This window comes from Ictidomys tridecemlineatus, unplaced genomic scaffold, assembly GCF_052094955.1.
Source record: "Ictidomys tridecemlineatus isolate mIctTri1 unplaced genomic scaffold, mIctTri1.hap1 Scaffold_82, whole genome shotgun sequence".
In the NCBI taxonomy this organism is placed as follows: domain Eukaryota; kingdom Metazoa; phylum Chordata; class Mammalia; order Rodentia; family Sciuridae; genus Ictidomys; species Ictidomys tridecemlineatus.
The window spans coordinates 33,680-159,855 of NW_027526077.1; the positions used below are offsets into that span (position 1 = coordinate 33,680).

General features: G+C 41.1%; 1 long non-coding RNA gene, 1 other non-coding gene and 1 pseudogene across 3 annotated transcripts; 2 read left to right on the top strand and 1 right to left on the bottom strand.

Annotated features, from left to right (window-relative positions):
* The first annotated feature begins 6,199 nt into the window (after positions 1–6,199).
* On the top strand, positions 6,200–34,344 carry LOC144374682 (uncharacterized). 2 transcript variants are annotated; one of them, XR_013434021.1, is made up of 5 exons: positions 6,200–6,317; positions 10,240–10,328; positions 27,626–27,655; positions 27,764–27,964; positions 33,870–34,344. It is a non-coding gene; the product is annotated as an uncharacterized LOC144374682 (long non-coding RNA). The 2 variants fall into 2 exon arrangements; XR_013434022.1 differs by lacking the exon at positions 27,626–27,655.
* A 22,555-nt stretch (positions 34,345–56,899) lies between these two features.
* Positions 56,900–110,182, top strand: LOC144374691 (secernin-1-like; annotated as a pseudogene).
* On the bottom strand, positions 86,119–86,222 carry LOC144374695 (small nucleolar RNA U13). Its single transcript, XR_013434028.1, has one exon. It is a non-coding gene; the product is annotated as a small nucleolar RNA U13 (small nucleolar RNA).
* Positions 110,183–126,176: the final 15,994 nt, after the last annotated feature.

The window sequence follows — 126,176 nt, forward strand, 5'->3', positions numbered from 1 at the left end:
GGGCAGGGGTGGGCCTAGCCAGGTCAGTGTCTGTCAGAATGGGGTAGATGCTGATCCTCCCAAGAACTCTTAAAATGGCTGTTTTCAAATTTCCTTCAACTAGTTAATTTGTAATTTCCCTGAGGATCTCAGTAGATACTCTGTGTATAATTAGAATCTGTTTTTATCAGTTAAAAAAGAAAAAAAAGAAAAAGGCACTCCCCTATGTCTCAGTCCACTGCACTGCAGGCTTTCATTCATTTAAATTGAAAACTGGTACATTGCCATCCTCTGGATACAGAGATGGCAGATGTTAAAGGAACCTTCATCCAAAAGTCAATTATGCTCTTCCTCTTCCAAAACAGTTCAGTTCTGGAGCCATGAAGTGAGGTGGGATAAGAGGGGTGCAGTGTGGGCAGCTGAGGTTTCCCAGTGGAAGGTCAAGCTGAGCAGCATTGTCAACACAGCAATCAGAGCCCCAAAAAAGAGGAGTGGTGCATCCCCACCAGGAGGAGTGGCGGGCAGCAGGATGAGGGGTGAGTGCCTGTAAGGGGTTGATCAAGGAAGAAATAGAGGAGGATAGGCAGGTTTCTCACTATAGAAGTGAAAGGGAAGAAGCCAGAATGAGGCTAGTACCTTTCCTTCTGTCCCTGTAGTCATGGGACAGAAGGAAAGGTACTAGTGTGAACTCATAGTATCTTATTTCCACAGGCAGCATGGAAATGAATATGGTTGTGGGCATGTATGTATGCATACATATGAAGATGCATGCATGTGTCTTTTAATTCTGTTCCCTGGGAGGGCCTGGATGCAGTGACACCCCAGTAGCAATAAGCAGATCTTGGTTTCTGAGTTTCAGTGTCAAGAAACCACCCTTCTTGCAGAAATGACTGGTTCTTAGGCTGGGGCAGGGAGAGCACAAAATGAGCCTGGAACTTTTGATTGTATCAGAAAGCAAGGAAGGACTCTAGTGATAGGGACATGTCTAAAGTGTAAAAGGGTTTCTCCTGGCCCACTTGGAGACCACCAGAGCCAAAAGAAATGACAGCAGAGTACAAAATATTTCATGAAATAAGACATCATGAGTCCATTGGAATATGAATAATTAATTAATTAAAAGTTTGAAATATATAATGTGAAAGCACCCTCCCCTCAATGCTTGTTAATTACAAAGGGGAAAAGATTAATTTTTGTGGTGGGATGCCCGGCAATTGCCACCTTGATCAGTGGGCATAGTGAGAGCACACCACCTGGTGGGCTGCCATGAGGTTTCAGCAGCACTTGTGATGTCTGCCCAGCCTGACTCCTGTCACCAGGAAACGTCACACTCAAATTCAGAGACATCTTGCTGAATAACTGGCATATTGTTATGTGTCAAAATCATGGACTCAAGAGACACTGAAGGAACTGTTCAGATGAAGGAGATTGAAGAGAAATGACAGGTAAATGCAACATGTGATTCTGAACTGGATCCTTTGAACAAAAGGAGATTATAGAGTTGGTCAAAAATGAACTGGGATATAAGGAAAAGATGGAAGTCATGTATTGATATGCCTTTTCTGATTTTGATGGCTATACTCTGGTTATATCAAAGAATACATTCAATAGTCAAAGGTTATTCAGTGGTACATGCCTATAATCCCAGTGACTCAGGAGGCTAAGTCAGGAGGATCTCAAGTTCAAGACCAGCCTAGACTACTTAAGACTCTGTCTCAAAATTTAAAAAAGAAAGAAAAAGAAGAAATGGGGACCATGCTTGTATAATTTTATCAAAATGGATTCTACTGTTATGTATAACTAAAAAGAACCAATAAAACTTTTAAATAAAAAGAGAAGGGGGGGAAAGGAATGGTAATACAGTGGTAATACACCCATGGGTTCAGTTCCCAGTACTGGGGGAAAAATAGCCAAAAATAAAGAAGCATCAGTTTGGCAACCTACTCCCTGATGGTTCAGAAAAAAAGGGTTCTTTGTACTATACCTCCTTGCTGCATATAGTTGTTTCATAGTGAAAATTTAAAAAACCACAAAATACCATTTCATACATTAGAATGAATGAATTTAAAATGATATATGAAGTGGAGGGCATGGAGCAACTGGAACTCTCATATGTGGCTAATGCAAATATGAAGTTATTCTGTCTGAAGAGCCATATAATTATCCAAAGTTAAATGCCATCCTGTGACCCAGAAGCTCGACCTAGATTCTCTATGCCTAGAAGATCCTTTCTCCCCTATCCCTGGCAAAGTCTTACCCTTTTCAAGATCTTAACTAAGTGACACTTACCCTGTGAAGCTTCCAATAATTTCTGTGCTCTAAAATAGTAGTAGTAAGAGTTTATAAAGCCTTTATATTTTACATGGCACCTTTGGAATCTGTGTTAGTCTTTGTATCCACTCTGAGTGGCCAATGTGAAAGTGGAAAAAGCAGATCTCTCACCATCAGGAGGTGAGAGTGAGAAAGCCTCAGTGAGCCACCTCACCAAGAGGGAAGGAGGCTGAGAGTTCAAGAGGCGCCCTAGGAACGCGCCTGCTGCGGACCAGGCTCCACGCTAGGCCCCTTCTCATTTCATCTTCGCCACATCCCTTTGAGGAGGGTGGCATTTTCTCAGTTTTACAGATGAAGAAAACTCAGAGCAAGAGGATTGAAGCAAGGTCATGCAGCAGATAAATGACAGGCTAGGACCAAGCCCTCTGTTGTCTCCTTGCCCTCTTCTAAATCTGTCATTCTCTGCCGATGGCTTAAGGATCCAGCCTCCAGATGTGGGGGTCTGTGGAACTGCTGGAGGAACCTGATGACCAAGGCAGTCTGCAAGGGCAGCAGGTCATCTGCTGAGCACCGGGGGCCAAGGAAAAGGCTGCCCACACCTCTCCCCTGCCAGTCTGTCAAGGCTCCTCCTGACCTTCCACTGGTGTGCCAGCCGAGGGATCTGCTGCGAGTGCGCCAGCGCTGGAAGACCCTGCTGAGTCACTTGTGCAGATCACTCAGTGCACCCGCTTCTCAGCTCTGAGTCATGAATGGATTTCATCACTTCTTTTCCTCTGATGGCCTGCACCTTGCCAGTGGCCATGTGTGCTGGACGCGTATTACTTCAGAAGAAATTTTCTTTATCAAACCGCTACCATTTCTCCTTCCACAGTAATAGCAGCAGGTGCAACCACAGAACAGTAGCAGTAATAGCTAGTACTGTGGCTGTTGGCTGTGCTAAGGAAGCATTTGCAAATAAACAAGGAATTCGACAGGAAAGATACCCTCACAGCCCCATTTTATAGATGGGAAAACAGGCTAGGAACTGTTAGGCCATTTGTCATTTAGTAACTGTAAAAAAAACCTGAAAATTCTGGTTGATACATGTCTTATTTTAAGCTAGTTTCAAAATTGGCTAATGTGTCAGGTTACTAAATTATCTTTAGCAATATCTGAGGTAAATTGTTAAGTAGCAGATGTTAAATTTTATAATTATATTTATATACAAAATCAAATGTGGAACGTTTATTCTTAAATAGATTCGTCCTTGGAGCTGTTTGTGTGATCTCTTTGCGTACTGCATCTTTTAGGTCTGTCCCTGCTGCCCTTGTCAGGAACTCCCTCTTTGCTGCCAGTGGTGCTGCGTCGCAGGCGTGTGCCACAGCTGGCTTGTCGGGTCTCACGTGGGCAACTTCAGGTTGCTTCCATTTCTTGACTAAGGCTGTTGTGAGCATGCATTTGCAGACCTTCATGTGGATACCTCTTTTCGTTTCTTTGGGATGAATACCTAAGTGTGGGTTGCTCTGCCATGTGGAGATGTTTCTTAAACTTAGTAAGAAATTGCCATAAGTTTTTCAAAATAGTAACACTGTTTTACATACCTTCTAGCATTATGTGCTTACATACATTTCAGGTCCCCACTACGATCAGGGGCTGATTGTTTCCTAAGCTGTCCCAGTGAATGCTTGGGGGTTTCTCATTGTCCCACCTTTTCGTGTGTTATCGACCATTTGTATATTTTTTCCTGAAGCATCTATTTAAGTATCTTACCCACTCGCCTCCCCTTTTTTTCTTTTTCTTCTTCTTGGTTCTTTTGTTTTGTTTTGTTTTGGTTTTGTAGTTGTGGGAATTGAACCCACGTGTGCTATACCACTGAACCACATCCCCGGTCTTGTTTGTTTTTAAACTTTGAGTATCTCACTAAGTTGCTGGGGCTGGCCTCAAACTTGCAACCCCCCTGCCTCAGCTTCCTGAGTCACTGGGATTAACAGACGTGCCCTATGTCTAGCAATATGTTACCCATTTCTTGTTGAATTATCTGTCCTTTTGCTGAGTTCTTTATCTGTTGTATATACAATTCCTTGGTCAGATACGTGCTACAAATAATTTTTCCTGTTCTGTGGTTTGTCTATTTTCCTAATAATATCTTGGATGAATAGAAACATGATTTTGAGAAAGCCAGATTTTTGAAATTTTTGCTTTCTCTGCCCAAAGGTCACTAAAATATTCTTTTATGCTTTCTTCTAGAGTCTTTTTGACTTGATGGTTTGTTTAGGTCTACTGTGTGTGTCAGATTAATTTTTTGATGGAGTGAAATGGGGTTGGAGTTTATTTATTCTTTATAAATATATACTCATTCCATCAATGTTTGTTAAACAGACGTTCTTTTCCTCGTTGAATTGACATAGTGTGGACTCCAGAGCTAGGTCCCTAAGGTCCTGTCCCAAACCAGCCGTGTGTTTTATGACCCTTATGAGTGTCCAAATTTCCTCAGGCCTCGGTTTCCTTCTTTATAAAAAGGTCATTACTACTAGTGCCTTCTTTTGATAGTTTTGGATTTGAATAGATTTATCCATGTAAGTGCTTATTAGAAAAATGGCCAGTATATAATAAGCCCCCAGTAAACATTAGCTGGCATTAATAAGTCACCCTCACATGTTTCCATTGTTCCCTTACTTACAGCCTGCCTGGCAACATGGACTTTATCACAGACCCTCCTAGCACTATGCCTGGGATTTTCACAGTGTCATATAAAGCTGTTACAAGGCCTGTTGTTTCATAACGGGGCCTGTTGTTTGATATGGCTGTGTCATTGTAGTAAAGCATAAGAAGTAAAATCAAGAATCAATAAATGGGATGGATTCTAAAAAGCTTCTTCTCAGCAAAGGAAGCAGAGTTTTTCTCTCTCATTAGCCATTTACTGGTATTTGTAAAGCATCCATTTATTCAACATGTACTTACTGAACACTATCAGTTTTCCATTACTGTGACAAAATACTTAAGATAACCAACTTAAAAGAAGAAAATGTCTATTGGTCACTTAGCCCTCTTGCATTGGGCCTGGGGTGGCAAAGGCAGTCTGTTCACTTCATGGCAGCCTGGAAGTGAAGACAAACAGAAAGGGGCCAAGGTCCCAATATCCCCTTCAAGTGCATATCAGTGACCTGAGTACTTCCCACTAGGACTCACCTTTAAAGGTGCTTATGGGCTGGGGACTAGGCCTTCGGCACATAGGCCTTTGGGAAACCCTTATCTAGACCATCAGCAAGCACTGAATGCCAGGATCCAGGGCTAAGCAGCAAACGTGACTCATGAAGGCAAAGAGCTGCTCTCACAGACAACAGATAAAAGACAAGGCATGACAGACTCATCACTGCTGCGGAGGAAGCAAGCAGGTGCAGAGGAGTGGCAGGGTCCTTGGGTAGCAGGGAGAGCCTCTCTGAATAGGTGTAGCTATGCCCCCTGGGTGGAAAAGGAGACCCCTTGTGGGAAGAAGTTCAGGAAGGAAGTGCAGAGATGGTTCCACCTCGAAGGTATTAAAGACTTGTGCTTTTATAGTTAAACTAAGTTCTACTTATATGTGGGTATATAATATGGGTCAAAATTATGTTTCTACTGTATATATATGTACACACACACACATATTCGGCAAGACTTTTGAATTAGTGTAAAACTAGTGGATTAGTGAACATCTGGCTTTGGGTTTGTTGAAGGTAGGGCCTTCACTGCCCATTCACTAAGTATGGTGTCCATCGGGGGCATTTCAGACTTCAGCCTCCTACTGATGCTGTTCCCATGCTGTGGCTGGGGACACGGAGGGTGCACAGCCCCTGCCTGAGGCAACAATGCCTATGCCTCTTTACAGGTGCCCTGTGGAGGTGTGTCCAGATAGCCATTGGTCCATGAGGCAGTGACTCTCTTCTGTTGTCAAAAAGAGTAGCATAGGTTTTACAGCAAACAATTGTTTATTTTTAGATCTAAGCTGGAACCTGAGCAAAGTACAAAGACAAGAGAATCCACATCCTCTGAGAAAGTTTCACAGAATCCTTCAAAAGACTCTGAAGAAACACTTGCCACTGAAGAGCATCCAGGTATGAGTTAAAGTTCAAGCCTTGCCCTGCATTCCTTCCTCATGGCACTAGGCAGAGTGCAGAGGACAGAAGCGGCAGCCCAGCCCCTGTCAGCTGCGTGTGTGGTTGCTGGAGCCAAGGCCGGCGGGAGGTGGCCGTGGTTTTGTCTGTCCACAGTTGGCTGAAAAGAGCCATCCAGTCACCTGGGAGCTGGGGTCCAGATGAAAGGGCCTGCTTGAGCTGTACACTGCCCGGGGATTGGGCTCTGCTGAAGGGCCGAGGGAGGCAGTGCTACCCTCCAGGAAAAACCCTGTGCTCTCAGCACCGTCCTGCCAGTCCTGCCAGGGTGAGCGTGTAATCTCAGTGGCTTTTGTAGCTAGTCAAGCCAGCAGGACAAGGTGCAAGAGTGAGTTTATGTGCTGCCTGTCGCTGTGGATACTAGGTACCCCATAACTTTTTAGACTTTATATCCTGTTGTCATGGACATCTTCATTCTGTGTGTACCCAATGCAGAGGACACCTGTTAGTGCACGTAGCACAGAGATATCCACACTACGTGTCTCGCAGGCAGGGGTGCTGGGGCCAGGAGAATCTGGGCACCTTTGCTTCCTCTGTTGTGGTCTGTCGTGGGGTGTGGGGCTCAGGCCCGCGTGCTCACAGGCATGGTTGTCACCCTCACAGAAGCCCCCTGCAGGTACATTCCACGAGCCTTCCTTACTTTGGAGAGGAATCAGTTGCCTCTGCAGGGTAGGAAATAAGTGGTTAGAGTGAAAAAATGCTGCATTTCATGGTTAAAGTCCATGTAGGCACGAGGCCATCTCCTGTCTAACCCAGCTCTCTTGGCCTTTAGGAGAGCACTGTCTGGCATGTTGGAGACAGAGGGCATATGAAGAGTGCCCCTTTGAAGGTGTCTGGAGCCCAGCTCCAGCACTGACAGCACTCAGATATCAGTTCACCCATTTTTAAAATGGGGATGATAGTACCCACCTTTCAGGGATGTGGGGAGATTAGTGGTAGTCACTGGGGCTAAAATCTTTCATGCTTCAAAGGACCTCATCAAAAAAGTGAAGACAACGCGCAGAATGGGAAGAAGTGTTTGCAAATTATATATCTGATAAGGTGCTTGTATCTAGAATATAGAAAGAACTCTTTACAACTCAGTACTACAAAAACAAACTAGTTAAAAATCAGCAAAAGATCTTAAGTTTCTTAAAAGAAATTTCAAATGGCCAGTAAGCACATGAAGAGGTGCTCCGCATCCTTAGTAATCAGGGAAATGCAAATGACAGTCCCAGTAAAGAACCAGCTCACACCTGCTAGGACTATGGGAGAGTGCAAGAGCAGGTAGCATCAGATGTCCCCAAGGGTGCAGAGAAGCAGTGCTGGGCAGAAGACTGTTTTTTGTGGCAAAATTAGGCTTTGAGTTGAAGCACGGTAAGAAGCCACTGGTGGGTTTGAAGCTAGAGCATGATGTGGTCTGGGTTAGTTCCTAAAATCCCTGATACTGCTGTGAGGGGTTAGCACAGAGGCAAACAGATGGGCCAGGAATCTTGCAACAGCCCAGGCACAAGGTAGTGTGGGCCTTTGGGGAGGCCATGGTAAAGGGGTGAGAGAAGCACTTGCTGCATTTCGGAGCCTGAGCTTATCTGGTAAGTGGAACATGAGATGTGAAGGATAAGAACAACCGGGGGTGAACAGCCTGCAGGCTTGGGGTTGGAGCAATAGGTAGATGGTGGACGGGGAATGGTGGCCTTGCTGCCTGAGGTGAGCACAGCTAGAGGTGGGGTTTGGCACTAAAGCTCAGGAGAGTGGGAAGGAATCAATACAGTGGCCTGCACTCCTTCTAAGATGCCCTTTGGATGTACACAGTATGTGTTGGAGTGAGCAGGGAGAGCTTAGAGCTGGGGTGGGGGAGGGGGGTTCCTGAGAAATAGGCAGTTTGCAGCCATTGGCCTGGATGCATCCGAGAGAAAGAATGGATGAGGAGAACCCAAAAGTAACGGGAGTTAACTGTGGGCTGGGCTAAAGCACAGAAGGCCTTGAACACTAGACCAAGCATCTGAACTCGACACCACTTTGGGTGCGGCATGCAGTGAGCTACAGGGTTCAGGACAAGGCTTCAGATGGCCATGGAATCAAAAGTGCTATAAAGACCTAGACTGCTTGGTTCAGACATGAACAAGGTTTATTTTTTTTGTTTTAAAAAATTGAAATGGGCACCGTAATGAAAACAGACAGGAGACAGCAAGCTCTTAGGGGTGGAGTAGGATGGATGGAAAGTGCAACTCCCCTGCCCAAAGGATGTCATCCCAATGAAATGGTAGCTTGGTTTGTAAGGATGCGTTCAGCCAGGCCTTATAAATATATTTTTCCTGTGATGACAGTTGTGGTGAAAACAGTTTTCCTGCACTGTTGTGGTGGAAGTGGAGGATTTTTGTGAAGATTTCTTTCCAGTGACAACCACATCTTTCATGCCTGGTCTGCTGTCTCCAGCCTGCTGCTGTCATGAGTCCTTTTCATGTCAGAAGACCCTGGATTTGTGCTCATCTCTTAGGACTGAGATCAACTACAGGAAATTTACTGAGGTTGAGGAAGAAAGGGAAAAGAAATGGTATTGTCTTTTGAATTGATGGCAAGCTCAGAGGTACTGCTGAGATTCACACAGGCACATTTGGAGGCAGAGACCTTTTTACAGTCCTCCTGGAGGAGTAGCCCCTGCCCTTTCACTGCTGTCCTCAAGCCCTGGGTACAACCCATGCAGATCTCTCCAGCATTGTGCTGAAAGCAGGCCTTTCTAGGAGCCTGCCTTCTCAATAAACTTCATCAAGGAGCCGTCACTTGACCAACCATGATCAAAAAGTTCTCTAGATTAAACTCTGTACACCCTCCTGTTCAGCAGTTCTGTGGCCAGGCACCCGTCTTGCAGAAACACTCCACAGGGGCATACAGTATTAGACTAGTGAACACTGACCTAACTGAAGGTTTACCAGTGGAGTTACAGTGACCTAAACTGTATCTGGTCAGACACCTATGCCTACAGCTACTCAGGAGGTTGAGGTAGGAGGATCTCAAGTAGGAGGCCAGCCTGGGAAATTTAGTGAGACCCTATCTCAAAATAAAAAGGGATAGGGGTGTAGCTGAGTGGTAGATCATTTGCCTAGCATGTGAAATGCTCTGGATTCCATCTCCAGTACTGCAAAAACAAACAACAACCAAAACAAAACCAAAGAAAACCTTGTATCCTTACAATGGAATATTAAGCAGCAGTTTAAAGAATGAAGTCAAGCTATTTGAACTGATGCAAAATGATCTCCAAGGTAGATTGATAAATCTGAAAAGCAAGTTTGAGGACAGTATGATATCATTGATATCTGTGAAGAATGAGCCACTGCACTCACAAGACTGTATTATTTCTGGGTGTGGGAGATATACAAGGAATTGCATATCTATATGTGAATATGCTTAAATAAAGTCAAGGAGGCTACATCAAAGCAGTGACTCTCAAGAAAAGGAATGAGATTGGGGAACAGAATTTCATATATATTTTTTATTTTCCCAGTGAAAGCATTCATATGTTGAATAACCTTTTAAAAGTGGAGGGAGGATGTTAGCATGAGAGTGTGTTGTAAAATGAAATGTACTAAAAAAAACTGGTTCTGAAGAATGTCCATTTAGTCTGTAGCCACTGTTGAATTCAGTGCAATATTGCAACTGTCCCTATCTTCCCCACCCTCACACATACACATGCACACATCCACACAATTTAAGGCCTAAATATTGCTGCATATTGACCAATGGATAAATAGAGACAGAGCTGCAAAATAACATTCAGTCTCTTGTTTGTAACACATCTGTATCCTCAGTGACACTATGCTAACATGACTATTTGGCCTTCTATTTTCTTTTTCTTTGTGGTTGTTATTTTGTTTTGTTTTTTTAACAGAAAAGATTTTGACCAAAGCACAGCCTGAATTAGGAACCTGGAGAGATGGCAAAGGTGAAGATGAATTATCCCCAGAAGAAATACAAATGGTAATGCCATTCTCTGCCTCATTATTTATTTTTAATGAGTTATCCTAAGACCATTTCATTGAGTAGTAGCCATCTTAAATGCCCTTCCCTGATATTTGTACCAAAGTTTTAAAAATATAAATATATATTTTATGCATTCCCACTTGATTTCCTAATTCCTGATATGCTTTACATGTGTTTTAAATTTGCAATAGCATAATTGAAAAAGAAATTGCCTTGGGATAACTTTACTAATAATAGATGTTATTTCACCAGCATTAAAATCATCTTTAGATTAAATGGGTCTTTTGTAATTGCCACAATGGTACTTTGTAATTGTTGGAGTGACTGATGCTATGGTAATGAGGGGAAAGCTAAGTAGCACCTCATTGCTGAGATCACCTCCGTGTGGTTACCATTCCCTGTGGCTGGCTGCTCTCCTTTGTCATCTCTGGGTGGGTTTAGAAGAACACTAAGAGGTTGGGCCAGTGCTCTGCAGCTCATCCTCAGCACTGTCTGCCTGTGGCTCCTCCCCCTGTGCTACCAGCTGCTTCCTGGAGTTGCCCTGATGTCATAGTGTCCTTGTCCAGCTTGGAGAACACAGTTCCCACACAGCATGCTCCAGTAGCAGGGTCTGCCAGTCAGAGCCCCTTCATGATTTCTGAGCTTTCTAGTGTTTATTTTCCTCTTAGTGCTCTTGATAGTGGCATGAAGAGGTGGTGGGGTGTCACCTTCTCCTCCTGCTTTTGGCAAAAATTCGGAAGGGTCTTCCCAAAGTGCCCTAACAAATAGGGAGTGAGTCTAGATTTCTAGTCTCTGTGCAGAGGAGCAGTGCAGCCAAAGCCTGTCCAGAGAGGACAGCCTGGCCTCCACCCAGCCTGGACCCCCACAGGTTGCTTCACCTGAAGGCCCTTTTCTCTCACTCCTGTCATGTCTGAGGTCTCCGAGGTTATCTCTTCAGAGAGCCTCCCTGACCAGCCTCCCTGGCCTGGCTCCCAGCCCCACCCCAGTGCTCTACTTTATTTCTCTTCCTCTCCACATGCAGGTGCCACGCAGGCAGCATCTTGGGAATCATTTGTTGGCAGATAAGTGACTCTATTGAGCACAGTGTAAAAGCCATGGTCTGTTCTAACAGGTAAAACAGGATCCTCAGTAGTAACTACTGGCATGCTGTCTTCTCATGTAAAGTGATTATTCATATCTGTGAATGCCCATCTGCCAGGCCTTTCACACATTGTCTCGTTCAGTCTTCACTATGATCAATGAAGTAGGAATGGCCACTATAATACAGATAAAGAAAAGGAGGCACGAGAGCTCCTGACCCCTGCCCAGGGTCACGGGCCAGCAGAGCACCAGAGCCAAGCTCTGGGCCGTAAGTTTCACCTCCAAACCCGGCACATTCTGTACTGTGTCCCTGGTGGGTTCTGTGGCCTAGGTGCGTGGGGCCGCACATGGCTAGCACAGCAGAGTGCCGTGGGTGGCTTCCAGAGGAATCCATACAGCCCCTGGAGCCCCCAACATGCTGAGACCCAGGGGATGGCCAGTCTGTGTCTGCCTCTTGAACACTTGAACCTCAGTTGTTTGGAGCACCTTTCATACAGGTGTGGAATGACACACTCTTATCCACCTCACCTTGGAAGAATGAAACTGATCCCAGTGATCGTTAACGGTGACCTTCCCAGGGCTTGCCTGAGCTACTTTCTTTGCAGTTATAAGCAGGCTGTTTTTGACCTGTACAGACAGAAATAATTGTGAGCTAAGAAAGTAGCCCAGACGCCTTGAGGCCATGAGACTCCCATCTTCCTCTCCAGCAACACTCCAGGTCCAGAGTCTACCCTCTGACTTTCTTTACATGCCTAACTCACTGCATCCAGTAGGACACATGCCTTGGGAGCCTTGTGGCATGCAAGGTGTAGAGGTGGCTAGAGACTACTGCAGTGAGGACTCACTGAGGCAGCACATGCATCCAGGCTGGCATGGGGGCTCCAGGGAGCAGCACTGAAGGGAGAGAATGGAGACAGGTACCTTAGTGATTGTGGGGCACGAGAGAGAAAAGAGGAGCCTGAGCTTTCTCACATAGACAATCAGGAGAAAGGGGACACAGACAGTGGGCCGACAGGAAGATGTTCCCTTCTTATAGATAAACGATGGCAAAGTTTCTTAAAATCTCGTAGTTTTTCATCAATTTACATAAAATGATTTAATTAGTGGAAAGGATGAGATGTGTTCCTCCAGACATCATGCTCTTACCACACCCCTTTCCTGGAGACAAAGGTGTGCAGCCCTGGCTCTTCATTAAGAAAGAACACATTGTTCGGGTGGCTGTAAATTCTGGGCTGGACTGTCTTTGCATACACCGCTGTTTTTTGTGAAGGAAAGAGCCAGGTACACATAGTTGTCTGTGAGAGGACTTTGCATTGGCCCCGTAGGCAGCAGTGAGCAACATGGGTGGGAAAGCCCCCGGGGGTGTGCTGCGTCTAGCAGTGTGGAAGGATACAAGGAAGGCTGGCAGCGAGGCCATCTGCCCTCACCTGATGCCACAGTCCCACAGAGACAAAAGAACATGGGCTCTGATGACAGGGTCTGTTAGGAATCCCCCCCTGTCACTTGCAATCTTGTAATATGGGGAAGAAAATCAGCCTTCAGCCCAATCAGAGTGGATACCCCATAGCATCGTGGCAAGTGCAGGGTGCAGTGGCACCTGGAGGAGCCTGTGGCAGGAGCGGGCACTGAGTCTCGGCTCAGCACACACCCACCTCACATCAGATACACGTGGGAAGGCAGAGGCATGTTACTCAGGCTCCGCGTGTGCCACACACCCAGGGCAGCACGGCCCTTCCTCCCTTGTGACTGGGAGTTCCTCCTTCCACTCCTTCCTGTCCTGAGTCATCAACTAAACACATGGCCTGGGACCCTTCCCACTAGCTCTGAGTATTTCAGTGTGGTGGCATCAGTGACTAAAGCCACTGGGACTTGGTAATGTTTTTGTCACTATGAGTGGTTAGGCAGTGCTCCTGAGATAGGCTAAGGTCTAGGTAATGTCTGTCTCATTGGGACTCATAGCGAAGTACCATTTTTTACAGTGTGACTAACTCAAATCCTATCAAAAAACTTAACTCTGAAAATGAAGAGAAAGCCATACCCTACTGTTGGTTTCTAAATTGGAAAGCGGTGCAGCAAACTGGTCATAATTCATAGTCACTCTTTCAGAGTTTTTCCTCAGGGTAAAAGAATGAATTAAACCCAATACTATATTAAAATAATTCATTATTTCACTCAGAGGAGCAATGGTTACATGTTGCAGAATGGTTTGTATGATTTGCATTGTGCATTTTCATTTCTGCCTCTTGATACAGGTATACAAGAGCTTGTTAGTTAGCAGGTATTCTGTGGTCAGGCTGAGTGGAACCAAATTGTTTTCTAATGTTATATCAAGAAGTCCTCCTCTTGTCATTTAACTCATGCAAAACCACCTACATTTATTTATATATTTCTTGGGAATGTTTAAGACAAGTGACCTCTGTCTCTTGGATCTACATGAGAAGTGTCCCTAGTGAGTGTTGCCTGTGTTGTCCCATGAAATCCCAGGCAGCCAGCTGGCAGGGCTTGCCATGCATGGCCAGGCTCTGTTCATGCATCAGGGACATAGGAGTTGTACAGCTCACAGACCCCAGGCCAGCTCTAGGCTCAGAGGGGCACCAAGTGAGCATTAAGGAGAGGGTTGCAGAGTGGGACATGTTGAAGGGCTTGTCATAGAGAAACATCCTGGCTGTGAGCCTCTGAGCTGAGGGGCCAGACAGCCATCTAGGAGGCCCAGCATCCTCACTTGGCTATTCTTGCTCTTTTCCATGCAGATTCTTCTCAAGCCTCATTTTATACCCAAAGCCTTTGAAGAAGAGATTTATATTTTTAAAACTATAGTGACAAGGATTAGATTAGAAAAGGATTTCTATAATGATATATCCACAGTGTGGAGCTGGGGATTTGAAGCCAGATTAGAACCCCTTCAGCAGAGCCCTGCTGAGAGGGCTGCCCGACCCTGAGCGAAACGCAGTGGCTGTCACAGTGCCAGGTGCTGCTGTGTGCACATGGTCCAGGTGAATTTATGTAGCCACATGAGAGAGAGGGTATTGCTAGCCCTGTCTTACAGAGAGCCTAGGCCATCTGCGCAAGGTCGCCTAGCTCCCTAGACCCTGAAGCAGAATGCTGCCTCACTACTTAGAAGGCAGAGGTGGGAAGGGGGTCTGGCTGGAGGAAAGCACGTTTGACTAGGAGACCTGACAGTCTGGAGCAGGCAGACCCTGGCAGGAGCCAGAACAGCAGCTGCCACTGTCTCCTGTTGGAGGGCCTTACTTGTCCCCACAACCCATTTAGGACTCTCGTGCTTCTTTTATTTACTTTCATACTGAAGTAAGTATTCCTGAGACTGTAGCCAAATTTGTCTTCTGGGGCATATACACAGCCTGCCCGTGGTGCTGACTGGGCCTTTCATTCAGCACTGCACTGGCGAAGTCCCCACTTGTGTCGAGAGAGGACGTGGCCACATGCTCGAAGAGGGACAGTAGAAGAGGGTGTATGTGTGCGTGTTTCCCAGTGCCTGAGTGAAAGGGCCATAGCAGCCTCTAGAACTTGACCAGACAGGTGGAGGGGCTTTGAAGTATCTAGCCCCTCACCGTGCACGTCTAGAATCTGCCTCCCGTGGTCATGCTTCCTGAGAGCTTACGGTGTGCCGTGCACTGTGGTAAACTACTCACTTTGGTTTAACTTGGGTTAAATTGATAATCATAACTTGAACTGTTATGGAGGCAGTATTATTGAGAAGGAAGAAGCCAAACAACAAAGTAGGATACCCAGAGACTTGCAGTTTATGAAGAAGAAAAAATCAAGTTTAACTCAGAGATTTAAAAGTCCAAGACAACAGCTGTGGTGGTACACCCCTGTAATCCCAGCGACTCAGAAGGCCGATGCAGAAGTATTACAAATTTGTGGACAGCCTGAGCAACTTAGCCAGATGCTGTCTCAAAATAAAAATAAATAAAAAGGGCTAGGGATGTAGCTCAGGGGAAAAGCCCTCTAAGTTCTAGCTTCTATACCTAAACAAACAAACAAATAAATAAATGTATGATAAACATTCTGGGCAACACAGCCCTATTGACAAAAGAAGAGTTGGGAGGTAATATTTTGGTTTGGATTCACATTGGATAACATTTTGGCCAAGACAGGATAATTCGTTTTTTGAAGTTAGAGGCTTAGGTTACTATGGTAGTGGGTTTAGATCCACAGGGACAATTGGGTTGTCTTTTGTTAACTCACCAGTGTTCCTGCCTATCACCTCATTCTGTCATGTTTCATAGGAAAGAAAGCTGGAATCCAATTTTTCAGATTTTTTCCTTGGGTGATTTCAGGATATATTGTTCTAACAGGAGGCCCTTTCATGGAGTTCAGAAGGCTCAGTACTTACTTCTCCCTGGGGCAGCTACAGTCTTGAGTTCTCTCTGCTGTCTTCCCTGCTGGGCGCTCTAATTTTTACTCTGACTATCTTCTAGACTAACATTTTCTTCCAGCAGTCCTATAGGCATCTACTCTTATAATTTCTTGTACTGAATCCCATTCTACAAAAAATTCCTAACTGGCAATGTTCTTGAATCCTGAGACTAAAGCATCTTCCATGTGAACATGATATGAATAATGACTGAGAAAGAGATACTGTGTGTGTGTGTGTGTATGTGTGTGTGTGTGTGTGTGTGTGTGTGTGTGTGTGTGTGTGTGTTGGAGAGTAAATCAAACCAGTAAAAGACGTAGAAAAGAAATGACCAGAAACTTAAGGGGAAAAAAGGAGCAGATCCTGTAAAGCAAGGCAAATGAGTCAAACTGTGAGGCCAGAGATAATTTTTTTCAAGTAAAGGGACAAAATAGAGAAAAGGAGAATGTACATTGAATGAAAGGTATAATATTTATCATGGTGAATGACAACTTACAGGGGTTCAGTAGTAGTGTAATGATATTCCTACACATTTAACTCCAGATGCAACTACAATGATGTTACCAGAACAGTGGCCTAACATCCCAGTGGTGGGCTGGTTAGATGATCCACATTCCTGGAATTTGGTTATGACAAAGAACCAGAGTTGTCAAAATCCCTGAGTTTATAGAGGGAACCCCCAAAACTTTCTCTGACATATAAAGCAAGTTTTTATGTGGTCTTGAGAAAAGGCATTTGACAAATTTACTAGTGGCATACCAGGCTTTTAGCAGGAGACAATATCTTGAATAACTGTGCAAGGCAACATCACCCACTTATAGGTGATTAAATTTATGTTAATCTGCATAATTCTGTAAGATCTCTTTTTTTTTTTAAAGAGGGAGAGAGATATAATTTTTTAGTATTTATTTTTTAGTTTTTGGCAGACACAACATCTTTGTATGTGGCGATGAGGATTGAACCCAGGCTGCACACATGCCAGGCAAGTGCACTACCACTTGAGCCACATCCCCACCCCAAGATCTATCTTTTGTGGCATAGTTACATAGTTAAATGGAGAGATGACATATTTCTAATTTTTCAAATTTGATCTCTGAAATATTATTTTGATTTTGTAATTATTAAATGGAGGGGCTAATATAGAAACTTTCACTTGGAAGTTCATACCTAACTGCCCTTACTCCATAGATCCAAGAGCTAAAGTGAGTTTGCTTCCCATTGTTGAATGTAGTGTTTGCATCCACAGACCTCTTAGCTAATCATAGGTGTGTTTACAAACCCCCTCAGTCTACTGCAAGAGTGACTCTTACTCCTTCTGCCTTATAACATAGAGCTATTACTTTCTCAGGACCACACACCCACTCTCAGGACCATACTGACACCATCCTGCCATGGGAACTATGGGAAGTTGTGTTAAGCTCCAAATTAGTCTAATCATCTGTGAAGAATCTATTTGCCATATTCTATACACAGCTACAAGAGATAATGACTTTCACTGGAATTCAAAGAATAAGACTTAAATGTCCTTATTGTGGTAGTGTGTTGGGGATATTCTTGAGGCTATCTGTCCTACCTTTAATTGAGGATCTCTTGTCGGTGAAGTGACTCAATTCTTGGAACTGAGTAAGTTGTGATTCTCTACTGTATTGATAAGTTAAGACTGCTCACAAAAAAAAGTTTCTTGCTTTTTTAAAAAATATGATAGTCCAAATATGTAGGAATATCATAATTAATTAACTGCTAGTAGTTATATCTGTGGGTAGAGCTATTTTGGTTAGTGCTATAGTCATGCTGCCTATTCTGATAATCACCTATAGGTGTCCCTGAAAATTGGGAAATCACTGAGCCCATTTTGAAGGAATGATCTCTAAGTATCATTACTGCCCTGAAATATATTAAGCTTTTCGAAGATGTTGGCTCTTTCCTTTCAAGTAAATTTCTCAATGTACTGCTGAAAAGAGTGTTCTCTGGGCATATCCAAGGGTGGGTAAGTGGGTAACTACAATAAGAAATATATATTAGTCTTGGACCCTAGTTTCTGAGACAGAGCTCCTAATACCCTCATAGATAGAGTCACTAGAAGAATCTTTTGTTCTAATAGTTGGTCTTGGCCCTTGTTCCTGGCACATAACTCCTCAAATCCTTGGCATCACCGAAGTGTTTTCTTTTTGTATGCTATTGAGATGACTAAGAGCCAAAGGCTCCTGGATAGCTATATGGGAGGCTAGTTGTCAGGGGAGGTAACCAGGTGATCAGAATTGGCAGTTTCTCTCTTACCTCTCTGTATCCTCCAGGGGAGGGCACAAGGCTGAAGGCTGAGTTCATCAACATCACTTGATGACTTAATCAATTATTTCACATAAGGAAGCCTCCATAGAAATGCCCAACTATTGAGTTGGGGGAGCCTCTGGATTGCTGAATATTCAAGGTGCCTTGAGGGTGTGCACTGAGAGAAGGCATGGGAGCTCTGCTCTTCTCCCATATCTTGCCCTTTGAGTCTTCCATCCAGCTGAACATCTATGTTATTTGTGAGACCCTTTATAATAAACAATTAAACAGAAGAAAAGTGTTTACCTGAGTTCTATAAGCCATAGGAGGGCATTGTGGGTAACCCTGACTTATAAGCATGTGTCACATCCTGGCCTGGTGACTGGCATCTGAAGTAGGGTGGTTTGTGGGACCAAGGCCCTCACTTGTAAGACTAATGCTAACTTCAACCACATTGAGGTAAATGGTACCCTGACAGTGCACACTGAGAATTGTTTGGTTTCTCAAATTTGCTGAAGTTTGAAAAACTGTGAGGATAGAAAGCCCCCAAATTTAGTGCCCAGAGATAAGGTCTTCTACAGGGAGTGAGAATTTAATTTTTAAGTGTATATTTTTTCTTCAGTCTACATGATAAACTCACTCCAGATTTCTATTTCCCCAAGTCTTTAAATCCCTTTATCTATAATATACCAAAGATGTTCTGAAATTCAACTTCATTCAATTTGTATACATACGTGCATAGAACAAATAATAAGACATACATGAAAATTATAACATAGAAATTTCAGGACAAAGTGTGCAAAAGGGAGAATGGGGAACTGGGATCAGAAAAGCTTTGGTTATAATTATGATTCTAACCAATTTCTGAAAATAATAGACATATCTGAAACAAAGGCAGTAACTTTGTTGGATCTTGATGGTGTGAACACAAATGTTTGTTTATTCTTTGACTTTTCTGTGTTTTCGAAATATTTCATATTAAAATATTTTACCATCTTAAACAATCAATGAATCTAACAGTTATAACTAAATATGCTCATAATACAGATCATATTACAAAATTTGCTGAAATTTGAAAAAGTCATTTTAAAAATAAATACCCTTGCAAAGATTGTTTTTTTAAAAAAAGGTGATTTGCCACTGAGTATAGCTCAGTGATACAGCATTTGAGTAAAATGATGAGACCCTGAGTTTGATTTCCACCAAAACAAACACACACACATACACACACACACACACACACACACACACACACACACACACACAGAAACACAAATTTCTAGGAAGACAAAAACAAAGGGAAATGAAAACAAATAAATAAATTTGTTTCTCAATTAATTATTTATGAATAGATCCTAATTATGTGGGTTTTTTTGATGACTAGTTAGGCCAGCCTGATAATTTTAATCAGCTCTTTCTGGAAACCTGCAGATTCCTGAGCTTCCTTCTTCCTAATGTATACTAAAAGTAGGGAGGGGAAGAAGCACAAGAATGGAAAAATTATAGTCTACCATTAAAGTTATCTCAATAATTAACACTGAGCACATATGTTTTGTTTAACACTTTTCACTTGCAAAGGGTTTCTCAAAGCGTGAGTTCTATGTCAGAAAGTCACCTCTACCTTGATCATCTTACAATGGCAGCTGTGATTAGTATTGTCCTTTTCAGTGGTTGCAATAGAGTGAAATGAGAGGAGCTACTGAAGTGAAAAATGCTACCTATCCTGATTCGGGTTCATATATTTTATGGGATTTTTTGTATCTTTAATTCAGAAAGAGTTTAAACCAAGAATCATCAAAGAGGAGAAAGGCCCAGCTCTTAATAATCACTTATATTATTAATAATAATAGAATAATAACTGATCAGGCAAATCAGCTAGATGGAGATACCTAGGTAGTAGAGTGAGGTTTGGACTCAGATGCGCTGAGTTCATACAGTATGACAGTAATTTGAAAAGGGGACATTTAGGAATGCCTGAGTAAATACATTCTCTCCACAAACTGAACCACTGGGCTCCACCCACTTTCCCCTACCAAGTTCCCTAAGGGAAGGAATGGACCAAGACAACCTGGGTGATGGTCCTAAAGCTTTGGAAGTTCAAAGGACTTTAACGAGGCCTGTTTTTATTTAACCCTCTCATTCACATGCAATGTAGAACTTCATCATTAGGTGCAGACGCCAAGGCCTAACAGGCTGGATACAGTTCCAAGGTCTCACAGGCAGGTGATAGAGCCTGGCCTCCAGTACCTCTCTTTGACACTTCATAGATTCTTCATTCTTTTTCTCTACATGTTCTCTTGATCTTAACCTTATAATTCCAGGGAGCAAGGGAGAAAATCTAAGGTAATCCCCTCTTGTAATTTTTTTTATCAATTTCATAATTCATTAGAAATGACCTCTAGTAATGGTTGTTTCATTACCATAAAACTAATGAAGTTTGTCTGCTTTGACTAAAGTAGCTGATTGTGGAAGATGTTAACCACACATGTATCCATACCAAAAGCTCTCATTTTGTATAGAAAAAGGTCAGATCAATACCAGTCTCTCTTAATATATAGCCAGATTTTTTTTCTTTTAGGAGTAAAGCACTAAGTAGAGTGGGGAAGGCTTTTTTATACAAAGTTATATGACATTTTCTGCTTTTGATATACTGATAAATTCATCATCTACTGCTTCCTAACATATCACCCCCAAAACTTAAAAGCATCAAACAACACACATTATCTCAAACTTTCTGACAGCCATTTGACTAGAAGTCTCTGACTCGGGATTGTAAGGAAGGTGTAGGGAACATGTGGAATGGGGCTGTGGTCATTGAGAGTCTAACAGATCCACTTCGGGGTTAGTTCACTCACATGGTGAGAAAGTTGATCTTGGCTGTTAGCACCCTCAACTCTTCTCTACACAGAACATTTATCTATAGAGCACCTTGCTCCCCTCAGAGCAAATGATACTGGAGAGCAAGGCAGAGCAAGGAAGAGCTTCTGAGATGGAAGCTGCAGTCTTTTTATAATGGAATCTAGAGTAATGTGTCATTCTACTGCCATATCCAGTGAATTATAAGTGAGTCATTAAATGTAACCCACATACAATGGAAGGGAAATTGGGTTGCATTTCTTGGATCAAGGAATATCCAAGAATTTGTGGACATGGCTTTACAACCTTGCTTTGACCAAATGCTCAACTTTTGTAAGAGAAAGCACATAAAGTGAATTTATTTCTTTTCAGAGGGTTCACATGCTGGTAAAACTGATAAAAACAGATAAAAGCTCTCTTGCTATTTCATTGATAGTTCCTTCTATTTTCTTTGCAGCCACCCCCTCCTCTGCAGGCCTTGGAAGGCTGGACTTTCCCAGCTGCTCAGCCTCAACTTTATGGACACTTTTACCTTACAACTTCATCCCAAACTGTGCTTTATATACCAGTCTCTACTCCATCACTCTCATATTTCTAACTTCATCCCTGATCTCTCCTTTCAATTTCCATTTTATATATCCAGCTGCTCCTTGACATCTCCACACAGATGGCATCAATTTAAAATGTACCATGGCTAACAGAGAACTCTCGGTTCCTTCCACTTCTTTCCTGGCCTTATCATTTTTAGTAAATCTACCCCCATGTTTAAACTCTTCTTATTACATATCTAATCCCTGAGCAAGTCTTGTCATCACTTCTTTATAAATATTTTGCCCGAATCTACCAAACTCTCTCCACCTCCATTGCCACCACTCTGGCCCAACCTAACTTTCTTTCTCACCTGGACTACTGTAATAGCCTAAAGAGAGCCTTTTTCCTGATTCTCTCCTTCCACTTCTCCCTTCCTCCCTCCTTTTCTTCTTTTTTCCTCCCTTTCTTTCTTCCTTTTTTCTTCCTAGTTCCTGTAACTATTTTTCATTACAGCAGTGGTGGTATTGTGAAAATGTTGTCAGTTCATTTTACTCTGCCATTTAAAATTCCATGTGGCTTTTTATTTCACTTAGAACAATAAATCTCAACACTTTGGGCAGATTTACAATCTTTTATCTGTCCCTTGTCTCTGCGAACTTTCCACCCACATTAATCTTCATCATTAGTATACACCGTGTGTGTGTGTGTGTGTGTGTGTAGGTGGGTGTTTGCATGTATACGTGTGTTATGTGCATGCTGTGTGTATTACTGTATTAGTGTGTGTGTCTGAGAATGTGTCTGTGTGAATTGCGTGTGTGTGTGTGTGTGTTTGTGCACAATGGTGTGTATCTGGTATGCTCTTGTCTACACAAGCCATTCTGATTGATAGGTAGTTTAGATAGAATAGAATAGAGAGCACCCTGGAGAATACTCAAGAGACCACAGACATCCTCTCTCTCAATATTTATATTTCTCTGGAGATTCATTAAGTTTAAGTGGTCTCTTGTCAATTGCATCTTACTCTAAACTTGGGTTGTTTAATTATATTTCTGCCTGTTTAGGGTCCATGTAAATAAGTAAATAGCAAATATCACAGAAAACTGGATCTTGCTATCATTCACTTAGCACAGTGCCAGAAATGTACAATGAACTCACAAAGAAAATGAATGAATACACCTATTTCACAGCTTGCATTTCATTATGACCTTTTGGTGTACTGTTTTAACCATAGTCGAAGTACCATGCAATTGTCATTCCTTAAAAAAGGATCTCTTTGCTTTTAGAAAATCTCTTGGAATTTGTGTAATTTTAAGCTGCAGGCATTATGCTGTCCCTTAGGGAAAGCTGCACCTCACTGTTAAATATACAGGGTACACTGAGCATTGCATCGTGTGAGGAAGTTTTGCCTCCTTTTTCTTGGAGTGTCCAAGTTCTTCATGTGGTAGGTATAATGATTAGTATGAACCGGAGGATATGGGTTTGTATACATCTGGGATCTTTATAAATTACAAAGCCAAAGACATCAGCTTAGTCCTTTGGAGAAAAAGGAAAATAGATTAGAAGCTCAAACATATAGTTTGAAAACAAGAATTTAAAATTCTTGGTATCCCCTTTAAGGTCATGATCAAAAAAGAAGATAGCTTTTTGACAACCGCCCCATCAGACACAGTTATGTTTAGGTCTAAAACAAATTTACCTAAGAAACGAATTGTATTTTAAGAAAAAATCTGTTTCTTTTTCTTCTTTTTTTTTCAGTTGTAGTTGGATGCAATAACTTTATTTTACTTACTTATTTATATGTGATGCTGAGGATCGAACCCAGCAACCTGCACATGCTAGGCAAGTGCTCTGCCACAGAACCACAACCCCAGTCCCTCTGTTGCTTTTCTTAAAGTATCCTAAAGAAGCATAGGTTTTTAATAAATTTGTAAGTGAATAAACAATGAGTTTTTCTTACCCATGTGAGTGCCACAAATCACCAACTAATAGCTTACCTTTTTCTTCCTTGTGCTAGTGTGAGTTCAGTTATTCTACAGTATTTAAGTTTAGAAACAGATAATGCTCTATGGAAATGCCAAGAATGCTACTTCTGATGATTTCCTTTAGGAAGATTTATTTAAAAGCCTATATATTTCTACATTATACATTTCTGCAATCAACAAAAAGAAAAAAAAACAACTTGAAGTTCTAGTGATCACTGGGAAAGAAAATTTTTTGTTCAGGATTTCTTTCAAACTTTGTTTCAACAGGGGTTAAGATAGATAGAACTTCACATTCTGCCTATCTTCAAACCTGTGTGTGGTGTGTGTATATGAGCACATCCATGTGGACACTCTTTTCTCAAAATTTCTCTCATAAGTTTGATTTGAGAGGGTTTAGTCAGATCTGGCATCACCATGACAAAAATGCCTCATAAAAACAATGTAGAGGAGGATATGTTTATTTGGGGCTCATATTTTCAGAAGTTCAGTCCATGGTCAGCCAGTTCCATAGCTCTGAGCCCAAGATGAGGCAGGACATTATGGCAGAAGGCTGTGGCAGAGGACAACAGCTCAGGACATAGCAATGAAGAAACAGAGTGCTTTGCTTGCCAGGGACAAAGTGTAAACTGCCAAGTCACAGCCCTGAGACCTGTCTTCTCTAGTCACACCCTACCTACCTACCAGTTAATCCATATCAGTGGATTAATGCCCTCATCAGGTCACAACTCTCATCATCTAAACATTTCACCTCTGAACATCCTTGAGTCGTCTCCCACATGAGATTTTGGGGGACAACACATAACCACACCATAACAGAGATACAATAAAGATAATTAATTGCAAAACATCTACATAAATTTTATGACAATTTATGATTGCAAACACAAATAGAATAGAAGAAATTACCCAAGAATTTGTGTTTTTATTGTATTGCTTTACCTGTAAATGCACTGGGTGTTTAAGTTAGCTTGTTTGGTTTTCTCTTATATTAAGAAAAAGCATTTGTTAGGGCTGAGATTTTAGGATACATTTTGGGCATTGAATATATTTTCCTCTTATTTATGAGAAGACACGGAGAAATGTGACAAATTGAACACAAATGCTAGTGATTCTAAAGCTCATTTTAGTTTAAATTTTTACTACAGTCAGGAAAAATTATAAAAATATTTTATTAGAATTAGGAATACTCCACAGAAACTGAAGATATCCTCACTTTTAAAATTGTGGTCTTATTCTTACTCTTCTAATTTAGTTCATTATTATCATTTTAGCATTGAGGATACATTTAAATTGAAATACTTATAATTTGTGGATGTATATGATAGGGAGAATGTCCTGAATTAATTTTGGTTAACCCTTCAAAACTCACAAGTTTATATCTAATAGAAAATAATTGCATTAAAATATAATTATATTCTCATAGTCTTTACCAATAAAGTGAATTCTAGGTAAACTAGTTAAAAAAACTTACACGATGTTGAATTCTTCTGGTCTTCCAAACTTCATGTCTCCCAAATGATATCTGGTTCTCAGTTCTTCCAGTCACTCATGGCTTTCTCACTCTCATTAGTTAGCTCTTGCGCATTTGGATAAATAAGCACATTTCATTTTAGATAGTGGAACAGTCTGTTATATAAAAACATGCCCCTTATTCATAGTGTGGTGCGATTTTTAAATTAATTTACAAGCTATGTAGTCCTAGCTTGGGAGAGAATAAAAACACCCAGAAAAAGAGTTTTTAATCCTCCCATAAGGCAATTTGGAGAAGTTGTATTATTTTATAATAATTCTTAAAAATTAGAACTTATCATATAAAATTAAATAAAATATAAAACTTTTGTAATTTATTATCAGGATTTGACAATAATGAGCTGTATGTAATACATTTGTGTTTTACAGTTTAATTTTTCATGTAAAAGAAGTTTTGTATATAAAATTAATTCAGTGAATAACACATTTAGTATTCAAGTCGTAGAAAGGGGAAGACTGAAGTGGAAGGTAAAGAGATATTATTAATAGAGCAGAGTTATTTTGGAGCATAAAACAAGCAAATGAAACCCAAAGAAGAAGTTTTATGGAAAGTAGTTATATCCCAAGTACTATTTTAAAAGATACATTAAATTTTCTACAGTTCCATATAAAGCAAATGTTGGTATTTACACCTTTATTGAAGCTTTTTATTTTGGGGAGTACAAATAAAAACTATGACAGACAGAAAAAAAATTGGAATTCTTTATGAGGATGAAAAAATCCAGGAATCTTTGTAAGTGTACCATATTAATTTGAAATACTGAATTGTGAAGTTATTTTTCCAATTTGAATCTCTCTGCACCTTATTTTGCACGTGGTATTAAATGCCAATAGACATTTTACTGTCACTTTCTGAAATGTTTGTCTGCAAAAATTTAGACAGATACAAAAGATAATGAAGGGTAAGAATTATGATTACTGACATTAATTCCAAAGCATTTCTGTTCCATTATCATTAGCCTCTAGGAGTTGAACTGTGAGTCAATTAGATATACAAGCTTAAACTATAGCCCTGACCTTCAACTTTGAAAGGTTTTGCAGGCTTTGTTTAGATAGGGGAGTGAGACAGGGTGGATACTCTAACACACAATTCTGTCTGTTGCTGTAAAAAAGAAACAAACTAAATGTGTATGCTGTACCAAGATAGAGGTGTTGGAAAAATCTTTGTCAATTAGACCAGCAATATATTTCATAGTTGTTTTCCATTTTATTTTAACTTACCAATAGTTAACCATGAAATTATTAGCACATTTTTCAAGTTAAGAAAGAAATTATGGACCAAATGGGAAGACAAACTGATTGTCTTTTGTAATGACTTTGCAACCACTAGATTATAACTATAACCAGCCTCCCTCTGGGTCTCCCAACATTTCCTTTAATTTCTGTTCTAGTCTCCAAGAAGCAATAACATCAACATTTTTATACAATAGAATTCTATCACCTAAATACAGGATTTCATTTAAAATGTTTTATTATCTAAATTAGGAAAATCCAGAGTCATTATTTTTCAGTGTTAAAGTTTTCTCAAAAGTAAATGTGGAATACAATTACCTAATGGAATGGTACATGTAAAGTGATTATTACAGTGTCTGGCATATATTTAAGACCCAATGAAGTTAGCAGGAATTATTATTGTTTTTATCTTTTCATGGTTATTTTAATCATCATTATTTTGTGCTCACTGTGAATGTATTGAAGAAACTGCATACTGAAAAGGATGCATTAGGATTTTAATTCTATGGTTTGCACATTGATTTCTTATCAGGTTAACTGAGGATGACACTATTATAAATTTAGATTCAGTCCTATGTAAAATTGTGATGTACATAATATTTTTACTTTTAAAAGGTTATTTTAAAAAAATTCTTAATACCTTTTTGATTGTAGATGGACACAATATCTTTATTTTTCTATATTTATTCTTATGTGGTGCTAAGGATCAAATGCAGGACCTCACGAATATGAGGCAAGCACTCTACCACTGAGCTACAACCCCATCCCTGTTTATATCTTCTTATATAAAGTCTATAACGTCTTCTGTCTCTCCAAGCAGGTATCTCTGATTGGGAAATTAAACAGGTTCATTTACTCAATTCATGGTCCATTCAACATCAATTCTTTGTATTTCTTTTTATCATTTCTTAGCCCTAGTTTCTTATTCTGCTGTGTTAGGGTCCTGTTCTCTGTTGTACAGGGAGTCTCAGAGATATCTGAGCAATCTAATAGTGAATGATTATTAAAAATTGATAATAGGTTAATCTACCTTTTGGTGTTGCCACTCACAGTTCTAAGAAGGCAATTAAAAAGATTTAAGCCATATTTTAAAATGTTTAACTGTCAATTAGAATCTCCTCCTTTGTATCCCTTGTCAAGAGGTTTATCATTGTCATTCAGGGTTGCTCCAAATCTCTCTCTAGATCTTTAGCACATTCATTCAATATCCTCCTTCAACCATTCCCATGTTTTGGAATTGACATAAACCCCTAAAGCCTACTTTGTGGTGAGTGCTCCTGATAAGAAAGAAACTTACCTTTCTTCTCAGATGTACTACTTTGTTGACTCATTCTTTCAGATATTTCAATAGAGCTTGTGATGTTAGGATTCACAGATGCATTGTTACTCCTGCAAAACTATTTTAACAGCTTTCTTCACTTTCTCTCACATTGCAGTAGGAATGGTGGAGTTCATACTTGGTAAAGGTTAGTTTTTGTTTTCATTTATTAAAAACATGTTCAACTCTTACATGTAAAGCTTTGCCTCTCTTATCTTTTTTTGTTTTGTTTTTCCTTTCTTATTTTTCCTCCAAGATTTATGTGGTGGCTCCTCACCCCCATAATAATAGAACTATTGCCACCAGAAAGAGGATTTGAATAGCATGATGGAAAAAGTTGAGAAAACACTTTGAAGAACACTGTCCTCCTATAACATCTGTTGAAGAGATGTCTTCAGGAGACTGAGGCAGAAGACTGCCTGTCACTATGGCTGAAAGAACACTGCCTTGTAAAAATGTGAGTAGCAGGATGAAGCAGAGAGGACTTTGAGCTATTTTTCTATGTAATCCCTTGAGGAGTTTTGGTCTGGTTTCTTTTTTCTTTTTTTGGTGCCAGGAATTAAACTCAGGGGCACTCGACCACTGAGGCACATCCCCAGCTATATTTTGTATTTTATTTAGAGACAAGGTTTCACTGAGTTGCTTAGCACCTCGCTCTTGCTGATGCTGGCTTTGAACTCTCAATCCATCTGCCTTGGCCTCCTGAGCCTCTGGGATTACAGACTTGTGCCACAGTGCCTGACCTGGTCTGGTTTCTTAATCTCTGTTTCTCTAGCATCGGTACAACATCTAGCTCTTCCCAAGTATTCAATGAATGGAGTTTCATGTAGAATACACAGTGGGTACCTAATGGACTTCCACAGAGAAACCATAGTTAAAAATGGTGAGGAACAAGAGGCGCCTGCCAAAGAAATAATTAGTGTTCAGTAGAAAAGAGGGTAAAGGCCACATGACAAACCAACCATTAGCAGCCATGGATCCCACAGTATTTCAAACAGAAAACCTTTGACAACAAAATAAGTTTTATAATTGTCTTAGGCTAACTTGTTCAAAAATTAACTCTTTGGAGAAACTTTTACTGTCTCAAACACAATTAGATGAGGTAAAGTCAGTTTAAACCCTCATTTTAAAAATAACTGGTGTGCCTACACAATTATGTTGAAAATTCTGATGATATTTACACAGTGCAATAAACAATGTTGTACTTGTGTGTTAATAAAACAAATACCCTAATAACATCCTATTCAAGAGAACATGCTTTATTTTTTTTTAAGAAGATTCTGCGGATCATCTATCTGACATCAAGAACCCTTTATATTCTTTTGAGAAATGTTACTGGCATTGATTAATATCACTCCTGGAGGCTATTTCCAAGCCAATGTTGTAACTAAATTGAAGGAGCAGGCAGGTGTGTTGGACCTTTTTAATGCAGGATTGACACCTCAATAAATCAAAGGCCGTAAAGGAAAATAATTAACAAGAAAATACAGAAACTATTTACTCAAAAAATCATACACAGCACTAGCTAAATCAGTTCCTATTAAATGATTTACTTTGTCTTTTTCCTCCTTTTACTAATAAACACTTAACATTTTCTTGCTCTTTTTCTCCTCAGGATATTAAAAAGAAACCATCAGTATGTGCATATTATTAAAATGAATGTAAGCCTATGAATATATATTATTCATACATATACATAAGCTTATATTCATTTTTTAGAATATATATATATATATATATATATATATATATATATTCACATTAAATATTCACACATATAGCTAGACAAATCTCTGTTTTCGTATATAGGAAAAAAAAATCCTTTGAAAACTTAATGGAATTCTGATCAAAACTACTATCTCATAGCTTATATTTTTTTTCTTTACTTATTTTCTTTCATTATTTTTTGGTAGCAGGAATTGAACCTAGGGGTGCTTAACTACTGAGCAGTCCCAGGCCCTTTTTATTTTTCATTTTGAGACAGGGTCTTGCTAAGTTGCTTAGGGCCTCGATAAATTACCTGAGGCTGGCCTTGAACTTGAGATCCCCATGCCTCAGCAACTGGGATAACAGGCATGTGCCACCATGCCCATCTCAGAGTTTGTTTTTCCCAATCCAAGTGGTAGTAATGAAGAAGTTTATAAGATTCAGGAACTGGCCTTACTTAAATGACCCTAATTTTTCTGTTAAAATTTCTTCCTAAATCCCCACTGTTGATGTAAGGCTGCTGTGTCCACCAGTTCAGACTAAATTTAAGTGTTGAGTTCTAGTCCATACATGTCACAGGCTTCCCCCAGGTATGAGTGCAGTGCGTGTTATATTTTGTAAAGAAATGTTGTCTAAGGAAAAAGGGCAACTGTCAACCACATTGTCCTGTTCAAGCATGCACATGTTTTATTTAAGTATGCTCCAAAGGTCTATTTTTTCCAGCACAATGCAGGTATTATGCTATTCTTTGAAATAAGATATATGAACTTCAAACAAAATCGTCAAAACAATGACCTTATTTATTCCATATGGTACACAGAAATAATTACATTTCACTTACAATACAGATGCACTTAACACAGCCATCGATAGTCACTCACCACCAACACAGTATATTTTTTAAATCACCTAAAACATCAAAAAGTTTTTTTCTTTTCCAAACATATAAATAAATTAATATTTTGGTTAAGTGATAAATGAAAAGAGGAGGAAGAATTGTCAACTAAAATAACCTAACTTCATTTTCCTTGATATAACACCAAGAACTTGAAAATAGAACTTCTTGTTGAGAATCAAAAGACATTAAGTATTCCTGATTGTAATTCCTTAGTCTAGTTTTAAAAAAATGTTCTCAATAAATGCCATCAAAGAAGTTTCACTATATATTTTCTCTAGAAGCATGAAGTGACAAGAAGCAGGTGTTAATATAATTGTTAATATTCACACTGCTGGAAGATTCGTAGCTTTTTAAAAGACATACTAGGAATAAAGCCAATTCTTCCCAAGAGACAGTAGTTTATCTTACTTTCACTCAGCAAATGTTTATTAAAAGCTACTATGTGCACAGCATGGTTCTAGAAGCTATTCTAGAAATGGGAAGCAAGAATTTCTGACTTTACCCCAAAAATGATTGGATTAATTAATTTTTATAAGTTATGATAAGCATTTGAAGATCTCTATAATAGAGGGATAATTATTAACTCTTTCCATGTATAGAAACTAAGCTTTATTCCTTACAGTGGTGGCTCAGAATGAACAAAACTTTATTTGACATAAAACTTTTTTACACTGTCTCGTGCATTCATGTCTACTGATTTATTTTAAGGATGTAAAGGTACAAAGACTTTTCACTTAAATGTACACAGAAATCAATCTTGCATCATCAGGCTCCTGTCCTCCCAATTTCGTGGAGAACGCTGCACCTGGCCAAACACAGGACCTTTCTGAGATAAATTGGTGCCCCCTACATGAATGGCATTGGCCGAATGTTTTCATCAAATACTGTGACATGAAGCACTCCCATTTATCTCTGCATTCCAATTCACATTATATATTCTCAACATGTATTCAAGATCTAAAGCAAAATAAATAATACATCAAATAAGATTCTGAGATCGTCGATCCTGTGATATTAGTCCCAGTCGTCTCTTCAGGAAACACATCCTAATATATCTAGTATCTGGGCTTTTCCATAAACAGCAAAGACATTAGTGACAATTCATAGAAGTCAACTCCTTCTCTCTAGCTTTTGACAAGGGGATTGATGACAATCTAATTAGGAGATAATTTATTGGGGAATACAAAAGTAGGAAAGTCACTTGAACTACACTAAACACTGATGATAAACACTGTTTATCTGATTATAATGAACCCAATACAAAGGTACCCTAGAAATACAGAATGCACTGGGTCACAGCAATACAGTGGACCAAAGAATACTACTGAAAAACATGGATGGCACAGTAGTTTGGGATTAAAAATTTACCTAAACCTTGCAACACCATAACTTTTTCTATGGATATGGCTCTTACTGTACCTATAATCTGGAAAGTACAACCACCAAAAAATCCAGATTCCTGATACAACATGTGTGCAGTGAATTATTGCAGTTGTAACAGTCACTAGGTGCAAGGTTAAACAATAATACTGAACTATCTCAACACTTCAGATTTACTAGTGAGCATCCCCATGAGAAATGCTGCAGTTCTAAAAGGAGTTTATTTGCACAGCCCACCATGGACAATCAGCTTGTTGTAAGTGTACAGAAATTCCCCTTTCTACAATTATGGTTTATCATGCCTATTCTGAAGACAACATAAGAAAACCGAGATCACTGCTCCAAAGAATCCTAGCATGCATTATGATGGTTTCCTTCAGTCAATACAAATGTGTTGTATGAGTCTTTTTCCCATATGTAATAATCTTCGTCATAGCCAATGTTCATGGTTTTAACAGGAAAAATTTTTATCAAAACTTTTTTCATATTTTTTTTGTTTTTCATTCAACTGGAAAATTTTTATTCAAAGATTTATTTTATTTGTTTTGTGCTCATTCACAAAGTCAAAGGGCCACAGAATATTCCTCTGTATAACAGGTCAAACTCTGTCTAGAAATGTCATTGGTGGTTTTATTCACATCCTCGAGTTTAGAAGATTTATTTTTGTTTCACTATCAGCCTTCTTGTTTTGCTGTCTTAGTCTGCAAAATATTTTTTTTTCTTTCATCTACTTTGAGATTCTTTCCACAGCCAGGGCTCAAATTCTCTTAAACCTAATCCAATTGTCTTACAATGCAGACACCCTGACAATATTTCCTCCTGAGTACTCAGGAGATTCTGGCCTGTCATCATCTTCTGGTGTGGTTACTAGAGATGTTGGGATGCTTATTATTGCTGTAGTCACATAAGGTTGTTCACAGTTTAGTTTAACACACTCTTCCATTTTGGCATTTAAGTTGGATTGGCTGATGAGAAAAAAAATAGATTTAAGAAAAGAAGATATTTATTTAATTTTTCTCATAAAGCTGAAAAATGTACATTTTAATGCATGTAAGTAAAATTTTAAATATTCAGGAAAATTATCACATAAAAATGAAACATTAAAACTTAATATGAAATATCAAAACTTAATGTATAGTATCTTGAACATTAACAAGTTCATTAACGTTAAAGACAATTCTTAAAGCCAGCTCAACTGTTTCTCAAACAAACTGCATTATAAATGTAAGAAAGAAAAAGGACCAGGTAAGATCTGGACAACCTGAACTGAGCAAAGTAAAATAACTTTAAGATAGAAACTCAGAGTTTGATATTTCATGTGATTTCTCAATTCCTTTGTCCACAAACTCCTTTCATCATTATGTCTTTTCGAAGTACATAATGCAAATAAACCCTCAATTTAGTGATGATCATATCTTAAGAAGCCAAAAAAGTTAGCTGTTCCCATTTAGTAATTGAAGGTTTTCTCAAAATATATTTTTAACCAGTATGTTATACTCTTTGGGAGAAGGAGGAGAAGGATCAAGAAGAGTATAAACAGGAATTGAAACTATTTTCATGGAAAATGACTAAAATGTTTATGTCATAATATTTTCTTCTTAAAACTGTCACCATTTTCTACTTTGTTTTATGATAGATGTAAAATATCTTAAAGATAAAAATTCTTCATTGTCCTAAATTTTAAAATTGTGGTCCAATTTTTATAAATCAACGTAGTCTGAATTCAAAATCTCATCTTGGTTTTCAACATAGCTTCTTAAATGCCAACAAAGAAGCAAGACTGAACTTATAGAGGGTCACTCTAATAATATATGCTCTTCAAATAAAAGAATGAAGTAAAAAAACATTTTGGCAGAAGTTGATCTTTTTAATGTATAATTTAAATATATTACTTTTTATTAGACATTTATGGTTAAAAAAAGTAAATAATGAAAAGTAAAGGGAAAATGTCAGTGTAAAAGTTTCACATAAATTTTCCATAAATTAACTGGTAAACAATTTTAGAATTTAACTTATCTTTTTGATATCAGATTGATTTTTGTATTTTATGTGGCCAAAAAACATATTTTGGATCAAAAGTATAGGTTAAGAAAAGATTTGTGTAGGCATAGTTTTAATTTTCACTGTTCCATTGAATATGTTAGTATATTTTAGGTACTATTGAATAACTTTCAATCATATCGATGTCGGTTTCACTTGTCTTTTTTAGTAGTTTTGACTGTCATTTCAGGCTCTTTGAGTTGACATATGGGGCTCCTGGGTATAGAGGTCCTTGCTCAAACAAAAAATTGTAGAGTTGAAGCAATAAAAACATTGTTAGTCATCTTTTCTTCTTCCTGTTGTTAATACTAACATAATTACTATTTTTGACCCCAAGGGATATGCCAGTGGACTCCTTCTACCTGCTGCACAGTTTTGTTCCTTTCTCAGCCCTAGGAGCTAGGACTTCCCTGCTCATAGGTGGCAATGTGACAGCAGGGACAGAGCCTGTGAACCAGTAGATTCATCCAGGTACCTGTTAGATAGAGGAGTTCTGTCCACACACCGGATTGGAATCATGCTGAGTTCCTGCAGGCTGCCTCCATGACTCCCAGATACGTCGGCATTTCGGATGCAGAAAGTTTTTTGTGTCAATGTGAACAGCAAGTGCTGGTGACTCCTTGTTGTGAAGAGAGAGATGGGCTGTGACTTGAAGGACAGTTAATGGTGGCAACTTCCATGCAGCTTTCTTCAAAGACTTGTTTATCCACGAATTCATGATACTATTTCAGAGTTGAAAGAAAATGTGAAGAAAGCAGAGAAGCACATTTGAAATTAAAATAAACAAAATGTATAGCTTTCTTTTACTAACACCATTTTCCAACAGATTAGAATATTAGAACCACTTTTCTTTGATACTTGTGTGGAAATAAAATCTCTCTAGTTAGACTGAGGGATTGACATGTGCCAGTGGATCCAGTGTTCATTGACAAATTAACTTTATCTTAGAATATAATTTATGAATTTAAGCATAAAATCAGGAAGTCAGAAGTTAGAAGGGAAAAACCCTTGAAATGAATATAGATAATATCTACAGGAAATTTAAAAATTTACATTGACTTTTTTTTTAAACAAATTGAAATCATGAAAAGAGGTTATTTTATAGAACACCATGAGTAATACTGTTAAATAATAGCAAATATCTTCACATGGGAATGAAAAAAATTTAATCTGAAAATAAGATATTGAAGACACTTCCAATTTCTTTAGATGCTTCCCTAAAATTTCTGGTATATAAGAAAATATAACGTATTAGCTAAGAAAATAAAATGTTTATCTGTAAAATGGGTCACTGTGCTTGACTCAGAATGAATGAGCACTGAACTTTCATGGCCTCTTTGTGATATATCACAGGGAGAACTCATGACCTCAGTCTGTGTTCAGGGTGTGTTTGTGTGTGTGTACACATGCGTGTGCATAGTGCTGGGGATTGAACCTTGGTAGAGAACACTGCTCTACCACTCAGCTACATTCCAGCCTTCTTATTTTTTATTTTGAGACAGAGTCTTGCTAAATTGCCCATGCTGGCCTCCAACTTGCGATCCTCCTGTGTCAGCCTTGGGATAAGCTGAGATTGCAGGCTTCCACCACACTGCCCCAGCTGTTCTCCACCCACTACCTTCTAGCCCATAGGCAATCAGTAATGGGCATCATTTCACACACCCTATTTTATAGGTGCACAGGGTCAATTTTACTTTTAAAATATTTAGTAAAGAATTGACTCCTAAAATGCTTATGCAAGAATTTTACCTCAGAAATAGAAGGGAAATATTTTGGTCTGAATTGCTAGAGAATAACTTCAATTACTGTTTTTCCTTTGTGTGCACAGAAATGGCCTTCTAATGGAATACTTTGCACATATTGAATTTCACTTAACCATCTCTCATCCTAAAATATTAGTAAAACAATTGAAGCAATTCACTGGATAATAGGAAATAGATTGTTTTAGTTACTCATTTGTCATCTCTTTGCTGAGAAAAGCATTTGAAACACATGAAATTTAACATTCTACTGTTTAGAGTCCAGAGAATAATTTGATTAGATAAGGCAAAATTTCATGTTAAATATTACATTTTAGAGGAAAAAAAGTGCACAAAAGATTCATAATCTGATTTCTTCTTTTACAATGCACATTTCACACACATAAAGCAAGTTATCCTGAATGAGATTTTAATTTATCTCCTAGCAATTAGAATTGAAGGAGTCATTCTGTTATTGGTTACCCTATATTTTTATAGGTGGTGTGGAAAGTAATTTTTGATTTAAAAAATAGTTTTCATTGGTAAAGTAATTGAAAAAAGAAAACAAGACAAAGGTAAATGCATTCTACCATTATCATTTAAGTTCATCTAATATCATATAAGCTCCAAAGTATCATTATTTAAAACTGAATACAAAGTAAGCACTAAGAATGTACTAATAGATTATAGACTTGTCCATATCTTCGTTTAAAAATTCAAATATAATTATGTATTATCCTGTTAAAACACTTAACTGATTTCCATCTATCAGGACACAAAAACTAAAATTGCTCACTTGACTCCAAAGACTGACATTATCCAGCCACTGTCTCTGCTTCCTCTTGGGCCATGCTACACTTGCTCCTTTGAGTCACCCTCAAATTCTTTTGACTTCTCTTAGGCCAAGTTCCTCTTTCTTCATTTCCTTGGTTTCTTTGACTACCAGCCTTTCTTCTTTTTTTCCTTCCTTCCTTCCTTCCTTCCTTCCTTCCTTCCTTCCTTCCTTCCTTCCTTCCTTCCTTCCCTTTCTTCCTTTTGCAACTACTATATATATATATATATATATATATATATATATATATATATACACTCCTATATAATATCAACTGTTTGTCTCCTAAGCACATTTCTCCTATTCATCCCAATTTCTCAGAAATTCAGTTTTGCCTAATCCTTTCTCAGTCAGTTGCAAGGAATGATACGTGTAATGCATAAAATCCAAATGAACCATATAAAGCAAATCACTGGTTCTGTGGCCAAGACACGATTGGGGAATGTTGAGATGTTAGTCAGGTTTTCCCCAAAGCTGGGTTCTTCACGACATATGTGAGAGTAAAAGGAGGATACAGTGTACAATTTTTTTTAAATTAATTTGACATGAAACAGACTCCCATGCTGACAAAGCATTCAGAAATGAGTATGCAAGGTAAAACAATGGCTTTTAGCAAGGAGATGATTCTTAGTTATGATAAATAATATTATTTAAATTTATAATGTATTTTCTGGAACAGAGGCTGAGCACCAATCAGAAAAAGATCCCTAACAAAATACCTTTGAGTTAGCAATTCGCTTAAATGAAGAGCCAACTTCTAAATAAGATGTGCTGCAGATTGAGGGAGGTTCCTGGACCATCTTGTCATCAAATCACAAACTAGTCTCAATACTTTTGAAAAATTAAGGTATCCCAGGCCGCTTAAGGGAGAAAAACAGAAAATCTTTTTCCTTGGTAATCTCAGCCAATTACTTATTCCTCAGATATCAGCCTACCATACTTCCCGTACCATGTGTTCTGGAATTTTAATGTTTGGTTGTTTCTTTCATTTATGGTTTAGTAAAAAGCTTCATGTGGATTTAACACATTAAGCTTTCTCAGCTTTTAAAAATTTAAAGAGTTTATCGGAATCTTTTCATTTGCTAAGGAAAGTAACAGCCCTAAAAATGAGATAAAATTTTAGTACCAAACAATAATAAAAAAGTGAGAGTGGATGGAAGTCAGTGGAAGGCAGTAGATATTTCCTGCCTGGTGATTCCTGGGATGGCAGTGCTGGGCAGAAACAGTCAGGGAATTGGGTCAGCTGAAGAAATGACAGGATGGTAAGAGGACTCTGGGTAGGTAAAGGTAAGAACTGAAAGAAGATGTAGAAGGGCATCAGAAGCAAAATAATGCTTCCTATTTATTTACTTTTTGTGCCAAGTATTGAACCCAGGACCTCTCACAGATACCAGTGCTATTTTGTGCCACACATTTACTGCACTATTTATGGTGGAGAAGAGGGACATGATAATAGATTATACATACTATTGTGGGAGAAAAAAAAAGGAGGAATCAAGGTTGCCTACAATACCCAGAAGAATTTTTATGGAATCAGTGATATGTAACCTAAGTGTTGTACCCTGAATAGGAGTTTGCTAGGTGGCAACATTAGGTAGTGTGTACAGGAGTGAAGAGCTAACAGCAGAGGTGATTAAACAAGGCTAAACCTAGAGTAGGTAGGGAGACGTGTGTAATCCAAAATTCCTATGTGAGTGTATAGCAAGTGATCATTAAAATATAGACAAATTTAAAAAAAAACTAAATTATCCACAGAAACTTGGGTAGGAATTGAATAATTTTGTTTCTAGTAGTGGATAATCTAAACGAGATCATTCTCAGGCTCCAGCAAGTATTTATTTCTTGTCTATGCATTATTCTAGAATTATGTTTAAAAAATCTTCTGATTTGGACCTTGCTGAGTATACTTGGTAATGGTTCTTAGAGTGTGATAGCAGTATCAGTATCACCGAGAACTTGTTGGAAATGCAAATTTTTAGGCTGCAACTCAAAACTACAGAATCAGAAGCTTTGGGAAAAGGGTTCAATTTGTGTTTTAACAACAGGATCCAATTTGTGTTTTAACAACAGGATCCAATTTGTGTTTTAACATGCTCTCCAGATGATTCCAATTATGAGAAGTACCATAGCAGGATGTGATAAATGACAGAGTATCAGTAACATCTATCTGTATGAATCTAAAAAATCTTCTCCATGTGAGAATAAGATATTCATATATATTGCACAGTAGCTAATTGATTATAAATTTCTCACTGTATTTTGAGTTCCTTACAGGGAAATCCCTTAGTTAACAAAGAATTCACAGTATGAACAATGTAGACTTTTCTGGTCTTGGACTTTAATCAACAAATATGTGCTTGTGTGCAAGTTAGCTGTGAAATGGAAATAATAATATCACCCTCTTTCTAAGTTGATTGTGAATATTATAAAGCACCTGGGACATACTAGACATTCTAAAAAGAGTTTGTTGTTGTTACTAGTATTTGTAAATTACTGTTATAATCACCATTGTTTCTATGACTTGATGAACAAAGGTTACCTGGTGAATCTGAAAATTATGTATGACCTCATTCATATTTCAAAGCAAGGTGTACCACTTGCTTTAAAATATCAACCCTACCATCTGTTGGAAGGTATTCAATAAACAACTATTGAGAGTATTTACATGTAGCTGAGTGCAATGGCACACACTTGTAATCCCCACTGCTCAGAAGGCTGAGGCAAAAGGATCCTAAGTTCAAGACCAGCCTCAAAAAGTTAGTGAGACTGTCTCAAAAAAAAAAGGGCAGGATGGAATAGATGGTAGGGATGTAGTTCAGTGTTAGTTTGCCTCTGGGGTTCAATCCCCAGTATGTTAAGTAGATAAATAAGTAAATTATGTTTACATATACAGAAACATTACATGAGAGCCTCCAAAATTTGTGTAATTTTTATGTTTTTATGTATCAGTTAAAATAAATTTAATGAAAATAAAACAGAATAAAATCATGGTAACCAGATTGTAGTTGGAGAGACCTTGCTTTGTAGGATGCACACATCAGCTCATCATAATACTTGGCCCCACACAGTTCAACAACTAGTAGCAGAATATTAATAATCAGACAGGTGAAAAGGATCATGAGAGAAGTGTAAAGTAAGCGTCAGTGTGAGGGGGTTGCTGGGGAAGAAGATCACAACCAAGTATGATTATAACTATTAATGTCATCAAATATCATTAACAATAATGAACATTTATTTGCTAATTCTAATAAATATACTTGTTCCACAGCTAGTCATTTAACATGCCTGATCATCTCCACAATGACCAGGGTGGTAGTTACCATTACCATTATCCTTATTTAACATATGAGTAACTTTGAAAAGAAAAATCTAAATACTAGGGTCCAGCTCAGAGTTTAAATGTCTATTTTCTCTGTTGTTACAACTTTTCTCAAATTCCCTTGCCTAAGTGTATCATTTTCATTATTACATATATTTATCTTTCCTATTCAGGATGCAGTGTTTCTGCCAAACTTGTTTGCAGTGTTTTAAATCTTCAAGACTACTTTATACTGATTTGATTCTCCTACAGAATTGATTGGAGGCAGTAAATAAATTTTTCAATGATATACAAAAATTAACAATTCCCCAAAGGAGAATTTTTAAAGTTTTATTTAGTCATAAAGGGCACATAGTGGTTTGTTTTAGCTATAAATGTCTAAATGTAAAGCAAAAGGATTAAAGTCTATGCATGTGTATGTATTTATGTGAGTGTATGAACCTGTTGTGTGTGTATATGTGTGTGAATGTATGTGTAAATGTGTGAGGAAAATTGTTATTTTAAAGCGTGAGAGAATATGGTAATGACATTAGCTCAAAGGTATCATGATTCTGCTACAGTTCCTAAATACACTGGTTATTTCGGGTATGTTTTATGTATTTTTATTTGCTTATTTACTTACCAAGAGAAATTATGTGAACTTTTACTTAATACTTTTACATGATAAATTAATTTAATTACATAATAATTCTACAGTAAATAATCCTGGGGTAAAAAGGCAGGTAAAAACCTGGCTTATCTATTTTGAAGAAGTATCAGGCTCCCTGTCTTAAAAAGACTTCTATGAAAGTAAATATATTAGTTTTCATGCATCTCTGAACTTTGAAGTAGATATCTTAATAGTTAAATCATACTCATAGAGAAGTTTAACATATGTTTAGCTCTTTTTAAACGAATTCAGGCACATCAGTTATTGTTTAAAATTCAATATAACTTGGTTATAATAATTTGCCTAAGTAGAGTGAGTTTATTTTGGAGTAAGTGTTGTTTTGGTTTTTTTTCCTTGCCTTTGTGCACATCTTATACAATAAATTGTAAGACTTTCCATCATAACTTGGTCAGGTCTGAATAAATTAATGAAAAAAAAAGAGCCATTGAGAACCAAGGCCATTTTCATTCTTTTTTATAAAGAAGGCATACTTTCATTTTTTTTCTTTTCTTTATTCTTTGGTATAGTTGAATGCCATTTTTCACAGAAGTATCAAGGGTAGCTGGATTCTTTCAGAGGATGAATAAAAGAGGAAGGAACCCCATTCATAGTACTCCTAGACTCTCTGTATTCATCAATCAATGGCAATTGTAAATAGAGACACTGAAATTTGTTTCTTTAATCTAATATTTTCTTCTTGCACTTGCAATGTTTTCTATTTTCTTCTTTTTAATGCAATCTCAGAATGTGTTTCTATTACCAATTGTCTGAAGTTTAAAATTATTTGAGCTTGGAAACAGCAAAATTTACTATTCAATAATATTCTATTTAAAAACTTCTGTTTAAAATGAGATTTTAAAGTTGAAAAAGTACTCTAATAAAAAGCTCATTTCACTGTCAATATTGTTTAATTTTGCAAACGTTTATCACAGACTTCAAAATGTGTTAACCCAAATTTGGGTGTCCCTGGGCTAAATAGTATAGGCAGGTGCATCATCTCCAGAGTGCTCTGAAAAACATGACCATCCCACCCCATAGCCTTTCATTTGTGCTTCTAGTAATTAAAAACCACTGCTAAACAGAAGATAGGGTATGAGTGATAGAACATCTTCTGAGTACATAAAAAATAACTTTTCTGTTTGTCTGAGTGTGAGTTTGCTCAGGACCTGCACTCTTTTGCATGTTAGGACCTTTACATGCCTGGTGTCATCCAATATTTTTGGATCAAGACATTATAACTTACTGTATCAATTCCTCCTCTTCTTATGGTAGAGAAAATTAGCCTAATTCTGAAAATCACAAGCTTTTCTAAATTCATGAACAATACATTAATAAAAAAATTGCTTAGATTTCTGAAGAAATTTATACTATTTTTTTTAATAGGAAATTTCAAGAGAAAGATGCTTGGTAGGAAGGCTTTGCTCTTCTATGTTAAAAGCACAAATGGTTTTATCATGTTTCATTTTCTTGGATATAGTTTTGTTCTTTCACTTCCTCAAACTATATTAACTGAAATCTTACTGGGGGTTGGTAACCTGACCAGTGAAAGATAAACGTGGTCCCTACCCTCACTGTTTGGACTCCAAATTATATTCTGTGACTGGATATAAAGGATTATAAATGAAAATGACTGAGTCTGTCCATCCTTCTTTCTTTTAATTTGCAGTTAGAATTCTGTCCAGTTTTTATGAGAGAATGAATGCCAGCATTTAAATGAAAAACTCTTAAAGTTTTAAACATTCCTGGAGAACATTTACTTTTTTATAATTTCTGTACTTATAAAATTACTCAAGAATGTCACCATTTGAGGGAACAAAATAAATTATGCTATTGGAAGAAAAAAATATTATTACAGACATTAAAGGGTAGTCATAATTGCCTGAATATGAACTTTGTGACTAAAGCAACCACTTTAGGATCTTATCTCCAAAACAAATCCTTTTCAGTGTTTTGTCCCCCAACAAATACAAATGTTGCTTTTGTATTTGTTTTACACCTTTATAATTAGATGTTCAGTTTACAAAAAATAACAAAGAATAGTCATGACAATAAGAAAAGTAAAATGAAGACTTCCTGACTGCTGAGCTAATGCTCTTTAAGGAACCATATCATGTGACTATATTATGATTGTTTGGCTACTGTTGCCATTGTGACAAATTCTATTTTATGCCTGTAAATTCTATTTCCTAAATTTGCATGCACAAAGCACCATTTATTACACCAATGATATGTTTCCTGGTACTCTTAATCTAGGTTGAATAGTTAGTTGCTTTATTTCAAATCTTCACATAATATATATGAAGTTACAATCTTCAAAAACATATATATTCTAAAGCTTATTAAAGATTTTTTTGCCTCAAAAAACATCCATATATCTTTAGTCAACAGACCAGGAATTGCTAAAGTTAAAAGTTTAATTATGTTTTTAATTTCTAACACATTGACTATTTAATTCTTCATTCAATCAACATTTAAGGAAAGCATCTACATGAGATATAGATTCATGAAAAGTTCCAAACATTCCCTGGAAGAGCAATTAAATAAATAATGACTTATAACTTCTGGAATTCCTCTGACAAGTCTTCCTAAAATCTCTAATGTTGAGTTCATAGAATATCAAAAAGAAATACTCTGTTTATGTGCTCTTTTAACTAATGTGTCTATCCCAAATACAGTACAATGTTGCCAAATACAAATTTAGGTGCATTAAATTAAACTATTGGAGAGTTGTGTTTGTTCAGTGTAAATCAAATCACTAATGTGGCAAACAGAGTAAAAATGCACTAGGTAAAAAACAATGAATGCTTGCATTTTCTCTCAAATAATTTTATGTCTTTTCCTGGTGAAACAATACAAGTCTTAAAAAGTAAACTCAATGTAAATTAGATTAATTCTTGAAAAAGTTTAATAAACAAGACATTAACAATGAGGTAGAATAGCTACACTTCATTTCATAGACTCAATGAGAAACTAACCTTTTTGAAGAGATATTAATTCAAGAAGAAAATTAGATTAATGGTCTTTGGAATGGAGAAGTTCAAATGTGTCTCCATCATCTGCAGGCATTTTTTTTTTTTTTTGTGAACAGACTTTACTATATATCATTTGAACAAAAAACATTTTATATATAGTTGTGGAATTATGTGTTGTAAGAAAACCACTTGATATATTTGATTCACATTCTGATTCTAGTTTCAAGTTTAAAAAGTGGATAAATTGGCTTAAAGCATCTCAATTACAAAAATCTGGAATATTTATTCATTATAATTTTACTGTAAGGCATCATGCTCTCTGATACAAAGTTTGACTTAGAAAAATTTCTGACATCATCTAGAAGAGTGCACCTTCATTTTCCTGCTTTGTGTATAACATGCTCCTGGGTCATAGTCTAAGAAACTCTGGAATATAGGTCATCTATGTGGAACACTCAAAATTTGATGCATCTTGCCTTCTGAATATGACCTTTTGTGTTATCGGTGAAGCTAGCATACAATTATTGTGATCACTTGATAATGTGATCACTTGGTTGGTTTAATCTGTTTTTTAAATGAGTGTGATCTCTGTGATCAGTTGTATTGTAAATGTAGCTGTCGTGCTTAGATTTTGGGAAATAAAGCAAATAAGATGAAACCAAGAACAGCAAGGGTGATGAAAATGATAAGGCATAGAAACCTGAAGGATGCACTGTGTGAGCCATCTTGATCAAGCAAGATATATTTGAACCTAACATACATATATAGGCTCATAAGCATACAGTGCACATTCATCTTAAGGCAAGTTTCACAAAATGTTTACCTTTAGTTATCCCACTAAATGCAAAACATAGATTCTATTCTTCTATTCTATTATTCCACTCCACTACACTCTACTCCACTCCGTTTAGTTTGTTCATATTAGTTAAAAATATAATGGGGCTGGGTGCCGTGGCACAGACCTATAATCCCAGCAGCTCCAGAGGCTGAGACAGGAGAATCTTGAGTTCAAACACAGCCTCAGAAACAGTGAAGTGCTAAGCAACTCAGTGAGACCCTGTCTCTATATAAAATACAAAAATGGGCTGAGGAAGTGGCTCAGTGGTCCAGTGCCCTTGAATTCAATCCTTGGCAAGTCGTCCCTTCCCAAATAAAATCAGTCCCTATGAAATAAGTAGACTTCATTTTACTAATGGATCATGATATGTAAGTGGGGGGAAAATGTGACTAGTGTCAGTGAGTGACTCTTGATATTGAGCACACAGGTAGTTTTTCTTCTAATGAATTTTTTTTTCTAATTTGTTATATATGATGGCAGAATGCAATTCATTTCATATTACACATATAGAGCACAATTTTTCAAGTCTCTGATTGTACACAAAGTTTTTTCATGCCATTCGTGTCTTCACAAATAAACTCAGGGTAATGATGTCTCACTCATTCCACAGTCTTTCCTACCCCCATAGGTTCTCCTGTTCCCTCCTTCCCCTTTGCCCTATTTAAATTTCCTCCATTCCTCCCATGCTCCCCACCCATCACCATTATGAGTCAGTATCCTATATCAAAGAAAATACTTGGCCTTTGGTTTTTAGGGATTGGCTTACTTCACTTAACATTATATTCTCCAACTCCATTCATTTACAAGAAAATGACATGATTTTATTCCCTTTTATTGCTGAGTAATATTCCATTGTGCATATATACCAAAATTTCCCTACCCATTCATCTACTGAAGGGCATCTAGGTTGGTTCCACAATATAGCTATTGTGAATTGTGCTTAAATAGTTTGAAGATCTTGCTAAAGCTATGGAATGATGAGGGGATGATGATGGGATTCCATTAGATTCTTTAATAGATTCATGACAGCCCTTTGAAGTAATAAAAGCTAAATGGTATAAAGCTATTTACAGTTATTATATTATCAAATTTATTTGTATTATCTCATTTAATCTTTACAACAGTGTTTTTAGATTGGTCAAATTATACCTCAGTATTATAGTTAAGGGAATTAATGTTCAATGGGAGGAAATATTGTTCTTTATTCACCAACATCATAAAAATAAATAAAATCTTAATACAGAAAGTTTGACTCCAAAACTATTTTTAAGCTTGCAAAATCCAGTAAGATATTTTATTTCTTTCCTTTGTTCCAACAAAAAGATTTCTTCATGACCTTCTCTGTGCCATGCACCATGAACATAAAAGTAACTGACTGCTCTGATAGCATTCATTGTAAAGAGAAGGATAAAAAGAAGTCAGGGTTGAAGGGCATTCCAAAACTAACAGAAGAGGCAGAAAAACATATTCAGTTACACATTGACTATGGAAATAAGGTAATTCCTTTCTTCAGAATTTTTCTTACAGAAGAAATCTGTAAGTTTATCAACAGAAGAAAAAACCATGCTGGATTTGATGTCTTCCAACTTTGTACACTAGGAATCTGCCACATTTTTCCTACTGTGAAATTTTTGGTTTGGAGTGGTGCACTATCATCTGGTCACCTGTTAGGTTTCTGGCCTCACATACATTCTCTTGAAAGTCAAAATATTAATTCTAGAGTTACTGTTTGTAGTAAGGAGATTAATTGCTCTTGTTGCAGCCTGTATGGAAATCTACACAGTCAGCAGCAGTGTTCTGGTTATGGGAAATAAACTCAGGTGATGCAGGGCTGTGATTCATTGCTACTAAACAATTTCAGTAAAGTTCATAGTCTTTAGGTCTAAGTGTAACTCATGAAACTTACCCCTTACCTGTCAGCTTCTCTGACAATATAAATAAAATTTTAGAATTACAGCATATACAGAACTCTGGACAGAATCACGTGAGGCTGAATTACTTATTATAATAGGCAACAGAACTCAACCTACAAGGTAAAAGCTTACTTTCCTTCTGTAATTTCACACAAATTTTGATAGAAACACCTTTGCAGCAGAATGATGCCTAACACATTATTATTATTATAATAATTATAATAATAATAATAATTATTATTATTATATGAATACAATGAATGTAGGTAAAGAAACTACGAGTAACTGATTCCAGTTAGTGTTATCTGCTAAAGTGTTTGATATGATATGAAAGTACTTAGATTTTAAGATAATGTCAAACTAATTATAAAAGCAAAGTTATTATGGGAAGTTACAACTGATTTCAACTATTCTAAATGTTCTTCTTGAGTTTTCTTTACAGTCAGTTAAAAGCCATATGGGAAATTATGTCTATTGATTTCTAGTCCTTTCATAACCTTCGTCTAGTTTTGAGCCCAAATTTATATAGCATACTTTGGTTTTTGGAAATTTAGTTACTGCTGAAAATTAATTAATCTTTATAGAGCAACACTTGTCACCATTCAAAAATTTCCAATAAACTCTGAAAGCAATTCCAAAAGAAGGGCCTTGCAACATGACAACAAAGTATGGTTCACCCGAGGCAGATTCCCAGAGCCACCCTATTCCCCGCCCCACAACAGAGTCCATATACAACTCAATCAATCCAGCATCACAGCAATTATATACAGCTTAACTCAAATCATCATCTCAATGGTTCGCTGGCCTCACCTTTCAACCATTCCCTCTGGCAATATGCCAGGCATCATTCTGACTCGGCTGTGGCTCTCAACAGGTTCCAAAAAATTTGTGCTGTTTTAAGTCACTACCTTTGTGCTAATTTGTTACATGGGGGTTGAAAACTGACAGTTACTGGCATTCTTCTTTAAACACGGGGAAAATTGAATCCAATGGGGGGAATTCCTCTAAGTTAGGTCCCCAGGCCAGGAAGATCCCACCTGGATTATCTCTGCCCTCTGGGAGCTTCACTGTGTCTTCTTGCTTCTGCATGGAAGGGAGCTTGTGTTAGTAACCGCATAGCTTGTCCAGCCCCCACCTGCCAGAGATCTGGATAGTTCTGAGCATCTTCCCCTGTCTTGAGGTTTGTCCCTGTCAGTTCCCACAGGCAGCTCTCCTCCTGATGAGACAGCCCACGTCCTAGTGGGCCCCTTGGATGCCTTATGAGACAAAACATGTGTTCACATCTTGCTGAGGTAATTCCTTTTCCATTTTCAGCTTCTTCTGGGGTGTCTGAAGGATAATTCCAAGAAGCTCCCTGGTGGCTGTCTGTCCTTTTAGGTTCCATATTTATAGCAGTCTTTCAAAGCAATCTAGGCTTTTAAAATTATTATTAATCTCCTCAAAATTCCAGCAGCTTTAGTTTACCAGCAGATTCTAAAACACTTTGCACATATTTTAGGTTTTGTTATGGTAGCATGGCTGGTATCAGAGTTTATATCAGTGTTCTGTTGCTTCCATACCTATGATCACAAACTTAGAAACTAAAAAAGGACCCACTCCTTACCTCCCAGTTTCTGTGCACCAGACATCTAGCAGGACTCTACTGGGTTTCCAGCTCAAGGAGTTACAGCAGGAACAACTGAGGTCCTGCTGGTCTGTTTCCTTCAGGAATATCAGGTCCTCTTCCAGCACCATTTTTGGGACTGGCGGAATACAGTTCCTTGCAGTTGCAGAGGAAAGTTCCCATGTCCTCCTGGGTATTTGGGCAGCGGTCATTCTTGGCTCCTTGCAGCCATTCTCCAATCCCTATTTATGGTCCTCTCCATCTTCAAAGGCCAGCAACAGTGGGGCAAAATACAGTTGAACAAAGATTCTCCCGGACAGTCACCCCCAAGGTGGGGCTTAGTTCTATAATCTTGCTTGAACTGGGACTTTTCTTCATTTAGTTTAGTTTGTGATAAGTGAGCTCCTGATATCACTCCCTACAATAAACCTTACCATGACTGTCCCTGCTCCCATCTGAGCATATTTTGATTATGTATTTCTCTACAGGTTGCCGTGTGGCATCCAATGGCAGCACCTTGGTTTTCCTGAAGTTCAGGAACTGTGCCAGGGTTTCTTTTATGTAACTTGTGTACATATCGGAAAGTCCTGCTTTTTTCTTATCCATCACAAATTACAGACTGAAGTGCTAGACACTTATGTAATTGGCATTTCTAAATTCTTCCGGAAGCAAATAATGAATGCACATAAAAAAAAGTAATAAAATATTCTTCATTAATTTCACTTTAAAGTTAGCCCAATTAAACTAACAGGGATTATAAAATCAGTTCACTACAAAAATTCTATCAAATAAGAAATGTATCTTGAGTAGATTTAACTGATGCCAATTATTAAGTTACAGTAATTATTAAATTATTTTTTCAAAATGCTCATATGCATCAACATGTTTTTAAAGCACATTAATTAAGCAAAAATAATATCTGCTTTCTTCATTGAGGGAAGCTCCTTCTACCCATGATTGCAGAAGATAAAAAACTATTTGCTTTTTACCTCCTCAGATTAAAAGATTGTAATCAGAGACAGAATGACAAATTGATTAAAATAAAAAGCTTTTTATAAAACTTGAAAAGTACTATCATCTTGTTATGTATTTATTCCTATGGGTAATGTTCAATTTGAGGTGAAACAAAATATATTCCAAAAGTTATAAGTTTCTTTTGAACTACTATATTTCAAGTTTCTCAGCCTTAACTTCTGTAAAAATCATGTTATATTGAATAAAAAGGCAATTTTTAATAAATACAGTATCTCACACTGAAAAAGGTACAGATGGACAAACGTTTTTATCTTGTGGTTTTCCTGTTTATTCATGTTAAACAGTATGTAGAATTAATTCCATAAAAATGGAAGCTGTTTGAATCAGACCATCCTGATTCTAAGGTAACACAGAAGATCAGCTTTCTTTAAAATAGACAGAGAACTGGTATATGTGTGCTTTTTGTTTTTCTCTGGTGGGAAATTAATATGAAATATCAAGTTTTCAAAGGTTTCCATTTGTGTTCTTTAAAAAAACATAGCTGTAATTTTGTGAACCTCATGCCAATAGCAGTGGGATTTGCCCCCAACTCTGATGCGGAGCTGTCCTGGTCAACTGCCTTGACTTTTATAAGATGTGACAGGAGCTATGTGGGGCAGTTTAAGAATCTAGACCTCACCAGCTTTCAGAGCTTTTCACAACCTCCTTCCCCACTGCCCTTGAGGAATTCTGGACCCCCAGGAAGAGAAGAAGTCCCAGTACCGGATTTTAGGGTCTCTCAGCTCCTAAACTACACATGCAGTGACCTCCCCCCACCCCAGGGAAGCTGCATGAGGAAGCCCAATAGGCATCAGAGCAACCAGTTGGACACAGCATTGTGAGAAATATAGGTAAGGGTTGTTTTCAGCCACTAAGCTTCAGGTTAAGGGATTCAGTGCAGCCACAGAGTCCAAAAATCTAATCCTCCACCAAAATATGGTACAAAAAAAAATGAGTCCTCTTTCAAAAACTCCACTTAAGCACAGCCTTCTTTACAAACTGCTATATACAAAGAGATTCTGTACCAACATTTTAATGATCTTTTTCTATTCAATGTGTCAAAAGGAGGTAATATCACATTCATCATTTTCAGAAAAATGCATTAGAGAATAATATTAATAGAAAAGATTATTTTTATACTTTGAAAATTTGTAATTAATTTCTCCTATTCAAAAATTATACTTATTGTATTTTTATTTTTAAATAAATTAAAATTTACAGTACGTTTTATCAGTGTAAGAGCTCGAAGGCTTCAACCTATCTTCAATTTCTCAGGGACAGGCAGCCAATTCTGCAGGTGATATTTCCTCCATTGTATTGTTATCTGATTTCTTCTTTTTCTTGAGAATTTTTTTCTCCTTGGCTTAGAGGAGTGAGGTAAAATTCACCTAGACTAATGTGAGAAATGAAGCCCGCATGTGGAAATCTAGGCTCTAGATTGAGAAACAAAATCATTGTGACAGATAGTTTCATTTTAGCACAAAAATTTCATCCTTAAAGTTTAGATTTTTTTTCACTTTATTTTTATCACACACACACACACACACACATGCATACACATATATTTATTTTTATGAGGTGCAGAGGATCAAACCCAGTGCTTCACATGTGCTAGGCAAATGCTTTACCACTGAGCTGCAACTCCAACCTCTAAAGTTTAGAATTTTTCAATGAGCAAAGCAGAATTACTTGGTGAATCTCAATTAAAGACAAACATGCTTGCCATAGGCTAAAAATAAGTAATATTCATTTACCTCTTTGAGATCATTGATTTTCTCAGGTAGAATTTTCCCCCAGTATCTGAAAGTCCGAAAGGAACCTTGCTACCTGTCCTACTGCCTGTCTCACTAGCAGAGCCCCACCTGGCCTGGCTGTCTGGCACTCCTTTCCCAGGATGCACTTCAGGATGGACAATTTGGGGAATCATATGCATGCACCACAATCCAGTTCCTCGGCCTCCCACTGTCCTTCCCTGGGCAGTCCCAAGCCTGGCTTCCTCTGGCTCTCCACTTCCCTATTTCTGCTCCACCATGCTGAGCTACATAGAATGGCAGAAGAAAGACATCAGGGTGATTTCTGATGGCTTTGTACACTATATAAACTAGGCCTCCCTAACTTTTTGATGCCCAAAAGAAACACCCCCTCATGATCAAACCATTGTTTGGGGGCTTTGTTACCCATACTCAACATAACCTCTAACTATGTTCCCAATCTGATGCCCTATAGTCCCTGAGAAGTGCATCACAGTCATTTGAATAATGTCACCTGAAGTTGTGCAGTACCCAGCCTGTGCAGTTATCTGTGGTGACCCTACAATGTCCTTAAACCATGAAGCATGGAAGTTTACAGTTGTAGTGTCATGGGAACAGTAAAAAATTTCAGATGTGGAACATTTTGGACTTCAGATTTCTGGATTCAGGGTGCTCAGCCTATGTGTGGACCGTGAAGTTGTTTATTGTTTCCATTTGACAGTGTTTAACTTACTTACTACTATTTCACAACCCCACACCCAGAGCCTCAAAACATCACTGGCCTTGTCAGCCCCTATATTTCTGGGGTTCCTGGGGGCTCAGCTGGACAATTTTTTCCCTGGTCTCTCTTGGGGTTCTTCATAAAGTTACTGCTCATGGTGGTGGAGGCTGGAATCATCCCAAGACCCACTGGGATGTGGGCTGGCTGGGCCTCTCCCTGTCCTTGTGATGGCCTTTTGGGGCCACTCTGCACTGCTTCTGAAGGGGGCGGGGCAGACCTTTGGTTTAAGAGGGAGCAGCTCAAGGCAAGGCCTGAAGCTGCTGTCCTCCTCTCATGGAAGCCTGAGTTGAGTGTAGGAATCTACACATGTGCTTCTCAGAGAATAATTGCAGGGTGGCATTTCCAGTGTTCCTGGCACAGCAATCAATTCTGCCAAGGCACTGTGCTGTTCAGTTAAGTCACCGGGTGGAGAGTACAGTGAGCTCTTCAACCAACTTTGTCCAGACTTGTGATTTTGCTTACACCCTTCTGTCAGAATGACCTACCTTCCTTCCTTCCTTCCTTCCTTCCTTCCTTTCTTTCTTTCTTTTTTCTTCCTTTCTTTTTTCTTTTCAGAAAGGCTTAATCAAAATTAAATTTAAAAAAAGAGAAATTTTAACTCCCCAAAGGAAAGATTATGAATTAGGCAACTGACAGTGCTAAGAAATATGGGAACCTAGAAGAAACTGACCAGTAAAAAATGGACACGTTACACCAGGGGGCCAAGTAACGTCCAGCCTAACTCAGACAAGGTGAAAGGAAACATTCAGAGAAACTGAGGACCCTGCATGGGACTCTTGGTGCTGCTGGGTCCTAGGCCCCATCTGAGCCATCACCACAGGGAAATGTGACAGTACCCTGCCACCTTTGTGGGATGGAAAACATGGTCTCCCAGGAGCCTCTGTGACCTTAGGAAAATGTCTCACCCCACAGACGCTGCTTCCAAATTATTTTTGCGTTTTCCATAACATTTTAATAATTTCCAAATGAATCTGATAAACCTTCTTGAGGTCAACAGTGCTAAGGCATGCCTGTTGAGCAAGTTATGGAGACTTGGAAAAAGAAAAGAAGGAGGTATGGTTTTAGAAGAGCAGAGACTGAGGACAAAAAATAATCCTTTTTATTTTCTTGGGAACTTGTCAAGTTAATAATAAATTATGCACAACAAGTGAGTAATTTATCTGATTCACAGAAATCTCATCAGAGAATGCATAGTGGACATAATAAATTATAAATGTCACCTTAACAAATGACATTTACCATTAGATTCAAAGTAGTATAATTATATGCAATTATTGTTATTATTATGTATGACCACATGACATGGGAGTCAGGAAATCAACTTGTTACTAAGTCCGCTTCTGCTAGTCTCAGATACTTCAAATATAGTTCAGAGAATACTCATGAGTGACATTTATCAGTATGAGGCGCCTGAAGACAGGCTGAGGGAGACGGCTGGCATTAATAAGCTGCACAGAAACCTGTAGTAGAAGAGGTGGGAAAATAAGTTCTGAGAATCCAGTGAATAGACATACATTAGAGGATTCTATTTTCCTTTTTAAAATTCCTTGCTGTATACAAGGAATGGACAAAAATGTGAATTCATGTTATCATGTGTACTATAGATGTAATTTTGGGGTTTGACTGAGTTTTTGCTCTAGCTTAGGGGTCTAAGGAACACAGGTAAAACGTTGTAATCAGCTACTTGATAATCATTGCTAGCAAGTCTTCATCTTGCTTAGCTGGTAATTCTGCAAAATGAATCATATTTGTAGGTTCTTTTAATTTCTTGAAGGAGAAGCTTTTGTCTTTCACATTTTATAAGTAAAGACTATTTTAAGACATGCTTTCAAGAACAGCACTGAATAAAGCTGGCACCTAATTTTTTTTAAAATGTGAAATTTAAAGAAGGGTTCTTTTAAAAGAGTATTTAAGAGAGCAACACAGCTGGCTATCCCTATCAATACACTTATCAGGCCAATCAAATCTTTTGCATGGTCTAGGTCTCCCTCAAGACCCATCAACATAACTAACATAATGCATGTGTTTGTGTAGATAAGACTCTTATTAATATTAGCATTAAAATCATTTGGGATGAGTTTGATAGACCTTCCTTGTCTTAGTTCCAGCGTCTGCCATGTTTAATAGTGTGTGAGAGGACAGAATTTAAATTTGTGGGAAAATATGAAAGATGGCCAGTGAGAAATTTTTTCCTGAACCTTTCCAGATTCAAAGTAACTAGAATACTGTGGGGGGTGCTATCTGAAAATAAGTAAGTACATATGGCTTGATATGGGAGGTGGTACATTTGCACCTCCAAGCAGTCCTGGGCCTGGTCATAATCAGAGAACTTGGGAGGCCACTGATGCTGCTGGGACTCTGTGTGTCAGCCTAGTGCCTAGCGTGCTGTGGACTGCTGCTGCCAGTCTCCACACACATGAGCCCCACCAGGCTGCTACTTCTGAGACCCACTGGTACATGTGGAAAATCTGATGAGGTTTGTCTGGAATATGTGAAATAGAGATAGTATTGCCTAGAGCGGAGCGTGAAGCAAGTATGCTAAATGCTTTTGTACACTGTGGCCCAGTCGGAAAGCCTGCTGGGAAGGCTCCTGAAAGCACTCTGTTGTGAGTAAACCTATGGACCTACTAGTTAAACTGCAGGACTAACACAAACCTCTACATTTTCATGCGTTTCATTCAAAATCATTGGCACTCTAAAATGAGATTATTTACCTTCAGCAGCTTTAAAGTCTTATAATGACTGAAAACTGAGCTTACAAATAAATTGAAATTTATCTCTGCCAAAAAAAAGAAAATCCATGTACTCTATGAAAAGAGCATAAACTTTATAAAAAACCTAATTTTGAAATGTATAATTGTGCTTTGGGATACTTGAACTTGTGGGGAGAATCTTTTGATGGAACTGCTGCTTCTAATTGGAAAAAAACTATATTTGGGGCTGGGGATGTGGCTTAGTGGTAGGATCAGTGCTAACACACAGGAGGACACAGCTTCCATCCCTAGTACCGCAACAACAACAACAAACTATATTTTGTATACAAATGTGCTAAAATTGAGATGTCAATCTGTGCACTCTACAAATTTGCTTAAGATCATCAAAGCAAACAAATTTAAAATATATGTTGAGCTTCCTCTTGTAAAAATATATGTTGTATATTTTTATGTACAGCTCTAAGTTTTAAAAAGACAATTTCTAGGGAAAGATTTAAGCTGAACATTTTGTTCTTCTTAGTATAAAGAATCCAGAATGGAGAATATATAAAGCAGAGTTTGCTTTGAACATAGTAGATACCTTCCTACAAACAGATAAAATTTTTGATTTAAGATTTTATAGAGAAGCAGTAATTGAAGTTGTCAGTAACTTCAAATTTATACAGTTGTGAAGATAAATTTCAGGAAATCTTATAAAGAAAAATAAGAAAAGCCGTATGAAAAAAAAAGGCATTTTCCAGAAAATGCCAGTACTTACTATTGGAGAAAATGATGGCTAAGAAACTGATTAAACAATGTAAATAGTAGCAGGAGTAAGAACTCTGCTCATGCTATTTATAGCATGCAGGTAATTAACAAAAAGAAGTAATATAAAATTTTTACTATTAAAGCTTTTCTATTGAGGAAATTTGCTTTCCTCAATTTTTCAGCAATAAAAAATGAAATAAACTTTATTTATTTATTTTTATTCTTTTTTTAAAAAATATTTACTTTTAAGGTGTAGGTGGACACAACACAATGCCTTTATTTTTATGTGATGCTGACGAGGGAACCCAGGTACCGCCCATGCTAGGCAGCACTCTACCGCTGAGCCACAATCGCAGTCCCTACTTTTTGATATATACATTTTTTTTAGCTGAAAATGGACAGGATACCTTTATTTATTTATTTATTTGTATGTGGTGCTGAGGATTGAACCCAGGGCTTTACACATGCGAGGTGAGTGCTCTACCACTCAGCCACAATCCCAGCCCTGAAATAAAATTTATTTAAAGTAAAAAATTAAAATTCTAGATGGGCTGAAAACTATTAACTGCTTAGATGTAGCTGATGTTAGAATAAACTGTATTCCATGCTGGGGGATAGTTATTAGAAAGGCCCACCAAACCAAGTTTCTCGAATTTCCCCGTCAGGTAGAAACTATTTTAATTATCACGCTAGCAAGTGGCTTAATGGAAATGAAATGTGATATGCATGTTTCTCATTTAAAATTTTCAGTAAACATATAAAGTGACAACTGTGAAACTGGAGTCAATCAGTGTTGCATGGCAAACTAAGTCATGATTAAAACTGCTCCATTTATTAAAAATAATAAATGCACCACATTTCCCGCTTTTCCCGCTCCGTCGGTTGACACACACCTATTTTCCCAGCAGATCTAGACCTCTGGAGGGCGCAGGGCGAGCCAACAGCTGGCGCCTCCTCCATGCAGCGAGGTGGCGGATGGCGCTGCAGCAGAGCGTCCAGCGCGGCCGGCAGCGTCCCCCCTCTGCCTCCTCGTGGAGTTCTGGGCTAGGAAAGCATCCCTGGACGGAAAGGCGACCAGGCCAGCGCGGGGCTGCGAGCTCAGTGGCCTCAGAGGCGCGCATCGAGGGAGGGACGCGGCCTGCAGGACAAAGGCAGGCTAGCGGCCGAGGGAGGTGGGCATGGGCCCCCAGGGAAGCGGGGAAAGGGCTCAAGGGCGGGGCCCGCGCAGCTCAAGGGGACCTGCCCCGGCGAGCGAAGGGAAAAGGCACAGGAGCGGGGCGCTAGCCAACGAGTGAAGAAGGGCTGACGCCGGGGCGTGGCCTGCTCAGGCGGGTGAGGCCGGTGGGACTTGGGAGGCTGGGCCTCGAGGGCGGGCGGGGCCTGGGCGTGCGAAGAAAGGATGGGGCGGGGCCTAGGGGCGGAGATTTGGCGGCACAGCGGAGCTTGTGGGTCCCAGCTGCCCTAGACAGTCACTGCCCTGATGGCAGCGGTGGCATCCGCTAGCAGGTGGGGGTGAGGAGCTGAAGGGCCGGGGCTGCTGGGGCAGTCGGAGCTGGCCGTCGCAGGGAGCCAAGAGGCGGATCTGCAGCTGGGAGCGCACCCCAGGCCGGCAGAGGAGGCGGCTGCAGCCGGATCCGGGAGCGCTGCTTGAGGCGGCTTCTTGCGCAGCCAGTGCCTGAGGCGGCGGCGGCGGCTGCGGCGGCGGGGCCTCAGGTACCGAGGGGCGACGGTGGCAGGGCTGCGGTGCCCAGGGTCGGTGGCGGCGGGAGCGAGGCCCTCCCTTGGTCGGCAGCACGCGGCTGTGGCGGGGCTGGCGGAGACCCGCCTCCCCTCCGCGCCACCTCAGCTCTGGGGCGCCCCGCACCGCGGGCCAGGAGGGTTGGTGGCGCCGCGCTGGACCCCGGCCCTCACGGGGGCTCCGAGGACCCCGCACCCTCCCGCTGACACACCCCAGGGACGGGGCGGGCGGCGGCGGGCGTGCGGGGCCGCGGGACAGCGGTGCGGGGCGCAGTCTCTGCCAGGTGGCCAGCCGCGGTGGCCCCGGGCGCCGGACCCGGACCCTTTTGTCTCCTGGCCGAGCTGGACTCGGGCTGCCCCGCCGGCGCCGCTGTCCCGCGCCCGTGCTCTGGAGGAGTTCGCCGCTGCGTGGAGCGGGAGGTGGCGTCAGACCCTGTCCTGCGCGTCGCCCTTGGTGCGGCACAGGGAAGGAGTCACGCTGTAGTGTGTTTGATTCATCATTAGTGGAAGGGATTGTCCCCTTCCCGTTTCTGTTAACCAGTTCCCATCCCGCCGCAACCCTGGGGTTCTTTTCCTAGATTTTGCAAAATACCAACAAAGAAGTGTGGCGAGTCCAGTCGACAGCCCCTGACTGCCAGGCATGGCGAGCTGAGAGCGCTTCCTTGGAGGGGTTGTTCCACCAGAAGGCCTCAGAGCCTTCTGGCCAAAATGAAGGGTGTCACTCCATCAAGTGCTTCAGGTCTCTTTCTCTCCCTTTCTAGGGTGAAAAGATTTCAAAAATCGATATTAAATTATTAAAATCTGGCTGTTTAGGAATTACAACCATAGAAGAAAATAATGCAAAAGGGAAATAGAATGAGTATCTTTGAGGGGTAAGTGTCCCAACTTATTGAAAGTGTCAGAGATGAGATGTATGGATTTTTGAGATTGATGGGTAAACTGTAAATAAACTTTTAATATATGGCATTTTGCACTAAGATATTTTTGATTGTTTCATTTTAGTTACTTATGGAAATTGTGGATTACCTGGACATCTTAAGACCCAGGAACCCATTTATTAAGAATCTGCTGTCTTGAAAAATGCACTTTATGAATGCTTTGGATTAAGAAGGTGTAAACAGTGGTTTGTCATGTCTGCCACATAAGAGATAATCTGAACCAGTTCCCTCGCAATTGCCCAGATGCCAAAAACTGGCAAGAACTAGTACTTGGAGTGGTCATCCTTCAACATGAAATACAGAGCTACCTATGTACTATATCATTAATTCTTAACCGCAAATATTGAGAGCAAATGCTGTGTGTTTTTAAGAACAGTTCATAAAAAATTTCATACAATATTATGTGTTTCACCTAGTATCAAGAGTAAAATATAGGGAAAAATAGAAAGAAAAACTGAAGAAAAAGTAAATAGCTAAAAAAGTATCTATTACTAAATCAGATGAGCTGTGTTAGGTTGATTTAGGGAGATCCAGCAGTGAGCAGAGTAGGCAGAGTCCTACCTTCATGGAGCTTGAATTCTTATTTCTGTAGAGCAAGAATAGCTGAGGTAAATAAGACACATTAATTTCTGTTGTTGCTTTTTCGTTGTATTTTTAACTAATTTTGGAGTTTGATGATTTTTCCAGTTCTGTTGTTAGTGGAACTAAGTTGAAATAATCACGTTCTTGGACTGGCTTCTTCCATTCCTGCCCCTTCTGCTTCTGTTAGGGCCTTATGTGTCTTGTTGCACGGCCCTTGTCTAGAGTTGGCTTAGAGTGGAGCTCCCTTGGTAACCTGGGACTGCAAGACACCTTCTAGTATCCAGACCTGGGGAGGGGCTGGAGGGTGCCTGGGCTGGGTCTGGTTGGAGCTCCAGGTGAACCTACTCTCGGGCCTTGAACTCTGGGGTCTTTGTGGGAGGTGTCTGGCACAGAGCTGGAACTCCTGACCCTCACCGTGGTCATGTTAGAGCCTGTGTTCATTTCAGGCCAACATCTGCAGGACCAGGAGTGAGTCTTCTGTGTGTGGCATGGCTTCCTGTGTTGCCCTGTGGAGTAGGAAGAAAGAGTGTCTTCAGGGCACCCCATATGAAGCATAGACAGAATGAAACTGTGATGACAATTTAAGATCAGTTGTATAGGTTTTGAGAGTTCAGCAGGAAACTCAAGTCCATGGTGGAAGGCAGCGTGGCTTGGTAGGACAAGATGGCGAACTGGGAGACCACCCTGACACTTGTTGCTGTGTCAAATAAGAGTCCCTCAATGATGGACTGTTCTTTCCCAGTTTTTTATCTGTTTCTGTAGCATTGATGGTTCTTCCCTTTTCTCTCTCTCGACTTCTACCTTGAGTTGTCCTCGTACCCCTTCTGTTAGGCATATGTTGTATCTCGTACCACTTCTGTTAGGCATATGCTTCTTTATGACATCATTTCTGATGAATTTTTTATATGGACCCTCATGCTTTGGGTGGCACTTTACATACCATAATGCCCAGGGGTCCTCTGAGGGAGAGCAGCATAAAATGCTGCTGCCCATCTAGACTGTCGCAGCCTAGCTGAAAGAATGCCCAAACTCTTCATAAGAGAAAACAGAAGTAGTTGATGATTTAGGTCAGTTTTAACTGCAGACTAGGCTGGTATGGTGATTAATTTATTAACCTGCTGTCTGCTGTTGAGCATGAATATAGTTTTAAGTGGCCAGATAGCTGTCTCCTGTCTCAACTGGCTTCTGGAGTTTTGGGCACAGTCAACAAAGGGGCTCAGAGCAGGCGGGCTGCTGCCTTCTTGCCCTCACTTGTGGAGTGTTTTCTCCCCAGAATATTCTCCTTCCGTAATCCGTCTTGTACACCTGGTACCATTTCAGATAGCCATCGCTGTCCATGCTCAAATATTGTCAGATGAAAAGATCACTGAAAAGTATTGGGACTGTCCAAATTTAAAATAAACAAATCAGTGTATTTTCAGAAACAGTTTTTTCAGTCTGAGGCCATTTTCCATGGTGGCCCTCTTGCTTTGGACTTGGAGCTGTGTCGGGTGGACTTCAGCGTGGACTTCCATTCATCTCAAGCCTCCCACCCCTCCTCCACCCTTTCTCTCCATGCTGGGTGGGTTGCTGGGCCTCACAGAGAAGGCCTCCTGCTTTGTTGTGTGCTCTGGGCCACTTGCTGTGCCTGTTGTCCTGGGCCTCGGCCACCTGTGCTTTGGTGGCTCAACACATCAGCCCTTTTTGCATGTTGGTCTGCTCAAAGCCAGCCAAACTCTCCGTTCTCCTCTGCAGTCTTGTACTTTTATTCACTTTGGATAAGTCGTGTTTTTGCTTGTTTGTATAGGCCAGAGAGAATACAGTGGTACACTACAAATTCAATATATTCTCTGCCCAATTCAGGAAGTTTCACACACATATTCCGATTTTTGTGTGTTCCTGAGACAAAAAATAAAAATGTCCATTTTAACAGTATTGGATTCTTACTCCCCTGAAGTGGGTCAGCTGCTGTTTGTATGGGGGAGGGGGCATGTGCTGCATGCTCTGATCTGAGCCAAGCCCCGTCCCTGCTTTATAAGAGACCATTTCATTTATTTCTGTATGACAGCCTGGCTCTTGGAGGCATTTTCAAACACACCAGGCTGCTTCTTCCTTCAGATGGGCAGCAGGTAGGCTTGGGTGTGAACAGAGAGTGCTGTCTTCTCCCTTCCTCCCTGTCTCCTGCTTCTCGTGAACCTCATAGAATCTCCCATTTCCAGCTGGAGGCTTAGCCTGTGGCTGTGCTCAGTGCTCCATCTGCCTTGGCCCAGAGGCTGTGTTTTAAAACATTTTTTTTTCATTATTTGAGTGTTCTTTCTTTGAAAACCTCCTGCTGACTGTATTACTTGCTGTCACCTCCGCTAGGTTCTCTCAAGAGTACCCCTGAGAGGTTCATTTGATGTTCTTTCTTTGTGTTTCCACTACATTATTTTCTTTCATGGCTCCAATGTCCACATTAATACAGCAAACAGATCTGCTTCCAGAGCCTCTATCTGTTCTCAGTAGCATCTCTCTGCACGCACCTGCCCTTTTTAACCCTGGAGTGTTCAGACCTGCTTCTTTTCCAGTATTTCTGTTTATTCATTTCTTAAATCCTCGGTGCAGGCCATGTGCCAGATGCATGCTAAGTTAAGCATCAGGGCTGAAGTGGTGCGCCAAGTAAGGCACCGAGTTAAGTGGGAGGAGGTACACTGAACAGAACATCAAAACTGGACACACAAGTTATATTTGGTGTGCACCATGAAGGAGGCCATGGCATGGTGGGAGAGCATGTGATGAGATGCTCCTGCAGTGTCTGGAGTGCTGGGAAAGCTGATGCATAGGAAGTTCTCCATAATGGCTCCATTCTCTGTGTCCTTTCTACTCACAAGTGACATGAAGATAGCAGTGCTGGCCTCACCTTGCAGGTTGATGAAAAGTCAGAATCTCTGGTTCCTAATGCAGAATCTGCCTTGTAACTGCACCCTAGTGTCCTTGAGATTGAGAAGCACTGCCCTAGGCTGGATTCTAGCATTTTTTTGACTCTCTCCTATTATATTACTCCTGTCTAAGATATTTCACCTGTTTCTTGGATTAGTTCTTGAATTTCTTTACTAATTTAGAATTTGTATTCACCTGTTCCTGGTCGGTCTGTTGGATTCCTTTGTGCACAGTTGCCCAGTGCCTTCTTCAGGTCCTTCCTCTTGCCTGTGGTAAGCTGCATAACCAATGCAGAGTTCTCTGCTTAGCATTGAAAACTCTTCATGACTCAGTTCTGCCTCCTCTCAGGTGCACAGCATGTTTCTATGACTTCAGCAGAGCATATGTAGCACATTCATTCTTTTAAGAAATATTTTCTAAGCATAGCAAACAGTTGTTTTTAGCGATATGGACAAGTAAGCGTATTCTTATTTTTCTTAATGTTAAGTAAGAGTATTATATACTTGGTGAAACTATGAAACTTTTTAAAAGTTTATTTAGCTCTTACTTTGTTGAGTGATTTTGCTATTTTTAATTTTATGAAATACAATTGCTTAATTTTATGAATTAAAATAAGTGAATACTTGTTGTCTTTTCTTACAAATTTCTGGTTGGTTGTGATCATTAGTCTCTATTGATCTTATTGATGTCTTCAGATTTCATCATTTTCTTTTAAATTTCAAACCAATTTCTCTATCCTGTTATCCTAATCTCATAAAGATCCTAAATGTCATTGCCTTTCTAGTGCACCATGTCTTGATTTGACCACACTGACCCTGTGTTGGCTGAGTTACTACCTGTGTTCTTTGTCCCTCTGAGTACCCATGGTCTTCATCATATGGAGAAGTGGGTATCTCCTGCCATGTGATTCTGGCTCAGCCCTGAGGTTTACTGTGGTCAGTGGGACATTAGTAAAAATGACCTCTCAAACAGAGGCTTAAAGTGGGATTTGTCCTCCTGTGTTTCTACCATCATTTGCACAAGAATCTACCCAGGATTGGAGATGGTCCAGAGTGAGGACAGAGGTGAGGAGGGACAGACCCGTCTGCACCTTTTGTCCAGGATAGAGCAGATCAAACACACAGACAGAACAAAGGAGAAATCATTGTTATTTTGAGTTTTGGTATTTTGCTGTACCCTTGTAAGAAAATAGCTAAAACACAGACTGAGAACATAATATTCCAAAGGGGAAGTCATTATTTCTTTGTTAAGAATCTGAGCATCGCTGTTGATTGCTAAGCTGTACTCAGCCCTTTCCTGAGCCCAGGGCTCCTTTGTCCTCCTCCTCCTGCCTGCCCTCCATGGTTGCTCCTAGGCCACTGTTTCTTGCCAGAAGGACCACAGTAGTGGCCTCCTCGCCTGCCTTCCTGATGCTGGGTCCCTCTGTCTTCAGACAGTCCAAGCCTCAGATCATGTTGCTGCCCTGCTGAACCCCCCGAGTTTCTCTTGATCGGCTTCCTGCCTTCCTGATGCTAGGTCCCTCTGTCTTCAGACAGTCCAAGCCTCAGATCATGTTACTGCCCTGCTGAACCCCCCGAGTTTCTCTTGGTCGGCTCCCTGCCCGCCCTTCAGCTTGCTGTCTCCCTCTTGTGCTCCTGCTCTGTGCTCCTCCCGCATGGTCCTGTTACCTTCTGAAGGAGGTGAGACCAGCCAAGAGAGGTCTGGCTGGCTGCCAGCCTGTCATGGCTGGAGTGCCCTCTTCAGGCCTGCCTCTGCCCTCTCCCTCTCCACTGAGCTCTGTGGAGTCTCCCTCTCCAGTCAAAACCACATCTCCCTACTTTGTCTTCTTTCTGAATTGTAGTATCTATCATGATCTGGAGTATTTCTGTGTGCATTCTCTTCTGCCTGTTGGAATGAACAGAGTGAATGCCTGTTTTATTCTCCTGTGTTCTTAGGCCTTAGGGACTCAGTAACTATTGCTTGCATTAATGGATAACTACTTATTTTAATTTAAAACATTGTCATTTTGGTCAGTTGGTAAGTTGTATTGCTTTAACCATGTCAGCCTTTTTCATCCATGGTTGTGTGTGTGTGTGTGTGCTTGTGTGTTTGTGTGTGTGTGTGTGTGTATATGTGTGCAGAAATTTAAATATACATGAAAGATAGTTATAGGTGAAAAGGATCTGTTTTAAACCAGTACTTTTGATTATTTTATTTCTATTTTTCAAATGATGTTGACATTCCCTTTTATTGACTCTTTTTTTAAGGACATTGCATCAGATTATGTCATGTGATGGAATCTCTGAGGTCACCTTTTTACCTGTCCATAAAACTATAATTTCATCTGTGGGGTTCCTATTTCTGAAAGATTATCAATAAAAATACATATTCATTTGGAAAAAGGGGAAAATCTTTTTAGGTCTACTCTTAGTCAGTGTGTGTGTGAAGTTGCTGAGAGAAATAGACGTCACCCAGTGGACCTAGTGGGATTCACAGGGAAAAGTAATGACACCAAAGGAAATATACAGTTGGATAAAAGGAATTTGTGGGGCAAGTGATAGATTCCCTACCTGAAAGTGTTTCAGTTATATAGTGAAATAAGTAGAAAAGCAAATACACATACACACCCACTTTTTTCCATATTTGCTTCAAATCTATATTTGATTTTGTTTTAAAGAAAACAATCTACACTTTTAGGAACCCTGTGTGTCCCTCCTAAATCCAGCCAGCCCTAGGTGAGCATCCTGTGAATCTGTTCTTCAGCCACGTGGCTTGAGCACAGAGGAGGTGTGCAGATCGGCTGGTCAGGGTTTGTTCTGTAGCCATGCTTTTGAAGCACCTTCATTCTAGTTACCCTTTAAACTCAAAATTTATTGAGGATCCAAAGAGCTGTTTTTTATGTAGGTTATATCTATCAGCATTAGCTGTATTTGAAACTTAAATTGATAATTTTATATAATGTTTTAATGTAATGAGAATAATAAAACTATACATGCAAACATAAATAAAATTTTGATGAAAGAATACCTATATTATCCAATGAAGAAATAAGCGGGAATGAAAACCCAAAACCAGCACTTTTAAGTGGCTTTTTCATTCTTTGCAAATGGTTTTAAATATTGGACTTAAAGGACAGCTGCATTTCCAGCTCTGCTTCTACATATGTCCTCTGGAAAACCCTACCTTGACCTTGGGAGAGAGTGACTTTTTTGAAATATCTGAGGCCTAGGGTCCCCCAGGCCTATCCAGCTTACACTTAGCAAACTGCCCTTGTGTGTGGATGGTGCCGCACCCCTGGTGTCACTCTGCTGCACCTTCTGTGTAACACTGCCCTTTAGGTGTGTCCTGTTACATGGGGCTAATGATTCACATTCACTAGTGTATGGGCAGAATTCTATTCTGTGAGCCATTACATATTCAGTTCTCTGTTGTCTTGTTGTGACTCATTTGGAAATGTGCGCAGCTGTATAACTTCATGAAGCAGTGCTGTGCTGCTGAAAACATTCTCAAGCATCCTTTTGAACCTGTACTAGGAGTAAAGGAGAGAGAGGTGCTGCAGCCTGCTTGCTGGGGGCCAGGTTGCTGGGCCGTGGGGTGTGCATTTTCATCTTCCACTCTGTGTCATGCCTCCAACTGCCCTTGGAACTTCTGTCCATTTATGGGCTTGTAGTAGTGTGTATTGAATTTTCATTTTTCCACTAGGCCACCAGCTTTTGCTTTGTTGTCAGGTTCTGTGTGTTGTGAATTTCTGTTCTGTCTGTGTTGTAATCAGGATAGTAGTGAATGCATCTAGACTCTCTAATGTCTAATAATTATGTTCTTTAGTTCTGTTATGGAATTTTCATTGCTGATTTTTGTAGCTTCCATTTGTTGTTGGAATTCTCCATCTCTCACCCTTTTATATATATATATATATATATATATATATATATATATATATATATATATATATATATATATATATATATCTGTTTTCTCCAATATTTTAATCACAGTTATTTTAAACTCTGGGTAATTTTTCAGCCTATATTAATTATCTTTTTTTCTATAGATTACTCATCTCTTATTCTTTGCCTTTTCCTATCTAACAGTATTTTATTTGTATGTCAGATGGTGATAGATGATCACCGTGGCAGAGAAGGTTTTCCCCCTCCCTGCTTGGCCAGGCTGGTGAGGAACTGGTGCAGGTGACAGCAAGCTGGGCTGGGGTCCTTGCTGACCTTGGGAAGGCCTCTGCTTCCTGTCTGTGCTTGGCATAGTTGGGCTGGTCAGCTCTGCTCAGCTCTGAGGGCTTGCTAATTCACTTCCCTGGGAGATGTTAATGTGTGGTGCTTTTGGCCTTGATTCCTTACACATCCTGGAGTTTTGTGTTTAAAGCAAGCATTCTGGCTTAGCAGAATTCTTCTCTCACATGCCTCCAGAGGAGCCCTCAAGGTGGCTTTAGACACACCTGGCCTGGTCTCTCAGGCTTCTAAGCACAGCCCACAGTTTAGCAAAGTCCCTTAGGGAAAATGAACCTTGTTTTCAGGACCCATCACACATGCACTCTGCTCCTTAAAAGGGACACACTGACTCCTACAAACCGTGCTGGCTTTGCTCCCTTGGTAGAGTCCCTTAAGGCAGCCCAGTCACAATTCTTAGTCTGCACCTGTAGAATTAGCACGTGTGCCCAAATCAACAAATGACCCCTGAGAAGAAACCAGCAGTCACTTTGTTCCTCACTTTGAAAGAGCTCCTGCTCTGGAGTTCCAGTTCATCTCATTTTCTTGCTTTAGCAATCCCCTCGTGTTGGTAAAAATACAGTTTTCATTTTTCTCTCTCAGTTGCCAGTTGCTACAGGGGAGGTTGGTGTTGGGGCCTACTGTGCTTCACCCTGCAAAAGGCCCTTGACTTTCCTTGTTTTACTGAATGCAGCAACAAGATGAAACCTGCAACAGCAGTCTTTGTGTATTGAAGGCACATTCTGATAAATCACAGAAGATCATTGCTGACACCTTCTTGCTCTGTCCTCGCAAGGTAGCAAAAGGATGAGCCAGCTTCTGAGATCTCCTTTACAAGGGCACTAATATCCCATTCCTGAGGGCTCTGCCCCTCTATGCACTCACTGCCTAGAGGCCACCCCTGACACGTTGGAGGCTAGGATTAAATCTGGGAATCTTGGGAGGAATGCAGGCATTTGGACCATAGCTAGATGGTTGTTTATGTTCAAGTTTTAGGTGTGTTTGAAGGAGAAAATGGATTAGCATATACACCAAATATATTTGATTTATGAGACAAATAGCTTACATCTCTGTAACCATCACATCCAAGGAGAAAGACACTGATTAAAAACAGCTGCCAGTTATATCACTCCTTAGACATACTTTTCAGGGTTCACATATGATTTCCTATGTTTATTACTTGAGAATTTTGGTTCTTTATCCACTTTTGGAAGTAGGTCATCTTGAAATAATACACTGCTTTCAAGTAGATCAGTAATTTTGGTTTGCTATTATTGTATTCAAAATTTTCTCTTCTTCCCCCATTTTATTTCACCAGATGCTCACAGTTTTTCAGATAAAAACTATTTTTCCTTCTTACTGCACTATTTAGGAGACTTAGGAAGGGTTAAACAATTGCATGACAAATCCAAATCTTTGTATATTTAGAGCAGAATGAGAAATCGCTCCTAAAAACTGTGTTTCAGTAACATTCCATGACTATTGCATCAATATTGCTTTGCTCATAGGCCAGGGAAATAACTGGAATTTTAGCATTCAGGGAGTTAAAGATTGAAGTATTCTTCTCACTTTTAGAATCACTGGAAATCACAGTGCATGTGTGTGTGTGCAGGAGACTTGAGGAGTTCTGAGTCCCAAGTGCAGTGCAGTGGGAGAGTTGCTTCCTGTTCAGAGTGTGAGTCCCAGAACCTTTATCTTTTCCTTTCCATCTGGCTTATCCTCCTGTCTGAGTCCTGTCTGGTTGCTCCTCCTCACATTCCTATACCGCGTTCTCCCAAGTCCATAACAAAGAGATGCCTTTTGTTGAGTCAGTGCATGTTGGTGCTATTTAAAAACAAACATGATTGAAGAGTTTATCTCAGAAAACATGCTGGAGACACACATTTGCTAAGGGTGTGTGATCTTCAGTGAATTCTTTCTATCCTTATTTATTTTTCCTTTCACGCTCTCAAAGATCAATGAATTTAATGAAATATAACTTTGCCTCCGGTTGAAAGAGTTCTCTGGTCCTATTATTTGAACAAAAATAGTGGACCTAACAGCATTCGAGGATTGGGGAAGTGTTGGAAACCTATGGCGGTTAGTTGGAGTAAACTTTCAATTGAACAAGTGTTTAAAGAAGTAATGCTATTTATTTCAAATAGCTGCAAATATTTTTAATTTTTTTTGTATTGTCCAACTTTTTTGGAATTTTTAAATCATTTACTTTGTGTTGTTAGGGGACAAACCCAGGGCTTCACATGGTAGGCCAGGGCTGTACTGAGCCACATTTTGTTCAAGTTTTAGTTATCAATATCTATTATTTTTAACTTTTTAGTTGGAAATACATGGTTTGGGGAAATGCTCTTGCTGGCATGAAATAGAACTATTATGAATATTAAAAAAACAGACTTTTCTCAGAAGGTGCACTTCCCTCAACATTACAGTGCGCCAGAGCCAGTGACAGCGAGGTGGTGTGTGGAGGGAGCTTTTCCTTTGAGATTTTTATGGTGACACACTGACGTACTCACCAGGAGCATGACAGCTAAGGAACTGTGTGACCCTTGCGGAATTGGAATACCAGGTTGGTACAGGATTGTTTCTTTAGAGCACCTCTGAAGTCTAAAGAAAATATTGAGTCTCCACTATTCCTCTGAAGTGACCACACTAGGTTTTGCCATATTTGAAAAGTACCCTTTTCCTAATGATGACACATTTTTTGTTTTGTTTTTTTTTTGTGTAGGTTTAGCAGGTCCCTGGAGAGTAGTTTAGTTTGTTTCTTCCTAGAACTCAAACCAAAAAGTCACACAGTGGGCCATATTCAGTCCTTGGACACAGTGAAGTGGGGGCAGCAGATGGTAGGAAGGGTTGTGGGTACAAGATATAGAGTGTGCCTAAAAAAGTCCAAGTATGTCAGGAATTTAAGAAAGTAACCAATGTAAGGGAAAAATTTTATAGGAGGTCCTATATTAGAGTTCTCCTGAGAAACCACTAACATATAGATTTATTATAAGGAATTAGCTGACAGTTATGGAGGGTTAGAAGTTCCAGCTTCTGTCATTAGCAGACTACAGACCTGGAAAACCAACAGATACTTCCAGTCTAAATTCAGAGGCCTGAGAATCCACAGAGCTGGTAGTTGAAGTGTTAGTTTGAAAGTCGGCATTTTCTAAACCCAAGAAGGACTGAGTTTTTTGAGTCTGAAGACAGGAAAGGCTAGTATCCCATCTCAGGCGTCAGGTGGCCACATCAGCTCTCTCTTCTAGGCAGGCCTTCAACTCACCCCACAGGAGGGGAGCAGTCTGCTCACTGGTCCACCGATTCAGAACCACCCTCACTGACATGCCCAGAGCAATGTTTGACCAGTACCTGAGCACCCCTGGCCCAACCAGATTAACACATGAAATTAAGTAAAACAGCTCCCTTGGAGCTGAGTGTGAGCCAGCAATGAACTGTTGAATTTACTTTTAAAGATGTGACACTGGAACGAATGAACACTGTTCTGGATATCAACACTAAAATAAACCTACTTGTTCATTAATTCAGTCAGTAAGTATTTATCGATCCTCACTTTTTGCAGGGTCCTTTGCTAACTGCTAAAAATCTAATGGTCATTGTTATGTAGGTGGCTCCTCCTTCCCCAGTTCCTTGGTTCCTTAGTTAATTACAGTTGTGATGGACCTTGATGGCTGTTCTAGCAGTACAGATGTTGACATCCTTTCCTGGTAGCTTTAGAGAAGTATGTCGCAAAGACCTGCCTGGTAAGTGACACCTGGGTTGAGCTCCAGGGAGTGGAGAAGAGGGGTGAACACTGTAGCAGGGAGCAGACAGCTGGGCAGGTTCTACATGTCAAGGGCTCTGTGCCCAGAGCCAGGAGCTCTCCAAGGAGGTGAGTGCGCTCACCAAGAGCTGATGGCTGGTCCTGTCCTAGAAGACAGAGACGCAGGGTTTTGACTCAGTGTGTTACTAGGAGCAGATGGCACCTTCCGTGGAAATGAGCTGGTCTAAGAGCATTGGAACCTCCAGGTACCAACTGGAAAGAAGACATCCCATTAACAAGTTTTTTTTCTAAATGAATTGCTCAGTGGTATACAAATTAAGGATAGCGTCAGTCCCTGAATTCTGACTCAGCTGACTTCTTGCTGCTCCACAGTGAGCTGCAGGTTTTGTTTTTTCAGAGACAGATTAACAGTAGTAATTTATCAGTTTTATTTGCATTCAGTGAAATTGACTCTCTGTGGAATACACTTCTGTAAGTTTGACAGATACACAGTCCTGAATCCTCCCCAGTGATGATACACAGCAGCTGTCACCCCCACATTCCCATTTGCTTCTCTTTTGTAGAACCCTGCCCTCATGTCAACCTTTGTAACCTCTGACCTGTCCTTATAATTTTGTTTGTCTAAGTGTCATACAAATGCAGTCTTATATGCAGTCTTCTGAATCTGGGTCCTTTCATTTACAGAATGCATTTAAGATTCATCCACGTTGTGTGAGGCACTGAATTTTTTCCTTTAATGGCAGAGTGGCCTTCTTTTGTCTGGATACTTAGTTTGTTTGCCCATTCACCAGTAGAAGAAAATCTGGGTTGTTCCCAGTTTGGAGGATTATAAATAAAGATACTATTAACACTTATGTACATTTGTATGTGTGCGTGTGCGTGTGTGTGTGTGTGTGTGTGTGTGTGTGGCTGCGAGTTTCAGTTAGTAATACCAGGAAGAGGGGATTGTTGGGCCCTGAAAGGTGCATGTTAGGAAGCTCCGACCTCACAAGTGATTGTGCAGGTAGAGGTGACTGTGTGCATGTTCTGTAGTGGCCCAGACCCTTGCTGTTTTCAGGATTCATTCTGTTCAGAGAGTCTATGGTATCTCCTGGTAGTTTTGATTTGAATTTTCCTAATTATAAATTTCCCTAATTAATTAATAATGTTGAACATTTTTATGTTTAAAGATATAACATTGGAATGAATAAGCACTGTTCTGGATATCAAGTATAAAATAAACCTAATCTGCCTCTGAAAAACCAAACCTTCAGCTCACTGTGTAGCAAAGAGTCAGCCTCCTCAGAACTCAGGGGAGGGACACTGTCCTTAATTTGTGTAGCACTGAGCATTTTATGACACTCCTGTATCTTTTCTGAAGTGTGTGTTTCAGTCTTCTTCCTATTTAAAAAAAAATAGTTTTTTATTATTGCTTGAGGGCTCTTCATGTATTCTGAATATAAGTCTTTATTCTGAAATATATTCTGTCAGTCTTTTGTTTGACTTTTTATTCTTGTATCAGTGTCTGAAAGTTAATTTTGATACAGATAAAAGTTTTCAATTTATTTTTCTTTTGTGGATCCTACTTTTTGGTAGGGTCTGAAAACTGTTTTCCTAACTCAAAATCACAAAAAAAGATCTTCCTAGGTGCTTTATAGTTCAACACTGAAGCTTGTGATCCATTTTGAGCTTATTTTTGTATGAAGGGTGAGATATGGGTCCAGGTTCATCTTTTTTTTGCATCTGGACATCCAGTTGTTATCATTTGTTCAGCATCATTTGTGGAAAAAACTTCTCCTTATTCAATTGACTCCCTTTGCAGCTTCATATAACATTAGCTTCCTATGTTAATGCTGACCTGTTTCTACAGTCTCTGTGTGTGTCTATAGCAAATGCCAGGCTGTCTTGATCACACTAGCTTTATCGTACACCTCAAAAATGGGTAGTATACATTCGTCAACTTTGGTCCTCTTTGTCAATAATTTTTATCATTTTAGATTTTTATGATTGCTTGTTGAAAGCAGAATGTGTTATGGAAACAATCCAGGTAGAAGTAAGTCATTCTTGTACCTGCAGGTGAGCCCCTCATGTTTTCCTGTGGGCTTTCAGTGTGGGTAGGAAGGGGGAGGATGGCGATATGAGGCTTGGTATAGTTGCCGGCTGCCCCCTCTGGTGATACCTTGTGCTTGGCGTGGGGTGGATTTCCAGGTGGTTTTACTCCTTCTCTGTCTCCTAGCTGCTCTCAAACACTTCTTTCCTCACACCTCCCCTCAGTGGGGTGGTGGAGAGGGTGGGGACTTTCTTTCCCAGTAAGCCAACATTGTACCCTTTGCTCTTGGGGGTGGGTGGTCTTGGGGTCCTGCCCACTCCCTTGCTGTGGCTGCCCCCTATTTGATGGTTCCCTGGGGCAGTAGTGTTTTCTTCCCCTTTCCTCCTTCCCCCTAAAGCTTTTCCATGGGGTGTGGGTGGGTCTGAGGAAGAAACTCATTCCCAGAGCTTCCCAGCCAGCACTGTTGCTGTTTAACCAATGAAGACATAGATGAAGCCCGCGGGGTCAGTGGAGAAGGTCAGATGGAGGATCCGAGGCCCCAGGGGCTCCACTCTGCTCTTCCTCCTCAGTCTGCATCTCCTCAGGATCTCTGTGGTCTCTGCCCCAAGGACAAGTGCTGGCTTCTTTGCAGTTGGGTTTTTCTCCCTGGATTTGGGGCTTCATGGTGGCCCTGTGACCACAGCGCTCTGATAGATTCACAAAAGTCTTGAATTTGTGACTTGTCTAGCTTGCTTTGCTGTGAAGCCAGGGGGAATATCTTTCTAGTTTTCCATACCTGAGGAGGTGACCCAGAGTGTGTGTGGAAACCTGCAGTTCAACAGTGACAGTTTGAACTCCGAGAAGATTATTGACCTGCCAACCTAAATATGTATCATCTATTAGTATATTTCTTATAATTTATTTCCAGCAGCTTTTAAAAAGCTAATTAGCCTCTTTTTAAAAGGCAGTAAGTAAATTCATCATATCAAGAAAAAAAGAGCAATGAATGTATTTCCTTTCTGAATCTCCCTCTGTGCTTTCGGCTGCCTCGGTCTGGAGTCGCAAGGCACCTATGGGCTGGTCAGCACTCAGACTCAAGGCAGGGAATATCTAACTCAAACACTTGAAATTGAATGAAAGAAAATATTAAGAATATAAGGCTGAATATTAATGAAACTGAGAAATGAAAGATACTTAATAAGATATATTCAAAGTAATGAGCTTCTTAATAAGATATTTAATAAGATATATACAAATTCATAGGCTCCATTAAAAGATATTTAATAATATATATATTAAGTCAGGCCCATTAATATATTGCTGCTGTTAAATATGTTGATTGATATTTTTGTCTGAGTTTGATAACCTACACTGTTGCATTATTTCAAATGAAATATTATATGTGTACATACAAAGACATATCAACATGTAAAAATCTGTTCTAGACTTTCTAAATTATTCATTATTCATGAATGTGTACTTTGGAGGAGTTTTATAGATTATAAAATATAATTGAATAGTTATAAAATATAATAGATTATAAAATATAATTGAATAGTTTTATAGATTATAAAATATAATTGAGTAGAAATGTGAATCTTGTGTTACTTGGTCTAAGTTTTCCCAAATAGATGACTTTGAAATAATGAGAGGGACCTGAACATGGGAATTCTGAGTTTACTAAAGTTTTCATCGAAGGCTTTTTTTATTTTTTGTGTACCTGGGATTGAACTCAGGGGCACTGGACCACCGAGCCACACCCCCTGCCCTATGTTGTATTTTTTTAGAGAGAGGTCTCACCAAGTTGAGAAGCGCTTGGCTGTTGCTGAGGCTGGCCCTGAACTCACAATCCTCCTGCCTCAACCTTCTGAGCCGCTGGGATCATAGGTGTGCACCACTGCACCTGGCACTTACCTAATGCTTTAAAATATTAAAGTAGCATCTTCTCTACTCAGTGCCTTTCATTTGTGATGCAAATCTACGGTGTCAATGATTTGTGAAGACCGTTTTGAGCGCTGGGAACCTGCCAGTGTACAGCATTGGCTCTCTAGAACCCTCAAAGTCAGGTTCACACTTCATTGAAAAGCTCACGAAGACCAGCATTTACTCTTTTCCACAGTTCTTTCTTCCACACTTTGCTCAAGGGTATTTCTCCAAGCCCATGCAGGTGCTGTTGCCCTAAATAGGTTTTCTTCTCCCTTTCTGTGGGCCCCGACCCTTGACCCTTGCTCTTCCCCCCCCCACTCCTGGCTTTGACCTCACCAGCCTCAACCTCCATACCCCATTCCCCTGACCTCATCCCACACCTGTTATATTTGTAATTTGAAACTTACTTAATGTCATTTTTTTCTTTAAACTATAAGCATCAAAAGAGCACATCTGTAACTCTGGCTACCTGGGGAGCCAAGGTAGGAAGGTCATGAGATCAAGGTTAGAGCTCAGTGGAGAGCACTCTCCTAGCATGCACAAAGCCCTGGGTTCCATCCCCAGCACCACAAAAAATTTACAAGAGCAGGTCAGGACTGAGGCAGTTTTGCTCTTCAGCACACCCCCAGAGCTTGGCATGGTGCTCACAGTAGGTGCTAAGTCATGATGTTTTGGCAATTTGGGATGGGAGACACATAACTTCAATACCCTGTGCTCATTGATATGATAAACAGTGATAGAATTGCTAACATAGAAAATTAGATTTGATCATTTCTTATTGACACATTAGTAAGTGCAATGGAAGAAGACTCACTAATGCCATGACAGCATTTAATAAAGATTTGACCATAGAAAGCGACTGAACCTTGAAGACCAATGAGAAGCAGGTACATGAGAGAAAGGGTGTGCAGACCAGGCACAGGAGGCTGGGGCAGTTGTTTGGTAAGGGTTACCAGGGAAAGCCACGCATGGCTGGAGTCCCTGGGGAAGGGTGAGTGGCACAGTAGAAACTCCCTGGAGGGGCCATAGAGGCAGGTGGGCCACCGTGGTAGCTTGGGGGAGAGAGAGTAGGAGTCTGGACTTGAGTGATGCTATTCCAATGGGGTGATATGGAGTTGGCAGCTCAAACTTTTTCCCCTCTGCTAATAATTAGATTCAATCTAATGGGAGCAATGATGTGCTTTGTGGAAAGGAATATATACATGTATTCATTCATCCTGTATTTCTCTCTGCCTATCTGTCTGTCTATCCATCCATCCATCTATGTATGCATGTCAGCATTGGTGATCCAGGGGTTTTTAGGGGCTCCCCTTGCTCAGGGACAATGGAGATCTGTGATCACTGATAAGTGAAGCACAGGTCCTTGCGGCAAGCCTGTGGAGTCAGTGGATGCTCCCCATCACAGCTGCAGGCCTTGATTGGCAGTAGCCCGCAGTGTGGGCCGTGTTTTGTTTTCTGTCAGCAGTGTATCACAAGTATTTTCCTCAGTGGGCTGAACATACCCTGAGTGGGAGGCTGATAAAAGCAGCCCCATTTTCATGCATCACCCTGAACTATTTCAAAGAGAAGAGGAGCAGCTGTGACAGTGTTCACAGGAGCCACTGGGGTGGTCTCATCTTTGTAGTCTAACAATAATAGTGCACCCTGGCTTGCATTCCTCAGCTGGAGAAGAGCAGAGGTGCCTAAGCAAGACATGCTTCCTCCTTGACAAGTCTTAAAACCGCATCTGCCATCAAGGAAATGATATCCTTGCCCTGCTAGGGAATTTCTCTTCAAAGTAAGCGCAGAGAAGTCATCTTCATAGATTTATTACATGTCTGAATCCATATTTATCACATACAGTTACTTGAACTAATGTATAACAGCTTGGTATTTACTTAAACAATCCAAAGGGTTTTTATTTCCCGCCTAGCTGCAGGAATATACAAAGAAGTCTTGTACACATGCAGAAGACCATCGTAGTAAGAATACTCTGCTCCACAAGTAGGTCTAAGTATTGTTGTTCCTGTTTTGTGATTTGTGGGTCAAGAGCCATCTTTGTGTATTTCTGAGTGTCCTATGAAAAAGTTATCTTACAAAGGGACTTTGTAATACATGTGACGTGACCAAATATATTAGCAAGATGTATTGGGTTACAAGATATAATTGAGTCTAAAACAATGAATATCTGATGAATGTTATATAGATAAGCATGTCAGTAGATATCATATCCATATCAATGTATATATTTATATATCATAGTATTATAATAATAGATATAGATGTCAATAGATCAATAAGTATATACTATAGAGTAGATCTTGGGACATGGTACTAAAACTTTAGTAGTTTAATGTTGAACACTCTTGAGTTTAAAAATGTGAAAAATTACATTCCTTGATGGTGTGACTATCTGGTGTTCTATTTTATAATATCACCATAGCTCCTTCAACAGCTCAAATTACCTCTTTTCATACAAAACATATAGCAATTAAAAATGCACAAAAATAAAAGTGAATGTGCCATATAACATTATGCACAGTACAATATAGAGCAAGTTCTGCATGAATGAAATCAATCACCATGTGCTTGGATCTAATTAAGTTCGTGTTTCTGAGAACCTTAAACAAAAGGAAGAATTAAGACCATCTCAGAGGTCACAGGAGATCAGAGTCAAATGCCAAATTTGTTTCTAGAGAACAAATGTGTCTGAAAAAGCTATTATAGATGGTAAATTTAAGCAGATGTACATTTTCTTGATCCATAAGAAAATTGTCATTTGTTCACTTAAGTTGACACAGATTTCTACAGAGCGAAGAGTCTTATGAAATAAGAGCTGGTACAGATTGGTATCTTAATCCAGACATTACATAGACAGCTTTGACAGTTTAAATAATAATGACAAAATGAAGGGGTAGATGGAATTTTAATAATAATTATTTTACTAGTATGTCCACTAGCATCTATCTAAATGAGATACATGTACCATTTCAGCTGTGTTTGCAAACATGAGGCTTTCACACAGACACCCAAGATGTTATTTTAACTGCTATTCCTTTCACCAAAGAGAAACAAAATATTTCATCTCCTTATTGCAGCAAAGATTTAAGTGTAACAAGTGAAGCATAAGCCAGGCGCCCTGCAGCTGGGTTGAATCAGGGGTTTTCACACAGGGCTCAGACTGCCTCCTAGGGGATTCTTGCTTGCCTGGGACGCTCTTGTGCCCTGCTGTGAGTGACACATAGGAGCAGTGCCCCTTGGGCTCCTGAGGTGCCCGTGCCTTCCCCTCCCTGTGGAAGGGCTTGCTGGCTGCTGCAGGGAGCTGCAGGTGGTTTCCTCTGTCCCTTTAGTATTAGTGTCTTTGTACTCACTTAACCTCTAAATACTAAATGAAACTGAAATTATTTAAGTCAGCTAGCAGGAGAGATAAAGCCTACTATTACGAGTGTGTATTTAGGGAAAAAAAAGAAATGAAACTTCAATTGACTAATACTAGCGATAAAGAAAATTATGCTTAATTTTAACTGTATTTTTGAACAGTTGAGACTTGTTATTATAGACAAATTGCCTGTTGAACAGTGAGATTGGTGAGTTTCTATTACCATCTATGTTCACATTTTCTGTCCTTGGTGAGGATTGGGTGTGGGGTCATGGGCTTGAGGAGTCATGATTCACAAGAAGAAAGAGGGCAAAGAGAGATGGGAGCGAAGTTCTTGTGCAGTCACTTTCTCCAGAACTTGCATTCCCACACCGCAAACCAAAGAAACGTCTTTGGTAATAAAATTTCCTGAAGCACTCTGTCGTATTTTGTGTGGCAGAAGCAGCTGTGCATCAGTCTTATCATGAGTGCTGATTTGTCCATAGGAAATTTGTGACCAGGGTGAGTAGCCAAATGTCCCGTGGATAATAGAAGCAGCAGCATAAGATCCACTTGGCACCTCCTCAGGTCTGCTCTTGAAAGCAGAGGCGCATACTTACTGACCCCACAGTCCTGGAAGCAAACTCTTTATTATTCCCATTTCTGAATGAGGAAAGTGAGTCACAGGTGAAGATAATTTGCCCAAAGACATTAAGTCCAAGTATGAAAAATCCTCCTCTACTGTTATTTATTAAATAGCCTTGACTCTGTAGACAATGTTATTTTCCCAGCAAGTGAGTTACCTAGAACAGAAGCCTAAGCTTGCAATGCCGGTTAAAGACCAATTTGGCCCCGCAAAATACCAGGGTCATGCATCCCTGCTAAATAGAATCTTTTTTTTACAGGATCTGCTGCTTATATATTCAAATGCAAATGATCTACTTCTCTGTGATATTCTGCTACTCCGTAGATGGCCTGATGGGTAGTGTACGATTTATCAGTCCTAACAATGAAACTGTTTCTTACAATTCTATTGTTTTCTAATTTTCCTTCTATATGGAAAACAAGAACTTTCATGTTGGTATGAATATGGTTTTTTTATAAAAGAAGACTGAGTCTTAAACTAGAACAAGGAAACAGGGAAAAGTAACTGTCAGAGGAAAATCGAACTTGATTAAGATTCATACTGAAACATAAGTATGTGACACAAGCCCTCAGGGAATGAATGGTGTGTGTGTGTCTTTGTGTCTGTGTGTGTGTGTGTGTGTGTTTTGTGCACACACATGTACATGCACATATGAATGCACGCTGCTTCTTGTTTTTATTTTCTTGTCTGTTTATCTTTCCTTTGCTCATAGGCCCCAGCATGGATCTCTGAGAAGTAGTTCCAGAGTTCACACTCCTAAAGTCTTCCTCTGCAGACTCTCCTTCTGCCTCTCACACTGGGTTCCACACACTCAAATTCCCTAGATGGATTTTCCCTTGGAACATAGAACCCCAAATTCCTAATTTCACCTCTCTCTCCCTCCTGCCAGACCTTTTCTTTGGTTCCTCTTTGTTAACCTGTTCTGTTAATCATGTCTGACCTTCTGAAACCTCTAGCTCCTCCCTGGTCCTCCCTTTGTAGCCTCAGCTCCAGCCGGGTTCACGTGGCATGTTCACAGTTACTGACTCTGTGTCCTCAGCTGGCCAGTTCACTTCATCTCCCAAATAAGGATGATGGCGTCCCCCTCACAGGCTCCTAAGGGGGACAGAATTATGTGGTGACTATAAAATTCTGAGCAGGGAACTTGGCACCTAGGCTGCATGTTAGCTATTCTTTATTATGACCTCCTCAGTGTGACCCCATGGTGAAGTCATTGTTTCTCACATATATAGAAGATTCATGAACTGCTTCATCAACCAATTGCATCCAAGGACCCCAGTGAACAGGTACTGTCCTCATGGAGCCCACAGCCTGGGAGGACAAGTCAGTCTGCCAAGGGAGAGTCCAGTCACATTTAACTCTAGTTCCTCCCACTGAAGTCACAAAGCTCAAAGTGCCTTGCAGGGTGAGGTGTGGGCTGCAGTTTAATGGGTAAATATACCCGTATTCACTGCATACGGATTTTAATTTACTACAGCCGAGACTGTAAACAAATAATTTTGCAAATCCTGGGACAAATATTTAGGGATGTGAGTTCACTTCTGTGTATTGTTTCAAGACTTTTTCACTAAATTCAGCATCCAGCTGGTAACTGGCTGCATGCTCCTTTTCCCCACCTGGGGTGAAGTTCAAGTCAATCAGCCACAATGAATATGGCTCAGATCTCCACTCTCAGTGCTGTGACAGGCGCTGTAGGGAGTCCAAAGGTGTCTCTGTTCTTTGGGATTTGAGCACACGGAGTGGTCACATGCATGAAGCAGTGAAAGCAATAAAACACAGGACAGGGCAAGGAAAGGGAGGAGAGCCATCAAAACATGTCAATCTGGGCAGGGTCATCAGAGAAAGAGCCTGGTCAGTCAACAAGGTGGTCAATCGCAGGCCTGCATGCCCTCGAGAGGCTCTGGAACGTGGGTCTTGTTTTCAGGGATGGAGAGCAGGCAGTAATGCTGAGGAGTCACTGGAGAAATACTCAAAACCTGCAGGCTCACGGGGGACAGTGACCAATACCGCACAGTGATAGGAACACTATCTTGGCCAACAGGACTGGCGAGGACACAGGGAATCTTAAAATCATGATATTTACAAACCATGGGTTATTAAAAGCCTCAAAGCCACAAGAGAAAATGTCCTCCCCTGTGTTGGTGGCAGGGATTCTGACTCGCATGGCCCTGTCTGGTGCCCTTGCGAGACACCTAGGCATGAGTTGGCTTCAGCAGGAGAGTCAGGACTGCTCTGGGGAGGAAGATGGGCCACGGGGAAAGTGCCCATTTCCTCACCTGCCATTGATGTTCTGATCCTCTGTTCCTCTGGGGTTCTGTTCACTGACGTGCAATCCCAGGCCCATGGGGATATGGTGCAGAGACCCCATGGACAGCAGGGTCTGGGGCAGGACTTGGGCTCAGGTCAGGACTCCACTGTGGAGGTAGACTGTCGCCCTGTGCATCCTGAGTGGGACTTTCTGTCTCTGCCCTGACTGACCACAGGCAGATCTGGATCAAGTCTTCTCACTGAGGAACCTCTGCAGCTTTCCATTCACCCCGCAGTACTGGGCTGTCCTCTCTCACAGGCCCCTTCTGGACACTGTACTGCTCTCTAGATTCACGACCCTGGCAGGACCGCAGAAGTTTCTTCTCACTGGTTTTCCATCACATCTATCAGCTGTCACCGTGTTCACTTATCAGCATTCACAGGCACATGGGCACACACACACACCTGTCATCCCCGGTTCTTGGGAGCCTGAGGCATGAGGATTGAAGCTGGAGTCCAGCCTGGGCAACTCAGTGAGACCCTGTCTCAAAGTGAAACTTAAAAAAGAGAAATAAATTTGATGAAAGAATAAATGGGCACATTATTGTGCCAAGAGTTTGGGGGATTTGGGTGGTTTGATTTTGAGAGGAGAAAAGAACCCTTTTTCACTAAGAGGGATAAAAAAGGTCAAGTTTTCCAAAATGTGCAAGTGGAGAAGCCTTCGGCTCAGGAGCTATGCTGGAGACACACAAGCTTACTGTCCGACCTTTATTGCCTGATGGAATATGACTTGCCGAGAATCGATTGACCTGCATCAATTCTTCTTTGAATGAAGAGTTTGACAAGTGAAGGAACTACCATTGGCAGAGCTCTAGGCTCCAGGGGAGGATCCAGCTGTTGGGATCAGGTGAAAAGGAAAATAGCCATTTGTTATGCAAAGAAAAGACAATTAACTTATCTATGTGTGCCCTTGGATACACAGGAACAAGTGACTTCAGAGGTATCAGTGACATGTTTTTTCAGCCATATTCTCAGTTGCAATGGAGCAATACATTAACAAAATTGAGTCCTTCTGTATATTTATGTTATTTCTTAATTTGAGAGAAAGTAGAAGTGTATTCATATTCAGCTGTAAATCTTGTTTTGCAGTGAAACACTAGGAGTGGGATACAAAAAACTTCAGTTGTAGAATAAACACATCACTTTACCTAGTTCAATTGTTTTCCTTTTCATTTTTCCACCTCTATAGCAACATAGCTTATTAAAAAGCAAAATGTTTACCTGACATGCCTATGATCCCAGTGGGTCAGGAGGCTAAGGCAGGAGGATCACAAGTTCAAAGCCAGCCTCAGCATTTAGTAATATTCTGTCTCAAAACAAAAATAAACAAGGGCTGGGGATGTGGCTCAAGTGGTAGCGGGCTCGCCTGGTATGCGTGTGGCCCGGGTTCGATCCTCAGCACCACATACAAACAAAGATGTTGTGTCCGCCGAGAACTAAAAAAAATAAATATTAAACATTCTCTCTCTCTCTCCTCTCTCACTCTCTCTTAAAAAATATAAACAAAAAAGCAAGTAAATAAATAAATAAATAAATGTATGTCAGAGAGATGTTGCTCAGGGGTGGAGCCCTCTTGCCACTCCCCAACCCTCTGCCCCCCAGTTCAATTCCTAGGACGAATGGGAGAAAAAAAAGAAAGAAAAAACACTGTTTGTTTTTACAATGTGGAAAGCTGGGCTATATTCACTTATATTCACTAGCTATTTCATCATGACTGTTTAGTTAGCAGGAATGTGTCATATTGAATTTATGCATTTTCTGTTGGTAGTTTCCAGAAGACTTTAACCCTTGCTATTAATTTGATGAATATTCATTTAGGATCTGCTCTGTGTTAGGCTTCTTTCTGGAGATCGGGGATATAATAGTGAGCACAAACCATTGTTATTTCCAGCCTCTCTTAAAACTTGCTTCTTCTTTGGTTACTTTTCTGAATCTTCTTGTTTATTTTTCCCCCACCCCCCACCTTCCCTGTCTTCCCTCCTGGGCTAGATAAGATGCAGGATTTCTCAAAGCCCTCTCCCTGGACTCCCTCTGCCTCACCCTCTCCCCTCCACCACCTCATGGCCCTGCAACATTGCACATTTACATCAGTCCCTCTTCAATCCTCTCCTCTCCTAGGCCTTGTGGTCTGGCCATGCACTGGAAATTCAACTTGGAAATTTAGCTCTCAAAACAAACACACTCGTCTACTGAGATATCCAATGAGTAAAAGGCATTTCAATAAATTATGATGAACTATGATAAGAAAAAGAAACAGAATAGTTTAAGAAAACACTGGGCTGGAACCTAAACTGGACTGTGTAAAGGAATCACTATGGAAGTGATGTGAAGTTGTGACCTGAAGGTTCATTTAACATTAGTTAGACAGAGTTCAGTTGTCTGAAGGCCATGTTCCAAGAAGTATGTGCAAATGCCATGGGGTAGGGAATGTGCATTCTGAGGCATGGAAGAAAGAGCAGTGTGTGGGCTCTGGGAGGAGAGAAGTGAGACAAGACTCTGGAGAATTCACCTGGGTGTGAGAAGGGAGCTTCTGAAGTCGGTCACAAGTGTTGCTTCTTATGCTGAGAAGCCATTTTCAGCAAGCTGTTCACTTTACCGCATCTTTGTCCTCAGCAGCCTTCTACCTAAACAGAGCCAAGGCCAGGTAGAGGCCGGAGCATCTTGGCCTTGGCAGTTCAGCACTGAGCTATGGCTCTGGGCAGATGGTTGGCAGCAAGGTTGGAGGTGCATACGTGGCCTTGGGCTGGTAGCAGTGGTGATTCTCAGTTGGACAGAGGTGGGGAGGAGGATGGAGGGGACAAAGATGGTGTCCAGGTTTGTGCCTTAAGCAGCCAAGTGAGTGGCCAGTCAGGGCATTAGAAGAGTGGCCATGCCAGGAGACAAGGGTGGCTTGGGTCTGTTGAGTGCATATTGCTGTGAGACTCTCAGTGGAAACGCCCAGCAGGCAGATGGTTACGGGCTCTGGAGCCAAGAGAGCAGTCTTGCTTTGTGGCTCTGAGTTTAGTATTCATCAAGTAGCCTTGAGTGTAGACATGTCATCCACAGATTAAACATGGTCACCGCAAGCTCAGAACCTGATTCTCTCTTTGGACCCCTTTCTCTTTCTTACTGTTTACATGTCAATTGTCTAGTCTTGTCAGTTTTCTCTCAGTGTTTTTTTCTTTCTTTTATTTAGTTTTTGGGGGTACTGGGGTTGAACTCAGAGGCCCTCCACCACTGAGCCACACCCTGAACTATTTCGTATTTTATTTAGAGACAGGGTCTCACTGAGTTCCTTAGTGCCTTGCCATTGCTGAGACTGGCTTTGAACTCATCATCCTCCAGTCTCAGCCTCCCAAGTTGCTAGGATTAGGATCATAGGCATGTGCCATTGCTCCTGGATCTGTGTTCTTTCTTATTCACGTCACCGTTCCTGGTTCCAGTAGTTTTACTGGGTTCTTGTTACTTTTCACCAGAACTATTGCATACTCGAGGGTGGTGGGACTGGTTTCCAGAAGATTCATCAACTAGTGGAGGGAGCCAGGAAGGCTATGCCCGTTAGCACTGTCATTTGTCTGAGAGTGTTGGCCATGGGGAAAGAAGGAAGGAACCCCTGGGATTTAGGATACAGAACAGGGAGGTGAAAAATCATATTTGATTAAACTGGTCAGGCAGACATCAGGATTGCCCTTGCATACAGGCAGACCAGGATTTTTTCCTTTTCATCTTAGCTGCTATTATGCACCAAATGACATTTTATTCTACCACTCTGCTCTCCATACCTTCAGCTGGCCATAATAATTCTTTCAAATGAAAATGAAACAACTTAGAACTAGGGATGTGTATTTGACAGACATTTTTCTAAATAGTTCACATGTATAAAACCATTTGATACCTATAAATATTCTGTGAGGCCCCTGTATTATCCCATTTTACAGATGAGGAAATGAGGAACATGGATGGTATGGAGTGTCTTTCCCAACATCACACAATTTATAACCGGTCTGGCTCCAGAGTCTGGACCATCCTCCAGGAAAGTGAGGCCCTGAGCATGTTCTGAGCACCTCTTAGTTGTGCTAAGAACAAGGGCTCCAGGAGAAATGCATCCAAGCAAATATTTAAACATGCAGAGTGCCAATGTCCGGCAGGGGACAAGAGCACACTCGGCAATTTCTTTTAAAACCAGGCCCCCTACATAGCTAAGAAGTCATTCCGTTCTTCAGAGGGGGTTGAGTTCCAGGAGAGATGGCTGACATGGAAGGCACTTTCTCGAGGGAAACACCAGGGTGACCTCTGCCATTGTGTGCCCCGGGCACCTCCACGGTCCCTAAGCTGCATGTGAGGAGCGGCTGCAAAGGCAGCATCCACAAGTTAGGTTGGGTGGTCGTCACCAAGGTCGCCATCATTTCCAATCAGGGGAAACAGCAGGTGAGTGGCGGCCCGCCTGTCTCAGGTAGGTAGAGGGGGGCCTTGGCGGAAACGGCATTTTCCTACCTGATGGCCTGCAACCCTGAATCTGTCAGTCCGGACTCTCCCCCTTCTGTTTCAGATTTTATGGAACTTTCTAAATAGGCCATTTAGTATTTGTTACTCCTTTGGAAATGAATTTTCTGGAGCCAGTATGAGGTGTTAAGCATTTATAGACAGAAGATTTGGCCAAGAGCATAGAGGGTCTTGAATTGGCCTTTCACTGTACAGAAGAACTTGAACAGACTCAAGTGCAAATCCAGATTGGTAGAGGGGGCTGCGGGTTTGTGGAAGTGAAGTGTATGATGGAGCAAGTCATTTTTTTTTCCAGTATCACTTAGTGATTATTAAGGCTGCTTTTTAATCTGACTCACTCAGATGGAAGTGCCAAAGCATCAGTAGTAAACAATCAGTGTAGTTAAATTACCGAGGCTGGCTTTGAATTTGTGAATCTCTTGCCTCAGCCTCTGGAACTGCTGGGATTATAGACGTGTGCCACTGCACCTAGCAAAGCTTTTAGTTTAATTGTGGGGCATTTGGCCTGCACTATTCCCTTTGGTTTGGTCTGGTCTGGTCTTTGGAGCCTAGTGCAGAAGTGCAGTCCAAAACCATGCGTTTCTATCAGTTTTAAATTCCCAAACCAATGCGGCACTTAACATCCACTTGTGACCTTTCTTAGTTGATTTGGGCTGCTATGATAAAGGTGTCATAGACTAGAGAGATTAAACAACACATGTTTATTTCTCTTCTGGAGGTTGGGAAGTTCAAGATCAGGGTGCCAGCAGATCCAGTGTCTGGTGAGCACCCACTTTCTGGTTTGCAGATACTGCCTGTTCTTTGTGCCCTTACATGACAGACAGCAGAAAGAGGACAAGATCTGGTGTCTCTTTCATAAAGACCCTAATATCATCACAAAGGCTCCATCCTCATGACCTAATCACCTTCCAAAGGCACCTCTAAGTACCATCACATTGGGGGTTGGGCTTCAACATACAAATTTTGGGGGCGGGGTGACGTATAAGATCAGTTCACAGCCTTACCTTCCTACATCCAGGCCTCTGGTTGAAGGCTGGGAATTTTTTAGTGTCCAGAAGGCTATTGTTTTAGTCAGATTTTTAGCTGCTGTCACCAAAAGTTCGGACAAGAACAACTAGAGACATAAAAGTTTATTTGGCTCATGGTTTCAGAGGTCTTAGTGCATAAATGGCCAACTCCATTGCCCTGGGCCCAGGTGAAGTAGAGCATCATGGAGAAAGGTGTGATGGGGGAAGCAGCTCAGGACCTGGGCACCAGAAGCAGAGAAAAGCTCCATTTTCCAGGGACAGAATATAAACTCCAAAGGCACACCCCTGGTGACCCACCTTCTCCAGCCACACCCTTTCGGCCTATAGTTACCACCCAGTTAATCCATATCAGAGCATTGATGCACTGAAGGCTCGTGTAACCCAATCATTTCACCTCTAAACTTTCTTGCATTGTCTCACAAGAGCTTTTGGGGGCACACGTCATATCTAAGCCATAACAGCTGTTACCCCAAGGGGACTTACAAACTTGTTGATTATGGGAAGAAGGAAGGTAATTGGCAGAGTCCTCTAAGGCTAAGGGGAGGGGTGTTGACTATTTTCATTTGTTTCCCAGGGGCAGCAATTACATATCCCACAGTAAATCTAGTTATAACTTAGTTTTACCTTATTTGGCATACAAAGGGACAAGGTCCCACTTATCTCTAGAGCCACAGATATTGAAAAGATATGCAGAGTTCTTACAGGGGCTTTAAGTAAATAAAGTGCAGGTGATTCTCTTCCTACATGTGAGATGTATAAATCTTTCAGGTTTGGGTGGGGCTAGCTTGACATCCCTGCGACAAGCCTGTGAACACCAAATAAATATTTTCCCATAAAACTAGGAATTGCATTTAGGAGCAGTTAACTCTCAGGCCCAGAACAACCTAGACAAAGCATAAAGTTTGGAAGGATCTGAGTTACACTGAAAGTAGATCTCAGAATGAGACTACAACTTTAGCTCATTTAATTTTATCCCTTTCCCTATCTTGATCTTACTCAGGTTAACGTGTGGTGGTGGGAGGGAAATGAGGCACGGGGGCCAGAAAAGTGCTGTTCTTATTTGGAACCACATGAATCTACTTCATCTAGGAGGCAAGGCAGTTGAAAACAGCATTAAAATAGGCCTCTGGATACTGGGTGTGTCCCAGGATTACCACAGGCCTGGTATCGGTGGCATTTCCTCCACACTCAGTGACATGGGATTCTCCTGCATCTCTCAGTCTCAGAGGAGAGTACAGAACCCTGATGTTCTTCGCAGCCTTGAACTAAGGAGCTGGTGGTCCTGTCTTCATTCTGTGGTTGGGAGACCAGGCTGGAGATGGTCATGTGGGTTCACGGTGCTACCCATGGTCCTGGTCTGAGGAGGAGAAGAGTGAAACCACAATTATGTCTGTAGCAGGGTGCTGAGGTCCTGCTGTGCATGTAGGGCATCCAAGTCAGGGCGGAGGCAAGTGCACACATTGTGGGTTTCAGTGGAAGTTAAACAGGCTGAATATCCAGAAAACATTAGAGAGATCCCAGCCTCCAAAGATGGGGCTACTGAGCACGGCTACGTGTTCACCTGTCCCTACATAGATTTGCGTCTGTCAGTTGGGGCCCTGCAAAGGCTCTGGGAGCAGAATCTGCTGGAGTGGGTATAGGAGGCGTTGTAACCAGGGCCCACCAGGGACCCTAGGAAGGAGGAAGGAGGCCTTCCAGGTGCAGTTCTGGATGCAGGTCTCACAGAACACTGGTTTGCTCCAGATCCTCAAGATAAAATGAGCTCTCACTCTTGCTGCTCCTTTTTGGAGAAGACAACCTCGACCAAGGAAAAGTCTACTTAATTTCATCTATCTTTCAATAAGCTTGCTCTTTTTTTTCTTTTCATGTCAGGTGGGTAATGTGCCAATGTGGTAACAAGGTTTGAGGGAGGTGTCTCCCAGACAACAGTGGGCAAAACCAATCCCCATGCTTGTGAACCACAAAAGGATCAGGATTATTTTTAAAATTTTGTATCACTCTCCTAAGGCATTGGGGTTCAGCTTTGTAGATCAGAGCTTTGTAACCAAGCCTTCTTAAATGAGCTTAGAATGAGAAATTTCAAATGAATCGGTGCGTAATAAATCGACTATGAAAATAAGCCTGTTACAGAATAAGTCCATAGCTTGTGGCTACATTATCTTTTCTTCTCCATGACAGCACAGTGGAATGCTCCTTTAGAAAGTACTGAATTGGGTGAATTTTAATAGCTACTGCTTCTTGTGTTGAAAATTCACCAAGAACAGGCTTGTACCACCATCTCAGTAGCTTTGCTCTAAGACTCTTGAATTTTTGCCAATAGACTTACAATTTGAATGATCAGATGAATAAATGAACTGAATACGTATGATGTACCATCTTCTTTCATACCAGCCTGAGGAGGGGGGTAGAAATGTTTTCACTTTACCAATAAGAAAATAGAGGTTTGAAAAGAAGACATTACTTAAGATCATACTGCTTGTGAGTAGTTAAACCAGAGTGAGAAGTTAGTTCTTTATTTCTAAATTGCAGATTTCTCTGCCACAGTGTTCTGCCCCCTGAAATCTACTCATCATTTATTTGGTCCTAGGCACTATGCCATTCTTTTTTTCCTTTTGCAGTGTTGGGGATTGGACCCCAGGGCCTCATGCACGCCAGGAAAATGCTCTACCACTGAGACATATCCCCAGCCCCAGGCCATATATTTTCATGTTCATTATCTCATGAAACTCATATCCATTGTAACCCAATGATAGAGGAACTAATTTCATGGATGTCATAAAACTGAAGTTCAAATGTATTATGTAAACTGCCTATGGTCACACAGAGGGCAATATCTGTACTCTCTTTAAAAGGTTTATTAATTGGAAGGGCCAGGATGGATGTCTCACTTCAGAAGGAAGGTGTGTTATTTTGATAACTGAAGCTATAAGCCACACCAATTGCTGTAGGCTAATAGGTAGGAGGGAAATACGTAGAAAAAAAATGGATCATGTCCTCCTAGAAAACCATTTCTAATGAGATCTCTGAGCAAATTATAAACACAGAGGAGAATGATTGGTAATTAAATATTGTTATTACTAATTGTCTTAGACTATCCAGACTGAGATAACTATAAATAGGATGCTGATAAACAACAGAAACTTATTGCTCATACTTTGGGAGCTGGGAAGTCCAAGGTCAAGGTGCCAACGTTTGGTGTCTGGTGTGAACGCATATCTGACTCACAGGTGGTGCCTTCTTGCTGTGTCCTCACATGGTAGATGGGGCAAGGCAGCTCTCGAGGCCTCCTTCATACAAAAACTAATCCCATCATAAGGTTCCTCTATTATTAGTCATTTCCCAAAGGCCCCCTTGCCTAGTGTCATTATATTGGGTGATAGGGTTTCATCATATGAAGTTTGAAGGGACACAATATGTAGCAATAACCAAAACACCTGTGTAGAATGATGGCGAGCAAAGCTGGGCTGGGCAGAGATTTCCTTTTGTCTAGGTAGGAGTCAGGAGGAAGCACAGGGCTTGCTGAGGGCTAGAGCTGAGCCAGACAGATTCATGGGAGACGGAGTCAGCACAGAGAAAGAGGGGGCTGACCTTCCTTTCTAGGGGAAAAAGCTGCTGGTTCCTGATTCTGTCTCTGCAAAAGGGGGATAATTTTTTCATTTGTAATTTAATGTGTGATAGAGGTATTTTGAGTTGAAAGTATCGTTGATTGGTTTGCATGTTGGTCTGCAAATTGAACATCATACATGCATTGGAGTGCTTCAGGCCTGGGCCTTGTCTTGGTCTTTGGTTGCTATGACAGTAATCATGTGGGTTGAAATGACTGAGGAACACTTCTTGTTTCCTGACTTCAGGCTTGGTTTAGAAAGAGGGACAACAGCTAAAAAAGCCTTAGATGTCATCGTCTCCTTGTTGGAAGAACATGGACAGGGTGGGAATTATTACGAAGATGAAAACTCCTGCCATAGCTTCCAAAGTGCATATCTGCTTGTGGATCGAGACGAGGCCTGGGTGCTTGAGACCGTAGAGAAGTACTGGGCTGCTGAGAAAATCACAGGTGAGTGGTCTTGAGCATGTGAAAGACTGAGATGGATGTTGGCTGGACCCACAGCACCAGATCCAGAGAAATCATGCTATCGTGCAGCCTCTGTCTGTGCTGGCTCTTCATGCCTAAACACACTGTTCACTTCTGGGCATCTGTTTCTGGAAATGCACCTGGGGTTTTCTGAATCTAGAGTGAAGGGGTGCTGGCCCTTGGGAAGCATATTCCTAACATTTCCTATTTTCTGTTTGCTTTCCAGGCAGAACCCAATTCTGACTACAGGCTTCTGCATGACTCAAACTGTTACTCTGTTGACCAAGATGGTCATTGAGAAATCCCTTCAATGGGAAACTGTCCTGAGTTCGAATCAGCTACCGTGCCCTGTAGCTGTTTGTGGTTGGAATGGTCCTCTAAAAGAAGGAGTTTGTGTCTGTGTGAGGATTATTCAGTGCTACTCTAGACCAATCAGGCCATTTCTCTGTGAGGTAATGTTCCTAGAAGGACATAGAACTTGGTGATCCTCATGGAAGGAATTAGTGCTCATAAAATTGCTGCTCTATGCCTCTGGCTCCTAAGACAGCACAGGGAAGGAAACATTAGAGGTGGGAGTGGTGACCTTGAATCAGTACCTCAGCACTTTCATATTCTAGATGGGATTGGATCCCAGAATGGGTTAAAAGGCTCCCAAGAGTTCTAAGGATTGGCCAGTGACATTCTTACATTCTTTAGGACAGAATGATAAATGCATAGCAATGCACTGCCACTCTTCCCTCCTGTATCCACAAAGACATGGCCAGTAGATTCCTGCATACTTCTTATTGAGCCTATAGTTGACCTATGTATTTTTTTCAACCTAATTTACCAATGAATCAGAAATGATGTTGAGATGAAACCTGTTTGCCACACTTGCCTTAGGGGTGACTGGCGCCAGATCTGACCTGAGTTAGAAGCAGATCTGGTTCAGTCATTGGAAGTCATACTTGTTTCCTGTGCACAAAGTCCAGTGATCAGGGCTTCTCTGGATGTTGGGCACATTGAACCCCATACACAGTTAGTTTCCCATGGAGGCAGAGAAATCTGGATAGTGGTTTCCTGGTCAAAATGTGTGAAGGCACATTCTCATAAGACTATTGAATGGGCTAGAGGGTCCCTCAACAACCACAGGAATTTCTCTACCCCTCTCTACCTAGCATGTAACCAGCAGGGCCTGTGCCCACTTTGCCCAACTCTTTCAGAATTTATAGGACAAGGGCAACCTGTGTGGCCCATCAGGTCTCCATCTCTCCCACAGTGCAGGAACCTCATGCTTTTTTCTTTAATGTTTTTAGTTATAGATGGACACAATACCTTTATTTTGTTTATTTAGTTTTTTTTTTTATGTGATGTTGGGAATTGAACCCAGTGACTCACACACACTAAGCAAACTGTCTACCACTGAGCCACAACCCCAGCCCTCAAACTCCTTTCCTAAGAGGAAGTGTTGTGGATAGACACAATACCTTTATTTTATTTATTTTTATGTGGTGCCGAGGATCAAACCCAGGTCCTTGCACATGCTAGGTGAGCGCTCTACCGCTGAGCCACAACCCAGCCCCTGAAGTCTTCCTGTTGAATGGTTCCATTGAAAAGGCTAGTGGGCCATGCTTCAAAGCCATCATATTACTTTTAAGTAGAATCAAAGACGTTTTGATCTATAACTTCATTTCAAAAGCTGAGCCCCTTCAAAATATAGCTTAAAAAATCCATATTCACAAAATGAATGTTGTCTTTCACTAAACATTCAAATTAAAAGAAAACACACAATCATTTCTTGGGCTTATCGATTTCTTGTCCTGTGATCCCAGCAGTAGTGTGATTGATACTAGTAGGTCAGTACTCCAAATGATGATTCCTAAAAGCAAATGTCGACCATAAGTCAGCCCTCTAGGAAAGTAACATCTATGGAGCTCTTTATGAGAACTTAAAAAAAAAAAAAACTTAGTGTAAATGATATCAAAATCACCAGTTTAGGCTAAAACAATTTTTAAAAATTTTTAAATAGTTTATAATTTGACTCCTGTGGTACGCTCTGAAAAAAATGAATGGAAAAATACCAGTGCCCATCATCCAGGAGTGCTTATTTTGGAAGTGTAAATCAGTGAAGCAAAACATCCTGGGTGCACTTAGCCCAGCACTGAGCCTGCCTCTAGGGACTGGGTTTTAGGAAGTAATGGCTCTATAGCAGCTTATAGTTTAGACTGACTTGCTTTCTCCCACTTTATTGTTCAAGAATTTGGAAGCTTAGCATGTTCCTTGGGAGCAACAATTGTGAATGGGCCTTGTGCACTAGCCCTGATAGCTTGAAATTTGCACTCTGAACACCATCTCAAGCTTAAAGGCCAAGTTGTTCTCCATGTGTTTGAAGCTCAGCCTGCAAATACAGAAATGGAGGAAACAGGGCTGGAATTATAGCTCAGTGGCAGAGCACTTGCCTAGCATGTAGAGGCACTGGGCTCAATTCTCAGCACCACATATAAATAAATAAATAAAAGTATTGTGTCCATATTCAACTGAAAAAAAAAAGAAATTGAAGAAACAGAGCAAGTCTGTCAGCTGAGAGGAATTCTCACCTAATCCTCATTCATTAAGGGAGAGTGTACTCAGAAGGCATTCCTTTCTGAGTTCATTTAGCTATACATATATTTATAAGGAAAATATTTCCATATATTTTTCACACATACATCTAGACACACATATATTTATAAGTACATTCTCCCCACTTTTTTGTGTACCAGGATTGACCCCAGTCCTTTATTAAATTTTTTAAAATTTTGAGACAGTGTCTCACTAGATTGCTTATAGTCTCACTCAATTGCTGAGGCTGGCTTTGAACCTGAGATCTTCCTGCCTCAGCCTCCTGAGCTGCTGGGATTAAAGGCATGTGCCACTGTGTCAGGCCATTCCTTGTTCTGAAATGATTCATTATCATTGCCACGTGTTTTTCTAAATGTTGAAAAAATGTTGAACAAAGAAGTATCTGATTTGCATTATAGATTGTGTGTGTGTGTGTGTGTGTGTGTGTGTGTGTATTTGGGTGAGTCGGGGTGGTATAAAGTGGGCTTCTAGGTGAAAAAGAGTCAGACTGGGGAGGAGGGACCTGTGGTTGCTACAGAGCATTTCTGTGGAGGAATTTCTAAATCTTGTCAGCACTACCTCTTTCAAAGGACGTTTCACTTCTCTTGTAGGTAATGCACACTTGGGGTTATTTAGAATGAAGGGCCTTGTGTATTTCATTTTGATTGTGAATTTAAGAGCAATAAAGTTATTTCACATTTAAAATGTGATGATGCCAATCAATATTGGTGGAACTAGAAAGGGGACCAAGATTGTGTTTCTTGCTTCAAAATTTGAATTCCTTCCTTCCTATAAAGTCAGTGTTCCAAGGAAGGATTTTCCATGAATTTCCATTTTCTGATTAAGTTTTCCTAAGTGTACGTGCTTTGTACTCTGCAGAGGGAGTAAAGTGCATCTGCAATCAGCTTTCCCTCACTACAAAGATGGACGCGGAGCACCCTGAACTCAGGACTTATGCTCAGAGTCAACGCTGGTGGATGGGAGAGGATGAGTTCAATTTTTTCCAGATTTTTTCTCCAGCTGATGACTACTCAGACAACTTTGAAGGCAAAGACAGCTTAGAAAAGCAAGAAGGTGAGTTTGGCTGTCCTTTAGGATTCTCCTTCTCACACTTTGCTTGTAGCTTTTGCAGAGCACTGGTCTGGATTTGGAAGGATAAAGAGGAGGGGTAGAGAATGGACTATGACATAAAGACTCACTTTTAGCAAAATTCTCTGGTATCCAGGCAAGGAGACAACTTGTACTTATTTTTACACAGTATTTTCTTACCCATGGAGGTCCCTTGTTTTTACTGATGTTATTTTTTCTTTGAACATTGATGTTATCATGAGTCCTTTGTGATACTTATTGCAAATAAGTATACTCCTTATAGCTCAGTTACATATTTGGCTTATTTTCTCCTTATAGTTTCCTCTTTTCCACTTGTCTGCTGGGCCTTGAGGGCGGGGGTGTTATCTTTCATTCGTCTTAAGATTCTCTTGTGATGCTTGCACAGTCCTTTGTTCCATGAAACTTTGTTAGTAGAAGTGTCTTGAATTCTCTTCATCAATCCTCTCTCTGCCACCCAGTTACTGACTTAATCAGAATCCATATTTAGGTAAGTGTGTTGATTAGATTGTTTACCATGTTTTGTGCCAGAGAGGGAACTTTTCCAAAACACCCACACTGGTCACATTTTATCTTCGCTAGTTGTATATGTATTTTGTAAGTCGAACTTTTTTTGAACTCAGGGGCATTCAATCACTGAGCCACATCCCCAGCCCTATTTTGTATTTTATTTAGAGACAGGATCTGAGTTGCTTAACACCTGGCTTCTTTTTTTTAATATTTATTTTTTTAGTTGTAAGTTGGACACAATATCTTTATTTATTTATTTTTATGTGGTGCTGACAATTGAACCCAGGGCCTTGCACATGGTAGGCAAGTGCTCTACTGCTGAGCCACAACCCCAGCCCTAATGCCTCACTTTTTTGCTGAGGTTGGCTTTGAACTCATAATCCTCTTGCCTCAGCCTCCTGAGCTGCTGGAATTATAAGCATGGTATAAATTAAACTTTTGATCCATTAGAACTGGAGTCAGCAAATTACATCCTGTAGCAGCTGCCCGTTTTATAAATAAAATTTAATTGAAACAGACACACTCTGTTGGTTATCTATTTGTCACTGTGACAAAATACCTGAGATAAACAACTTATTAGGAGGAAAGATATATTTTGGCTTCCAGTTTCAGAGGTTTCAGTCCATGGTCGGTTGGCTTCATTGCTTTTGGGCATGTGATATGGTAGCACATCAACAGGAGAGCACATGGCAAAGACATAGCTCACCTTATGGCAGCTAGGAAATGCTTTTTTGGGAAGGGTGACAGGGAGGGGCCAAGGTCTCAATATCCTCTTCAAGGGCACGCCCTCAAGGATCTAACTTCCTTCTACTAAGCCCCACCTCCTAAAGGTCCACCACCTCCCAGTAGCACTGCAGGGGGGAAACCAAGCTGTCAACACAAGGGCCTTTCAGGATGTTCAGAATCCAAGCTGTAGCACTCACCTGGTATTTATGTGTTGTTTATGTCTGCCTTCATGCTGCACTGGTGAATTTGAGCCATTGCAACAGGGAAGTTAAAATGAGACCATATGGTCCATAGGCCTAAAATAATCTCTACCTGATCCTTTAAGAAAAAAGTTTCTTTTTATCTCATCTAGAAGAATACTTTAGGGTTTTTGCTGTGAAACTTAAGTCATATATTCTAGATAGGAAGGTAAGAAAGTATTCATTTTAAAATGAGAATTTGAAAAAGAACTTCTAAAGATGTTTAATGAAATCAAAACTAGCTTGATGAAAGTTGTTCAGTAGTTCGTAGCATAACAGTATCCTTAAATCTGATGAAACTTCTGGTTATAGGAAACCTATAGGTTATAGGAAATGCACAGGAGAGAGGAACATCTTCAGTTCCACCAGGGGGATGCCACGTGCAAGTCCAGCTTGTGTGAAACTCTACAGGAAGAATGACCTGATTTCTATGACAAATAAGGTGCAAGAAGACAAATCAAGAGGCAGAGATTAAAATATTCAAGAGATATTGCCCATCTGTTGGATTCTGATTTAAATCCTATACCAAGACTGGAGATGTAGTATAGCGGTAGTGCCCATGCTGAGCATTCCTTTTTCAGGGCCCCCAGGTTCCATCTCCAGCCCTGCAATCCCCCACAACAAACAAATGAAAAACTCCAAATCAATACCTAATTTTTGAGAACGTAAGAAAGTTTGAACACTGGATAGTTAAAAAAAATCAAAGACATTTTAAATAGTTTTAGTTGTGACTTGTTATAGAGATTTATAAAGAGGATATGCATTGTGCTAGCAAATTCTCTCCCTATGTGATGTTTTGATTCTGTCTTTGTGAACACAGACTGAAATAGCCTTTTAATGAATTACAACCAGAGAGGAGCCTATAGATGTGGGATCCCATACAAATATTTTTTTGGTTTTGTACCGGGGATAGAACCCAGGGGTGCTTAACCACTAAGCCACATCCCCAGCACCATTGTTCTATTTTATGTAGAGACAGGGTCTTGCTAAGTTGCTTAGGGCCTTGCTAAGTAGCTATGTCTGGCTTTGAACACATGATCCTCCTGTCTCAGCCTCCTGAGCTGCTGGGATTATTGGCATGTGCCACCTCATCTGGCTCAAGGATTTGTTTATTCATTCATCTGAATTCAGAGACAATAATCTTATAGCCTCCAAATATTATAAATGCCTCTCAGTGTGTATATTTCTGACTGTAGGGAGATCATTCTCCAAATTTAGTAATGATCCCAAACAGCCCTAGCTTGGGGATCTGTTTACAGACTGCATACACTTCCTAATGGATATATATTGAGTATTGTACTAGTTGAGGTATAGCTAAGTGCTGTAACAGAGAGACTCCAAATTAATATGGCTTGAAGAGCACAGAAGCTCTTCCTTTCCCATGAGATAGTCCAGATGTATATGGATTGTCTAGGGATGGACCTCCATTTTTGGTCTGATGGTTGGCATCTCCCAGCAAACAGGAAGGGAGAAAAATGAAAGGCAAGGAAGTGGATGTGACCAGAAAGTTGCACACACCATTTTACTGATCTCCCATTGGTCAGAATTGACCACATGGCCAGACTTAGTCACAAAGAAAGCTGGGACATGTATTCTGTCACTGAGGGTTATGATCCCAGGTATAATTTCATGGGCTTATTAATGTAAAAAATAAAGGAGTGAATGGGTTTTGGTTAACAACGTGCCACAGTTACATCTCTCCGCTATCCATCTCTCTTTCAGAAAGCATCACTGTACAGACAATGATTGACGTCTTACGGGACAAAGCAAGAGGAGTCTGCATAGACTCTGAATCTTTCCTCACCACAGCCAGTATAGTGTCTGTCCTGCCTCAGAACAGAAGCTCGCCATGTATTCACTACTTCATTGGGACCCCAGATCCTTCCAGGTTTGTTCAAGATACAGTCACAGAGAGAAAGCATGTGTATGCCTTGGAAGCTCATCATTGTGTTCATGCTGGCCGTGTCCTCCCCATGGGTAGCTAAGTCACAGTTTTCAGTCTGTTTCAATGTGGGCTGCATAGCACAGGAGCTTTGATTAAGTGGAGTGCTTGGTATAGTCACATGGTGGTTATTACGGTTGCAGAATTGTGTTTTAAATTCATCAAATAGTTACTGAGCATGTGTAATGGGCCAAACATTGTGCTATTTTGATACAGGGTTACAGAGATGAACAAAAGACAGGGTGTGTGTTGGCGGAGGGGGAGATGTGCCCAAGATTTATCAAAATAACCAGTTCCTATGCATTATTGGACAATATGATCCAGAGGCAATACAGATTGAAGCCGCTTTCATTAAGATGTTGTGTTTTAGGGAAGAACTTTTTTCCCCAAATACTTTAACAAAAAACAGCATTGCACAGTGGCTAAGAACATAGCCTCTGGAATAACTGGTCAGGATTTGGAATCCCACTTCTGTAAGCTCCCGTTCCTATAACTGTGTAGTGGGAATAATACCAGCCCCTACCTTTACACGCTTGTTAGGAGGATCACATGAGATGATCCAGGTAAGTACGTGGTAGGCTTAACTATTATGACTAATTAATTAATGATTATTAATTTTTTTGTGGTGCTGGGGATAGAGCCCAGAGCCTTGAGCATGAGGCAAGCACCGTACCCACCGAGCTAAATCCCCAGCCCTTAATTATTATTAATGAGGGCTCTCTCTGACCTACTAAGCAGACAGTTACCCCATATCCTTTAATGTTCAGCTGTGTATACCACAGGTGACATCATCAGTGGCTTAGAGACGACCACTCAATGCCTTCATTCACTATTACAATAACTACATTCACTATTACAATAGCTTGGGGGGGGGGAGTTTTTGGGCCAAGATGCCTTGACCCAAACCTTTTATATCAGAATCTTCAGGTGGACCTTGAATCTGTCAGGTACATCTGATCCTCAGTATGAAAATCCCTAGAAGACTGCCTACATCAATTGGTTCTCAGGTGTTTTTCAGGTGTTCCACTGACCACAAACCATTATGATTTTTGAATATCAGTTGTTAAACCTTTGAATTCACTACCAAAGAATCTGCAGCTGTTAAATTTCATTCCTTTAGATGCTGAAAATATTTATTCTCCTCTCGATTCAGGAATATGAGACAAGGATTGTTTTTATCAAAGGACTCTTTTTTTTCCCCCCTTCCTTCTGTCTTTCTCTGTCTTAGATGACTCAGGGGGAAAGCCAAGCACTTCTGACCTGATGGCCTCATTTTTAAAACTATTGCCAATATCAGTAGAACTTTCTAACACCATATGAAACTATTGAATTTAGTGTAAACTATTCCTTTTCTTTTTAATCTTTATTTTATTTATTTATTTTTATGTGGTGCTGAGGATCAAATCCAGGGCCTCATACATGCTAGGCAAGCACTCTATCACTGAGCCACAACCCCCGCCCAACTATTTTTAACTTTTCATTCACTCAACAAAAACTTACTGCATACCAAATATTGTGCTTGTTCAGTACTAGGGGTGAGGTGTGTGTACAAGAAAGAGGTGGCAAAGATGTGGTGGTACAGGGAAGAACTTTGCAGAGGAGAGGTGAGCACGGTGGGAGAAGTGAGGGTTTATTAGGTACAAAAAGCAGTAATGGCACTCTAGGTAGAAGAACTGCGTGTACAGAGGCACAGAGGCATGAAGTGGGGCACACAGGTTGATGGGCAAGTTTCCTCTTGTAGATGAGTCTGGGGATCAGGTTTCTATCTCTTCCTCCTCCCACCCTCCATAAACAAGCCCAGCCACCCTCACAGGGTCCCTAAAGGCCAGCTTCAACCACTCTGTGGTGTTCTGGGTTCTCCTTCTTTTTGATTCCAGCTGTTTTTTCTTGGGTTGATCTCTCAGTTTTGAACACTTGGTTCCATGGGCCCACCTTCCACCTACAACTTGGTCCCAGATTTAGGGCTTCTACCACCCTCCCTGCTGATGGACTGTGACTTGTTTTCTCCCCTATCACTGATGTCTTGGAGGACTCTGCTGGTCTGTGGGGTACACAGGGCATTTACGTTCTATTTTGAAGCATATGAAATGTTCTGCTAAGATATTTGGACATTATTCTTTAGGAAACAGGAGTGGGTTGAACTGAACCAACTCTCTTGTTGAAGTCTCAGATACTTGCTTTAACTCTCCTTAGTTGTGTTGTCAGGAAATGAGTAGAAAGGAATTCTGTTTCCCAGCGAATTCTGTTTCTTAACATAAATTTCAGGGCTTAATCTAATTACAGAAATGGGTTGAGAAATAGCCTTCTGATATTTAAAATGGAAAATTTCAAGTAATTCAAAAAGGAAATTATTCATTGTTAAATTAATTGGAAAGACCTTGTAGAAGATTAAGGCCCTTCCAGAAGACATTCATTTTTATCTTCCCTGGTTAAATGGGCTGTGTCTCTTACCGTGACTGTAGAACTGTCGTAGGTTATTTTGTTTCTTATTCAACATTTCGATGTTTCACTGTAATTGGGCATGCTCAACATTGTGCATTTTGTCAGCAGGAAGCATAATTACTTACCCTCAGTTTTTTGGGTAGTAACACTGAGGAGGTCTTAGCTGACTCCTGCTAGTGCTAAAAATGTTAGACATTTTGGGGAGATAGTGTCAAAGTATCTTTTGCGGGTAGGATACTGGGGATTGATCTCAGGGGCGCATGACCACTGAGCCACATCCCTAGCCCTATTTTGTTTTTATTTATAGACAGGGTCTCATTGAGTTGCTTAGAGCCTGGCCATTGCTGAGGTTGACTTTGAACTTGCCATCCTCCTGCCTCAGCCTCCTGAGCAGAGCTGCTGGGATAACAGGCATGTGACACTGTGCCTGAACTCTCCTTCTTTCTTATCATATACCAATTACCTTGCAAGTTTGAGAGTTGGAAAGAGATAAAAAAAAAAAAACTCAGAGTTTGAATGATTGAGGGACAGGAAAAGTCATTTAATTAGCTTTGTGGAGAAGGCAAATTCCATCATATTCATATTCCCTTGGGTCAGCTTGTGCCTTGATCACTGATGCAGTGATATTGATAGACTTCAGTGTACTGGTTCTGACCTTTGGAAGCCATTTTAATGGAAGCTAGTAGTCGTCAAAGCTTCTTGATAGGAAGAACTGATAGAGAAAGAATACTTGGAGAGGTGTCTTGCCATTTTGAGACAGGGTAAGATGTAGAGTCTTAGAGTGCTCAAGGTAAGGAGAGCTGATCAGGGGTCTCTCTGCCTAACTCCATGTTCTGTGATGCCACTATTGTCTTGAAAAGGGCCACAGAGGGAGTATTTATACCAAAGAATTCTGCAAATACCATAAATTTGGGCTTATTATTTTTAAAGATGTAGTTGTCAGACCAGTATAGCACCGAGAGGATCTCATATACTAACCATTAAAGATATAGCATTAGTAAAACAAAAGGGTTAGAGAAGGTAATTTAAGAACCCTGGGTCATGGTGGGTGTCTCTCCTCCCTCTTTTTCTTTCTGAGCTTTCTTTGTTTCATTGTCTTCTCCCAATGCACTACCATTGAGAGGCTAAATTAGATTGGTTAAGACTGTGTCATTTGGATCTTTCAAATCTCAGCTGTGGGGGTTACCTTGTTGTTCTTGGAAACCCAGGCGTCCAAGGTCAGCCTTGGCAGCCACATCAGTTCTGCCTGCAGATATACAGAGCTGAAAGCCCAAGGCAAATGGCCCCCTCCCCTCCTTTCATTTTGAACTCTTCCCATACTGCTTCTCTCCACCCTACACTTTGGACTTTCCAAACCTCCCAAGATTCTGGATCCAAATCTCCATCCCCAAGGTCATCTTATGCTCCAAAATATTCTCTAAAATTCTCTTCACTGACTGGTTTTGCTCTCAGCCAGGTATGACCCTGACAATATGATTCAGGTGACATTGTCACACTAGAGCTAGAATGGCCCATAGATGAACCACTCAGAAGGACACCTGCCTTTTGAGGGAAACCAGTTATTATAAATGCCTTTCAGATTGGTTCACAGTGTAGCAGATTTATCTGAGCAGGGGCTTATGTTTTTCTTTCAGGGACTAATGATCCTCAGTGGATTTGCAGGGATTCTGGGTTACAAGACCAGCCTGGTTTCATTGCTGGGGAATGTCCACATCTTCAGCAAGAACAGAGCCACATTTGTGGCTGGAACTTTGTGGCTGGAATGGTTGACTGGCTTCAGATAATAAAATTCCAAGTCCCAGAAAACAAAAAGTCCTTATTTTTTGCAGTTTCACAATGTATATGAAAAATACCAACAGGATACAAGGTTGGGAAGTAGTGGGGAAAATAGACTTTGGATGTATAAGGTCTGAGTTTAGTTGTAGGTCCACTGTTGGTTAGGAATGTGACTTTGGACAAAGCACTAGGATTCTGTGAGCCTCAGTCATCTCACCTGTAAAATGGGACAGAAGTTTTGCCCTGTGTATTCACTGCTGCCTCCCTAACATCTGTTGGGCACTGCATCAGACCCAACATGTATTTGCTGAATGAATGACAAATGAACATGAGAAGAGCAGAGCCCGGAGATGCAAATACAAACACTAAAATTTGTGCTAGGCTGTAAAACTTTATAGAGATTTTCATGATTATTTTTTTGTTCTTCCAAATGAGAAAACAAATTATGGGAAAAAAGATTTCTTTTTTTTTTAAACATTGGTTTGGTGCATCCACCAGAAGGTTCTGGAAAGAAAAATGGGCAGATAAGGCGAAGGTGCCACCAGTGGAACTGTTTCGTGGCTATGTTCAAAGTGTCATTCAAGGCTAAACTTCCTGCACGTCTCTGAGTCAGATCTTGGAAGACCAAGCTGTGCCATGTGTCATGAGGCTGTGTGCCTCAGACCTTAGACCTGTCTCGTTGAGAGCTGAAGGTGACAAGGATATGGCTCCCTGTAGTCTTGTTCATGGTCTTCTTGGCTTCAGTGTCCCTCAGTAGAGTCTTTTTATTTTATTTGTTTATTTTTATGTGGTATTGAGGGTCAAACCCAGTGCCTTATGTATGCTAGGCAAGTGCTCTACTACTGAGCTACAGCCCAGCCCCCTCAGTAGAGTCTCTTAAAGTACTCTTCTGGCTCTGTGATGCCCTTGGCCATTGGAAGCACTTCCTCCCTTTGTACATAGCATCTTATATTCATGTCATACTGTGGAGCGGCTGAATGACCACAGTGAGTTCTGTCTAGGTGACCTTTCTGAAGGTCATCCTCAGAATCCAGCCCTGGACTGTCTGGAGCCTCTCTGCTATGTGGCTGTCTGGAGCCTCTCTGCTATGTCCCACTTAGAGCCAACTATAGGACACACTCTGGGTCACTCCACATACACAATGAAGTGAGCCTCTTCCTGGAAAGGTGGTGGAGAGGAGTGGTCACCACCCAGTTTCAGCTTTGACACTAGTTAGATATGTGACCTTGGTCAAGTCATTTAATATTTCTGGGCTATGAGTTGCAATACATTTCTTCAAGTGGTATTGAAGAGGCTGCCATCTGAGGTTCAAATATGGGAACATGCCAGGGGAGCTCCTTATCCATTTGGATTTTTAAAAAAATTTATTAATGGTGTCTTTTTTATATAACTTTATTTTACTTGTTTATTTTTTTTATTCAATGCTGAGGATAAAACCCAGTGCCTGGGTGCTAGGCATGTGTTCTACCACTGAGCCGCACCCCCAGCCCTCACAGTATTTGGAGCCACCGAGTTAGCTAGGTTCCCCTTTTTGGGATATAGTACATAGGTACAAATGATCAAACCTGAATTATAGATAATTTCCAAATTCTAATTTAAATTAATATTAATATTATTGCAGTGTATTATCAAAAATTATTATATTCCTTATTCTATAAATAATTTTATTTTAAAATTTTTATTATTTATATAATTTATTGAATCTCAAAAATTCTTCCTTTAAACACCTTGACAAATTTATGCTTTGTGTTTTTAGCAGTCGAGGATGCTGACTTCCTCACAGAGTATGGAAAGAAGTTTTTGGAACTCTTAGGCTGCTTAAAATATTATGGGCACCTGCTCATATTTTATTTTTAAGATCAAACAAATAGATGGGAGGTCTGAACATACAGTACCTCTTATTTTAGAAAAGCTCCTAGACGCTGTCATGAGTTAAACTAATCTCCATATTCCAGTGAGCTTCGACTGGGTTTGAAGTTATATCAAACAGAGCATTCTTTACTACCAGTGTCCTGTATATTGGGTGCAGAAGACTGTGACTGTGGGTTGAAGTGGAGTTACAAGTTCACAGGTCTTAGGACAAAGACATAGAATTGGCAAGATAGCTTTAGAAGCTGGAAGAGACCATTTTAATCCAGGTGAGCCCAAGAATGAGAAAACATCAGCCCCCAGTTGGTCAGAGGCAGAGAGAGTACTCATGCCCCTATTCCCAGTCCCAGTCTGTTCTTTGTCTCACGTGTCAAAAGGCAACTCATCCCAGTAGGTGCTGCCAAGATGTCTCTTTCCAGCCCCTCTGGCAGGCAAGGTTCTCCCTTGGAGTCAGTGTATCAGAAGAGACACCTGGTGAGCAAGACACTTAGGTTCTAGAAATATAAAGGCAGGTTTCCAATAAGGAGGTTACTCCACTCCAGCTTTAAGTGCTAGAGAACAAAGGTGCTGTGTGGGCCTGTAAGAAGTAGCAGGTGAACATCATCGAGGCCTGGGGCTGGGAGACAGGTCTCCTCTCCAAGGGCCCCCCCTTGTAGCCAGGGTGCAGTGGGCTCTGCTGGAGCCTGCAATTCCCTGGGCTGCTGGTGCTGGGGCCGGCACCAGTCCCACTACAGAGCCTCACACCATGGGGAGCCATGCTGTCACTGCTCTACCCAATGCAGAGCCCTATGACTGAGTAGGTGTGGACTCAGGAGTGGGCTTGGGCCCTCCAGGCCCCTGTCAGCAGAGGGTCTCTATGTTAGTCACGGAGCCTGCCGGCCATTGTGTGGCAACTCCTGTATGATGTACACTGGCTTTTGGAAACACTCTTGGCAGGGCTGGGCTCACTGGCAGAGTGTGTGTCTAGTGAGCATGAGGCCCTAGGTTCAGTCCCCAGCACTGGGAAAAAATCAGGAACCCCTCAGAACACCCCTGGTGCTATCTGGTCCTGCAGGATCTGATAGGACTCTTGCTGGTTGGGATGTAGTTGTGTCATTGGAGACCAGAGGGACCCAGAGACAGCTCTGTATGCTGTTCTGTGCTGAGCACACTCTTTTTCTCTCACTTCCCAGGTAATCAGAATTGGTTTTGACAGTTTGAAGTTTTGTATTAATTCATTTTTCATATCCAACAGTCAGTAGAAGGGAAAAGGAACAATCATTTCCAAGAGGCTGTAGGGGGTGGAAGTGTGTCTTCCCTCTGTGTAAGTAGCTTCCCTATGTCTTGGGCGACTTCCTTTGATGGTAGCTAAGGAGGGATATGCCTTGATTCTGCCCAGGTTGGCCCACCTTGTGTTCCCCAGCAGTAGGGCAGAGGAGGGGACCATTCTCCCATATGAATGATATGTATCACCTGCAGAGGACAGCAGAGTCCCCAACAGGCATCCTTAATTAGTACCACTCACTCCATCACCATGGGGTGCAAATTCTCATTGCCTTTGACATGTAGGTTAAATTAGATGCTGTGAACAGTGTCAGTGCTCTCTCAACCCCTTTCCTGTGATCACCTCAGGAAACTATCAGAGAGGTTATTTCCCACTACTGTTCTCTATGACTGTGCTTCTCAGACCCAGATGTTATGAATCCTCCGGGATCTTGTTAAAATGCAGATTCTGCTTCAGCGGGACAAGACAGAGCAGGGATGCTGATGCTGTAAATCCAAAGACACAGCTAGGGGAGCAAGGGTGACTGATCACCAGTCCTTTTCAGATCATGGTGCACATGAATGTATTTTCAGGGCACAATGGCAAGGTTGCTCTGGCTGCCTCACATCTTAACACCTCTGGGCTGAAAAAGTCAGCATCCAAGCTCACTTCTAACCCAATGGAGTCTCCTTGGAGTGAAACAGGGTACACCCATGGAAGGGCAAAGTAAAGTCCAAATCTGATAAATTGAAAACACATGAGATGTGCACGTGGCTCATGCCCTCCTATCTTTACTGCAGGTGCTGCCCCATGGCTTGGCTAACATCAGACCGCAGGTCCAGCAGTGCCCATACCTACCAGGAGTGCCCCTCTGCCCAGCAGTGTTTTCTCCGGGTGAAGGGAGAATAAGTGTCCTTCCCAGTGTTCATCAGCTGTGACACTGACCTGGAATGCCAGGCCACAGCTTTTGACATGCATGGCTCTCTTGGTGTATGTGTGTGTGTGTGTGTATGTGTGTGTATGTGTGGTTGTGTATGTGTGTGTGTGTGTGTGTGTGTGTGTGAGATGATGTGTGCAAGCCACGCACAAAGATATTCACACACGCCTGCCTGCCAGACATCAGTCCTGCCAGAAGAGCTGGATCAAAGAATAAAGGGGCATCAGGCCCCTCACTCTGCCTAGCACCTGCTTTCACACAGCCAGATTTCTGCTTCTCTGCAGGTGTCCCCTCTGGGATCTCTGGGAATTTCTGCTTCATCTGTCTTAATCAGTACCCTCCTTGAGGCTGTTAGAGATCTTACAAAGATTTTCCAATGAGAATCTTAAAACCAAAAGACCCTTCCTTTCCAGGAGAGAAAGGGGTAGACCTTTCATCTCAAAATTGACCATCCATTCCATCCTTTTCCCAAAACACTATGTGTCTTTTTGCCTCACTTTATACAACTTAAAAGAGTTCTCTCGGATGCTCTTTCCAGGACAGAAATAATCTGTTTCAGTGTCTCCTCACTGTAAATAGAAGAATTTGCAGCTTGTAAATGGCTCTTGGTTTTATTAAAATAGCTACTAAATCATGCAGTGTGTTTCTCTTGGCACGAACCCACCTGCCACGAGTTGGCACTGAAAATGATTGCTGAATAAAGAGACAGTCTCTGGGTGTCCTCGTGCCCTATGCTCAGTCTGACTGTCCTTTCTTTCTAGGTTCATATTCAGGCCTTTCATCTTTGTTGATGAAGTAAAACTCGTTCCCAAAGCAAGTCTCCCTGTTTTGGGGACGATGACCCTGCTAAAAAGGAGCCTCGGTTCCAGGAGAAACCAGACCGCCGGCATGAGCTGTACAAGGCCCACAACTGGGCACGTGCTGTCATCGAGAGTGACCAGGTGAGCCTGGATAAGGGTTCAGGGAGAGTAATGAGGTCCCTGAGGAAGGAGTCAGGGAGTCTGTTAGCCTCCTCTACTCTTGGCCAGTCTCCTCCTGGGCAGCTAGGTTCTACAGGCCTTCCTAGAATGCGGGTGCTCGTTTTCCTACCCAATCTCCTGAAACCAAGTAAAACAAAGCCTTTGCTTCTCATGTTCTGGAACTCAGTGGGCCAAGCTCTCTCTTATTTACTGTTGACTTAGGAGGAATAGAGATGTGCAGTTCTAGAAAGGAGACCTGCTTCTGTGCTTTCTTAAAATTCTTTGCAACCTTTTAGGGCTAAGAAGCTATACTTGATTGGCAGAGCTTTATTTAAAGATGCAATCATATGCCATTTCCAAAAAGTAATTCTCCAAAAATGCTCTGGAGATGGATGGTGGTGGTGGTTGCACAACCACCATGTACCAAATTCTATGTTAAGCATATTTTCCCATACTACCGATATAATTTAGAAAAAGATTCTCATATTCCCAGTTTTTCTCTTTCTTTCTTTCTTTCTTTCTTTCTTTCTTTCTTTCTTTCTTTCTTTCTTTCTTTCTTTCTTTCTTTCTTCCTTCCTTCCTTCCTTCCTTCCTTCCTTCCTTTCTTTCTTTCTTTCTTTCTTTCTTTTTTCTTTCTTTTTTTTTCTTTTAGAAAAAGATTCTCACATTCCCAGTTTTTCTTTTCTTTTCTTTTTTGTACGAGGGATTGAACCCAGGGGCACTTAACCACTGAACCACATACCCAGTCCCCCCTTCCCTTTTTAAATTTAGAGTCAGGGTCTCACTGAGTTGCTTAAGGGTTCACTAATTTGCTAAGGCTGTCTTTGAACCTATGATCCTCCTGATGCAGCCTCCCAAGCCGCTGGGATTACAGGCACATGTGTTTCACCATGCCTGGCTAAGTTCACATTTATTTTTAAGAGTGAGTACTTTTTCAAAGTCAAACTGCTTCTATTATCAAAGCTTGTTTAATAAAGTTTCTGACAGGGCTTATTTTCTAGGTGTATGACAGAAAGCCCCAGGTAGACTCAAAATGTCACCTACTAGTGTCTGGTTTTGTGGGTATCAAGCAATGAGAATGTAGGGCAGAAAGAGCCCATGGGATCGCTGGGTTTTGAATTTTAGAAATGACTCTTGGGTTGAATCAGGAAGTAGTGGATGAGTAAGGAGAGTGGCTTCTCAGTTCTGGGACTAATTGGGTAAATGAAAGCCTTCAGTGTCACCCACTGTAAATGAGCGAGTACTTCTTGGAGGAAGAGCTCTTACCATCTCCTAAAAAGAGTGCTCAGGAGATAAGTATTCATTGATCATTCAGCAAACATCTTTGCAGTATACCTACTATGTCCCAGCCATTGGGTGGCACCATTGCAGTACATTGTTGCAGTACACCTACTATGTCCCAGCCATTGGGTGGCAGTTGGTCACAAGTTGCCCAAGTGTTGACGTAGGGAAGGACCCGCTTGAGGGAAGAGTCACTGTACAATGGGGGAAAGTATCATGAGATGGAGGAGTGCAGGTAATTCAATCTGGCTGAAGACGAGGAAGAGATGAGGCAAGAGGTCAGGCCCACAAGACCTTGCTTCTCATCAGGGCCTTCCCTGAATGCCGCTCAGGAGTCTGGATTTTATCCTGAAGCAGCCACATTCTAGAATGGTCCTCATGGTAGTTGTTTGGGAACAGACCAGAGTGGGTGGATGGGACTGTGAGCAGGAAGCCAGTAGAACTCCTGAGGCTCAGTGTCCACAGCCACAATCCCACTGTTCTGCTGACTGTGCAAAGGCCATGTTTTTCCTCAGGAGCAGGGCCGAGTGCTGAAGAAGATCATGATGGAGCTGGAAAAGCAAGGCCTGGAAGCCATGGAAGAAATTCTGAGCAGCTCTGAGCCCCCAGACCCCGCCCAGGTGGGGGACCTTTTCTATGACTGTGTTGACACGAAGATTAAGTTCTTTAAGTGAAGTGAGCATTCCCTTTCCCCTTCTTATTTAAAACTTCCCACCTGACTAAATGACCAGCAAAACAAACACTCTCCTGTTTGAGTAAAATGAGAAAAGTTATCAGGTGGTCTCCTTTTCTGAAGCCAGATCCAACTGTTACCTTGTGTCTCTAAATGTCCCTTTCTCAGCCGTGTAGGTCCCCTTCCTTTGCAATGTAACACGTATCCTTCTGCCTCTTGCGTTCAGTTGTGTGACAAATTGTGGATCTGAAGCTGCTATTCTTGTATTTCAGTGACAATGGACACATTAGCCTCTGGCAGGACTAGAGTTCATGGAGGCTTGAAAGACAGGCTCTGCCATGTTGAGTTGGTGGGAAAAGCAAGCTCTTTTGAAGTCTTAGTCTTTCAGTACCCGTTTCTTCCAGGTTAACAAAAGGTGTTTGTTGGGTCACACATGCTCCTGTGTGTGTGGAGGGAAGGGGGCACCTCCCCAGTTGCTCTTCACCTGGGCTCATGCCTGTGGGCACTGCAGTTTCCACAGGTGTTCCCTGGGGAACGAAGCCAATGGGAGGGAATAAAGGGGCTTCTCAGCTGCCCCAGCTGTGTCCTGGTGTCCATGATCTCCAAGGAACTGATTTCCATGCGCTGTACTCGTGTGTGGTGGACACAACCCTGCTTCATATGCAGGAGAGCTGGGCAGCACTGTTAGCCAGAACCTATACACCTTAGAGATTCAGGGAGCCGTGCCAGTGACCTCCCAGGATCGCCAAGTGGGTCTCCCAAAAGACATGCTGCTATCTCTACAGAGCAGTGCACCTACCAAGTAGATGGGGCCTTGGGTAGGGATGACTCCTGGTCTAGTGACCAGCATCTAATCTAGGATTCATTCAGTGGCCCTGCAGCATAGTCCCACCCCATGCAACTGTGACTCTCAGCTAATGAGGGAAAGAAAAGGAAAAAAAATCTTGACTGTTTAGATTGCAGTTGAAGTTGCTGGGATTTGAGCAGTTGCTACTTTATCTCAGCAGAGAGACACCAGCTGAGCTGATCTGCTTCCAATATCATATCCACATAAAGGATTTGACCCACTAGTAGAGCATAGAAAAGTAGGCAAGGAAGACCAGGTGGGCTCCATACTGGGCATTCAGAGGGCAAGAAGGTGACAGACAGATACAAGAGGACATCTCTGTGGGGTCACAGTCCAACTCCACCCCTCCTACCCAGCCTGTCAGAACCCACACATGGGTGTCTGAAGCAACTGACCACCTGGATCTTCCCCCTTAGTCCTCATGCCCTACAGCTGCTTCCAGACTGGTAGTGGAAGTGGGCAGGAAGTGGTGGGGCTTGCTTTCATTTATGGAACTCTCTCCCAACTCCCACAATGACAAAGTGGCAGAGATGACTGATAGGAGTGTCTGTTAATAGAGCAGCTAGCGGGAGAGTGCTCTTTGGGTCTAATGATGCTTCACCATCCTTGACATGATTCTAGCAAAATGAAATATTGGATCAGTAGACTTGGAAATGGCACAGGGGTAGTCATTCCTCAGCACCTATGTCATAGCCCATGAGGGCTGAAAGTGACACAGCCGCTCATTATGTGGGTGGAATACCAAGGATCAGAGATTTTTTAACGTTTTTCTTTTCTTTTTTTTTTCTGTTATTGTTCTGGGGATGAAACCCACAGTCTTGAGTATGCGAGGCAAGCACTCTCAAATGCTCTCTTCCACTGAGCCTTGTCCCCAGCCTCAGAAATTTTATGGGAATGAATATTTTCTTTCTACAACTCTCTTTCAAGAGTGTATGTATAGATTTGCCATGAACTTTCTATTCAGCAGTTTTGTAAATTCTGTATGTAAAATCACTAAGTACAGATTGGAAGACTATTTCAGCCGACAAAGTTTATGGCAGCCAGTAGTGGCAGCCTGTAGTGTAGATTTGACCTGAGCTTTCACTGCTGATGAGTTGAGGGTCTCCTCTTAGATGAAGTGGCCATTCTAAAAGTGTCTATAGTTGCTAAGATGGAAAAGGATGAAGTTTGAGAATGATGTAGGTACTTACCTTCCAAAGTCTACCTGAGGAGTGGTTATTTGAAATTAGGTGTTGCAGAAATCCTGTCTTTCAATGCATGGTCTCACCTGCACAGGTTAGGAAGCATTTTATCAGACCTGACCTGTCTGAGATAGTCAGGGTAATACAAGATTTGATCAGAAGTCTAGTGCAAATAAATCACACCAAGGCCTGCTTTTATTCCTATGGCCCAAATCACAGATGACTGTTGTCTTTACCCAGCCAGTTGTGCAGTGGGAAACACAATGGCTACTTCTGTTTGTGGACATTGCAGGCAGGAAAGGGCCAACTGTACATCAATCACAGCTGTAATGTTGATGTCTTACCACTAAAGGGTGTGCCTGCCCTCTGTGTGGGCCTAGTGCCTCCCAGCAGGCAATGGAGATGGGGGGTCTGTGTACAGTCAAACCTGAATAGCAGTGCTCAGGTTTCTTTGTGCATTTGGGAAGGGTGGGGAAAGACTACAGAGAGCAAGCAGTATGCTGATGTGGCTGTACTCACGTTTAGTGACAACAGTCAGAAATATGTTGTTGAATTTTTCGTAGGCTGTTTGTAGGGGGAATGTTTGCTTTTAAATGCTCCTAACAGATTTTTACTTTGGAAGAATGCTTATTACATGGATAATTTCTTTTCCAGGGATTGCTTTTCTGAAGGCTGTATAGGGAAAATGATTATTCAAGATGAAACGTGAAACTAATGTTTAAAGGTCACCATGTGTAAATAGCTTCCTAAATGCCATTTGTATATCTATTAAGAAGGTAGGGTGCCAGTGCATGCTTTGTGCAGAAAGAAGTCATGGCCATAAAGGACAGAATCTCTCCCCCACCTCCCCTGTAACCTATCATAAGCTAGTTAGTCTTGTCTATTAGGTGGGATTTACCATAAGTGAAGACGACCCTCAGATCAAGGGCATACACTCCAGCGAAAGTAAGTTAGCAAAGCAGAAATAATAGTGCTTTCATTTTTGGAGGTGGCTTGAACCTTATGTAGAATAAGGACATAATCAAAATTATGGAGATTCATTAGTGCCCTGTAATGTAAGACCTGATGTTATTATTAGGAGCTACCCTACAAGCTAACAGAGCAGGTATATGCCTCTTAGATCTTAGCAACAAAGTTCCTTTAATATTGGATGAATCGTTAAATCTAAAAAGTAATTGTTGACTAAGCAAATGACTATGCATCCTAACAGATGTCATCTCACCTCCATACAGGTGATACATAGCTCTGGCTGATAGCAGGGAAGACAGGTGGGACCCTGTGTCTGTCATGAGGTCTCTAATTGCATTTCTGATTGGAGACTCACCCATCCTTTATTGGAGATGTCTTCAACTGAGCTCTTAGCTTTAGGAAGCACAGGGAGAAGAAAGCGAGGGGACCCACCTCACTGGGCATGCTCTCTGGGAGGGGGGGGAGTGGCAGGTTACACGCCTGGCAGTCCCAGTTCTACCGTATGCTTCCTGTAGCTGTGGCATTTCATTCCACACAGTCTTAAGTCCCCGCTGCCCTCCTTAGGTTTTTGTCAAAATGTGCTTTATCTGATTGACACCATACATCTTGAAATGTCACATGCAGAATTCTTGTGGGAACCAATATATATATGTTTGCAATCATGTTGTGAGAGTTTAAATGTATTAGCTGGAAAATGCTACTGGCAGCGAATTATAAAAAAGAAAGTCTTAGTTTCCTGCAGTGGGAACTGACCATGTAGTCTTAACAGTCTTTTGTACAACTATCTACAAACCAGGTGATGTCCCTTTATCCAGTGCTTGCCCTTGGGATTGTCTCTAAATGCATCAAGCATACTATAAAAAATACTGAAGTTAATGTCCAGTGGCCTCTTCTGTCTTGTGTTTCATGAAAGAATGCTGGCATCAGTCAGCACACAGGAAATGTGTGGAAGGGGATGTGTATTCTGCTGGAAATCTTCAGAAAAAAAATTAACTCAAAAATTTCCTGCATTAGGTACCATTCTTTGGGTAAATTTATTCTTTAAAAGTAAACACAAAACTACAATGAGAAATCGAGTCACATCCACCAGGATTGCAACTTAAAACAAAAAGTAGCCACTGAAATCCTTGTAGACTACTGATGGGAATGTAAGATGGCACATCCATTGTGCAAAATAGTATGGAGGTTGCTAAAAAAAATGTTTTAAAAAAGGGCTACCATGTGACCCAGTGATTCCTCTTCTAAGTATCTTTACAAAAGACTGGAAAGTAGGGCCCAAAAGATATATTTGTACTTACAGGTTCATAGTAGCATTATTTACAATAGCCAAAATGTGTAGACAAGTATCTGTAGATGTATGGATGGATAAACAAAATGTAGTATAAGCATACTGTCAGGAAGCCGCTCTGGAAAGGAGCTAGGTACACATCTTTAAGTCCTGAGTGAGGAGGTACTGAACAGGTATTGCACTGCAATGTGTTTGGACACTACCTCCACTGATAAGAGAGGCGCAGCTCCAGGAGTGGGTGTCACCCAATGAGGTTGGATCACACCCCACTTGTTTCTTGTAACCTTACCCTTGCCTCATTTGAGTGGCTTCTCCCCAATAAAACCCAAGTTCCAGGAGTGCTCCTCCTCTTTCTTGTCTACCTTGCCCCTCCTGTAGGAGCTGTGGTTGAGGAGCAGTCATTGAACCCAAAAAAGTACTTTCTGTGTCTGTGTCTTTATTTAGTCAGACAAAATTCACCTGGAGTGATACTGACCGGTTTAGCCATGTTCCATGACACCATAAAATAGAATAGTCTTCAGCTTTTAAAAAGAGAAGGAAATTCTGACCCATGCCACCACATGTATGAACATTCAGGATGTTATGCTGAGTAAAATAAACAAGTTACAGGAGGAAGTGTACAATTCAATTCATGTGAAGTATCCAGAGTTGTCAAATCTAGGAGAAGAAAGAGGAAGAGTGGTTGCCATGGGTTGGGAGGAGGGAGAAATAGAGGATTGTAATTTGATGGGTACAAAGCTGAAGTTCTACAAGATGAAGAGTTCTGAAGTTGGGTGGTAGTGGTGGCTGCTTAACAGTGAAGATGCCCTTCAGTTACACTGGACAATAAAAACAATCAAGATGGCAAATTTTATGTTGTGTATTTACCACATTTTTTTAAAGAAAAAAAAAGAACTAGAATTGGAAGTCTAGAGTCTAGATCATCAGAATGGCTGATGCTATCTATGCTGAGTCTCCTCCTTCTAAAGGTTTAGCAGCTCCATGACACAAGGATGTCTCTTAAGAAAAAAAGTTCTCTCTGCTCTTATGGCATGCAAAATTGATTGTCTGGTTCAGGAAATAGAACTAAGCCACCTGCAACAAGTGACCCGAGTCAACATCAGATTAGACGATTGCTCCATTGACATAAGGAATTGCTACTTTAAATATTATTCTCACCTATTTCTTTTTCATTAAAGTAACACACTCCTGAAAAGCTCCAAGAGTAGGTATGAGTTTGTAGGATTGCTATAACAAAATACCACAGACTGGATGGTATAAGCAGGAGAAATTTATTGTTCCGTGGCTTTGGAGCCTAGATGTGATGTACAAGATCATAGTGTCTGTGGGGTTGGTTCCATCTGAGGCTGTGAGAGGCAATCTGTTCCATGTCTCCTGACTAGCTTCTGGTGCTTTGCTGGAAATCTTTAGCATCATCCCAACCTTTGCTTTCCTCTTATACCACATTATCACCGTGTGTATGGCAATACCCAATTTTCCTTTTTTATAAGAAAACCAGCCCTATTGAACATAGGGCCCACTTCAGTATGACTTCATTTAAAACAATTATATATTCAGTGATCCTCTTTCCAAATAAGGTACCATCCTGAGATATACTGGAGCTAAGGACTTCTATATATGAATTTTGTGGGGACATAATTCAACCCATGACAGAATGGGTTCATGAAGGATGCCAACGCTTTTGGGGCATAGTCTGAGATTCTGGAACTCCTAGAAATTCTGGAAGAAAATCTGGAACTTCTGGAAGAGCTTCTGGAATCTACAGTTCTTCTCATGAAGTTGTTCCTCTCACCTCTCCCATTCTTAATTTCCTAAGGGGTGCCTCAGTGTAAAGGTCCTTCAATGTATAGCTCAGCTCCTTTACCACCTGCCTGGACTTTAGAATTCATCACCTACTTTGTAGATTATCCTGGGCCCTTGCTCTTTTTCCCCACTCAGACTGGCCTTTCTTGGTCACTAAAGAGCTTATTGGTACCTCCATCAATATGGCAGCAGGAAAAAAAAAAGTCAGCTCCTTAACTCATTAGGATGCAAAGCATGTAGTAGCTAGCTTTCAAATTAGTTTCTAGATGAGATTTATTTTTGAAACATCTATGAATTTTAATTACCCCTCCTGCTTTGTTATCCCACAGCAAAGCTAGTGAAGTGTGGTCCCAGCAGCTCAGCCAGCGACTAAAGGGAGCAACTGGGATGCAGCCAGCAGAGCCCTGTTTGTGAATGAGCAAGAAATACGCGAACTGGTGGCTCCTCAGAGGGAGGGGTGTGCCCTTGCCTGACTGAAGTGACCAAAGGGTCAGGGCCTGCTCATGTGATTTTATCTCTATATGCCCAGGTACACATCCATGTAATGCAACTAAAGCACAGGCCAAGTAATTTACTTTCCAAAACTCATATGAGATGATAGAGACTCAAATCTGTGTGTATTTTCTAAGCTCTCATCCTGAGCCAGCTCACCTAGCAGATAAGCCAAATCTCCTCCAGAGCAGGCTTCAGAGTCTACCTAAAACAGTATTAATGGAGTCGGAGATGGTTTTGCTTCACCCAGGAGGCTCTTTGGAGAGGTCTGCTGAATTAAGGAAGTGGGGGTCAAAGTGCATTTTAGGCTGAAAGGTTTTTTTCCATTTTAATACAATTTAGCAGAATTTATGAACAATACACTCTGCCCATTCTATATAAATAAAACTAAATAAATATAGTTACCTACTTTATTATTATTATTATTAGGTACTGGGGATTTAACCCAGGAGCACTTGACCACTGAGCTACATCCCCAGCCTTTTTATTTTTTAATTTTGAGACAGGGTCTTGCTGAGTTGCTTAAGCCTCACTAAGTTGCTGAGGCTGGCCTTGAACTTGGGATCCTTCTGCCTCAGCCTCCCCAGTTGCTGAGATTACAGGTATGTATCACCACATTTTGCTAATTTTAGCTACTTTTAAGTACCCCCCAACCCCTAGGCTTGGTTGAACCAAACACTCAGTAAATTAGCTCAAAGAAGAAAGGCTCTGTTTCCATCATTGTATGTTATAGCAAGCACGAGGTCCATGTAAACATCCATTTTGTTGCGGCCTTCTCAGAAGCCCTTCCATCCTTAAACTTCTAACCCTTGGCTTTCCCCGGGCACAGTGGTGCATGCCTATAATCCCAGCGACTTGAGAGGTTGGGGTAGGAGGTTTGCAAGTCAAAGCCAGCCTCAGCAAAAGCTAAGCAACTCAGTGAGGCCCTGTCTCTAAATAAAATATAAAATAGGACTGGGGATGTGGCTCAGTGGTTGATTGCTCCTGAGTTCAATCCCTGGTGCCCCCTCCCCAAAATGTTTGGCCTTGGTACTCAAATTTGATCATTATACATCGTACATATCAAAATATCACACAGTATCTCATAAATATGATACCATTAAAAAATTGGCTTAGATCAGTACTGGTGACCATAGATGGGTTTTTAACAGGAAATGACCTCAGAAGCATTTCCACTTATTAAAGTTAGTTTATTAGGTACAAAGAAATGAATCTGCAGAGGAAGGCATCAATAAATATAAAATACAGGTGAAACAGGGGGAGAGTTACAGACAACAGGGTCAGTGAGGATGTGGGAGGTGGCAGGGATGTCTCTCTGATGAGTCCATGGTTAAGGGGCTCAGCCTGTACACTGCCTGAGCTTGGAGGGAGCACGTTCAGTGACAGGTCTGGAGGACACACGTGATGCCGGATTCCTGAGGTTGCTCCCTATTTGCCATTTTTTGGTTTCTGCTCCTACCTTCCCTCTGTTCTTGAATGGTTTTATTATAAATTTTCTATCCCAGCAGAACTTCTGAATGCCTCACCAGGGCCGGCAGTCCACTCCAAAGTGGAACTGCCAGTGTCTAGGGCATTCTCCATTATTCAAATTAAAGCTCTTGTAAATATTTTATGCAACCAGAAGGAAGGCAGAGTGGATACTGTCCCCCACATGAAATCCTGGACTTCTTGGAAAACTTCCAGAACCAATATAATAAATCAATAATGCAAAAGGCCTGCGAAAGCTTCTTTCCCACTGATTTTAGCTATTACGATTTGGCCTGTGTCGTGCCCCAGAGATGCATACTTGATGCTGACTCAGTTTCTCTTCTCCCATCTGGAATAAGAAAGCACACACTGATGCAGCACACCAGCTTGATCGGCTCCAGACCACAGTGAGGGGTCTGCAGTCACGTTGGGCAATCCCGGCTCACTGTTGCTCACTGTCCCGCATCCTCAAGGTTTGAGTACATGAGTGGGTTGTTCCAAAGCAAACTTTTCTGCTATCCTCCTCTTCTCCCTCTTTGATTTCCTCAGGGATCTCAAGTCTGTTTCCTCCTAATCTCTCTCCTTTATCCATATCAGCGTTCCCTGTCCACTTCCATGCCCTTGCTGGCTCAAGGAAAAGGTAAGGGACATCTCCAGCCCAGCTGGACTCTGCATAATCAGGGAGATGAATGTGCACCTGCCCCCAGGTGCTCATTACAGGCGAAGGGGAAGCTGTGGGCCTGTGACATCTTCCCTCAGCTGGGAAGGGGGCTGAGTGTGGCCTATGGTTGGTTCCCAGATTCTCAGGGTGGGCTGTGGCTAGATAGTTGAGACATATATTTCTTCAGACATTTTGTTTTACACATTTCTCATATTTTCCATGGAAATCTTTGCAACCTCTTTGGGAGATTGGGAGACTTCTGGGATAGGATTAGCAGTTCATGATAATCAGAACCAGCATATGTTTTTCTCCTAAAAGAAAAAATAAATACCAAAATCTCATAAAGGTGACTTCACCTGGACTACCAGGATGGAGCTGGGAACTTAGAGGGGCAGGAGGGAAGTGACGGAGACATGGGCACTAGGAGCACTGTAAACAGTAAGAGCATTGGCTACTTGTAGGATAATTCAACTGATAATTCAAGGGCCCTGTAGAAGGCACTGGAGGGGCTGAGCCCACTCCTGCCTTTACACTGCAGTATATTTACATTAAGCAGCAAAAAGACATCCCTGTACTGCAAACTGGAAGTGAGACGTGACATCTCACTCCCCGGAGGCTGCGCAGCACTGTCCGGGTATGGGCACACACTACTTCCTCTGAGATGCATCGTTTATAAGGCATTATTTGGTTTGATTTTGCAGTTGGTGCAATGAGAATATAAAGTCATGCCAATAAGAAGCTTTTGTGACTGCTTAGGACTTTGGGACCACCTACAAACTAAGGACGCTCTAAAAATGGTTAAGAATCTAGGAAGGGCCAGCTGCAAGCATATTTACAGTCACAGGATAGACATAATGGAGTGGGGCAGGGCTCTGTCTGTACAGACAAATGCCAAGATACATTTTAAGTAATGGAGAAATAGTGGTTGTCTTTAAAAATATTACTGAAATAACTCAAAGTGGACTAAAATGTTGCTTTAAAGCCCATGCAAACCACGTATTTACAATAAATAAGTGCTCCTTTCAGAGCCTGTATGTCGACTGAATTCAGATTGAGCATGGTGGGGCCTGACATGTTCATCCTGTGACATGGAACCCCTGGTCTTGGCTTCATCCATCTTCTCACAGGAGTGTCTTTAGAGATAACTGCGGAAACATGACAGAAGATTACCAGGTGGGGTTAGAAAACTCACTGCGCCCAAGGGTGGTAAACACAGCTTTTCCTCATTCACACAGGACCACCAAGGCTGGGAAGATGGTCCCATCATGTGTAAGGAGAGGTTTTTTTAACCCAAGGGGTCATGGTGGCAAACGAGATGGGGCATGAAGTTGATGTGTGGCAACCTAAAATTCTGACTTATGAACATTTAGAAGAGACCAAGAACCAACAGTTGACTGTACAGGAAGTTCATGAAAAGCCAAGAACATGCTGGAGATGCCAGGTCAGGGCAAGGGAAAATTGGGAAAGGAAGTCAGACCCTCAGACTTCCGGCCCAGCATCCATGAAGGAGAGAGTACTCCCCGGGCACTGTGTGCTGGCTAGAGCCCACTGGTTTCTCTGGGCGATGCTTTGTGTCTCACTGCAGTGAAAATGATTGAAGATGATCTCCAGAGATCTCAGTGGGATTTCCAATGAGACTTTTAATCCATCCTTGACTGGACTGTCATGGGCAGAGACAAAAGGCATCAGTATGGGGTGATTTAGGTTTGTGCCTGTCATGAGACTGGAGACCAGATACTGCATAATGTCCCACCTAGCCTTGCCCCGTTGATGGTGAGGAAGGCTCTTCTCAGTGATATATAGTGTTAGGAGCGCCAGAGGAAGGTCAGAAGGTCTGGGCATGTAACCTTCGACAAACCTATTAGCCTCTGGAGCCTAGTTTTCTCTTTTGTGTAAATGACATTGGGGCTGGGAGTGTAGCTCAGTGGTCAGGCACTTGCTTAGCCTATATGAGTCCTTGGGTTTAATCCCCAGTACTGAAAAATAAAATGGCATTAAAAGTTTCTCTCCAGTTTGATCACAGGGTGATTAAAAGGATCAAATGAGATAACATGTACAAACCAACTAAAAACTGTAAAGAGCCATATAAATATATGAGACTATAATTATGATGATGATTCTATTTTGGTGATCACAAGAGCAATACATTCCTTGTAGAAATTATAGAAGTATACTAGGAAGAAAGTAAAAAGCAGTGATCATCTTCTATGGGAAATGTCTACACTGGACCATTTTGCAGGGCTGCATGGAATGTGCAGGAAGGTGATCCGAGACGGAAGGCATGAGATTCCTGAAAGCCAGAGACATGAGGCAGGTGAGGGAGAACAGACTCCCTCAGCTTTTGTTATATGTGAATGTCTTAATTTCTTCCTCACTTCTAAAGGACAGTTTTGCCAAATATAGGATTCTAGGTTGACAGTTTTTTTTCTTTTTAATACTTTCAATATATTAGCTTACTTGTCCTCTCCAAAGTTCTGATGAGAAACCTGCCAATAACCTTCCTGAGGATAGCTGGTATGTGACAAATCGATTCTCTTGTTGCTTTTGAGATACTCTATTCTTCAGAAGTTTTGTTACAGAGTGCCTTGATGTTAGTCTCTTTATGTTCATCTTCTTGGAGTTTAGTGAGCTTTTTGAATGTTTTTATTCATGCCTCTAATCAAATTTGTGATGTTTCTTCAAATATTCTTTCTGTGCCTGAAAACACCTGATGGTGTCCCATAGCTCTGACAGGCTCTGTTCACTTTTAATGTTTTTTTTCTTCTGGTCTTCAGACTTAATAATTTTGACTCTCCTTTCTTCTAGTTCACTGATTCTGTTTTTCTGCTGCCTCAAGTCTGCCTTTCATTTTCTCTAGTGAATTTTTCATTTCAGTTGTATTTTTTCAGCATCAGAATTTCTGTTTTCTTTCTCTTTACTGATATTTACATTTTGTTCATACATCATTTGCTTGAATTTATCCACATCTTCCTTTACATTTTTGAGCAACTTTAAGACAGTTGCCTTTTGGGCTGGGGCTGGAGCTCAGGGTAGGGCACTTGCCTAGTATGTGTGAGGCCCTGGGTTCGATCCTCAGCACCATATAAAAATAAAATAAAGGTATTGTGTCCATCTACTATTTTTTAAAAAGCCAGTTGCCATTTATTTATTTATTTACTTACTTTCTGTAGGGGGGATTGAATCTAGGGGCATTTTACCACTGAGCTACATCCCTAACCCTTTTTTAAGGGAGACCACTGGGCTCCTGGCCCTGGACTGTGCTTCCGCCCCACCCTTAAAGCCACAGACCACAGACACAGGGTCGTCATGTCCATGCTGCAAGGACAGCACCTTGTGAGGCCCATCATCTTTAAGCTTGTTAGCACTTCCTGACTCATGGCTCACCACAACCTTTCGCTACACTCATCTACAGTGTACCAGTCACCATGCCAGGAACAGTTAGACCCATGTCCCAAACTCCCCAGGACAGTCCAGGTTGCTGTGCTACTTAAAAAACAGCGTGAAATAAAGAATCAATGATCACGAATTATTTATAATATTGAAAAACTGATAATAACCTGTGTTCAACCAAAGGTTCTAGGTAATCTAGGGTTCAGTATCATATAATGGTGTATGAAGCAGCTGTCTTTTTAAAAAGTCTTGATTTGGAGGAACTAAATTGTTTAAAATAGAACAGTCTTGATTATTTTTAAAATTCACTAAAAACACAGTTAATAATTGGAAATGTTTCTTCTTGAGTAGAATTATGATTTTTTAAAATTCCTGTGAATAAATACTTCTGAATTTTCTACCATGAGCATATATAAACCATTGGGACAACTTTGTATGGTACAGTTTTAAAAATGAACTATCACTCAGAAGGGTCTCTGAAACTTAACAAAACATTAATAAATGGGCACTGTAACTTTCATTAAAACATTTTTTTAAATTAATGAGTGCACTGGGTTTAGAATAAAGATATTTGGAGCAAATGATGTAGGGAATCTAGGATTTTTGAGACAGTTTGAGTAAAAGTAAAAAGGTACTGACAGCCCCTGATCTGATTCTCTATGAGAAGACAGCCTTGGGAATGACTATTTTTAATTTTCAGAAACTCCTGTCCACTACAGAAAAATCTTCTAGGTATGGGTTTCACAATCCAGGCTTTATTAACATTTTGGGCTCTATGATTCTTTGTGGTGAGGCCATCCTCTGTGATGTAGGGCATTTAACAGCAGAACTGGTCTCTCTGTTACTAGGTGCCAGTCACACTTCTGCCCCAGGCCCATGCCCAATTGTTAACTCAAACCTGGACTCTAGACATGATTGACTGGTCCCTGGGGGCCAACATCTCACCATTTGAAGACCATTAGGTAATAAAACAGGCTTCCTCAGGTAAACAGCTCTCCCTAGTTTTGTTACAGATGCCTGGAAACAAGAGCAGAGAGGTTAAAGGATAATCAGTGAGTTCTCCATAAAATAGAAAGAACAACTCTGGCCTTAGTGCAAAGAGAAATTTCACTGGTGCCAGAAGTGAGTAGTCGGGACATCGACAGGGTTAGAGAGAGTGCTTTGGATTTAAAAATGGCTTTGAAGGGATTTCCCCTTATAAAATGTCACTAGAACCTTCTGGAATTCATCAAATGGGGCCATTCTGCAGAAACTGTCTATCACACCAGCTATTCCCCATGGAAAGGAATTTCATATTCATCCAAACTACAGTTTTCAAACTTTTGGTACTGGAGCTCAGAGTAAGAAATCCTTTTACATCTCTTCCCCATCTCCATCCAGCCCCTACTGCACTGGCAGAGCCCACAGAGTGAACGCTGCTGCCTTTGCTGCGATCTCCTGCAAACTGAGGGCTCTGCTTCCCTGCTAATACAGCTGTGGCCCTGAGGAACACTTGAACAGCAGTCCTGGTGCACACTTCTCTGCATTATGAGATTGAAAGAGGAATGTCTGTGCCGGGGCTGACAGAGCAGGACCCAGGGCCAAGCTGGCTTTCAGCCTTGTTTTTCTTCATGAGCAAACCAAGCTTGCCTTGTATCTTTCTCCAGCCATAGCCACATTTTCATATTAGGAAAAAAGAAAATCCATTCTGTAGCTAAGTGACATGAGGATGGATATGTAGGACTTGGAGAGTGTCCAGAAAGGATTTAGAAATTTGGCTGGCCATTAAGGCAGGGCCTCCTGGAGATTCTTCTACCAGCCTTGGATTGCAATTCCTGGGAGCTGGAAGGTGGGCTTGGGAAAGGCAGACTCGTGTGAAGAGCAGACCTAACCATCAGTGCAGGGCCAACGGTCTGCCTAACTTCAGTCCACCATGGCAGGAAAGTGAGGAGGCAATGGGCCGAGACGCAAGGATCACTCTGGACGTGGAGCAGAGACCTGAACTAGCCCTGACCAGGGCAGCAGAGGCAGGCCACTGTACTCTGCCTTGATTTCTCCAGCTGTACATGAAGCCATATGACCCACAAAGGGCCTTCTCGTAATCTCTAAGTGAAGGGAATGACAGGTTCCATTGGATCTAAACCTTCCATCTGTATTTTCTCTCCTTCCCCACTGTCACTGCCATCATAGAACTGGTGGGCACAGAAGACTCATCATCCATTTGAGCATATCTCCTCTGGACTAAGCCCAAGCTAAGAGAGGTCACCCTACACGCCATATGCCTCCCTTCCTGCACAGGTACATGGACCTATGGGTAGGCTAATCTTCTTCTCTCTCCCCAAAATTTGCAATCTAAAAGTTTCAATAATTACTAAAAGCAGTATTAATTTACCAAAATAATTTAGACAACACAGACAAGCACTGAGTGACAATCACTTCATATTTTGGTGTATTTCTAATCTCTTCCTCTAATTGATCAAACTCTCTTTTTCTCCCTCAACACACAAGTTAATTTAATTTAATTTTTTAAAATTTAAGTTATAAGCAGGACACAGAGCCACACAATGGTAATCCCAGTAGTTCAGGAGGCTGAGGCAGGAGAATCCCAAGTTCAAAGCCACAGCAATTTAGTGAGACCCTAAGCAAATCAGAGAGACCCTGTCTCAAAATTAAAAAAAAAGAAAAAGGGCTGGGGATGTGGCGGCTCAGTGGTTAAGCATCCCTGGGTTTAATCCCAGAACAACAACAACAAAAACAACAAAATAGATCATATTTATTTTTGTGTACTTTTTTGGTATTATTTTATTCATTCAAGATGGTGTTGATGTTTTATCAATGTGCTAAATATTTGGTAACATTGTTTTAATGTTTTTCTGGTGTTCCATCTTGTGGCTCTGCTTTAATTTTTTGGAGTTTTGTGATATTTTCAATTTTTTTATTCTGTAAATGGTTGAGCAATGTATACATGAGTGAGCTTTTTTATTTAACAAGTATTTACTGAGTGCATGTCTGACTCCATTCTGAGAGCTGGAGATGGGCTAATGCATAAGATTGGTGCCTTCTCTGCCATTCAAGTCTTACCATGCACGGGGGAAGACAGACAAGGGGCAGGTAAACACATCACATGTCAGCAGGCGATAAAATACCTTGAAGACTATTAAAAAAGAGTGTGAAGAGAATAAAAAGTGATGGGCCAGAGAGACCTACTATTTTACATCAGTCAAGGATTGTCTGATAAGGTACTGCTGTGGACTGAACTGTGTCCCCCCTTCTCAAATTCACATGTGGAAATCTCAATACTAGTGTGATGGTATTGGCAGAGGTGCTTTTGGGAGGTAATCAGGGTTAGATGAGGTCATGTGGGTGGGTCCCCTGATGGGATTACTGTCCTCATACTAGAAAGTGGTTCTTCCTCTTTGCCATGTCAGTACAGTGAGAAGGTGGCTCTCAAACTCTTTGACAGAGTTCTGTCAAAGCAGGAAACTAAATCAGCCAGCACCTAATCTTTTCAGCTTCTAGACTGTGAGAAAATACATGTCTGTTAAGCCAGCCAGTCTATGGTATTTTGTTTTGGCAGCCTGAGATGATAGACAGGTACCATTTTATCCACAGGAAATAGAGAATGAGTCTGTGGCTATCTGAGAAAATGTCTCATACCTAAGGAAAAGCAGATGCAAAGAACCCAGAGGCAGAATTGTGCTTTGAATGTTCTAGAAATTGAGGTGGTGTTAGAGCAATTAAGGTGGGAGGAGAGTGGTTCAAGAGGAGAGGGACAGTTCATGTAGGTCTTATGAACCATGATAAAAATTTCTCATTGCTTTGGAGCAAGATGAGAATTTACTGGAGGCTGTGGGGCAGAGGGCAGCTTGGTTGGGCTTGGGCTTTAGACACATCAATTGTGCTACAGTGGGAAGCAGGGAAACCTATTAACAGGTTCCTGAGGTAATTTGGGAAAGAAATGCTTAGGCCAGGGTTGGGGTGGAAGAAGAGTTGAGAGAGATCAGATTATAGATGCATTTCACTGGAAGATGCCCTAGAATTTACTGCTAAGTTGAATGTGGGAGAAGAGAAAGAAACTGAAAATGATTCTGAGGTTTTTGGTATTAAAAAATAATGGAGGAGCCTCAGAGTTCAGGGGAAGTAGAAAGGAGAAGGAGAGCTGTTGGAAAACCTTAAGTGGGAGAAGAGCTTTGGAAGACGGGGTTGTACACTACCCTGATGCCTCTGAATATCGGATTTGGAAAGGGAGAGGTCGACTGGTGGTCTTGATAGCAGCTCTTGCCATGGTAGGGAGGGGAGAAAGACTGGGAGGACTCAGCAGGATAGAGAACAGGAGGAGAGGAAGTGAGACAGGGAGACATGCTGGCTCTAAGAGTAGCAGAGAAGGCTCAGGGAAAGAGTAGATCAAGGGACAGATTTTACAGACATCAAAGCACCTTTGCAGATTTAGAGAAATAAAGAAATGCCCAGGAAAGACAGAAGTTGTGGTGAAGGAGTAGGAGGCTGGAAGACAGTTTATGAAGGGCTGTGGTTGACAGTAACAAAAAGCTCACTGGGGCAGAGGGTCCTGCCCAACCTCCCACCACAAAGGCAGAAATAATTACTCTCCCCCTGAGGTATGCTTTTTCTATGAATTCTCTCAGCTTTGGAACATCTCATCCTTTAATTTCTGTGACATGATCCACCCTATACTGCTAAAGTCATTGCAGTGCCTAGAGGAGAAGTTGCACAGCTCCTGAAAATAATGGTGGCCAAGTTTTACTTTAAACATAAAATAATTCTTTTCAAAGAGGAGTTGGACTTCAATGAGATACCACTTTGCACTCACTATACTGTCTACTATGAAATGAAATTAAAATTTAAAACTGAAAAATCAGGGTAGATAAGGTCGGAGAAAAACTGGAACCCTTATGTGCTTTTGGTGAAAATGTAAAATGGTGGAGCTGCTATGGGGACTAGTATGGAGGTTCCTCAACAAATTAAAAATAGAAATTACCATACAACCTAGCCATTGTACTTTAAGATATATACCCTCAGAGAATTTGAAATCAGGTGTCGGGAGTTGCCACATAGGAGCTGAGCGCCCCCTAGCTTTGATTGATAGGAATGTAGAGAGATGTGGCAAGCGGCCATGGGTTGTGTGTGTGAGCTGTGAGCATTTTCAACACACAAGCAGACTGGACTGACGATGCAGCTCTGTCTGGGCTGTGCACAGATGTGTCCCTTTCACTTGTTCTGCCTTTGATCATCACACAGCACATGAGATAGGTGTGGTCTTCCAAGATGTCAGTCAACCTGCTGACCTGGAAGACGTTGCAAAGCTAGAATTAGCCCCCTGAAACCTGACCCCTTGCTTCATTTGAATGGATTCTTCCCAATAAAACTGGGTTTGAGGTGTGCTCTTTCTCTTTCTTGCCAGCCTTGCCTCCTTTGTGGGAACTAGGTCAGAAGAGTCGTCATAAAACCCAAAGAAAAAGGTATTTCCGTGTCATTATTTCATGCCAGCCCAATTCACATGGAGTGACCCTGACTGGTTTAGTTGTATGCCATGACAATCAGAGTCTTAAGGAGACATTTGCATACCTCTGTTCATAGCAGTAAATATTTTCAATAGCTAAAATGTGACAGAACCCAATCATCCAGTGAATAGATAAATAAAATGTGGTATTTGTGTTTGTATGTGTGTGTATGTATACATACATACATAATGAAACATTATTCTGCCTTAAAAAGAAAGGACATTCTGACATAAATTACATAGATGAAATTTGAGGACATCATGCTAAGTGAAATCAGCCTGTAACAAAAAGCAAATTGTGTATGGTTCTGCTTATAGGAAGTACTTAGAGTATTCAAAATCATAGAGACAGAAAGTAGAATGGTGCTTGCCAGGAGCCAGGGGGAGAGGGAAACATGGAGTTATTAATCCATGGGTGTAGAGTTTTGGTTTTACAAGATGAAAAGTATCCTGGAGTTTGAAACATCTTCACCACCTCAAAAGGAGACTCCACACCCATTAGCCATCATTCCCCATTTTCCAACCCTCAGTCCCTGGAATGCCTAATCTAACTTTCTGACTCTATGGATTTGCCTATTTTTGACATTTCATATAAATGGTATCCTACAACTGTGATTGTTCTATTTGGTTTCTTTAACTTAGCATAATGTTTTCAAGCATCATTTATTGCTAAATCATATCTCATTACAGGATGATCATGCATTGTCCATCAATTCATCAGTAATTTCCACTTTTTGGTGATTGTGAATTATGCCGCTATGAATGTTTCTGCACAGCATTCATAGTGTAGTGTTTTGTTTGAAGACTAGCTTAAAATTCTTTTGGGTCTATATCCAGGAGAGGAATTAATGGGTCATGCTATAGGTTGGATCTGGAAAGTCCCCCAAAGGCCCATGTCTTCAAGGCTTGGTCCTCAGTCTGTGGTGCTCTTATAGTTTGGTGGAGACCTTCAAGGGGTAGAATCTAGTGGGAAGTCTTAGGTTATGGGGGTGTACCCTTAAAGGGGACTATGGACCCTAGTCTTATTCTCTCTTTTGATCCCTGGCTGCCCCAAGCTTTGCTCCACCATCTGCACAAGATACTGCCTTACCACAAACCCAAAAGCACTGGGCCAGTCAACAACCATGGACTGAAACCTCTGAAACTGTAAGCCAAATAATCTTTTCTCTCTTTAATTGATTACTTTGGTTATTGTATTACAATAAAGGAAGAGTGACTAACACAGGTCATATGTTTTATATTTAAATCATTGAAGAACCTAATGCATCACTAAAATATTTAAATAACTAGACAAAATCATCTTACCAATGGGAAAAAATAGAATAGTCATTAATTGCAGAGCAGAGACAGCAAATACAGCCATTGGAAAAGCTAAATATTAGGGCATTTGTGTACTCTGGTATGTGTGTACTTTAGCATGCATGCGTTCTAGAAGAAAGGGGAGAGAAAACAAGCAGGATGAGACAGAGTGAGCACTGCCATGCCTGAGCATGAGAACCCATGTGTCTCACAGAAACAACACTGACTTCTGGACCATGAAGACTCCCATATCTTGGGGAACCAGTTCAATAGCGAGGAGAGGAAAACTGTACAGAGAAATGTGATCACACTAACATCATTAACAAGGCTCTCCCCTGTGATTCACAAGAATGGCAAGAATATGCTCATTTAATTTTGAGAGAATCTCCCGAAGTATTTCATGTCCACTGATGCCACATCAATTGAAAATAGTTACCTTATTTTTGAAATTGCAATTTCACTTTCTTGTCTGTAAGATTTCAGTTCATTTAGCAGACATTTTTTTTTCTGTTCCTTTCTGAGCAGCAGGGGATTACTTTTGAGGTGGGCACTGATGCGAATATTTCTCTTGCAATGGGGCATAGAGCACAGATTGTCAGCTGTGCCCTGCTGGGCAGGGTGAGTGGGGCCCAGGACTATAGCTCTCCAATTCTCAGGCATCATGGGCAGTATGA